We start from the raw sequence: 141,395 nt of genomic DNA on the forward strand, positions 1-141,395 counted from the left end.
TTTTTCTGTTAGTTGAGGGACGTGGTCCAGACCCTGAGCTTAGAGCTAGTGGTTCTCATGACGTGGAGCAAAAAGTCATTTTAGGTGGTCTCAGCCTCTCTTCACAGAGCAAAGGTGGAGGGCGGGCGGCTGCTTGTGACGATGAGGAGAAACTAATGATGTCGTACTTCCAATGCGCTCTCTCCTTCCTGTGGGTGAGACTTCCTCATCCTTCTGGTTTGTGCCTACATGCTCCTCCGAATTATCTGGCTGGCCACCCTCTTCCTCCTCCTCCTCCTCCTCCTCCTCCTCCTCCTCCTCCTCCTCCTCCTCCTCCTCCTCCTCCCTGTCCTCCCAGCAGCCTCTCAGGCCCCGAGCAGCTTCTTGACAAGGTAGCCTGGCATGCTGTAGAGGAAGAGGCCCAGCATGATGAGCAGCAGCAGGGCCAGCACCATCTTGATGATCAGCCACTTGTAGCGGTTGCACACCAGGTAGCGGATAGCTTTCAGTGGGCTCAGGAACCACAGGAAGGTAGTGTCCGGGCGACTAGGGTGGGGATTCCACAAAGGGGAAATTATTAGGTAAAGGGAAGCCAACCAGGTGGATGAGGGGGGGCGGGTTAATGAAGTTTGGGTGAGGGAGAGAAACAGGAGGAGACATGGGGAGAGAGAGAGAGAGAGAGAGAGAGAGAGAGAGAGAGCTGGCATTAGTGGTTAGTGAGACATGTTGCACCTATTTGGAGTTGTGCTTTGCAACAGCATGCTCACATTGAATGTGTTGATAAAATGTTATTAATAGTGCTGTCAAATGATTAAAATATTTAATCACATTTATGTCATAATTAGCAGATTTTTATCTCTTCTAAATGTCCCTTCCTTTATTTTTTTCCATAATTCTTTTCATTTTCATGCTCTTATCAACATGGGAAAGTGGATTGGCTTGCTTTATGCAAACGTTTTACTGAAAAACAACATTGCCAAACAGTGCGGTACAAAATAAAATTATAAAGTGCACATTTCAGGTAAACAAGGACTCAGCCCGTAGTGCAGTTAAACCATGGCTTAATATTTTAATTTTTTTGCTGTGAACAAAGCAGTCAGGCCTCTTATTTCAGAAACAATGAACCGTAAAAGTTGAAAAAGATAAGACTACTTCTTCTTTGCTTTCAAACAGACAAGCCTGTTGACATTTTCAGACAACAGTCATCCACCCCCCCCCAAAAATTTATGTTGTTTAAATGGGTTTGCATTAACGTTGATAATAACGCGTTTAACTGACAGCAGTAGTTATTTAGATTAACTTAAAAACAACTACTTATACCACCCATCCTGTATGATAAATGTGTGGATGTGGTGGCTGCCGTCTCTCAAATGGCAAAAAAACCACCCTGTGTGTTGCTTGGGCACAAAATAGTTGATACAATTGACAACAGCAAAGAGACTATTCTATTGCTTGGACAAGAGTAAACAAGAGAAAACAAAGAAGCTGAGATTTTGGCCGGACAGGAGAGGAGGAGCCACAAACACAGGAGGAGCAACGACAGGAACATCCAGGGTGCAAAGGAGCTAAATAGAGAAACAGAGACAGCGAGGAGGGGGCGGAGGCTACCAGCGCATCAGGCCCCCAGCATCTTCTTGACCAGATAGCCAGGGAGTGAGTAGAGGAAGATGCCCAGCATGAGCAGCAGCAGTATCAGCGCCAGGGCCTTGAGGATCTGCCAGCGGTAGTTGTGCCAGATGAAGTAACGAATGGACTTCAGGGGGCCCAGAAACCACATGAGACTGGTGTCCGGGCGACTTTCGCCGAGGGAGGTGGAGAGAGGGAGGGAAAGAAGGAAGGAAGGAAGGAAGGAAGGAAGGATGGAAGGAAGGAAGGAAGAAAGGAAGGAATGAAGATTGAGGGAAAAACAGGGAGAAATGGTAAGGAGAGAGGGGGAGTCGCACGCGGGGAAGGAGGGGAGGGACAGAGGAAGACAGTTGAAGAGATGGTTGGAGGAGAAACGAGTGTGAATGTGTAACAGTTGCCTTTTGACAGTGCAAAAAGCCCAAATCAAACTTTTGATCAAATATTAAAGTCCTGATTTGTAGTGATTTGGTGCAGTTGATTCGATACGATTTTTGCACTGTGATGATGGCTTTGTCCCGGGGGAGGAGGGGAGATTAAAGGGAGAGCACCACACAACCAACCAATTTCTACTGTTCAAAAAGGTGCGTGTGTTTCTGAGCGTAGTACATTCTCTGAATAAACGTCAATGTCTTACTTTGGTTTCTCCAGTGGATCCGGCTCATTTCGTCCAAGCCCTACAGGACTTTTCTCCGCCTCCTCTGCAGTCACCAGGTGAAGCTCAGCTTCAACCTTACCCTATAATGACAACGTGACACATGTGACCGATCGAAACGAATCAACCGGCTACGTGCCCTGAGCGTATTAGCGTAGTCATCGATGCTGTCTCTATAGATAGAGACAGATTAATAGGTCTCCTGTACTTTAAAGTTATTACTTGTAATGCTCTTTGTTGACTTACATTTCCCTTTGTACTGTTGATTTTAATTTAGATTAAAATGACCCCGACTGGAGGTAGCGTTCCAGCTGCTGTTATGAAAGGATTTATGAAGTCTATGGTTTCATGTGTGGTGCGGACGACTGACTAACCGTGAGCTCCATCTCATCGTTCTCATCGCGGGCCACAAAGGGCCACCAGCCCTTGACCCTCTTTTGTTTGAAGATGGAGATTGTGGGCAGCTCCTGCTCGTTCCGGATCATGGCGAGGGAGCACTGCTTGGCCGTCTTGGCCCCACGAGGGAACCGGTTCAGGTCCAGCTCAATCGCACCTACGAGTCAAACGCAAAATGTACTGGTGCATCTTTGGAAAACCAAACGGATGGTTCTGCGAATGTTGCCCTCAGGCCTCACCCAGGAAGTCGTCAGCGGAGAAGTGGTCGGCGTCCCAGACCTGCAGCGTGAGGCGAGGAGGGATCTTATATTCAGTCTCATCCCAGGAGAACATAGACTCCTTCTTGGAGATGACGATCTTCTCCTCAGCCATGAGATAATCGAAGGGGAAGACGAAGCGCCAGTTGAAGTTGCCCTCACCAGTGAGGGAGTGATAGTGCACATCTGTGTCCTGCCTGTCCTCCTGCTGTCCTTTTAGCCATCTGCAGGAAGTAGCATAGATCAGAGTTAGGTTGGATTATGCTTGGGATGACTGGATAGATTGTGGATGAGTGAATTGATTTAGTCAGTCATGCACTTCTAACTCATATTAGGAAGAAAATTGCATTTGTCTTTCGGGTACTGAATATTCATTTTGTTAATTTTAAACAAGAGCATAGGACAGGTTAAATGTACCAGTGTGCCAACAAGAGAGATGATGCCAATAGGTCATAATCAAGAACACATAATGTGGCTCCCCAAAAGCAAATCAGATTAATGTGTGTGTGCGACGATGCTAAAAAGTTGTTGAATGATACATGAAACCTGATTTGATGTTGGAGCTTCACACTATTATCAAAGCCATGCATACTCTAAGCATTTTATTTTAAAGAATATAACACTTTCATCTTTAGTGCCTGGGTGCAGACGGTCGGAGCTCTTTTCTTGACGCTGGAGTGAGATTGACTTCATAATGCGTTGCATTTAGGTGTCAGTTCCTGAAGCTGAGATCATTGAGATCACTTACTTGGACACTTAATGAAATAAGACATATATATATATATATATATATATATATATGTATATATGTCTTTCATTAAATTTGAGGGAGGTTCATGTGATAAATGAAGTAAGGAATTGATTTGCTATTCAAATTATTTTATGGGGTTCTCCTTAGAACAAGTAGAAATATCTACTGGAACCAGTCTGCAAAATGACAATGTTAACAAAAACTTTGGAGCTGTGTAGTACTACTACAATGCAGATTATTTACTGATATACATGCAAAAAGCTCCAAACCCCTTTCAAATTGAAATGACAAATATCTTGATAACCTGCATGTAAGGTGATTTAAATTAAAACCTACATTACAGGACCAAACCACAAACATTTAACAAACTTGCCTTTTGAAATTGGAGTTTGACAGAATACATCATGAAAATGATATTTTACAAAATAAAACATTGTAGTAGACTAACAAAACAAAATAATGGGTTGACAGAATAAATAATTTGATAAATCAATTAGTGGTAAGTAGTTAAAATGAAGTCATGATAATGTATATTTTCAAAAACCTATTTTTCTGTCAGACTTGAATTGCTTTATATATGAATTTGATTGAATTACTTTGCCATACATACAACAACAAGTTGTTTGTGTGGCCTGATCCTGGCTGAACTCGTCTTTCATTTGGCATTACTCCGAAGCGTGCTTTGTGGAGAGTTTAAAACAAGCAAGGTTACGTGCTGGATGGAGATTTAAGACAGGAAGTGACACAAGGGAAGAAAGAAATGACTGCTGGAGGGAGGGAGGTGGTCGTACGAGCCATGCTATGGAATCGTGTGTTTACCCCCTGACATAGATGTCAGACATCTTCTCTCCTGTCATGAAAGCATCGTCCTCTAGAATTACGTCATCAGTGTTCCAAATAACAACACGAAGCTCAAAGCTAGACAGCAGCAGAGCATCGACCAGAGGAGAGAGAGAGAGAGAGAGAGAGAGGACGACAGACAGACAGGAGACACACCACAAACACAAACAACACAAAAACGCACAAAAAAAAAATGGAAACAAAAACAAAGGAATAATGGTTAACTGCAAAAAAAAAGAAAACCCACACACGGCTCACACCCACGGGACGAGGCAACTGGGCGCCGCATCCCACTGTACCTACCCCCTGACAAATATGTCACTGGACTTTTCCCCAGTGAAGTAATCATCGTCCTCCAGTATTACTTCGTCTGTATTCCAAATAATCACCCTGAGCTCATATCTGGTAAGGGGGGGAGGAAGGAACACACAGTTGGACTTGTATTGGACAATAAACGGAGAGCTAACTAGTTTAACACACTCACCGTTACTTAAGCTGGGGATAAAACTATGCATTCTGTTGGAAAAACTGAACTTCAGACGCTTCACAATGCAATTAGCAAATGTCTTTCCCATCAAATCTGCGTTGGATAAACAGTTATTCACAGTGAAGTCCGTCTTATTCGCTCCGGTCTGGGCGTACCTCTTTGGTTTCCGCGGTGCCGTGTCAATCGCAGGCCCCGGAGCCGGCATGTCCATTGGAAACATATCCACCCACATCTCAATGCGGCCCTTCGAACGCACACAGAAGCAAAATGCAGTCCAGGCCCCCGACTTCAATCTGCGTGGCGGCCCGCGGAGGAGCGCGTGAGTCTCTCTCTCCCACCTGCTCGATGCCGGGTTTGTCCGGGTTCAGCAGGGGTCTGGTCTCCACGTGTTCAGGGACCAGCTTACAGCCCACCCTCGGGATCTCCTCCCAGTGGGTCAGCACCGTCAGGGCCAAATGCTCCTCCGTCTGCTTCTTCAGACCTGGGAGGACGACACAAACACAAGGGACTGCGGATCGCTTATGTCGGACAATTTGGACATTTATTTCCAAAACCAAAAGTCATAAGCTGTGTGTGCATTTGAACTCTTTCTACTCTGCTCTGATTATAGCATTGAAATCAAGAGAAATTGGTTTGATTATCTAAGAGTCATTGATTTTTTAAGCAGATATTAGCAGGGCAGATTAAAATAAGAAAAATCAAAGAAAACAATTCTTTTACAACCCCCCCCCCCCCCAAATATTACAGTAAATATTCTCCTTATTAATCAATAGATAGTGATGTCATAGTTTTAGAGAGAAACATGCAGCCATACCATTTTCATCCTCAATCTCTGTAGGTCCCTGGAATACTCGATTGGCCACTTTAATTCGGCCTCCGGGCCCGTAATGAGGTCCGTCGATCTTGCCGTCCTTGCAGAGCTTCGCCAAAATCTGACTGGGCTTCAATGGGTCACGCCAAACATTGTATCCATGGCTGACAGGGATGGATAATAAAGAAGCAATTGAACTTTACAGAAGTTATTACTATTATTTATAAAACTTTTATCTTGGGAAAGAGAACGAACACTAAATAAAGACGGGTGGGGTTGTAACTAAAACATATCAAAGATAAAAGACAAGGATGCTCACACAGAGTAGTTGGATGAAATGCCACAGGTGGCTCTGTATTTGCTGTAAAAACGATTCTCCAAGTCGATCTTTGTCTCTCCGATCAGGTCGTCAGTGCCGACCAGGTCCCAGTCGTACACGGACACCGTTAGCATGGACTCCATGGGGAACGTGGCCTCGATGTCAAACGACCTTAGCACAGACAAGTACAGGGTGAACAGATGGGAGCAGGAGATGTGCGCCGGAGCAACATGCCGCCAGCCGGCCATCAACCTACTTGCCAAACACGGGATTGAGCTGTTTGGAGATGTAGTTCTCTTTGTCCTTGACCTCCGACTTGCCCAGCTTGATGACAACGTATGGATCGGCCTTCCCGTTGATATCAGCAGGATGGAGATCTGTTGCCTGGAGGAAAACGCAAAAACGGACGGAATCCGATTGATGTTGGGGACGTTTTTCGGTTGCCGTATTGGCTCAAGTGACGTGGATGTCACTCACCCTGACCACGTAGACACGGACAAGCACGCCGATCGGATCGTTGTGGGGGATGCTCTGGAACATGCCCATATTAGGATCGAACCCTGCCTCCCTTGTGATTTCCTCGGACACAGGTAGCTTGTACATACATAGGGATCCCTGGGGCAGAATAGAAATGAACAGGGTCAAAGACGAGTGTGCCACGACATATTTTTTTTTTTTTTTTTCACACCTTGAATCTGCCAACAATGCGGTCGTCATCCAGAGCTTGTTCGTCGTCGTCCCCAGCTTTTCCTCTGTACAGGTTGAAAGTGTGAAGCCAGTCTTCAAAGTTTCCATACTCACTTTCCAGCTCCTTGTTGTACACCTGCAAAGGTAAACAAACACACACCGAGCGCCCGGTCTCTCCGGATGTCCCATAAGGTGCGTCGCTCCATTCTTTTGTCAGCGTGGGAATGACACACTCACCACCAGCTCGTCCACTTTGGCTCGGACGGGTCGCCTGTCAGAGGCGTCCGCTGCCTTCTTCCTGTCCTTGGAGCTTTTCTTCTCTCTGCTCTTTTCCTTTGCCCTGGACCCTTTGAGAAGAAGGTCGTCGTGTGTGATATCTGGTTGGAGAGGTGAAAGTGGAGGTGGGTTGGAGTCACGAGGAAGGGTTTGCACGCCCGACGTGTTTATCCGGTATAAAAGGACATGACAAACTTAACCCATTAGTAAAGGACCTCAAAACGCTGCCAGTCAGCTGCCATGTATATAAATGTATATAAGACATGTTTGTGAAAATGTTGTTTAAATTGGTGTGCATGAGCCAGCTTTCATACTGTGTACTGCATGGACGGGAGGTCATGCTGATGAAGGAAGTGGTCACGAATGCAATGATTGACGCAAGTTCAAAGCATGGATGAAGGTTGAATCCACTGCAGCAAAGAGACGAAGAGCAGGAAGCACATTATAATGATTCCGTGTGACTTAAAAACCCTGCATCATTCACCACAGCCTATACAATAATTCTGGAGGGAGTAAGGAAATCAGTATTGGTATTGGAATGGTCACAGAATTCATGCCATCTCTCCAATTTGTATGACATACAGAATATTAGCAGGATTTAAGAAGTTGGCTGAAGGTGTACTTGAAATGTTGCGTTCACAAGAAACCCGCAAAGCACACTGGTTCCATGCAGGGGTATAGAAATGTAAAATGAATTGTTGCTGGTCATATATCGTTAGTATAAAATGTTACAGTTCGTTAGTATACTGTATGGACATGAGTATTAAAAACTACTATGACACACTCACTCATTACAGTGCTGTGTAATTTACAGTAACTAGGGAGCAACTGTACTTCCTTCATCTTGAGGCTTATCAACTCAAAATGAATAAACAACTGAAAATCATTCTTCAAAAAGTCAATATTTGCGACATATCCCTTCAAAAGTAATGAAAGCCTCAGACATTTGGGCACGCGGGGAGGCAGCCAATACCTGCTGCCTCTGCTGCTATCTCCAGGTCCTCGCGCTCCTCCGCCTCTGCCTGAGCGGCGTCCTGGGCTCTGAGGGTCTGGAAGACCAGGCATAGAAACTTGTGAGGGCCGTAACAAACTGTGCGTGGACGTAAATAAAATACACGAGAATAGAGTAGACGAACCTCCTTCAGTGTCTCTATCGAAGCAAAATATTTGGACCACCAGTCAAGCATCCTCTCATCGGTCTCCTCTTCTTCCTCTACTCCTCCCTTCTTCTTTTTCTTCTTCTTCTTTTTGTCTCTGTCACTCTCCTCCTCGGTCTGTTGGAGCGGTTCACAAACATTAAGCGAAGCGGCAGCGGCTCCGCTCGAGTGCAAATGGAGGCACGCGAACGGTCACTTACCATGTCAACTTTTACAACAGCGTCAGACGTCTATGATGGGAGGCGTTACACATAAAACAACACAAGGGTTAATACACACGACGGAGGATGCAGGTAGGAACAGCACACGTACACACTAGGCAGGTAAAGAGGACTGGACACAAGCAGCGCTCTAATTGACACGTGTGCACACACAGAAACTAGAAGGTCTCTACAGCGCGCAAACTCAAAGACGTTCTTACGGCGTCCAACTTGACCACCGTGTCCATCTTTCGGACCAGATGCTCCGCGTCCATGTTGACGAGGATGTCACCTGCCGGGCGAGAGAAGGTGCGGGAGGAGAGGCTGGGTGAGGAGCGAGGCTGGGAGCCGCCATTGGTAAGGACCATGTAGCCATTCATTAGCTTAGCTGGAGCGGGGCCCGAGGGGGGACAGGAGGACAGGACGTGCGAGAGAAGGAAGGGACACGACAGGTGGAAGGGAAGGACAGGAAAGAAAAGCGGTCAGGGCAGAAAGCGAGAAGAGACATCGGCACAGTTAATAAAGAATGAACATTCATTCTTTAGTGACCGGAGAGCGGAATCAGAAATACTTCAATTGAATTCTTAAAGTTTGTTTTAACCTTCCTTGATGTAGAATATAGTGTTATCCTCTAAATCATTAAAGCTAACCCACATTCCAAAAAGGTTAATACAAACAAACAACAAATACATATTTTTTAATAGGACCACCAGATATTTTTTAAGAAACAAAGGAAACCCAGAAATGTCAAAAAAGGGAACAACATGATGCACTACTTTTCTGCTAGTTTATAATTCAAATATATAGAGATTAGAAATCAATTCACAGTTAAAAAGCTCCACACTAAAAGTGATTCAGAATATGTCAATAACAGAAACACAATGCTTCACTTGGGGGTTAACACCTGCAGTGGCCCAGTTGTTGGAGGCCTTGTCTGGGGTGGTGTAGATGAAACGTCTCAGGCTGCTCACAGCGTGGGACCCAACCAGGATATAACGGCCAAATGCCCGGCAGTCCACCACCCGGATGTTGAGAGGAGGGTGGAGGAGCTCATTCTCTGGAAGGTCCTGGGGACACAGTGAGGACGTTGCGTTGTTGAGGTTGTATTATTCCTGCAGCAGGTCACACTGTGTGTTGCAGTGAAGCCGACTGACTTACCACTTCAAACCATTTGACCAGCGTGCTGAAGTTTGGGTTTTTCTTGTAGTTCTGGATGAGGACAGACTGCACACCTCGACCTGCGCACTCTATGTCCACACGAGGGCGATCCACCTGAGCCAGGTTGATCCTCTTCAAGTCCCTTAAGCCCCAGAACAAGACCTGACAGGGAGGAGAGGAAAAAAAAAAGCATTAGACCGAAGGAGAATTCAAAAAAAGAGATCATCTGGTGGGTAAAATCTTGCCTCTATGCGGTAGCGACTCAGGATCGGTCGGATGCCCATCGGCACCGGCAGAATGGGTCCGCGCTCAGAGTCCGTCGGCCCTTCAAGTGGGGGAAGGTCGGCCCTCCCCCCTTGACCGATCTAAAGAGAGCAGACGTACAGTAAAAGGATGCAATGCTTCTGTGCTTACTGTATTGATACCCATACCAGTTTTCTTTATTACAGTCCTAACATTTGTATTCATTCTGTCTTTTCTTATTGTTTAAACTTGCAGAGGAGGCAGAGGGTAATGTCATGTTGGTAGAGATAAACGTTTTTATAGTACAAACCCCCGATGGAGTAACCAGAGTGAGAGAAAGTGGGACGAAAGGAGGGAAGAAAAGAGCACCTTTATTTGAGGAACAGCAAAGTTATGGACAGCGATCAGAGCTCGCCTAATCGCCTCGACATCGAAAGGTATCTGTAGGCGGCAGGAAGAGGAACAGGAAGGAAGAAAGAGGCAAATGGATATTTCAAAGGAGAAAAAAGGTGAAAAGTTAGTCTAAGGAGGAGGGAGGTGACATAGGCGGCAGAGGAATTTTATTTAGATGAAAATATTTAAAGGAAGAATGTGAGTCAAAATATTAAACTGTTGAACTCTAATGTCTCATTTTCATTTTCAGAGCTGAATTCATCTTTAATAGGACGGGATGGTAGGACGGTGGGTGTGTGTGGGTCCCTGTGCTGTGTGAATAGTGCAATCATGTGGATAAATATTTTTTGTCAGTGTATGTGTGCGCTTGCATGTGTGGAAGCATTCACTCGTGTGTGTGTGCGTGTGTGTGTGTATGTGTGTGTGTCGTTTCGTCACCTGCAGAAGCTCAAACGCGGCCAGCAGTTCCCCAGCAGCGTGGTTCCCTCTGTAGATCTGGTAGTACTCCAGCTGGGGCGGGAACCTCGGGGGCCCGTAGTGCTCGTCACACATCTTGATGGTGGGCTTCGCAAACGTGCGACCTATGAACTCTGCCTTGCCCTGGAGACACCATTGTGACAGCAGGGCAGCCAAGACAGTCAAGGGGGCAAGGGAAGGGATGTTAAAAAGGGTGAGGAAAGTGTAGTTTCCATGGCAGCCACTTGGGGTCAGTATTGGTCAAAGGGGTGGAGGGTTTAAAAAATGGGAAATTTGAGAGGGAAAGCTTGCGGCAAAAACTATGTCTTATATAACCCAACCAAAATCAATAACTAAATATTACAGTGTACAAAAAGAGGCGTGCTCCTTGAATAGATATCTACATCAGCATTTTCTCGTCTAGGTTTTGCGGTTGGGTGTTGTGGGGGAGGTTTCCCAGACCTCACCACCGCCACTACTGCACAAGCATTAATGCTCCTGCAGCCACTGCTGCTACAAAGTCAGAGAGGCAAAATGGAGGGGATACATGCAAGTTTGTTCCAGAGCTCATCAGCAGCTAGATGAACCTGACAGCACATGCCACAACAACAACAACAACAAGTAGCTGTTACAACATCCAATGCGACGCAGTACTACATGCTTTCACACTCTGTTTAGCGAGCGCAGCGTGAGCAAGGCCAGGGACCAGGTGAAGGACGGCGTGGATTGAAACAAAGGTGCACAGACAAGTCAGCACATGAGGGAAGCAGAAGCAGAGCACTTTAAGTCTCCTTTGCTCAAAGTGAATGCTTTTAAAGATGCTTAACAAGCATTGAGACATCTACTAATCGCTCTCCAAATGATCCATCTATTCGTTTTGGATAGAGTGAGATCCTACCACGGTGTCCTGGTCAAAGATTTCAACTACAATGATCGGAGGGTCATCTCTCAGCTCGCTGGCCTCTCCGAAGAGCTCCACATCGTCAAACACCAGCAGCTGGTCCCACGTCGGGCAAAGCGTCTCGCTCAGGATCTGCAGCACACACGTCAAGTCAAATAAGCTTTGATTGACACACGTGGACCCATCACATCACGCAGAGTGAAGCCTGCATGTAACCCATCAGCTCCTGGGAAGTTTGGGTGTCCAAGTCACTACCGCCGATGTCAACTCTGTTAACACGTAACCAATAATCAATGGTCCAGCTTGTGAGCCTACCTCGGTGACCTGGCTGTGTGTGGAGAAGAAGACTCGGGCGAAGGGATCCGACAGGCCGCTGTTGTCCGCAGCAAACAGACTGCGAGCCTGGTACATGTGTGCTCTGAGCTGAAACACCTGCTTCACTGAGGGGCGAACACCACATTTACGCATAGTCAGAAGCCTTTGAGAACATATAGACATTAGAAAAGTGAAACACAAAGTGGGGGCAAATGATGGGAGTCAAGTGTTGACTTCTGAGTGAATTTGTTTTTGTGTGTTTTGCCTCAAATATAAGTAAGTAAGTATAAATACTTCAAAAAAAATGATGGTTTCAAACGTGCTTACTGTTGTAGACAAGGCTAACGGGGGGCACGGAGTGAAGGCCGTGGCTCATTTTAGCAGATTTGATCTCTTCGAAACCATTAGGCAGACCACAGAGAAAGTCCTTCCTTTGTTTGTTGAGGCCGAGCCACAGATACAACTCCAGCTTGGACTGAACTGTCCAGCCTGCAGGACCAAACCCCTTTTTACCAGGCAGCTGTGGGCACAGAATAAATACAGGAAACTACATATCACAGTACATTGTTTCTTGTGTATCACCACATTGACTCAATCATCATCATGCAGACAATGTTGGAGAAAGATTTTACGGTGGTTGAAAGTGAGGAAAGTGTGTTTTATGGACCAACAGTGTTTGACAGAGACAGACGAGGATTGCACCTTGAGGAAGACGGCTTTGACTTTGCCGCAGTCTTTTCCCGTTTCCTCGTCCACTATGGAGTAGAGGATGTCTTTGGAAGGAACCCGGGCGTAGGCCACGCGCTTGTTGTTGCTCATCATCCAGATGAAAACATCTGGGATGCTGTGCTGAGGCTGGACCAGATCAATAAAAAGGATCGATTGACAGATGATCGAAGACTTATTCTGGATTCCCAGCGGAATTTTAGTGACTTATTATTAATAGCTCTGAGTACTCATTTATTGCTCATTCTGGGTCCGTTGAGGTGAGGTACAGTACCTCGTCTGCTAGGAAACGGAGCTTCTGCAGGAAGTTCTGCACCAGCTTCAGCTTGTCTTTGACTATGTTTTTCTTCACCTGAGTTCGGATCTGCTTGGCCTGCTGGCCCATGCTGTCCTGCGGATTACATGCACACAAAGGCACCCATCAGAGCTGGCGGTGTGTCTGTATTCAATCTAACCACGAGGGGATTCACTTTTCGAATATGGAAAATGTTGTGGTTCCAACACGCATTTCTTTTCCTTTCTTAGTATGTGTTAAGTAGACACACTACTCAGGTCAAACAATGGATCTTATTCATAAAACAACCTCTTATTCACCTCTTCAATGGATGAATTAATTACTAATATTTCTTTACAGAACCCATTGCAATTCTTTTAGATTTCCTTACAAATCAAAAGTCTACTTGCTAACAAATACAAACTTTATTCCAAATACTAAACGGTTAAACGGAGAATGCGACAGTGTTACAAATGCCTAGAAGTAGTAGTAGACAAAGTCATTATTCCAGGAAGGGACAATGCATTAGAAACATAAACTCTTTACTCATTAAGGCGCTGCGATTAGAGACTGAAAAGCAGCCAAATAGATCAATCACTTCTATCCCACACGCTGCTCCCTTCCTTCTCCAGCTGAGGAACATAAACCATACCATCTCTCTCATGCACGACTTGAGCCGCTCTCGATCCAGTTTGGTCCGGCCTGCCTGGTTCACATCCTTGTTAGCCAGAGTCACAAACCGGCTGGAAAGAACCACAAGACACAGAGGATGTACACGAAAGCAACTTGACCCTGTGCATCTCATTCCTCTGGGATTGTCACCTTCACAATCACGAAGACTTTTGGAGACGTCTCAGCCACCGTCCTCAGTTGGTTTTGGGTCATTAATGAATCTGATAATAGTTATACTAACTTACAGTTATGGGTAAGTTTGAGAAGTCTTAAGTGTCTTGCCTGCAGCCGAGACTGAGCTCTTCCAGCACACCCCGCAGTCTGCGCTCTGGAAAAGCCTTCTCCGTCTTAATGATCTCCTGCACATCATTCAAACCCTCTTCCTGTTCAGACACAAATAATTTTCGTTTTGGACATAACACGTTGTTAGGTCTAACAAGGTTTACATAGTTTCATCAAATAGTATAAATGTCTTATACATAGGATATTTTTATGCTATGAAATGTTATACAGACAATCATACATAATCTAGCACCACAATGAGGTTGACATTTTCGGTTCTAAGGGAACTATTCAAATTCTACCAGATGGATGAGATGGAAAATCATGAGCACTGCAAGATTTAGCTGGTTCCTGACTACATACCTGTAAAACTGACAGTTCTATGAGCTGCTTCAAGATGATAACACACTAAACTAAACCATTCTAAACCACACTTTGACAGCATGTTGATGTTAACATTTGCCTCATTTATTTTATTATTACTACTACAACTTGAGTAAAGCAACCATTTGCATGTTGGGAATAAAGGTTTATACTGACCAGCTTGTCAGCAATCTTGTCCATCATGTTGGAGTTGTAAAGTCGTCGTCTTTGGTCCTGCCACCAGCTTTTGATGTAGACACACGGCTTCTTTTCAAAGTAGGGAAGATGGAAATAATTCCTAAAAGTACAAAAGAATGGTTCACAGTCTAACTTCCTAACTAACTGTTAAAAACCCCAATTGCACAATAAACATCGTGAAACCTTGCCCTTGTGACACTTGACCCCTGACCTGTCCGTGATGACGGGCTTCATTGGAGGAGTGGAGGAGACAGAAACCAGGTCCACGTCCTCATCCGCTTCGTCGTCACTGGAGTTCTGCATGAGCTCGCCCTCCTCTTCATCGTTCTCACTATCTTTCTTCTTTTTCTTTCTCGATGAAGGCTTGCTTACACCGTCTATCTGGTTGCCGTAGTTACCTGTTAGCGGACAGATAAATGACGTTGTCCCGGAGTTTGCGTGGTTACATTGATTTTTCTACGTCGCATCGCTCTGATAAATTGTAAAAGTGTGCACAGTGCGTGTCAATATCAACAGAATGAAGGAAATGTTTCTTTACCTATTGTGATTTCAAAACTGATCGCTTTGTCACCAATCTTCCTATCTATCATGGTGGCCTCCAGGAAGGAACCAAAGAGGAAGAACTCATCTATTTTCCCGGTGGCGCTCTGATGGAGGAAGGAGAAGCGCAATAAAGAAATAGTAAAACATTCCTTTGAACTAAAATACTTTCATTTTATGAATTACCACATTTGCTCTTTTCTGTGATTCTCTTAACACATGAAATGCTGCTGCCTCTTCTCTAAATTAGTGTGCCACTTGATTCATTCATTACATTTGTAAATGCACTAATTCCCATCATAGGTTCTGCCCTATATTGATTTTTCCACATTCAAATGGTTATTTGGAATATTAGTTTTTCTATAGTGATTACCAAGCGTCCTCCAAATAAAGACATAACATTGACCCAATTCTTAAAACGATTCCATTTCCTCAAAATGACCCTTTTTTGCAATAACCATAAAAAGCATTAAAGCCTTAAATGGTTTAACAGGGCAAGTCCAGAAAAGATGGAGCCGATTCAAAGGGACAATCCAATAGAGATTGGTATCCCCAACAACTTAACTGAATCAGACTGCCAGAACGGCACCAGAGCCAGCTCACCATGTTCTTGACCAGATAGAGAATACTGTTTTTTTGTTACACGGTAAATACATTAGTTTATTTACAGTATTTCTTATTTCTCAGATTCAATTAGAAATCTGCGTCTAAGCTAAGTATGTGACGGCTGGCACAGACTCACACTGGCATGACTGACTGAAGCACCGCCAGCCGCCAGATAAAATAGCTGGGAAGCTCTCTTAGCGAATTGTAGTACTGAATATAGTGGTTCGGGACATGAGAGGAGGTCTTACAGCATGTTCTCCGGGATAGAATTGTGTGATTTCCTATCAAGTAAAACAAAAAAACGCCAAACCCATTGCCCGTGTCCACATTTGGGTCTCCCTACCTCGGAGATGTTAGAGACGCTCTCCACCTGCACTTCAGTGGAGCTCATGAGCTCGGGGGAAGTGGTGTCGAGGATCTCCACGGCGACGGAGAGCAGGAGACGGGCTCTGAAAGACACGCCTTCTCCGAGACCCTCGTTCAGGTCCTGGTGCTCGTCTATCAGAGTGTACTGACGGGTGGAACCGTACATGTTGGCCCAAGCGGGGCCCAAGGTGGGCAGGAACCCTGAGGATGAGATGATGTGTTTGTTTACAATCACCCGTTGAAGATTTCACAGAAGGTCTTTTAAAGTGTCTACATTCCTAGCATCAAACACCAGCTACTTCCACCGCTCCCCAAAACAGAAACAGAAGCAGAAAGAAGAAGCCAGACAGCAGTGGGGAAGTTATCAAGAGAAGAAAGTAAGAAGAAACTCGGCTAGAAACAGCACTGTATATTTAGTGTGTGGTGAATTTCTCCCAGGAATTAGCTACATTTTGTTTTGTATTTATATGTGCTGATCCATTCATTGATTGCAAGTCAATTAGAATGTGATCCCCATAAATTCACACAGTAATTTCCAAAGGGTCGGGTGAGTCATGAAGTTCGATTGACGCAGCTCAGTTAATTAACACATACCGTAAAATAAAAACCAGTTAAGACGGACTAATGAATGTTCTAATTAACACATACCGTAAAATAAAAACCAGTTAAGACGGACTAATGAATGTTCTTGACAGCTAATCAATGCTAATGAGACCAGTGAATTGACCCACCTTTATCACCATCATTTGATATTTTGCGTAGGTCAACAAAATGGGTTCCTATGGCAACATCGTTGACCTTATCCGAGTCTCGAATCTGGACCTTCATGCGTTTGCAGAGTGGAGGGAACAGCTCGGTGAAGACGACCTGCTCGTTCCAAATTGGTTCATAACTGCTCTTCTGGACTGAAGTCTTCCCCTGAGCAAAACACAAAAGGAGTGATCCTCAAATATAAAAAACAATCCCATTTGTAATGAGCATTTATGTGGCTCTCGTCCTTATGTTTTAGTAGATGATACTGTTGTTTAAATCATAAATACTTTTAAGGATCTACGCTCAGAAGAAAATGTAAATTGCATAAAAGACTGGTTTAAATCTTTAAGGTCTGACCTAAACTTGTATTAGTCCTTCAGTAACAATAGTTGTCTTTGTGTAACTTGCCATATCTCAATAACAAAACCACGTCCATTAATAAGATGCCTGAAAAGCAGCAAAATCATTATTTTAATGTGTTTAATTCAGATGACAGAAACCTCACACTAGCTTCAACCTGTACTTGAGATGTCATTTTTGCATGGAAATAGCGATTGTCCTGAAAAAATCATTTTGAAACCCCTTTGTTATGTGATCTCTCTGTAGGATTTTAAGATACATTAAATTCCTCAATTCCTTAAGATGCTTTCTCTGAATGAGCCTTCTCCTCTAACTCTTCATATGCAAAAAGGTGGAATCACCAGCTCTTAAATGCTGGCTGGAAATAAATGGTACATTACTTAAAGTCTTATTTGTCTTCCCCTTTGTAATCTGTTGATATTACAGGGTTTTTATGTATATTTTTTTGTTGTTTGAGTTCTTGTGTTAATATTTGTGTGTGTGAGATGAGAGTTGAATCGCGTACACATGCTGCTTTTCCCATAAACAATAAATAGCACTAAATGATTATAGAAAATTCCCACTACAGATGTGGGGATGCATTATCCAAACCATGAGATCATGAATAATCCCTCGGGGGAGAAATAGCCCTCCTATTAAATGGCAACAAAAAAAAAAACTAAAGAGTTACTTTCTGCCCAGCAAACTGCACTTGGACGTAGGGGTCCACCAAGTCTCGGTTCTCTCCTATGAAGGCCTTCTTCACGTTAGCCATGATGTTGGTGTTCATTTTAGGAAGTCCCTCAGCGCGGTAGATCTTCACGTAAAACCTGGCCCACTGCCTCTCTACTGGGATGCCCTCTGGAAGGAGGAGGTTCCTGGGAGCAAACAGCAGCACATTGTGGAGTTATTACCTGCGTTTGAGAAAATAAACTTCCACTGGGAAAATGGAACATTTCATTTGACCTTGGCACACTTCAAAATCCGTTTCATGAGAAACACACCGGTAACGGCACATTACCCCTCTAGTTCGTCTTCGTCGGTCTCGTTGGCCTTGTGTGGGGTCTTGATGTTGTCGCCCTTCCCCACCACGGCGATGTCACACTTCACGTATCCTTTACACCCCGCTGTGATGTCATCAGGGTCAGACAAGATGGCCCATTTGTGGTAAAACTGGTGTTCTAGGATAGATGTCGATCAATTAGTTGATCACAATGAACCCAAGAACAAATTGATTTAAATATTCAAGAAGCAGTAATGAATTCATGTCATGATCAGTTGTTATATTCATATTTTGCAGCTACAGCTCGCAATTTACCAGGCTGAGAGTAAACAGTCCCTACATCCATCTTGAAGGTTCCCACCAATGTCCCACTTCGAAGAAGATTTTTAGAATGAATGACCTACGCAGACAGAATGGAGAATAAAACATTAAAACAAAGAGCACTACGGTATTGTGCTTCTTTTTTACTGAGAAATATATTTTCATGCCGTCACACTTGTTTATACACACCAAAGGTCCGTAATATCTTCTTTGTACCATTACGTTTTAGAAATACTTCACCCCCAAAAACACAGTTTATTCATCATTTCTGCACCACAAGGCAGGACGTTGTCAAACCTGGCTTCTATTAACTTAAATTGATCCAGGTTTTTAGGTTCATCAAGGTAACACGCTGAAGCTAATTGATATACAAATGTTAATTTTCGAGTAGAGGTTTTCCTTTTATTATCTCCACCATTCAGTTTTTTGTCTCATTAAAACATTTTATGAGTTTGATGTGCTCATTTAAACCTTAGGTTTAAGCATTATAACCAATGCACCACAGCATGTACTAAAGTGGAAATGTGTATAGCACTATGGCTGTATGTGTTTCTGGGGATTGGATGACTTACTGAAAGCTTGATGATCTTATCAAACATGACGTCAGGAGGGACGTGGAAGTCAAAGACGAAATACTGCAGAGAGTAGAGAGACAAGGTTAGTCAATTAAAAACCTATATTCATTATTCTACTGGATAACAGTCTTTGTTCTAAATGTCTCTGGGATTATAAATGTGCAAAGTGGCTTTGAGGTTTAGAGGGTATCAGTGCAGAGTTCAACTAAGGAATGGAGGGAATAATCTCAACATCAAAGCTCTGGCCCCGGAAGCTTTGAGGCGCAAATCGGTAGCTTGAAAAGAAATAAGTTATTTATCAAAGACTACCTTTTCTGTAGGTGTCTTCAGATGTGATCTGTATGCAACTCTACTACAGGCAGCGTGTATGAAGGGTACCGAGACATCACAAGCACTCGGATGTGGCTCATGGGATCACTTTGAAGTTCCTCTGTGTCTGATATTTTAATCTGTTTTTAGTGTTTGTTCACCGTGGATACAAATAAACAAAACAACTGTACATCATTGACTTTGCTTCAGGCTACATCTCAACCTGAAGCTGTTATCGCTCCAAGGCGATAAAATGTGTGCTGTTAAGTCAGGATCAGATCTACTGAAGTGAAAAACCCAAGCAGAGGGACACGGAAACATGTGATGAAAATGGGGTTACATGACATCGATGAGCATGATGTGAGCCAGGAGGACCAGTCCTGGAAAGGGTGCACCAGTCTGTAACAGCACAGCCTGAAGGGTCCAGGTACGAGGAGAGGAAGCATGAGTTGTCCGTCCACAGGGGACTTTCAGACTCAAACAGTGCGGATCGATAGCAGATAAACTGTCACTTCCTGTCCCTGCAGGACACAATCCAGAGGCTGAGCTGACAACCGGGGATTGCATTCAAGTCAAATGCTACTCTAAGCATGCAAAGTGAAATGCGGTTACTCTGGTACGTCATGCACTATTCTTGTTTGATTGGCATTAGTTAATAGGCATTTCTGTCTTATTGTGTCTTTAGTTATTCTACCAAAGTAAAATAATATTTTACAGAGAAATAAAATAACCTCTCAGATATTGACATCAGATTTTCTTTAATATGGACCTATGCTGTATTTACAGTCAAATGAATTGTATATACTGTAGCAGTGGTACACCCTTCTACAGTTAAGTCACATGTAACTTTCTCTCCAAATTAAATGCGTTACTTGAATAACACATAGGTTTGGAAATTGCTGACATTGCTGACTCTCTCAAAAGGAAGCTCTCATATAGTTTATAGCTGCGTTCCCGCGGTGAGATTTTAAAGTCTCACCTCATTGTAGTACGGGCAGTTGGTGGACTCCTTCATAGACGTGTATTTTTTGTCATCTCCGATCTCCACACACACAACGGGGTCCATGTTGAGGCCTATCAGCTGTCGGGCCTCGATCACTGTAATGCTGATCTGATTGTAGACATGTAGACACAAGCACTTTAGATATGACTCTGAAAGCAAAGACAGGTCGAATTCTCCTCCAACAGTGCGGCAACCACAAGTATCTCTATCACCTCAAACCCTGCAAATACAAGGTAAACCCCCCACGATGCACAAAAATAATGATTGTTATTCCAGTCAGTGAGGGCTTTTGCTAGATTACATGTGTTTTTCCTCTCTTGGTTCAATTAATGTAGCATTGGTTGGATGAACTACATTATTTCTACATCCAAGTTATATCCCACCGGTTTAATTAGAGGGAAAACAGAAGAAAGTCTGCAGCCAATAATGATGCTGGGATTTATAAGAGGATTGAATCAATTATCCTACGGTATATATATATATATATATATATATATATATATATATATATATATATATTTACAATAAGATAATTCATCTTGTGAAATCTATGGAAAAAAGCAAAGATGTGAAAATGAAATTAAAAACTATTTTGTAAAGGGCTTCAACAGCACAATTTGAAGTAGTTTGCATAATTCACATTAACATAGACGCTGTACTTCTTCCACCCCTAAACTACCCTTACTGTAAGACACATAACTGGACACACATGTGTGTTGGCGCACAAAACCCAGAGCCACGTACACACCTGATAGTCCACTGGGCGTCCAGAGCTCGGTTCCATCTTAATATCTGGCTTTGACCTTACGAAACACAACACAATCAAGGATGACGTTCACCTTTGCTTCAACATTCAACACTAAAAGCGTGTGATTACAAACTCATTTCTAGGTTTTGAGTCAGGAATGCTCTCATTCTCACAACCTCCTTGGAGCAATAAGTTGAAAAATATATGCCATAAAAAAAGCATCACTAGACATTTCTCTACTGTGTGTGTGCCTCCATGTCTCCATGCAAAAATGCAATGAGACCTCTTATTGGAGACGTTGGTGGTGACGGCGGTAACCGAGGCCAGAGAGATGGTATCTGGGTCCACGACTCCAGCGAGACGCATCGCCTTCCGGTCCAGGTCCAGGTCCATGTCCAGGACCGCCGGCTCATCTGAATGACGATATCACAACAGAACCCACCGTGAATGTTCTGTTGGTGGCATCTACACTTTGACCTCCTTTTGCTGGATTGCAGGATAACAAAAAGTATAACAGCTTCATTTGGGGTTAAATTGATGGTTCTTTACCTCCTCTCTTGTGATCGTCCCTAGAGCTCCTGATCTTGCCGAGCTTCATGGCTGAGAACACTCCCTTCCCTGCTCTGGTGGAGGAGAAAGAGTCGGCAGAAGAGAGGAGGAGGGTCGCTGGGTTTTCATGATGTTCTCGTGAAAATCACTCCGAACCACAGGAGAAACGTGACTTAAGCAGAAAACTCTCTGGCTCGCTGCGGATTTAGCCAAAACCCAACACCAGAATTTATATCAAGGACATCTATGTAACTCTGATAGACAATTCATTTCAAAGAATTTAATCCCCCTCCTCTGCTCCACACCACAAAGCAAGAGTATCCAGTGTCTCCACATTGAAATTGTCTGGATTAAATGTCAGGGCAACGACAAAGAGCATGTGATGTCATCAGTGGGACGACAAATGAGGGGGCCTTAATAATTAAAGTGTGAGTGTGAGCGTCTAATTTGCTACGGATACGGATACATGTCAACAAATGAATGAATAGGAAGGTTTTCCGAGAGTTGAGTGTGTCCGGGTTCGAATCCCGCTTTGATCTTCCCTCGGTTAGTCTTGAGGCGACCTCCAACCTCACCCACGGAACGTGGACAATCGCATGATTTGACATCTCGTTTGATGGATGAGTTTTCATGTAAGTAAAAGCCTGCAGGCATTTGAACGGCAATACGAAGAGGGACAGAGGAATCGCTCATTGACGAAATGAGAAACACTTTTCTACTCAAATCAAATCACGAAACTCTCAGCCTGCGTCATGTCTACAGTGCGAAGAGACGTGTGTATTGTGCTTACAGCAGATGTGCTATTTAATCAGTGCATTTGTAAATGGCTTTGGATGTAACACCTGTTAATTCTACCATCAATAAATCAAAATGTATTTACCAATCCACAGAAATCCAGAGCAATGGAAAATTAGCATCTGACTCTGAGTAGAAAATGAAAACCAGTAAGTGAAAAACACTTTAGAGATAATCAAATTATAGTGAGTTGTATTCTTGGTTGATCGCATAATGCGATGGTCCATATCACCTGCTTGTCTACTTTATGATCCAGCAACAAGCCACCAAAACAAAAGACACAATGTGTGAAATAATGTGTTTCATACATACCACATGAAAGACACCGCTGATCCTACTCAACTCCACACAGAGGTCAGATCTCCATATATCCGCCAAAAAGTCTCCCCAAAGCTGCTTTCTACACTGAACTATATTTCCACAGGCTTCACCTGTTAACTGCAGATCGTCCAGACCAGCCGGGCTACAAAGGAGCTCGCCAGATCAGTGAGGGATGTGATCAGTGATGCAAGAGAGAGAGAGAGAGAGAGGGGTGGAGGGGGGGGGGGTGGCTGTACCAAAGAAGAGTTCAATGCAAACTGACTTGAACGTCATGTTCTATTAAACTGAGAAAAGAAAACAATGATTATGTTAATTTTAAAAAGTGGCTCCAGGTTTGGAAATATGCAAATTACCTTTAGATTCGATCAACTAGGGACCAAATATGCTTGAGAAACTATCATAATTGTTAATATCTTATCTTAATTATCTTAATATTCCTTTTAGGGTTACTAAACGTAACCATACAACATGCTTGAGACTAACCGAAAATGACTCACATTGCCTGTAATTACTCTTAATTGCCTGTATTTCTGGATGTGAGTGGGAATGAAGCCATTGGCTCACAACAGAAAGACTCAAAGGTACACAAATCACAGAGAAGCCTCTCTCTGCTCAGGTAGCACTTTGTCTGACCAAAGCTATTTGGCAATAGAAATAATCTCAGTTTAAAGGAAACCAATATTGTATGGAGCACTCTGTGTCAAAGTCAGTCACAAGATGATCCACGTTTCTGTCACTGTAACAATGTCCTGTTACCTCTACCTTTGCTTCTAAGAGAAATTACAAGGTCACAGTAACATGTCAGGAAAGTGTGAGCAATGATTGCTCTTTGGAAAAAGAACAGTGACTTTCAACCAAAAAGTTTTTTTGAAGTAAAAAAAACAATTGAGTCACCCGATGTTTGACTTACTTTAAACCCCTTCACTCTTTCCTTTCCCTTTCCCTGAGCCGAGCGAAGAACGAATACAAAGACAAACATCAGATGAGTTTAAAAGTAGATACCTTGGAAGCTGTTCTACTTCCTCCCTCTGCTGAGTTACTGGCGTAATAATAACTGACTGAATTCAAATGTCAAGATTTCGGTGCGAAGGCAAAGAGAGTTTGAAAAGGGGTTTTTCTAATTTGAGCAACAGAAACATGCAAATTGACGCAGTTAAGAGTCACTAACCTTAGAAATAAATTACAAAGACAAGTCAACTTGATGAGAAGCCAAAGGAAAGACTTCTTATAAAGGTTCTTCGAACCTACTGTTCTTTAATGAACAACAAATGCATCACTTACTATTATATTAACTGAAAAATTAAGCGCTACACGTCAACCAAACACACACCTAAACTGGAAGATCATTCAAACTTTGTCCTGCAGATCTTGACATAATAAGCCAGCTGTTGCATATATGAAATGAACTGTACTCAATCTGGGGGTTTGTGCAATAATTCATAACTTGCCAGAAGGGGTTAACTTCAAAGGATATTCACCTGTACCTGCATTTCCATCTCCATCACAAAACTGTGTATGAAAACTATTGTGAATTCCTGTTTAATGTGCGTGTGGAGGGCCGCGGTGCAGAGCAGATGACGGGTGTGTGAACCGCTGCTCACTCCAGACTCTTAGCTTTGAAGATTGCGATGATCTGTACTCACAGAAAGTGGTGCTTGTTCTGCAGTCATCGCTTACACATTTGGAGTGGTAAATCTATTCTATCACTATTGGATGAATATGGTAATTTGTCTGGATGGAACTGCCAGTGGTGATGGCTTCTCTCTGTAACGTCTCAGATCAGCAGAGCTCGGCCTCAGTGGGGAATTTATGTTCTTTCACTGGTGCTTCTGTGATTCTTTTAATGAGTTACAGTGCCAATGATTAGGGAATCATCTATCCAGTTGGTTTGTTTTATTTCTAAATAGGTACGTATGGTATTTATCGTCATTAAGTGTTGAAGACGTCCACCTCGCCTTCCTGTGTGTTGTCCTTTTGTGCTCGTTTTTATAAGTATGGAAGATAAAATGAAACCCGCCCGTGATCAATAATTTATTGACATGTACTGTCAGGTGCGTTCTGCTCGGGGGGCTCTGCTTAATGGGCCTTTAGTGAGATATCCTACACACTACTACAGTCCGTTACTTTCTCTCATAGCCATACATTGGATGCACATATTTGGATGCCTCCAGGAAGGAAAGATCGTTTCTACCTGATAACACATTTGAGACATGAAAACATTCACTAAACCAGACAGTCCTTTGTTGGCGGATTTATTCCTTTGCTCCCGACTTTGACAACGCCAACGGGACTACTTGAGCTATAATAGAACATCAACACTGTACATCCCTGTTATATTGGCCTCTCTTATGGAGCGCTTTGGTTTAGTTGCTTAATTTACCCACAAAAAAAGGAAACTGATACAGGAATTGACATTTCTGTGGCTAATCCTCTTAAAAAATGCACAACTGACCAAGCAAGAAAGAAGAAGAAGAAGAAAGGCAGTGGAGGAAATTGAAAAGGGAGAAAAGAGTAAAAGAATGTATTTTTGCTGACATTGCATCTGGACTGCAACTGGGATGGAAAAGGAAAACTATGAAGGCTTTCAGAAACAAAATGTGCATTTCTTCTCAAAATTCCTGATTGTGTGTAAGCGTTTCCAAAGATGTTTCCTTTTAAGTAATCTCATGAATACTATTCTCTCATGAGAAGACTCAAGACGAGATCACGCAAGCTGAGAACGACAACCGCTGCAGGCCAATCACAAGCGAGGAGCTGACGGACACAATAAAGCTACACAGCGAGAAATAAGAAAAAGACATCTGCTTAACATCAGCCTCTGCAAAAGGAAAGAAAATGACCAATACATCCTTCTGATAATTTAAAACCTAGCATGAAGGATCAATTTGGTAAAATGTGATTTATTGCCTGAGCAGAAATAGATTCTTTAAAGATTAATTTCTGATTGCAATGTGTCAGCAATGTGTCAACTCACAGATTTCTTATTTGGCATAAAGGGCGTACTGTGCTGCACATTTGAAAGCTGACAGTCATCCAAATGGTAGTAAAGACACATTAATATCATACAAGAATGGCGCTTTTCTGTATCGAACTAAACATCTGTTGTTATGAAAGTTTCCACAGAGAGTCAGTGCTACAGTGAGCCGACTCACACCTGCAATATAGCGCCGAGTGAAGATGCATCGTCAACATGTGATGCCAGAGCCGCCTCTGAAGACACAGCATGTCACGCTGATGGACAAATGAACAACACACTTTGAAAAAGAAATCATGATACCTAAATGAACAATTGTGTCGGTAAATGAATCCTTTCAACGGAAGCTGTGCCCGTGCTGAATTATCTCCTTTGAGGGCCTTTGATGTTATGCAAATCAATCATGCATATTGAAAAGGTTTGAATGAACACAATAACTGTTTACAGCAATGCTTTGCACTGCAGCAAAGCAAACACAAAAAAAAGCAAAAAGCCTGGTTTATTAGCCGGTTGTGTTAAAGTATGATCACACACTAATGTTGTTCCAAGTATTCAATGTCCACATGAGAGTTGCAGTCTCAAATCCTCTCTCTTCATTACTGGCATATGTGCTCTTCTGCATCCACTATTCAGTATCTGTTCTGCTGGCCGTAAAAACCACGGAGAAGATTATCTATTTATTAAGAATAACAGAAATCTTGCAAAGCCGACTCATTGTGGTATCGCCGATATCACAAAATACTCGTCCTGCAATGGGAAAGCTGCAGAAATGAGAGGTGGTAGCAGTGGGACAGTCCACTTTGGGTGCAATTTCACTCCATTAAGGGGAGAAGGAACCAGATATACCGTACCGAGCCACCTACACTTGCAGTCAAACACAGTTAAAATGAAATTCCCACTGAAAATGTCGAAGAGCACAAACTGATGTGAGTATCAATGACCCTCAGGCTGCAGGTGATGCAAAATAAATATACAGCAGTGGGTGGAGTTCCTTGTATCATGTAGATACAGTTGTTCTCTTTATTTATTTCTCTGCATTCATGCGTTAAAACATAACTTGTGTGGGAAAAATTCTCCACACCGCAGTTCTCTGAAGAGCTTAAGAATACATTACAAGCTGTGCTCCCTCAAAGTGCAAAGACTCAGACAGCTGATTGCAATACTTCAGTTCTATAGTTATAATGATACCTGAGAGAGACACAGATAAATTTGGCTTAAAGAATACAAATATTTCTGAGGTGAAATTGCAGAGGAGGGATGTAGGATATTTTCCATTAGGTATATATAACATTAGGCCCCGGGCGCATAGTGAAAGAACTCAGGACACAGTGGATCACTTCAGCTTGATTCTAAAAACCTCTCAAGCAGATAAAAACTGAACAGCTCGGAATTGAGGGTGTAAAGGGTTTTGGATGAGAAATGGACATGCTATTAAAACCTCTTTTTTACATGCCCTGTCTGGTCCAACACCAGTGTGAGGCATATTAGAGGTGGATTTGCTGGTCAGCTGACATAATGAATAATAAAGCAATAAGGTACAAGAGGCTGTACTTTATCGTCAGTTCAAGGGTGTAGTTAGCCGACAACCCTCGAACAGTACCATTATTGAAGATAAAGTACTGCCTCAAGTACCTCATTGCTTTTATCACACGGTTACCATAACGTGTCCCTTTGAGTGCGCAGTGATGTGGACCCCTCAGGTCAACGTGAACAGCAACTGTACATTATGGCTCAGTAATGAACCCCCCGTGACTAACTCTCAACCAATGACGCTGGATTTCATCTACCCGTGTTATAATTTGGTATAAAGTTTTAGCTTTATAAATAAAGTGACTCATTTGATGCCACTTTTGGTGATATACAGTATTTCTCCATAGCTGTACTTTTTTCCCCCTTACTCCGTTATATCACACCCCTGGGATGCTCTAAAATTTAGATTAATGAAATTGACCTCAGGCCTTTGCCTCTCAGGGTCAACAAACACAAACATGCAGCTTCACACATATATACACGTGCATTCAACATGCACTTTGATAAAGTATTTAGAGGTCTTGTTATGTTATTCTCACTGGAAATCGATTCCACCCACAAAAAACTTCATATTTCATATTCAATCCACAAATAATGTCATATTACACTCTGCAGAGACACAACAAGCAAACAGGAGAAGACAAACCAACAGTTCAGTGCTGTGGTTCGGAGGGTCACACAGTGACTTTGTGGGGTCCGGTGCGATTGTGTCATCCGAAATGACAAAGAGCCAAGAGATGCACACAACAGCCTCAGTGGTCGGTACCTGATACAACCCCACTTCAAAAGACAAGAACCCTCCTTTTGAGCACAACGACTCACACATGTTTTACTCCCTATCAGTGACAGATGTAACATCAGGTGGATGACATTTTTTAATGTGCGAACGCTGGATCCGTACGTCAACTTCAACGCAGTAAAGTTATTGTTTCCCTAGTGCATACCGAGACGGCACTGTTCCTGCTAACGAGCACTCAAAAACTGAAGTACATAATTAAAACAACATTCTTTGCTGCTGTAGCGAGGCATCAAATATTCAGAGGCAAATCATCAGCGTTTCCCAGCGTCGTGTGAGTGTGTTTGACTCACTTCCTGAAGGTCGGTATGGATCCCTGCAAGGACCGTCCAGGAGACGTCCCCGACCCGCGGCTCTGTCCCGACAACAAGCTCTCTGTTTCGAAGGCGAACATCCCGTCGCGGTCATCGGGGACGTCGAGGAACTCCCCGTCGCTCCACACTCCCGCCGAGCCGTCCATCGACTGGTATCTGATCTCTATGGTAACGCTGGTCTGAAAACAGATGAGAATGAGCAGGCTGTCAGGAGCTAATTAATAGGCCTTCACTCCCACAAAGGTCAGAGTGAACCTTAAAGCGTTTGATGTAAAGGTCGTTTTTATTAACGTATGTATAAAACAATTATGCTAATAATATATGCTAATCTATTTTGAATAGAATATGACTTGATTAACATATTTTGGAATGTTTCAATATCAGCAGACATCGTTTCTTTTATTTCTTTCCTCTTTTAACACACGCACCAAGTATCTGTATCCATGACAGCACTTCAGCGCTCAAATTCTCACATCTTGAAAAAACTCCAAATTCAGACAGACCCATATGTCTCTAGGGTTTGGTTAGCAAGAACCAAACCAAGAACCCCCCCCTTGATAATTAATTAGAGTAGAGGCAGCATTGGCTTAAAGATGGAACCAGAGTGTGGGGAGTTGACTATTTTGTCTGATATCAGGCCACGTCTTAAAAGTTTAGTCTTTCAATACAAATTCATTAAAATGTGCTTCAGAGCCTTCCACCTTGTTGTACGAGCTGTGGGAATTCAGTGCAATTCATCCAAACGTCAATGACGCTGGAGTTTGTCTTCTGGGAAGACGTGTTTGGACAAAAAGTATCCTCCTGACAATGACTGCATCTTTATTACAGAGCAGCCAATTAATTCTGTGGACAAGGACAAATGAGGGGCTCTCGCTCCCCCTCACTCTCTCTCCATGACTCTCTCTTATTTGTACATTCGCCCAAAACTATAACGAGGATAAGATTGCAACATACCCCTCGTACGAGCATATCGTCGCTATGGCAACCACACCAGGGCAGCTTTAGTTAAAAGAGTTTAGGTTGGAGTCAGTTTCTTCCTGCAGGGAGTTACTGCTGAAATGCTCTAAAGTGTGTGTGTGTGTATTTTTTTATGCTTGATTTCACGGGAAGCTACTTGCACGTATGTCAGAGTGTGTGTGTGTGTGAGAGTAAGCCCTTAAGCAATCCCATGCTGTGTGTTATCATCTCAGAAACATCACATCAGCACCTGCCAGCTCCACTAACACAATTCTGCACCCTCGGTGCTTTCAAATCTCAAATCATTTAAGCACTCATTGTCACCACTTTAGCTGTTCCAAACACAGTTTCTAATCAATAATAGAGAATATCTGGATTCATGTTAAGTGTTGTGCTGTTGGTGTTAAGAGACTTTCCATCAGATATCTGTTCATCAATGCCAGTGTTATTTAGGGTTTTGAAAGCCCTTTTAATTTTATCCTTGATGACATATATTTTAAAATAAATAAACGACATATATTTTTAATGGATCGTCCATATTTAAGTATTTTAAATGCTTTGAGTATTATTCTATACACATTTCCACAAATCTCATCCCAATATCCGAATCTAAATACCGATGGCAGCGATGAATCTATATTTGTTGATTCTTTTGACCACCAACGCAACAAGCTTTACCTTGATTGAGGTGTTGTTGTCGTCGATGAGGGTGTCCGTCAGCTCTAGGTGTCCCTCCTCGGCCACCTTCTGAAGCACCATGCAGAACGTCCCCACCAGTCTGCAGGGACCAGCAAAGTCACGCTTCATGAAAACAAATCGATTTGAGTCAAGTCACCCCTCGTGCCCGTCCGCTTCCGTATGTGGGAATCTTAAAGTCTTTTGCTCACTGTTACATTTGCTAATTTAGCAACTTATTGTTACACTAATAAATGTATTTTTTTTTTTCATTCAACAAAAGCATCTGGTCTCCACCACTTAGTGTCATAGTGTGCAGTTAAGTGTGTGGCAGTGTGTTCTCATAGGTTTAGTTACAAAACCAGCTCGGGGCAACTGATCAGAAACCTTTGACACAAAGTGGCATTTTGTGGTATTTCCTTATGATATATATACAATGAGCACTATTTTAAAACGTTGTTGCGACAATAAGCAAAATTCTTGTTGTATAAACTTATCTTGATGTGATAATACCACTCCTCTGGTGTTACATTTAAGCAAATGAAAAAACATAAACTGTATTCCAGAGGCTTCTACTTAACCACTCGGTTCTTTCAACATTTTAGAAAGCTATTTCTCCCGAGCCAATTATAATGTTTTGACGCCCCCAAGGTCAAATTAATATAAGGACTCACTTTTCATTCACCCAACATACTGAATGAAAAGGTTATCGTTTGCTTCTATGTTCTAAAGATACCATTTAATGACAAGAAGAAGATGTTTTGTCTCTGTTTTCTCTCATTTAAAAGCTGAAGGCTTTAAGATACCTTAAATTAGAAATGCGGCAAGTTTTAATTTTAACGGTTACTTGTTTTTTCTAATTGATATAAAAAGGACACCATTTTACTTAATTAGATTAGAATTTTATCAAAAAGAATCTGGCATGGTAAATTAAAAAAAATGAATCATCAATCAGCCCTTTGTTTTCTATGAGTAAAACCTCATGACTGAATTCATGGAATATTTTAATATAATAATGCCTTATCTTGGAACATCTGTAAAAAAAAAAAAAAAACATGGAGATACCGCATCACCTGAATTCGATTGAAGGCATTGAAACAAAAATCTATTAAATATAGACTTGTCATTACATGCCATTTCTAAACTTTAAATAAGCAACTCTGCAATTGGGAACACTGGATCGTTGTTATAATGGTTGGAAACATTGGAAACACGTTGGAGCATTGGATTGGTATTGTTGTAACATATAAGATTAGAGGTACAGTTCATTTCTCTGTTGTCCAAGGATCCGTCACAGAACATAACAGTGGGAAGAAACATGGTACAGTCCCTATTCAGCCCACCAATTAGAGCTGGTAAATAATTTAAACAGTTTCCCCAAAAACAGTGTGTTGTCCACATCGCAATCAGCACCAGCCGACAGCGAGCCACATGTGTTACTTCTAGTGTACTTCAATGGTCACTAGTGTAAATCCATGCCATTATGTCATGGACTGCAAATCTAGTTGTGTTTTTAATTGAATTTCATATGGCAGACTGGATAAAACATGAAAAATACTAAATAAAATTTCAAAAAGCAACAAGGCAGTCATTGGAAATAGCAGACACACGATAGAGAGCTGGAGGAGTCTTTTAAAATAGATAATATAACAAAACCAAGCCGACGGTGGTCCTCACAGCGAATGCTCTGAAATGTGTTAATTGGAAGAATTTCCCACAAAACCTTTCATGTCTGTCTCAGACGTTTGCTCCCTTTGACACAGCGGGCACTGAGCTGAAACAAGCGCCGTTAGACTGAGTCCCTGGAAAGCCACATGAGGACAGATGAGTTTCAGAAACACGTCTTTTTTTTTTTTCCTCCAGTAAATACAAAGTGTCCACAGATCTTGCCAGATGTTCGACCAATTTTCTTCGGTAGGTGCATTTTCTTGTCCTCGTCTGTACGGTCATTTCTCTGTGGTCGGTGGTGACGAATTTAATGCACAGTTGAAAGTGAGGTTAAAACGTAATCATGAGGTACATTTAGAATGCCAAAACCATGATGAAAAAAACAAAGCGTATGCATTTTGCCTTTAAGGTGTTGGCAGATGCTGTGAAGCTGCCGGCTTACCGCTGAATCCCTCCGTGCTTTTCGACTCAAGAGAGGCCGGAGGGATATTAACTTTTTCTGTGAAGAGCTGTAGACGCAACCCGCCAAACTCCTCAATCCTTCCCTCAGACAGCGAGAATCAATGGGTCCCTCATATGGTCCGTAATTTCCTTTTCGCAATTGAAGCATGTGTACGGCTGCTCAATAATTTAACCGAGACAAGCTGTGTCAGGTTCTGGTCCGCTTTTTAGCACTTCAAAAGGTGCCATTCATTATTGATCGAGGTTTTGCAAACAATTGACTTTCATCTGGTTTATAATGCAGAGCTGCCTTCCATTTCAATGGGTGTACATTTTCCTTGTGTGCCTCGAGGTTCTCCTGAGAACCGAGGCATGACAGTGAAATAAATCCATAGCTTAGGTAACTTAATTGGAGGTGAGCCCAGCTTTGGATTGTAAAATATTTGTTGTTCTCCAGGTTTCATTAATCCAATCTAAGCTGCTGGTACAGTAACTCTAATCAGATTGAAACTGAAAATGAAACAGCCGACAAAGTGTGTGTGTGTTTGGTTGAGGAGAAGCTTCTGCAAAGCTCCGCCCCCCCTGCACACACACACACACACGCACGCACACACACTCTGATGAACACATCTCTGACTCCTGTGGCTATCGCTCAATCAAAAACACGAATGTAAACAAAACCACGGAGGAACGTCGATAAGTACAAGATGCTGAAATGTTTAGTGTTTAATTCATGTCGCATTCAGAAGCTCCCATGTTCAACACTTGATTTCTGAATTATTTTATGTCGTTATAATAGCTGTGTAAATTCATCTTGTAGCTGCACACTGCGGAAATATTGAGTTTATCTCGAGGTGCGGATGCTAAAATACTCTAACTTCTGTTTCACTGGGGTTCGGTCATCTATCGCCGATGAGGGTAAAATAATGGTGATTAATTCTATGGCAATGGTTGTAGTATCACAAATTGGATTGGAAATGCTGGAAATTGGAAATGCTTCCTAAATACTATTCATGAATTAAATGAAGTTCACATACCAACAAAAAACCCTGCAGACTTCTACACTTTAATGCAATTATGCAACCTTCTCCCTTCATCGATCTCTATTTGCTGTGGTAATATGATCGCACACACTGTATGGTCGCACAGTGTGACACAGTGACCTCACAGTGTGTAAGTGCAGAGAACGATGGAGCAGATCAGTTACTCTGGTAATGATGCGGCTTATGGACATATGGAGCAGGTGTGAGAACAACGCAAGCTATGACTCATCTTGAATTATTTACCCACTTCAATGAGTGCGGGGTAGTGCGTGTGTGTGTGTGTGCTATTAGGTGGCTTTTTAATGCAACTTTACAGCACAACAACAGCAAAAAGCGTGAGCATGTTAGCATGTTTGCTTTTGCTAATTATCACTACATACGAAGGTATTTCTAGACTGATAAGAATGTCATTCATTCTGCAGGAGTTTGGTTGAAGCTCCAAGTCTTATATAAGTCTGTATACAGTACATATATAAACCAGAAACCTGAATGTTCATACACTATTTTAAGAAAGTGTAACATATTTGTTGAAATACAACGTGTACAAAGTGAAAAATAATAAAGATAAACTCTGATCATCGAGTTGGACATTTTGAACCATCCTCCACTTTCTGACTCTCTTTGAACTGTTACGCCTGTCCGGTCTCTATTTTCCTCTTTTCACACAATGGTACCAGAAAGCAATCCTGACGACAGGACAAGTAGTAGTTGCCATGACGTAGAAGTGATGAACAACATCCGTCTGCACACCAGTCACCGGGTTTTAGCTCAGAGGAAATTGTGGGACGCATTGATAAATGTGTGTCCACCTACACACATTCACACATGGCCGGCATGATAAGGTTACACAGACCAAATATAGAGGTGGTGGACACACACACACAGAGTACATATCCAAACACACAGGGACAACCGTGTTTAATGACTGTGTGGGCGACATAATGTGTCCTCAGTCTGGACACGTCAACCAGTGAGCCAGTTAGTTGGACGGAGCAGCCCTAATGATCTGAATGGATTTGTTATGGACACACGATGGGGACAGACCTCCTGGCACAACCAGTCTACGTCTTATCTGACCCGGAAGCAGCAGAAGGAAAGGCACTTCAAGGGAAAACCAACATCAAAAACTAAAGAAGATAAGGAGGAGTAATGCGAAAGTCGTTTTTATTAGGCCCTTTTAACCATAAACTCTGCACATATTGTCTGTTTTAACTATTTGGAGGGGCTTTGCAGATCCTTCAGGTTTGAGTATCATTGCATTGCTCAAGCCCCCCTTGGTTGTAGATGTAAGAACTGTAAATAACTCAAAATTGAAATACTTCCTCCTTTGCTTTGGATTTATTCTGAAAAGCCTACAAACAATGAAAGAAAAATGTGTCTGGTTGCCAAAAATAAACAAGTATTATATCACAAACACACTTTAGCATCAAACAAATTCTATGTGTGATCCAATTTACCCCGAAACGCCGAGGGTGTATTTCGGCGATTTTAAAGTGACGAATGCGCCTATTACTGAGGATCCAATGCAGTTTCATTCCCACTTGACAGGAAACTCATTCATGGCCAGCGCCGTGGCTTGCAGTCAGTTACAAACACAATCGAGTCAATTTAAAACAAGCTCTCAGGGAATACGAGCTCACGCTCCTGCATCCGACCAACATGCCCTCCTGTGTGTCGCTCTCAATAGGTCACAGGGTGTGACAGGAGGAGAGCGAGGCCACTGGGGGCCACAAACAGTTTATTCTGAAATGCTGTTTGTTCTGTTAAATGTGGTTAAAGGAGGAGCCGTGTGTAGCAGTGCAGCCTCACCTGTTGGAAAATACTTTGCTGTAATTGTACACTTGGATTTCCAGCATCTCGTTTCCATCCAGCCTGCTGGCGATGGGCCACCGAAACATCTGGGAAAGGAAAAAAAAATACAATTTGAATCTGTTAATTGTTGTTTTCAATTAAAATCCAGTTTTGTCCGACCAAAGCTGAATCATCCTAATTTACCATAAAGCACATTATATGTACCATCTGCCATTTAAAAAGTGTCCAGGTCTGCATTGCTCCCTCATGGTCTACAATGGAACCCACAAAGTCTGTAGATCATCTGACTGCTGTCTCTCTACCTTCAGTACGCTCATGCTGCTGTTTGGCATCCCTCCACCTTACCCGCCTGCACCCAAACTTCCCCCGGAATCATCGGCTTCATCAACTCTCCATCCACCGGGTTCGGACCGCGTGGGGGGGATTTATCTCTCTGCTCAATGCAGATGTCCATCGATCACATATCTCCTTGTAGGGTCTGAGCGCCAAAGACTCTTTCTTCTTCTCAACACATGTCTTTCTTCATCTGACTTGCGTCTCCAGGTTTAAATGAATGTTGTTGTTCTGTACTAGACATGATGGATTAATTTGTTTGATTCACTTTCAGTAAAATCACCTCTGAGCCTTTTTATCTGTGCTTTAATATACTGGGTAAGGCTGTACGAAGGTAGGAGGGTTGCGCAGGTGATTTAAAACTCATTAACTCCCTGCTGGTTTTGTCCTGGGATTGAGGGAAAACACCGCGGGCACCATCAGGCACGCAATCCTGCAGGATTGTCCCATTACCGAATCCCGGTGTTCCCACCTGCTACCCGCAGAACTGCCTTCAAGGATCTGTGGACCTGTGTGTTCGCATGAGTGCACCGCACTGAACCATAGCCCTGAGCTCTGCAGAGCCCGAAATGCTCTGCAATCCCTGGTCTCTCCCTTCTATCACATGAGCCAGACATGACCGGTACCGCTGCCTACTGATCAGTTGCATTTTACTGGCCACATTCGGCCTGCAAACACCGTCGGAGCGGTTGGCCCCGTTTGCTACGATTACGCACGGCCACGTGCCACATCTCAATCACAGCTAAAATCTGCTCCGATGTGTTTGAATAGCCGAGGGAGGGTGGAGCGAGAGGCCCCAGCATGGTTTCAGTGCACTAATGACAGCCCACACTGCTAACGGAGTAAACGATGCCTAATGCGCACATCCCAGAGCATTACAACACCTAGAGATACCATTGCAAACATTGATGTGTTTTCACTATGCATCACAAGTGACAACCATAATTTCCCTGGAGTAGAAAAAAGACACTCATTTTAATCCCCTTCATGGTACATTTATGTGTTGGTGGAGGCGCATGTTTACCACTTTACTATGCGCACAAACGTTAAGCTTTTCTTGTCTTCGTTCTCTGCTGTTCAAGACTACTTATCTGCTAAAAAACACACATGCAGAAATCCACAACATGAAGAAGTAAGGAGAGCTTTAAAGGCTTTGAATATATTCACAATGCAGATATAAGCAGAGCAGGGAATCCATTCAGGTGGAAAGGTTCAACAGTCTTCAGTTGTGCAGAGGTTTTTTTAACCAGTCAAATGGCATTTTGTTACAGTAATACAAAATCAAAACACAACATCCCGGCATGATTGACTGCTGCATTTTCAAAAATGACATTTTTCTCAGACTAAAGCTATTTCTGATGGTGCTATGCAACAGTAAGCTAAGACGCTCTCCAGGTAGAGGCACAAACATTTCATTCACTCGGCTCTATTTATTTATTTGACAGGGACAATAGACATGATTATGTAATCGCAGTGGTTCAGCCAAACGTCTTATTTCAGTCTGCTAAATAGACGTTGGCACACTTTTTATGAGGGAGTTACATAACCTCCGGTTGTGGAGTAGCGAATTCTTTGCAAATTTTTGGCGTCAATGTCGTTTACCATTGTCTGCATTCCCCGTTGGCCTCACCTAATTTTACCTTCCTTCGAATGATATCTGCCTTTCCCTTTCTCTCCTGCCTGGTTCCATGTACTATGCATTATTAAGCTACAGATACGGTGTATAGCTGATGAAGCATCTTATATCAGAATGGTACAAATGTAACAAAGTCAGTCGTCACTGCAGTCGAGCAATAAAGCAAAAACTGTTTAGAGACTATACTCCATTCATTGTCTTATGTAAATGAAATGTTCGTGTTTGGTCAATATTATGGATCAAAGACTAAAACCTCAGCAACTTCAGCACCTCGTACAACGGCATGGATTTATCAATGCACAGCGCTGTTACTCTACAGGTATCCTGCTCAAGTCCCCTTTGATATGTAGAGCAGGGATTAAACCACCTCGGCCTGTTTAGCATTCGATCGCTCTCCCTTCTGAGTCACAGCCGCCTTACTGTCCCCTCTGCTTTCCAGATGAACAAACTGCACCCAGCCTCAATTCAATCAGAGGTTGAATCAGCACCGAAAAAGGGAAAACAGCAGTGCGAGTGTGTTTCTTTGGGTTCTTGGTTTGTTTTGTACAGTGTGTTGCTGTGTAAGAGATCAGGCTTGAAGCTGTCAAGTGGTGTGTGTGCCTCTAACACTGGCTAATTTAAACAGCTGCAATGCGCCTACTCTCTCATTCTGTCAGACTTTATAAAAATGTATCCAACATTATGTGGATATAGAGATGTGCAATAATAATCTAAATTTAACGATAAGCTCTCCTTCCAACCTTCTGTACCGTAAGCGAGAAAAGCCTAATAGGCATTGTGAGTCCGAGCATTAAAAGTGACAAGGTATGATTTCACAAACCAGAACCCTGGAGCCCACAGTGGTCGATAAGTGGGGCGAAAACACTCAAGTGGAGATCAGCTATTACTGCTGGGATCCCACGCCGGAGCACTGGCCACGCTGTCCTCAGTTCACCCCTCTCATCATATCTCATCAGGGTTGCCATGGACACAGAGGATTGAAATACCTCCGTGCTCAATTATGAACAATGTGTTCTATTTGTCATATTCACCAACAGCCAGGGACAATATGTTTGAATAAAAACAGCATTCTTTGTGTTATTGTGTTAAGCTTAAAATGCTTCTGGTGGTCTTATATAGGGATGCAGGATAAAAGAGAAAATGGTGGACTGAAGAACGAGGCCATATAAGCTCGCCAAAGAATTACAGCTGCCTTTACCAGCATAAGAAAAAATGCTTTGCAATATTTAGTAAGGTTAGCAAAGGGTTTCTCTGAATTTGCTGAACAAGATGATAAAATAGAGAGTCCATCCCTGCCACAGTAAATTATTAAATGCTGCAGCTTCACTCGCCAACGGTAACCTTCTTCTTTATCCTGATTTTTTTAAATCACAACTTCTTTTCTTTTTTTTTAACAAACGTTGTTTCGGTTATAATTTGGTACCGAAAATATGACGAGTAATACAGAAGTCGCTGACAATAAAAGTTAGTGCTTAGCACTTAAGATCTTCCTCTAAAATCTTCCACTCAACTCAAACGGACACATTTCTTTGAAAGTTTTAGCAGTTCTATTTTTCAGACTTTTCTCTACGCTCAAGGGAATTATCCACAAGTCACTGCAATGAGATTTTAAAAACGGGATAACCAGTTAAAGCGTGCAGACGCGAAGGTAAACGAAGAGGGATGACACCTGCGTGTGCAGCTATACGTTCAGTCACAGTTCACACATTTTTATTGCTTTATTAGTTTTTTTGTCTCATTCCCCAGTCATTCTTCCTCTAGGCCAGTGGTGCTTAAAGTATTCTACGAACACCACCGGTTTATAAGATTCAGGTCTATTCCGGGGAGGGGATTTCCCATCTCTGAGTAGGGCCCACACTGAATAAATTATAGTCTGCACAGAACATTTACTTTGCAAGTTGGAGGGTGGCTAAAAGTTAGCACATTACAACCTACAGTGAACGTTGCGTATTTCTTTGTACTGTCGTATTGACAGTTTAAGTTGAGTTCCTGCGTTTGACAGTCTGGAGGAAACAGCATCTCTAACAAGACGGTTCTGCTGAGGAATTCTATCTGATCCAGTTCACTGGCTTTGTTTTATGCCCACAAACACCACCCAAACCCAGTCTCGCTTTTCTTTTTCTCCCCATCGGACTGTCCATCCGTGTCTTCATTTCCACCCGGACTCTGTTTCCCCCGATGACAGTTTAACTCAGCTACATGCAGCAATCTTTCTGAATGCATCTCAGTCTTTGTTACAGTGTGTGTCAGATGAAGTTTCACGCCTGAGAACGCGTTGGCATTAATACAGTCAGAAACTTCAATTCAACCAAAACGCTATTTATCAACACGTTAGCCTCTACAAGCCCTGTTTCTCATATTGATCCTCATTGATAACAATTAGGAAAGTAGGAAAATATCATATCAACATTTAAGTGGTTTATATTATTTATCATTATGACAGTACTGAAACACCCAGTGAAATCATTGTTATCCAACTTATCTTCTGCGTTGCTTTCAAGTAATTGCGGCCAGCAACGTATCAGAGGACTCCTGATTAGAAGTCAACCCACGTTGGTGAATAGCTGATCCATCTTAAATGAGACCAAAGGCTAAATTATCCACTAATCTTGGGGTTTAGAAGACCAGTCTCTCCCTCGCTGTCTCTCGGAAATTACATTAACATTTCTCAAGCATTTGGCCGTAGTTCATCTAAAACCTTTAACCCCTACTGACTGGGGGGGGAGGGGGGTAGGTATTGTGTTTATTCCTTAAAAAGCAAGATGATAACAGTTATTGTGAGAGCTTGGCTCCTTATCACAGCTAAACAGGGAAGTGCCCCGAGGCTTACAGCTATTTACCACGTTCTTCGCCCAGAGCACTCTGCAGTGCGTCGTTTTGTTCCTGTTTTTTTCCTGATAGACATTCTACCTGGTGAACATGTTAGAAGTGCCGAAATACAGAATACAAGATTATATTAGAGTTTAATTCTGCTGCTTAATTCCACATAATCAAAATGTAAGTTAGTAGAGTTTCTATACAGTAAGTACAGCAGCTGTAGGTTAATGTTTTGGTTTCTTCAGTATCCAGCTTCCCACAAACTCTAAAATGGCAAGTAAAATATTCTGCTGCGATCATAATTTATTCAGTGTACTCAGAGATAGAAAATCTCCCTCGAGCGGCCCTTTATTTCAAGAACTGGTGAAGTTTATGAAATGTATTTTTAGCACCAGCGATTTTCCAGCTTCTGTCTTGTCTTCACAGGCAGCTCCTACTCCTCTCCTTCTTCATTGTGGTCAAGTGGTCGTGGTATCAATAAAGTAGTAGATGAAGCTGAACTATGACCTCCAGGGTGGGTTCTCTTCTTTTATTCCCCAGTGGATCCTGTGCGGCTCGGTGTGATCCATATAGGTTTAAAAAGCTAAACCTGATGGTGGAATGTCCTCATGCAGCAAACTCGCCTTCCTTGAGCAACCTGATAAGAGGCAGTCGGGGGACGTTTAGGGGAAGTGACCTCACGTGGTCCCTTCCTGTTCTCTTTGGTCTGCTGCAGCACGCCCAGGAGTTCAGAGTCCTGAATTAACCAATGAGGCTTTCAGTGGTACTGAAAAAGCCTTTACAGTCACACTAAAGTGACAACTAAAACAGCTATATGTTCATAAAATACCACAAGAAGATCAAAAGATAAAATATGACTAAATTATGTCATGGTTGTGCACTGCACAATTGTGAGCTTGTTTTTTTCTTTTAATATTCCCTCCCCAAGATCTGTATTTCTTTGAAATAAACAACACACAAGAGTAACATGACATGGTATGTAATGTGTCAAATGTCAACCATGAACCTGTTAATTAACCACTGAGCCTCACAACAGCTGTGCTCCACATTTAAGAGAGAATCTGTGATTGTTTATAAATACACCTCACATGACAATTTAATGTACATATAATAGACAAAACACTATAAGCACGGCCTGTGTGTCACATGGGGGATTGCCGGTGCAGGCGGAAGCAGGACTCAAATGCAGGATTCCCAGACGAAGTGTGCTCTTTATTCGAAAAACAGGACAACTTGCACCGACGGAAAGTAACACGGACAATGACGCGACAAAGGACAACTGGCACACAGGGCTTAAATACACAAGGGAGGTGCAGGTGATTGGACACAGGTGGAAGCAATCAGGCAATCACAGGACAGGAAGTGAAGTTACCCAGAGACACGAGACACAAGAAAGCCACAAAATAAGACAAGCAGACCCAAACCGTGACAGAACCCCCCCCTCAAGGACCGAATTCCAGACGGTCCTAAAGGAGGGTGGAACCCAGAAAAACAGACAAGGGAGGGAGGCAACCCCGACAACCCCCGGCCGCCCAGGGGACTCCAAGGGTCGGCGGCACGGGGTCGGGTCCCTCCGGCCGGGATGACCGCCGGACCTCAGGGTCTCGGGGGGCCTGCCGGGTCGGCGGCCGGGCCTCAGGGTCTCGGGGGGCCTGCCGGGTCGGCGACCGGGCCTCAGGGTCTCGGGGGGCCTGCCGGGTCGGCGACCGGGCCTCAGGGTCTCGGGGGGCCTGCCGGGTCGGCGACCGGGCCTCAGGGTCTCGGGGGGCCTGCCGGGTCGGCGACCGGGCCTCAGGGTCTCGGGGGGGTGCCGGGCGGTGCGGCTCCGGTGTTGTCGTGGCGGGGGGCGCCGAGCTGTGCGGCTCCGGCGTCGTGGCGGGGGGCGCCGAGCTGTGCGGCTGCGGCGTCGTGGCGGGGGGCGCCGAGCAGTGCGGCTCCGGCGTCGTCGTGCCGGGGGGCGCCGAGCAGTGCGGCTCCGGCGTCGTCGTGGCGGGGGGCGCCGAGCAGTGCGGCTCCGGCGTCGTCGTGGCGGGGGGCGCCGAGCAGTGCGGCTCCGGCGTCGTCGTGGCGGGGGGCGCCGAGCAGTGCGGCTCCGGCGTCGTCGTGGTGGGGGGCGCCGAGCAGTGCGGCTGCGGCGTCGTCGTGGCGGGTGGCGCCGAGCAGTGTGGCTGCGGCGTCGTCGTGGGGCTCCGGCCCAACCCCTGACCCCACCCCCCCTTCAAGGACCGACTTCCAGGCGGTCCCCAGAGGGTGGGAGGGAGGGGTCATGGTCAGGCGCCGCGGGGCCGGGACCGGGGGCGTGGTTCTCGGGGCAGGAACGGGCGCTGACCGGGTTCTCGGGGCAGGAACGGGCGCTGACCGGGTTCTCGGGGCAGGAACGGGCGCTGACGGGCGTCTCGGCGCCGGAACGGGCGCTGACGGGCGTCTCGGCGCAGGAACGGGCGCTGACGGGCGTCTCGGCGCCGGAACGGGCGCTGACGGGCGTCTCGGCGCAGGAACGGGCGCTGACGGGCGTCTCGGTGCCGGAACGGGCGCTGACGGGCGTCTCGGCGCCGGAACGGGCGCTGACGGACGTCTCGGCGCAGGAACGGGCGCTGAAGGGCGTCGTGGACGGTGTTGCTGCCGCCGACCTTGGAGGTCCAGGACGTGGGGATCGTACCTGGCCTGGAGGAGGGCGGCCAGCTCCAGCACCTGCTTCCCGCGTTCGCTGAGGACTGGAGGCCGGGCGCTGGCCTCCCACTGAGAGTCCCAAGCGGTGTCCGGACAGCGGCGAGGGCGTCGACCGGGACGCCGCCCGGAGCCTGCTGGCGAGCCGGGGTCGGCGTTACGCCTGGCAGCCTGCTGCACGCTGCGGGGACCGCCGAGGGCCAGACGGGTTCCCAAAAACGGGTTCACAAAACTGAATCCCGCTGAGTCCTTCCATGGTCGCGTCATTCTGTCACATGGGGGATTGCCGGTGCAGGCGGAAGCAGGACTCAAATGCAGGATTCCCAGACGAAGTGTGCTCTTTATTCGAAAAACAGGACAACGTGCACCGAAGGAAAGTAACACGGACAATGACGCGACAAAGGACAACTGGCACACAGGGCTTAAATACACAAGGGAGGTGCAGGTGATTGGACACAGGTGGAAGCAATCAGGCAATCACAGGACAGGAAGTGAAGTTACCCAGAGACACGAGACACAAGAAAGCTACAAAATAAGACAAGCAGACCCAAACCGTGACACTGTGTGTGTCATTAGCCCGGCCAGAAATCACTCAACCCAAAACCTCACAGACGAAACATTTCAAAATTGTTACTCTATTTTTTTCAGGCTTTAGGATATTCTCCCAAAAGTTAACCCCCGGCACCCGGCTGTCCACCTTCTTATATGTATTACTCTTTACACATCATATTACTTGTTGCAATCCAATAAGTCAGGTGGTTAACCATATGATCGATGGTGCCGCCGTGGTGAATAGGAATTGTTGTTGTTTGGACAATGATGTGGAACTTTGTTAAATCGGTGCTTCGATCAATGCTTCCTCGTTAGAGAAAATAAATATCCGAATCCGGGCAGATTTGAATTGCAAAACCGCCCTTTGCAGTAGAGAGAGTTTAAAACATTACGTACACAATGGCCTAAAAGAATTTTGCATTGCGTAATCACGAGTTTCTCATTAAAAAGTCAGAGTGTGCACTTAGTAGACTGTGAGGAGGTAGCAGCTTGAGGCGGGGGCAGAGGGAATATTCCTGCACTCATTATGTGTGCATGCTTCCAATCTCGTGACATCCGGTATGAAAACTTATAACAACAACATTCCTGATCAAATTCTTCCTGACACCTACTGCCACACACACACACACACACGTACATTAGCTTTACTGTATCTAGAGGCGCGTAGAATAACCCTTGTGGTCTGTTCTTCGCTGCAGTTACGTCCCACCAGCGAGGGGGAAGTCCTGCTGTACTGCAGCTAAAAGCCGAGTCCCACCACGGTATAAATAATGGATACTGAATCCCCATCCAGTCTATCTGCATCCTAGTTCAAAGGCACCCAGCTAGACCACGCATGAAGCAACAAGACACACAACTTTATGCTAATGAGCCTCGACTTCGGGGGTTGGACTGAGCTTACTGAGCCGTGCCAATGTTCCAGCACTGAGGAAGAAGACGTCGGATGAGGAGGGCGTGACGAGGAATTGCCCAAGAGTGTGTGTGTGTGTGTGTGTGTTTGTGTGTGTGTGGGGGCGGGGAGTTGAGGCACGTGAATGCACCGACAGCATGTAACGTCCCTTGCATGCTCACACACACATTCACACACAGGATCTACTGGGAGCACAAGTCGTTTCATGGGAAGCCCTGGTCATTTCATTGATGCTGAGTGATGCTAACGACCTCGCCAGCACAACAGGACGCAGGCGAAAGCATCGGGTGAGGCGCTCACAAGGGATCACACTCAGTTCCATACCAGTCACTCTAGTCATGTCACAGGAACAACACAATGCACCAGTATAGATCTTCATGTAATCGTTGTCACAGACGTGTGTGTGTGTGTGTGTGTGTGTGTTTATGCAAGAAAATGTTTAGTTATTTAGTCATTTTCTTGATTAGACTGAAAACAAGCAGACAAAAGCCCTAGTTATCAGCAGAGGAAGCAGCCTTCTGCCTGTGAGCCCATCAAAGGAAAAATAACATTTCTCTGTAGAAGCAGGCAGCTCAAAGGGAAGAAAAACTCCCCCGGGGAACTACTTTAGGCGTTTGAGGCCCTGTTTCTTTTGTTTTTCTTATTTAATTCCCTGGCTTTATCCCCTGCTCCCGTTCTTTCTCTTTTGCCCCCACTCTGTAAGTGCTGGTCTCTCAGTGTAACAGGAGCCTGCAGGAATCCTATGCGGAACATTTCCCAGAATCCCACAGCAACCACTGAAGAGATGGACCGACCGGGACCCAGACGGGCTGCATTTAAATTCTTCATGTTCTGAGAGGCTGTTGCATGATTGAGTTTTTGTCCATTTAATTTATTCTGAAAAGTCAAAGCTTGGCTTCTTCAGGGACAAATGAGTTCGCTCTGCAGTCTTGAGTGTCTAGTTTAATTAAAACTGAGCAGGTATCATCGCCATGCATGGAAGGAGGCCTCTGCCTTACCTCCCAGCTCCTTACATGCCTTAATTGAACGGGAGAAGGTCATTGAAAGAGGAGGCACTTGGTACATAAGGGAATAAGTTTGACTTAGAGAAGTAACGCTGATGTGATTAGACATGGGACTTCGCTTGGTCTATAGTTCAGCACCATCCCTTCATATATATATGGAGTTCTTCTATGTATCCCTGTGTAAATGAATGCAGTGCAAGGTCGAAGTGGACGGGCGTGTCTTTAAGCTTTAGTTTCCTCCCACAGTCCATAATAGACAATAAGTTCAGCTTATCTGATAACTTTCAATTGCTCTTAGATAATATTCATCAATCCAGAATCCATCCTTTTTCTAACACAATGCATGCTGGGATAGGGTCGATCGAAAAAATTGATCGATGGGTTGAACCGATCCTCAAGAGATATTAAGAAAACGGTAAAGTGACGTCATAATTTAAATGGACCTGCAACAAAAACAGAAGCTTCTAAATAAAATCACTAAGTGAATAAAACAATAACATAATTCTCTGATCACTTCATCTGATGTTTCCTATTCTTAATGTCATGAAAAAATAAGCCATTTCCAAGTATTAAATACCAAGAACTGGAAAACTTGTAGGTGTAAATGTTCCTGACCTTATTTATGTCTCATTATTAGGTGTGAACTGCATTATACCATGAAACAGCTTACAGTTTGTTCAAATTTTTAGTTAACTGGAATAAAATAAATGCAATCAGCAAAAGTAAAAAGTTAACATCCGGTAATAGATGAACTACACCTCGGTCGCATGACATCACCACCACGAAGATTTAGATGGTGTTCATTAGTCTCGTCTTTCTCTCCACCCTTTTTAAAGAAATCTTAAAAATCGTTTTTTTTACGCTTGTGTTGATTCAATTATCTCTCCTAATTGTTGACTTACATGCTTCATTAAGAAAACTTGCAGTGACGTCAGCGTGCTGTTATCTGCAGGGGAGATTGGAAGTTTGGGGGACGGTTTCTATTAAGTTGAGAGCTAATTGTTCGTCCTTATCGAGGTGTCCAGGGAAATAAAGATACTGACCTCATTGAAGTGGGCCACGTCCTCACAGTTCTCTGCCACACGGCTGTAGAAGGACAGTCCTGAGAAATAAGAGGGAATGTAAAGTTTATAAACAGATAAATGCATGGTTTATAGCATTGCATTGATTGTCCTTTCAGTTGGAAAAAGGCAGGGGAAATGAATGCAACACAAGACTATTCATTTATTTCTGCTTGCTTAGTTTAATAAAGAAGAGAAAAGAAATTCTTCTTTACGTGGCTCTATCCTTTTTGTGCTGCGCTTCTTCTACTACACTCCATTGAAGTTTTACATGCTTCTTTCTGTGTGTATGGCAACAACGCGTCTTGTCAGGTTTCAAATAGAAACAAAATCAGGAAAATGGGAGATTTCAATTTTACTGCAGTTTGGGTACTTTTTTCTAAAGTAAAGGATCAATTTGCTGAGAGACATTTGTCAACATCACTGTCAACAATCTGTTCACATAAAAGGCAAATGAAGCGACAAATGAATGTCTTAAGTATCTGATAAACACTCAAATGAGTCGGGCTGCGTGGGGCCACAGGAGACGGAAATGAAATGGTTACATTATGACTCATTATGCGACTAAAAAAAAGCAAACAGAGAGAAGAAGAAAAAAAACAGCAGAACAGAACTAAAATAGAAGTGAGATCATTGCCACCAATCGACGACTTCCACCAGATAAAATGATCCTGAGAACAATGAGGTGTTGGTGCAGTGTGTGTTCAGGGTGATCCACGGGACACAAAGCCATTGGCTGCGCAGTGAACCGAGTCCCTCACGCGGTGCTTGGTGATGCCGCTGATGGTGCCGGACCGCTCGCACTGGGGCTTTGTCGCGCTAGTTTGCTTTGTGTGTCTGAGGCTTTGTGTTGCTGTTTGTTTGGGGGCCACGTGGACAGCTGATGTGTACAGATCACAAATTCATACATACATATCTACATGTAGGCAAACACGCTCGGAAACCTACACAGTTAATTACGTCCCGTGTTTGTTTGGCCGGAATAATCCTTTCAAATGGAAAATAAAGATTATTTATGGCCCCTCTGCGTTTTTATTTGTGTCTTTTTGCTCATTTACATATAAAACAGTCTTAAAGATTAGAGAGAAAAAAAAATACGCAAGAAAAAATCTTTTTATCAATACAGTTTGACCATTTTGACTTTCATGTATGATCACAATCCCACCACTTCTATGTGGGAGAAGGAAAAGAGACAACGTTCCTTCTAGATTATTCCAAACAGAAGCATACTTTTCATACGAGGTTTTTAATCTAACCCAGGTGTGGGTTTATGAAAAGTAGACCTTGTGAGGCTTATATAAGGTGACTTAACAACACAAATGAAGCATGCACAGAGATTTGTTTTACCTTTTCTTCAGCTTTAGCTGGATCGATAGGGTAAACAGACCAAACCACAAAAGAGACAGTTACCTCCTCCAGTGGAGGACGTAAAGTGTTTTATGGGGATAAAAGAGAAAAATGAATGATGCGTGTGGGACACAGCAGATAAAGCTTTGATTCAGCACAAACAAATATGATGAGGTTAAAAGGATGAAAAACAAAGCAAGAGAAGTGGGATAAATGAAGGAAGTTCAAGTGCAATATCGTGAGAGTGGAAATAAGACTTTAATTTTTAAGATAACCCTGATGTACAGAGTGTGTGTGTGTGTGATCCCGCGGGCTGCTGTGCGGAGGCCCAGCCAATAAGCAAGTAGAGCCGGAGTTTCCTTCTTTGATAAATCCAAGTGCTACAGATAACAGCGAGGATCCATCAAAGACTTGCTACAAAATCAATTAGGTTTTCATGCCTCCTCTTTGAAGGAGGCTTCATTGCCCGTGGTAAAAGATAATAATAAACCATTCCGAGCCTTATTGAACGGGGAACTCCACAGTCTTTTTCATTGTTTCGTTGTTTGATTACACCTTGAATGCAATTCATTTTCAGATTTACTGTTTTTAATAACTCAAAATATTACACCAGATTCTGGAGGACGAGTGTTTGGGTTTCTCTCAAACATCACATGTGGATTCAGCCTCACATTGCATCGCTCCACCAGCCTCTCAAGAGGTCAGACGTGGTTAGATGTGCTCAGGGAGGGCTGGGGAGAAGCCAGGCAGCTTCCTCTCCAGACAGGAAGTAGTTTGAGGTGAAAGCACTCAGGAAGCACTACGGTCGGGTTGCCAGCAAAAAGCACCGCAGCTCAAAGGACTGGGGACAGAAGACTGAAACGCTGCGATGCAACGTCAATAAACATCGGGATCGCCTCATAATATCAATAGCGATTATTATTATACCATTATACTATAATCTGGAAGAAGAAAGATAATAATAAAATTGATTTCACTGTGCGGCATAGTATGACAATTGCTAATGAAGACATCATCCCGCTTTAATCCTTTCACAGGAAGACACACTTTCCTAATGTGAAGCAAAATAGAGTGAGTAATTACTCAACCAGAAAATCAACCAGTATTTGTTTTAATGAAACTAATCGTATGGTGGGGATTCAGTGTAGGATGGGATCAATCGCTGCTTTCACTCGCTCATCTTTCAAAAAAGTGGTTGCAAAAGGGAAATCGGCCGTTTTGATGTGTTGTACGTGTGTTTTTAGATGAAACCTTCTTTTCACGACTAGTAGCCAAAAATCTTGCATCAATTATACCATTATACAGAACAATGGGAGTTTTGTATTAAAATCTAAGAACCGATCGGCTCCGAGCTAAAATGAGAGGGTTGTTACTTATAATAAATAAGTATACAGACCCCAAGTGAGTCACACTGCTGCTGGATTATTGTTGGATTATTATTATAAATAAAATGTTGAAATGTCATTGTTATTTGTACAACATGTTTTTTAATGCTGCTCCCAACTGACTAAAAGGAGGAGAAATCGCAAGTTCTGTGACCAATCAGATTATCTGACCCTCGTAACAATCTTATTGGTTGTATCAGTCACGCCTCCATCCTCTCTGTTTGTGTGTGCAAAATGGGCGCGGCCTTCCTCACCTGCCGCATCTCCACACCTGATGGCAATCAGCGCTGCTTAAGATTTCCTCTATTCACTCATCGCCAGATTATTTTGCCAGCTCATTGTTAGTTGAATCTCGGCCTAAAGAGACTCTTTGACTAAAGAGTAGGGTTTCTAAACAGTCTTTTTGGAGAATAAAAAATACCAACAGTACAAGGCTTCTTTACACTAAGGTTTGCACCATCACGGCTATTAAAACTATCATGTTTTGCCTGCTAACATCATTTATGTTTTTTACAAATCTTGCATGGTAACTGTTAACAAAGGGGATTACTGCTTTTTCTTTTAAAATCACAGTGTAAGCATTGCCTGAATGAAAATACTATATGACAGAAAATGGGGTACGAAGGCACACTCGTACATCGTTGCAGACTAACAATTTAGAAAACAGATGAACTGCAGCGGCTGTGCTGACAGGACACCCATGGGAGGAATAGCCAGACATCCTAATCCTTGACTTGGATGATGCAGTTCATGTAATATCAAGACCCTGGGGAATTTCCTGCAGCACAACACTGAAAGGCATCCTCTACGCAGCTCGCACACAGCCGTGCACACACACACACACACACACACACACACACGTACGCAGCAGTGGAGAGAGGAGAAAGGAGGTGGTGGTCTTGTAACAGCCTCAACGACACCGCCGCTGGCAGCGGGAGGATCAGAGATGGGATTGAACGCCGGTTAGGGGATTGGAGCGATCAATCCAAGCTGCTGAAACACACTCTCTCTTCCCAATTTGCTCGCTCTATCACAGGGCTAAAAAGAGGGTTGATGTTGAGGAATGATTCCAGTGAACGAATTCCCATCCAGTCCCACGTTGATCCCTGTCTCCTCTGAACAGATGCAGAGAAGATCAGGTGTTCACCTGCTTAGAGCCAACCGTCATCTAATCACCCGTGTTGGTTTAGTGGTAAAATGAACATGTACATTTGAGAAATAAATGTAATGGCACTATATTCCCAGGGATGTACACACCGTTACGCATTGCTTTTTCTTTTGGTGGCTATTATGAATAATTTACATTTCAATAATTGCTAAGAGAAATCCAGACCGTTGCGGTGAAAACGGGTGAGGGAACATCATTGGTTATTATTCACAGCAGTGTAACCATCCTACGTCAAATGAAGCTTGTTTCTTTAGAACTTTGAAAAATGTAAGTGTGCATGATTGGAAAAAGAGACAATGGAGAATGTCAAATGCTTAAATAACAAGCTCTGCATTATGAAATAGTAGTAGTTTATCGGACCTTACTTTTCCCCCCTTATTTTAAGGTCTGTCCTGTTTCGAAATCGGAATTTCGCACATTTCAACATGAATCAGAGCCAACGATCCAGGCGGGGATTCCCTCAACTTTTTTACGCATGCGGGACCGTGGATTGTCCTCCATCACGTTTTTTTTTTCAAACCCAGAGAAAACCCGCGGGCACAAAACGGAGGCTGCGTCCAAAGCCACGACTCGGAGAACGTTGTCCTACCTCTGAATGTAACTTTGGCCATTCTGTCCCCTTTCCCCCGCAGGTGGCCGGCTGTCTTCAGGTGAACCATTAGAGCCATCATTAGTCCCCTCGGGTCACGGGAGTATTTCTACCCCACACGGGAAGAAGAAGAAAAAAAGACAAAAACGAACTTGACCTGGTTTGGTGCAATCTGTCGATCTTTAGGTGATCCTCTCCGTGCTGCGTGGCTGCTGCGTCCGACGCGCATCTCCGGGCGCATCCACCGGCTTCACTCTGCTCTCCGTGCGGGGAGGGAGGGGAGGGGGCTGCCTCGGCTCCTCAGTGGGGGACAGGAGATGATGCTTTGATTGTGAAAGATTAGTCCAGGTCTGGGATTTGAGGGGAAATTCACAGCATCTTTTTTTTTAAGGGAGTTTTTTTCTATAATCATTACTGATAATAAAGATGTATGTTCTTTATCTTCTCCTCAGATTGCCTGGTCAGATAGAAAAGCCTCTTGGATGTATTTTTTCAAACATTTGATCTAAATCAGAAAAAGTGTAATTGGCATCTTCTTTCAGAAAATAAAATAAAAACAGAGCTGAAATAGTAATACGATCATAGTGCTTGTCATAAACAATTACTTCTTATTCAATTTTGCTATGAACACTTACAATTAAAAGTATATTGAGGTTTTTTTCAATACATTGTAGAATAAAATCTTTTTCTTTAGGACCATTGTAAATAACAGTTGCTAGGCAACTTCTGTCCCCTCTTTATATTGATGAATTAAGGTCGGGGTCACATGAGCTTGGCCAGTCGTCATGTTCTACCTGCTGGCTGTAATTTGTGTACTATTTTCAGTAGAAGACCAACGCAGAGGGAGCTGTGCACGCTGGGTCCTGAGGGTGCACACATGAGCACCGGTTTACCAGATGTTGGTACACTTTTAAAGTACCAACGCCCTCCCAGAGCACTATTGCATTGGCATTTATCATACTTAACATAATTATTTGACAACATACATAAAACCTTAAAGTAAAGTAACACTGAATTATCTACGTCATGACAGCTGGGACTTTATTTAGAAAATGGCAGGGTTGCAGCGGGATCCCCTTTAACTGAAATGTGATTTTTCACAGCAGACAAAGGGATAACGTCTTTGGTCCGGCCAAGATATGGAACTTTCTGTCAGATAGAAATCCCCCCAAAATGCATACAATGTCTCACAATGTGGTCTGTCACTTTGACACAGAGTACAGCTCAACAGCACCACAAACTACTGTACAAAATGTGTTAATCAACATAGTTTAACAGTTTCAACAAAATAACATTATTAGCATTAGCATTATTGCAGGATGGTGTTACTGGTTTGAGCAAGGTGTACTGGATAAAAAGGCCATCTGAAGAACGCCAAGGAGTGTTTTCCCCCAAAGCCCGGTATTAATGAACCTCTATTTTTAGCTGCAGCCCAAGTAGTTCATTCGATTTTATTTCCTTTCCACTCTCTGGGAAAATATACAAAACAAATGCGGAAGAGTAAAGCTGTTCCAGAGATTCATTATCTCTCTGTATGAGATACTCCAAAGGAGTAAGATAACATGAAATATATATTTTGCTGTCTCCAAGTGAGACAACTTTGCTTTCATGGGCAATTATACTGCAATTAACCTTCAATTATAATTCAATTATCCTGTAAAACTGCATGTAAACATAAAAGTGAATGGTTAGATTTACAGCCTTGCACAAAAGGCAAAAGATACCACGAGCTGATAGAACTGGAGCACAACATCATTTAACACAGCTAGACACGCAGTCAAACCCGATACAGTAAATCAGCTGAGATGGACCATTTCATCACAAGCATCATGTCAACTCACTTTGGGGAACTACGGCAGGACTTGACATAAATAATCTCTCCGACATGCATATAACAAGATTGGACACTTTGGACTTTAGGAGCCAACTGAAGCCAGATGAGCCGCCTTTACCCCTTTGTGCGTGTGTGTGTGTATGTGTGTGTATGTGTGCATGATTGTCTGTGCATTTTGCAGTGAATGATGTTGTTATTTGGGCAGAGACGACATAAAAAAACAGCAGTTACTTTATTAGCCCCCGGAGATGCAAACGGACACATGTATTGATTTTGTGGCCATTCTGGCACCTTTTCTCAGCAACAAATACAAAAGAGCTTGGGGGGATTGAGTCGTCTGCATTAGTTTTTTACAGAGCAGATCAGTGCCGGCGCTCCGCACACGCACATCACGCGCTGCGCGTAGGGCACCAAGTGCCTGGGGGGGCACCAAAAAATCTGGGACGTGAAAAATCATCACAGTAGGCTACTAGTATAAATAACAAATAAAATATGTCTAAAGCATGCTAATATGCAAAATCAATACAAAGTCAAAAAGTAATAGGCCTAGACCAAATTAGTGGAGAAAAAGGGGAACCTCCTGTGCGGCCCCCCCCCCCTCCCCCCACCTCCCAGTGGTTTGTTCCATTATGCCTCAAATCTCAAATGTGGCAGACAGCTTTGAAACGGCTTCGAAAAGGCATCAAGAGTCGGGGGCGGAAAAAAAAGACAGCCGGATGATGCTCGCGCGTCGCTCTCAGCTAAGACAATGTTTTAAATCAGGGGTCCCCAAACTTTGTCTCGTGAGGACCGTTGCTAGCGGTCAGCGGGCGGCCGGCTGCCCGCATGTACTCGCCTCATAATGTCCGCACGGACCGCCGTGGGTCGTATTCGGTACTCGTCCGCGGGCCGCCTGAAGTTTCTGTTACCGTTTCTGTTATCATTTGTTTTTCATGTTATCATTTACGTTTTTGCATAACAATCGGCTTCAAGAGGCATATCCCAATCTGTGGATTGCTCTTCCTATTGCACTGACTCTCCCTGTCACAGTTGCTGAGCGAAGCTTTTCAAAGCTCAAACTAATCAAAACGTACCTGCGCTCATCAATGGGGCAGGAACGTTTAAGTGGTCTCGCTGTCATCAGCATCAATGGGACGTGGCTCAGAAACTGTCATATGACCTGAGAGCTGATTTTGCAGCTAGGAAATGCAGGCGTGTGCCTCTGTAGGGCCTTTGACAACTGATGGTAGTGAAAATGTTTGTAATATTGTTCTATCGGATAGCAGAATGGTCTCTTTTATAGAGATGGTAAAGTAAATTCTACTGTGCAGTTTGCACTTTATTATTATTATTTGTACTTATGTATTTACTGAAGAAATGTGCACATTATTACTTACACGGTTATATACTTGAATACTTTCTGCATTTACAATGTTCAGTTCCAAATCTGTGTTTTTAGTAATTGTGGTGGTATTTGGTAATTAGAATTTATAATTTTATCTTTTATATAATTTATTTCTTTTCATGTTTGTTTATGTAAATTATTTATGTTTAGAAGTTATTTGGGGAATAAAGAGAACCTAACTAAGACCTAACTACGATTCTGAATGGTTGTTATTCCTTTGGTGGTGGTGGTGGTTGGTTGGTTCGTTGGTTGGGGGGGGGCACCACCAAGCATTTGTGCTTAGGGCACCCAAATGGCTAGCGCCGGCCCTGGAGCAGATTGTGGGTGTGGTTGAAATCTGACACTATATTTAAGCCCTGATTTCCTCTCTGTACCACTCAGATTCTGCCTTTAGAAGCAGTGAATAAGGGACCGTAGATGTCTTTCCCCAGTGTAGATGAAGACTCTAACCAACAGAGGGAGATGTTGGTTGGACAGAATAAATGAAGAGCCCATACAGACGCTACATAAGGCATATTTGTGCATTTCAATATGAATCTTTGATGAAATACCCGTTGTAAGACTCTATAAATAGAGAATGGGTTCAATAACTGCCTTTCTGTCACTTTGCTGCTGGTCGTTTGCAGTTAGAGCAAAAAGGTTTTACAGCAAAGTCCAGGGAATTAATCAGAAACATTATGAGCTCTAACATACAGGTTGTATACAATGGTTTCCAGCGAGGTGAAAAAACTCTCTGACTTTAGTGCGTTAGTGACAGTGGGAATAGTAATGTGGATAATTAGATGTATCAATGCAAAGTCCATCATTAACTTATAGAATTATACATTTGGCAGCATCACACGTCTTTAGTCAGCAGAAGCAACACGCCATGTGTATTGTGCTATGCATACATTGTTCTTAGCAATTATTCACACATTCGTTCATTTATATTTCATTTTAAAACTTCCCCTTACCTGCTGCTGGACATCACATTCTGTCCTTTACTGTCTTTAATATGTCTTGCTGCTCCATCTAGTGGTCGATTTACTCCTCTTAAATGCAATTTTGCAGACACAGATTAGTGAAGCGATGGACATGTCTGCATTGGGTCAGGTCTGCAGGAACAGGACAGGTGCAATTAGACTGCTTTGGCATTTTTAGATAGACCTTCAAAGTTGACATTGAAAAAAAAGACCAATCGCCATTCCTCAATAATAATAATAGTATGGTTTGAATTAAACAATGAAAAGTTTATGGGCGATTTAATGTTCAAAACATCAGATCTGAATTATTCTGGCCCTAATTATTGGTTGACTTCCCGCAGCCTTTTACTTCCCCTCCACCTGCTACAGCTGACGCTTTGGAAGTGATCAGTGGCATGTGGTGCATTCTTTGTGCCTTGATTCGCATGAAGATCTAAAAGCCATAAATATTGTCACCGAATGAAACATTTCATTTGCTCCAAATAAAATCCAGAGAACATGCGTCTTCATTCACGTTGGTTTTTTTTTTATCCCACAGAGCTCCCAGAGGTGCATGGGTGTGTTATACATCGTCTGATTTTGAAAGGGGGGGGGGGGGGGCGGTGTCCCAGCCCTCCGCATCCAGCTGGTGCGTCGCTGCGCAGCAGCAGCACTCCCGACATGGCTTTAGCCGCAAGCAGGACGCTCTTGGCGCTATTCGTTACGTTTTGCGCACCAGGAGGCGGCTGGGCAGGTAAAAAAAGATTGGCATACTTTGGTATAATAAAAAGTAAATGCATGTTTTGCAGTATGATCTTATTGTTGCTTTTGTGTTTTTTTTTGTGGTTGAATCCATAAGACATTAGATCGATCGCTTTTTTGCAGTTTTGGTGCATTAAAATGTAATGCAGCTGTTATTTTGAGACTAAAGAATGCGCGTGCTCATTTTTCCAAATAGTTTCAGTGTTTCCATTTTGCTATGACCAATGTAGAGTTTTTCATTTACCTTTTACAATTGCGAAAAAGTTAGTGTGACTGACAGCACTTTTTCGCTGTTGGGGGAAATATGATGTGGGCAGCTGGTCTCTTAACAGCAGTCATGGAACAAGTCCTTCATTAATTACCTCACATGGCGGGCACGTGCTGCAGGAGCTGTGATCAACAATTAGAAGATGATGATAAATATCAGACGGCCTCTTTGTGCTACAGAGGGGGGTCATGCCTGATCTGTGGTGCAAGATACATAACCTTTAAAATCCATTTTCATGGGAGAGTAGAAGTGGTTTGGTCCCGGAGTCTCCTTTCTGTCAGAGGTCATCTGTCATCAGCATTTAGAGGGGAGGGGTGGAATTGTACTTAGAAAGAATGATTGAAAGTTTTTTTTTTTTAAGATTTTGGAACCCATGTCTGCCTGTTGAAAAATCAAATGAATGTACCATTTATGACAGTCACAGACACTGTCGTTTTCAAAAGAAGACGCCTAAATCCTCCAGACAGTCAAAATATCAGAAATGCCATAAAGCCACATGGCATTTGGAGCGCAGGGCGCAAACCGCTTAGGCCAGGTTTCAGCCCGCCTTTTTTTCCCCTCCTCCTCCTCTTTCTTCAACGTACTAACATATTCTCAGGTCTCATGTCTCCTTGTTAACTGTCTGCACTCCTGCACGAGAGCATTGCTTTCTCTGAATATAGGCAGCTGCTCTTTGTTATCCTTCCCTCCCGTTTTCTTTTCCGTCTTTCAAGAAGTATTTTCAGAGCGGTCCTGCACTTTCTCTGCAACGCCCCTCTTCTCATTCGTTCACTTATTCACACCTGGGAGCCACTCAACACAAACACAGTTCCCTGCTGCAGGCTACTGAGCCGCTCTGCTGTTAAATGTCTCCCTCTCGGGTGTTTTGACAGTAGTTGTTAAGGGTGAGGTGAGTGTTCCTCATTAACTTTCCCCGCTCGCACGTCATCAGCTTGTCAGTCTAGAACACTCTACAAAAGTGGATGAAATTGGGCACCTACAGGCGGGAGCAGTGCAAATGGAGGGAACAGAACGAGACTTCATTTGGCTAATAAATAGTGTCACTTCTTCCATGCAGCCACAGTCCATCAACTCCTGAGTGCAGCGAGTCATTTGGAAAGAGTCTGAGGGGAAAAGAGGGAATCATGTCTTTGCAGGCCAGTCGCGTTGCATTTCTCTGCTCTACTTGGAATGCAAGAGCGCCCGGTGACATATCTTGGAGAAAATGTTTACCATCAGCAACTTTGTAACTTTGCATTGGGAAAATGTGACGCTGATAAGATATTCCCTCATATTTTCCACAATCCCGGGTGGGTTTGATCCCCTGAAACGGCCTGACCCCCGTACCCCCCACCCACCTGCAACTGGGCTGCCCGTCAAAACCTGCCAGCGATGGCGTGCGCTGGTGTCATGATGTCATCTCTAGTGAGGTTCCAGTTGTTTAAACAAGTACCGCCTGGGCCATGAGCGCACCTGCCACAGCACAGTAGATGTCAGCAAACCAAGTGTTTCACAGGAGGATGAAGCATAAACCAACCACAGATGTCGGTCTTCATTAGTGATGGAACATTTGAATGGTTTGAAAAGTCTTTTGGGTCAAGTCTTTGACCACCAACACTGAAATGCAAGGCATGTTAGACTTTTTATGTTGATTTTGGCTTCATCTGGTAAAAGTCACAGGTGATGTCGTCTTTGTGCACATGTAGTCCTCCCAAGGTAAACAATTGCTCACCTTAGGTTGTTGCTTCAAATGAAATATGTTCTAAGTTATATTTCCCTTATAAATTATAGCTTAACTTTCAATATATATGGTCATGGTGTCGGCTTTATGATCATATTGATTACTGGGAAGAGTTTGTTGAAGGTCGGAGGTCACATGGACGCTGACAGAGGTGCTACAAGGAATTCAACAGCTCCTGGCAATTTTTGACACTAAGCCCCCCCCCCCTTCCAGATGAAAATGATGTTCATAGAGGCAGCTGTGTAATTCTTTGTTGCACATCTGTCAGCGTCCCTCTAACCTCTGACCTCCAGTAAACCTGTCACAGTAAATAATACTAAGCCGACAGACCCGACTGTGACCACAGGCATACTAGCACATCACTCATCAGACCCTATATACCAGACACTGCCAGTCGCCAGAATAAGCTGTCAAATAGGGACTGTTTGTTGTGTTGCTACTGACGACGGCCGACAGGGAAGTAATTTAATTGTCTGGAGGGATGTTGTTGTTGGAAAAGAAACTTTGCCGTTGAGTGTTTTCAAGGCGTAAGCACAACAATAATCAATAAGTAAACAACTTATTTGGGTTAACCGGCTCTTTGAATAATGTCAAAGGTGGTTGAGGGCTTTTATTACACAGGCAGACCAATCAGAAGTGTTTTTTTCTTCCACTCATAATATAATATACGACATGCTAAATATATTATTGAAACAATATATACGATTTTGTCGATCCGTGGTTTCTTTTGGTCTTTGTTTTTCAGCCTCACCTCGACATCGGGACACTTGCTAGGGGTTCGTTAGGGATGAGCTGGGGGTCAGAGTCTAAGGTGCCGCGGGGCTGTTGTCAACATGGAGCACTGTGCAGGTGCAGGATCACAAAGTATTTTTGTGGATTCCTGTGACCTGAGGGCTTACCTTAGGGCTTACCTTCATGTGCTACGTGTACCAAACTGTTCATGCACATACACGTGCATGAGTCTATCTCACTCTCTCTTCAACACATTCTTTAATTAAAAAAATAAGAAAGCACCTCAGGCCCTGCCCTGATTCTTTACATACTTAATTCTTTCCCCTGTCTTACCTCATCACACTGTCCTTCTTTCAATGTTGTATTATTGTCGGGTTTCCCATGGCAACGCTCTGGAACCAAGTCTCCCTCCGTAAGATTATGATATTACAACAGCTCAGTTGCTTAACTGCTTCCCAATCTGTTTATTCTTCGATGGAAATCGTGCATCTGCTGTGCTTGAAGGGGTCTTGATTTAATCAGAAATATCTGGTTTGCCCTTGGAACATAAATACCAGAGAGGCCAAATCAAAGAGTGATGTCTGGACAGAGGAGCACATCCCTTCCACCGTAATACGTGTCCTTATTGGAAACAGGCTAGGAGCGATGGAAGATGGTCCAGACTTGCTTTAATGAGGAAGTGTGTTTGGTTTCGGGGAACCCTTTGAAATGCCTTAATAGAATCTGGCACAATGCAATGTAAATCTGCATCTCAGTGTCTGTTCTGACTGGAGTAAACAGAAACAGCAAACACTTAATGAAGACACAACAACAACGAGCCGCAACCATCGGACCATTGTTATGATAGTCATCATGAGTCATTATTAATCACTTAATCGCGGTAACTGTTGAGGCAGCACTTTTTGCTGCCGCGGATCTGTTGCCCAAACCGCCTCCTTGTTCTGATAATGACTTATCCAAGATCTAGGATGTTCAATAAGCAATGCTTTTGATCAGTGCTTCTAGTAGAATAATAATGCCAGCGTCTCTAATGTTGTAAACAAGCGTTGAGCCCTTTTCTCACTATGTTTCTAGAGTTATTACAAATATCCACTTACTTTTGTTGAGTCAGCTGAGGTTTCAGCATCTCAGGCACAAGGCCGTTATTTAGAAAAAAGCTATTTTCAAAATGTCAAGTGGTTGTTTTTAATTTCTCAATATGTATGCAGTCCCATCTGGGACCATTTAGCAAGATGAATTCATAAAATGATATTGTGTTAAAGTGACACTCAAAGCAAAGAGGCAGTTTCTGTCCAAAACACAGTGGTGTTCGTGTTCTCTTTTTTTTGTTTCAATTAAATCGAGCCAAGAGGGGACCTGAAGATCGCCTATTGTCCTGAGCTTTCAGCCATCCAAGAAAGTTCTCATATATTTAATTAACTGTCAAAATAGGTTTTACTTTTCACGGCTGCTTTACATATAAATTGTATTTTTAATTTGAATCAAAGTTTCTTTAGATGGAAGCTATAATCAATGCACAGGAAGTACCACTGGCACTAGAGAAGAGCTTGAACATAAAGCCACGCAGTGCTACAATGGGTCGGGCAGCAGGCCGTCACAACAAGGAATGAAGGAAATACTCATTTGTTTTTCAGCAGAGAAGTCCCTGCGGTCACAAAATGGGAAACAGACATTTGTGGATAAGGGCCCGAGGGAGAGCTGGGAGCCTTCAATTCATCTAGATGGAAGACCTGTGGATCGCTTTGTCATCAGCTCCAACAAACCCACAAGGTCTCACCGCCTCACCAAAGGAAAGGACAGTCGCTCGCACGTACTGGAGGACGTAGGTAAGGCAGAAACACAGAGAAGGTTAAAAAAGATATCGTAAGAGTAAGAAAATGACGAGAGACAAAGCTCAGACAGGGTTTAAGATGGTGTGATCAAGCGGGAGCTGATGAGTATGTTTCTAAGACAACCCAAAGAAACAAGTAATTAGGAGGGAAACAAATGCATGGAGAGCAAAGGAAAGGAAGTTTGGCTTAAACATGGTTGTAATGGGCCAAGACCAAGGAGCGCTGTGTTCAAAGCAGCCGGTAATGAGTACGCACCTGCATGCACGTACTATTGATGTTTATTGGAGGATTGCTTCATCATTGGATGTGATGTCATCCAACTTCGCCAGACGGAGAGAATGGAGCACTTGGGGTTGACGGCGATCATCCATCCGCTCTGCAGACACCAGTTATTTTAAGCTAAAGAATAGCAGGTCCTAACAGCTCCTTCATTCCTAATCCTGCATTGTAAAACATAAGTCAAGTCTCTTAATGCAGTGTTGACACACGTTAGCCTGCTTTTGTAATTATTCCCGCTTTCCTCTGTCCTTGGCATCTTAGAGACATACTTCATCAGCAGCGCAGAGCAGTCTGCAGCCAACCCGTCTTTTCCACATCCCGACCCAGCGTCTTTAACTCAATGTCCTCTGTTGTGGTGACTTGCTGTGTGTTCGACGTGTGTAGGTTTGGTGGTGATTGTGGTGGAGGATTGGGTGGATCCAAGTGTCGCCTCATGCATTGTCTCGTGTGGTGTGTCAGTGCACTCAAATAAGCCTCTAAAGACTGTGTGTGTGTGTGTGTGTGTGTGTGTGTGAGTGTGTCGCCAAGTGTGTGCTGCAGCGGCCTTGCGGTCTCTCCGTCTCCGGTGGTTTGCCATAACTCCCTTGCGACCGAGTCTCAGTGTTGCCTTTCTAGAAATTCCTTGCAGACGGAGCGCCGTTACCTCAGCGGCACGAGGGACGCACCAGTGGTCATAAGTTACACCATATCGATATCATTAATGTGACGGAGATACAACTTGCCAGGATCACATGGGGACTGATGGGGGACGACTTTTTTCGCTAAGGTGGAAAAAACGTATTAGTTGAAACAAAGAAGAACGGCATTTTAACTTTAAATTTGTATAATGCATGGTTGGCTTACCAAGTTTCTGTTGGCAACATCATTTAACATTTCATTGTTTTGTTTTTTAGACCCTGAATGGGTTAACCTGGATGGCTTTGCTGTGTTGGGCGGTGCACCTGTCAGGAACTCATCAGCAGGTAAACTTGAAGTCATCCTTAAAAACATTACATGGTAGAGGTGCATCTCAGTTAACAGACATAGCAGTAAAAATATTTGGTTAAATCAAAAGTGGTTTGCTGTAATGATCTGCTGCATCATGGATACAAGAGGAACCGCTGAATCTAATGGAATAATTATTCTCTATGAAATTTCACGGAGCTCACGTTTTGTCCTGTTGACTCCGATGTCTGTGACTCGTCCCATTTATTAAGCTTGGCCGTTTTTTTCTTGCTAGCGCGTATGTTGACATGAATTTCAATTAATGAAATGAATCTAACAATAAAAAAATCCCATCACGAAAGTTTTCAATCATGGAAATTGTTTTTACGGTTTAATTTCTTGTATATTTAATAGCTTTGCGTTTTTACCATTGGCCACTTTGGGCTCTATGAACCGATAATGGGCATTGTTTTTTTAGTTTTTTTTTAGAACTACTACTACTACTAGACTAAATGAAAAAGTAATCAATACTTGTTTGTAGCTCTATTTAAACTATTTAAGCCTTTTAGTCTCTAAGAGACTTGGCGTCATCATACTCGCTAATTATAGTTCCCTGTTTCATATACTGTATATGTAGTTAAATAAGTAGTAACGATAATATATACACATTATAATTTCTCTTTTTTGTATTTTTCTTTTTAGTATGCCGCTAAGTTTTAATTTACTTTGTTTGGGCTAGCTGCATACTGCTACTGATGTTGTTTCCTATCCAACCTGCAACAGTTTCTGGATGTGGAAACTAGCATATTATTTTCCATGAGGTCCCCTGGTGAATCAGGAGCAGTCAAGTGCACTATCCGATTAGCCACATGGAGACAGACTGATACCCAGGAGATGTGGCCTCAAGTCAAGCTCCTAACATTTGCATTTGTTATTCACTTGTAAAAGTCACTCTGGATAATGTGGCAGGAATCTTGATTATGAGCAATCATAAGCAGTTTTGTAGAAAAAAACAACCTAATTGCTATAAATACTAAACACGAGCAGCTGTTATAAAACCATTTAACTGAACCAGATACATGTAATCCAACTAAAATGCACTCTGACTTATAGGCAAATTAGTCCAGTTACCAAATCAAGTTTCTCTATAGTAGTAGTAGCCTATAGTAAAGCACACATTCTCCAGTATCTGTCTGAACACACTGAGGTGGGTGTCCACTGCAGCAGTGGGGTGTCTGTCTGTCTGGAGGCCTCACAGAACCTCTGACCATCGAGCTTCCAGGAAAAGAAGGAAAGGATTTGGCAAGTGCGAGCGTTGTTGAGTCAATGGTTTAGTGGTCTGCGGCGTCGGGGCCAAACTATGCACTGTGACAGATTTCCAGAGAAACAGAATGAGGAAGAGGAAAAGAGGGAAAGGGAGGTTTAGGTTGATTAGAACCAAATGCTTTCTTTCTTAAGTCAGATAGTAAAACGAGATTGGCCCATATTATTGTTATTCTTTATAGTGTTCCCTCACCAGCTGTCCTTGACTGATGATCAAATGAAGTTGGCCAGTTTGAATTTCCTGACTGATAATTAACAGTCCACCAATTTATTTCTAAGAGATGAGATCCATTAGATGAATAATAAACACTACAGTAAGTAGTAAGAATGCTGTATGATTTGTAGTAAATGAAATAGTGATTGTCAGTGATTGTTCGCTGTAAAAGACGAGAGGAACACGCGGAAAAGATTATCCATGTCACTTTTTACAGGTGCAGGAACATCTTGGACAGAATTGTTTTTGTTAAAGCAATAAGGTACGAGAGGCTGTACTTTATCGTCCAATAATGTAACAGTTCGAGGGTGTAGCCCTGGACGTCATAACCCTAACCCTAACAGTGTTTACATGCACGTTCGGGGACTATTTCTCCTCTAGACTGATGAATTGTGATACACGTTTGGTGGCTACAACAATTTTGTGCTAAAAGGCAGCTATTTACTTACTATTTATAATTTCACTTGTAACCATATTATAAAAGCAAAAAGGGTTGCCGGCCCTCTGCAGCGCGTCAAGCCTAACTACACCCTCGGACTGTTACATTATTGGACGATAAAGTACAGCCTCTCGTACCTTATTGCTTAAATAATGCACCTCCTGTGACTCACTCTCAACCAATCAGAACGCTGGATTTCATCTACCTGTGTTATAACAGGAAATGCAACATCAGAGAGAGATAGCTGTTGCATTAATAAACAGCCAGTTGCCCAGAACGCAAAGGGGAGGAATGCACCATGATGTGTTGTCAGGAAACTTACAGGGAAACTTACAGGGGAACTAAACGAGGCAAAGGGACGGCTTCCTGGGAGCTTTTTTAGTGTGCTGCTAGTCATGTCCTCATTGCATAGCGGTTGTGTCCCTCACTCATATCCACCTGCAATAAGACTCCCCTCTCTCTACCCTTTTAAGCCCTACAGAAACATGTTTTGGGTGTGGTTGCTTCCGTTGGCCCATCTTATTTGGTCAAATCCACTTGAGCACTAACCCAGATGTGCATGCAGCTTTCCTCACTGAAAACTGGGCAGACCTGTTTCCTCTGACAGTGATTGTGAGGAAACAGATGAATGCGAGATGGAGGGAGGAAAGCAAAAAGATATTTTGTATGTAACGCCAATGCTATCGCTCAACACTGCAGCCACATGAGGGGGATTGATTGTCTGGCTGTCTGAGTCAGTATTCAACATGGAGTCACTATTAGGCTGGAATCCAAGCAGGAGGTCTTAGAACCTGGAGCAGATGACAGACAACTTTGAACGAATATTTTGTGTGACAACCTTTCTTTATGTAAACTGACACTGTTGGCTAAAGTGATACGTAATTAAGATGTGTCTTCATTGGAGCAATTATATTGAATGATTTTTTTGTCTGTTAGTTTCAACCATGCCCTAAAGACAGATCAACCACAGAGCACAATTTATGATTGAACTAAAGGGTCCCAGAGCTAACGTGAACTCTTTTCCCTCAAATATCATCCACTCGCAGGTCAAGCCAGGTCTCGACACCCTGCTGCCAGAAATCCAGCTTTAGTACAGCGGGCCACCAGGGTGAACAGAACAGCCCAGGCTTTGGGCGTGTCTAATACCCGGACACACAGGCGCGCCCCTCAGTCCTCCTCAGGTCCCAGGCAGCCCGAGAGAGCTTTACCAGGAGCTCCCCCACTGGAGAGGAGAAGGCAACACCACACCAAGCCCCAATCTGACCAGAGAAACCGAAACACAAAGAGACTAAGTAAGGGCAAAATCAGTCAAATATGTTGCTGAAAAAGACTGAAAAGATAAAAAAATATATACTTTTTGCAGTTATTTTGATTTAATTCTGTGCAGGAATGCGCTAAATGTATCACCCTTTAGTGTGCATAGTGTAAACCCTCGCCGTGCCTGGTATCCCTTTCTATTCATAGCGTCTGAGTCCGTTCATGTGGTGTCACTGCAGGCACAGAAAGCCCTGGGCCGGAGCGCACCCGCCGACAGAGCAGCTGCAACCAAAACACTCCCATCAGGTACCTAGAGGTGCACAGAGAATCATCACATGCCTCTTCTCATGCATCTGTTGCGTTTGCATCTTTTTTGTGGGTGAGGAATCACAAGCCGCCGCATAACCAAATATGTCCATGTCCGTATGCTAGAGCCGCCCGAGTACGAGGCCCGGGACATCAGCGTGAGGGTCATGTCTCCTCAGTCAGTCCTCATCTCCTGGGTTGACCCCGCCGTTGAGATGGGAAAGGTCGGCCCGGAGGAAATCAGGTGGGAAAGGAAGTGAATTAAAAAAAAAAGAAGAGTCAGAGAGATACACTCGAACTTCCCCCCCGGAGTAAAAACATCCCCTTTTTATTTCAACCCAGATCCTACACAATCAGGTACAGGGAGAAGGGCGAGTCAGCGCGGTGGGAGTACAAAGACAGCAACCAAAGGAGGATGATGATAGACACACTGTCTGCTGACGGCATGTACGAGTTCTCTGTCAGAATCACTCAGAGAGAAAACCATGGAAAGTGGAGCGTCTCCGTCTTTCAAAGGACCCCTGAGTCAGGTATGCACACTGATAGCAAAGATTATTTTGTCAGTTTAGGAAAAGTAATGAGTTGTGAGCCAGGAGTGAAAGTTACATGGAGCTACAGACATTTCCATGGAATATAAAGGAATTCTATCCTGCGGGGAAAAACAAATCTATGTTTTTACATAACTTGTCTACTTACCAATACCAGACTTCATCGTGTTAAATGCCTATTTGATGCTTGATTCCATCTTTGGCTGCAGCTTTGTCAAGATTTCAGCTTTTAAACCGTGTCACAGCAGACCCTGCTGCGGTTCATTGGTATGGCAACGTTTACTGCCTGGCTAACAGCTTGGATATCAATCTGTAGTTCCATTCATAATTCCAAAGAAAGGTTCCTGACAACATATGGCAACTTTAATTTTCTTATTTGAAGCCTTCTGGCATGAACTTTCCTTTACATTCCTCAAGCAGCAATTTCCTCAAAGTGTTCTTTAGATTATGCTTCTGGTTTCTGTCCTTTTTTTGCTCTCACTACTGCCTTGACATTCACTTGTGTTCTTTTCCTCATTGATAGCACCATCTGGGCCACCGGAGAACTTTGAGGTGAAGCCACTAAGAGGGAAAGGAACTGCTGTCATAGCAACATGGGATCCACCTGAAGAACCCAATGGGAGGATACGAGGTCAGGACGGGAATAATAAATGAATTCATCTTTGCAAAATTAAGGGAAATTAATCATTTCCCTATGCGATTTTTCTCTTGATAGTGTGTGAAAAAACAGTATTTGTGTCATTGGTTGGCACATGGAGTAATGTGAGCTAAATAGTAAACATCTGGGTAATAAACAGAGAACTGTGGTCACTACTTGATGCATACCCATTGTTATATTGGTTTGTTGGGAAAAGGGCAACAACTTCTTCTATGCAAGTTTTCTCCTGATTGGTTCCACTACTTCTCTTCAACAACAGTTCTTTATGCTCCTGCACGCAGAGTACATCCTGTCTTATGCCCCTGCTATGAAGCCATTTGGAATGAAAAGTGTGACACACCGCGGCAGCAGCAGCACAGCCACCTTGGATGGTCTCACGCCGGGAGAACGGTACATCTTCAAGATAAGAGCCACCAACAGGAGGGGGCAGGGACCACAGAGCAAAGTCCTCAGTGTTGTCATGCCGGGATGTAAGTAGATTTTACTTTAAACAGCATGTGTCGGCACGTTGTACCTCAAAAATTTGACCGATCCTACATTCATGAAAATGTTTATCCACCTTTGCAGCCAGCAGCGCTGCCTCGACGTTCACAAAATCCAAGGACAGCCGGAGTACTGTCCACGCGCCTTCCAAACAGGATACTGACCACGATGAATCGGAGGTCCAGTCCACAAAGGGGACGGAAGAAAGAACAACCACTCAGCAGCCCCCTCGGCCACGCTCTGCGGCACCTGCCATCAGGCGCGGGCGCCCACTTTCCCAGTCGCGCTCCTACCACAACGTCTTCTCCTCAGTAAGAGGATCGGTCAGGAACGCAGTGACCAGAGGGTCGTCCAGAGGGAGAGCTCAAGGTAAAGAAGATAAGGATGAGGAAGAAAAGAACATTGTCACAACAGCATCTCCGGTTGAGGAGACGACAACCATGGAGGTTGCACGGGAGAAAAAAGAACCGGATAACAATGTTTCCCCTGAATTTGAAGATGAAGTGCCTCGGACTACTGAAACTCCCAGCCTCAAAGTTTTGACGCACTCCCCAACGATACCACATCCCAAACCTCCTCCTAGGAGACCCATTAAGATCCGGGTCCATAAAAAAACAGAATCCAAAGCTGCTTCCTCTTCTTCGTCTAAATCTTTTTCCGCCTCATCTTCTCCCACCTCCCCGGCTCCCACCTTTTCTTTTGATCCCTCCGCGTCTCCTACTCCCCCCCCACAAATCCAAGAGTCGGCCGCAACTAGAAATGATTACGTGGCTTTGTCGCATCCAGAGACTAAAGAAACGTACGATAAACACAGCACAACACAGACTAAACCCTCCTCTACACTTGTAAAAGACACCAATTCACAGCAAGCGGAGGGTACATCTGTTGGAAGAGGTTCGTTTGCCACGGATCGCACGAAGGGGACCGGCTCTAGATACGGTTACAGCCGAAAACATCCTGGAAGTGTGTTTAGAGGGAATTCAACCCGACTGCTGAACGGTTACAAACCCGCCGTAACCTCACAGTTCAATTCACCGAGCGGAACTTCAAACCGAGGATCTTCAAACCGAGGGACTTCAAACCGAGGGACTTCTTCGAACGCGCGGAGCGCCGCAACGTCGCGGTCCGCTTTACAAGACAGGACGCCGCCTGAGCGAGACACAACCCACGGGGAGGGAGGTGACGACAGCAATCACAAAGGCACAGGCGCAGAAGTAACCAAAAAGCAAGAGCCTACTTCAAGCCCCTCGCAAACCACGGAGGAGGAGAGAGGGGAGGAAGTGGCAAAGAAGGAGAGAAGTAGTGATAAACCTGTGGTCTCTCGTACAGGCATCAGCCCGTCGTTTGCTGCCAGATACCCTTGGCTGGCTCGCCGTTATCCTGGCAGGTTTGGTTCGACGAAATCTTCCGCTAAGGCCCCTGTGACCGGGACGTCGTCCTCCGCCGCGGCTGGTCGATCCGTCTTGAGGGGGACGCCTGGTGGGGCGTCAGGGGCAACAGGTGCTGCAGGAGTGTCCACCATACAGGACACTAGTGACGATCTACGAGCTCCTGACTCACTGAAGAATGGAGTGGGCGCGGCTTTAGTTAAGCCTTCTTTGACCAATAAAAATACAGCCTCTAGTGATGCTAGAAATCCTACTACCTCATCCTCTTCATCGTCTCCCTCTTCGTCAGAAACTTCTTCGACCTCTGATTCACGTCATTCCTCGGGGAGACAAACAGCCTCAAATGAGCCAGTCCCTCAAGAAACCTCTAATAGTAATAAGAATAATGATCAAAATAAGAACTACCTAGATGGGGAAAAAGGTGGCAAATATGATAAAGTTGCTTCGACGTCAGCTGACCCTAACCTACCCGTTGAGGACAATGACAGTGTGGATACAGGAGAAACCTTTTCCAGGAAAAGACCTGTATTACCATCTGGAGGCACTCACGCTAATCGCCGTCCTGGCGCGGGGGGGAACCGGCTTCCCATCAGATCAAAACCAGCACAGAACTCGAAGCTGGGCTCTTCGACGTCCGGGTCCTCCTCTTCGTCATCTGATTCCTCTTCCTCAAATTTGCCCCAAGTAGTTTTGACATCAGATCGTGACGTCAGTAGCGATACCACTGTGTCAAAGACAGGGGGATTAATTGGAGGAAACTCGCAGGCGACATCGTCATCCTCAGCATCTTCATCGTCATCTCGGGGCCAGGGAGGTCGGCCTCGCTATCCCATGGTCAGAGGGAAACCAACCAACGGAGGTCAACTCAAGCCTGCAAATGGAAACGGTAAAGTGTGGCTGCTGGTACCACAGCCTGGTTTTGCTTAAGTAATGATCCATTCGTAGATTTTAGAATGCAGTCATCAGTTCATTATTTAGCAACAATTTTTTTTCTCCTATGATCGTATAATTGTTAGGTAAAAATGGACGTCCAAACCTGACAGCCACAAGTGACAAGGATTCCTCCTCCGCTCGGGAAACCAGCAAGGCTGTCGGACAAAGATTTATCACAGGACCGGATGGAACCAAATGGGTAACTACGTTATGTTTATTAGTTCATTGATTGTAACAATATATGTAATATTGCATTGTGAAGCATATCATTCTTGAAAATTTTCTTCTATCTAATTATCGCCAAAAGATTACAGTTTGTTCTGTTTGAAGTGCTTTTCAGATTTGGCAGGAACATGTTTTTCTTAACAGATAGTAGACTTGGAGCAGGGGCTTCTGATGAACCAGGATGGTCGAGTTCTCCAGGACTCACAGGGCAGGCCCAAGAGAGTGGTGCTCGGAGCAGATGGACGCACGATTTTTGGTGATTCACTTCCGTCAAAATAGCATTGCATGACATTCAAACAAACAGTATACGGCTTGATTATATTACATTCATTTATTTTTGCTCCTCCGCTCCACCTTCCACCAGACGACATGGGCAGTCCTCTGTTGAACCAGGAAGGTATGGCTCTGTTTGGCCACGGCCGAGATAGCCGGCCGGTGGTCAATCCCAAAGACAAGGTCCTCATGTTGGGGGGGAGACCCGTGGTTGGTTTGGACCGTCCTCGCCTCAGCACCACCACCACAGCTCCCACTACCACTACCACAGCTCCCACCACCACATATGATCCCACCACCACTGGCATGGAGGAGTCTACCGCTGCCCCTCCGTTCCCAACCTGTCCACCTGGAACCTTCTCCAAAACAGATGAATATGGGTATCCACTGCTGGATACGGAAGGAATATTGGACTGTTATCCAGAAGGTGAGACTTTGAGAAAGACATAAGCAACTGGAATTCATCACAGCTCACAGCCTTTGTATAAAAGATTCATGTACAAAGAGATTTGTGCTAAAGGGATGTAACAAAATACTGCTGTGTCCCAATTGAGTAAAGTTAAGACTTTCCTCTTAACTGAAGTTAAGGGGAAAGTGAATCATTTAAGAGAATAATCACTTCACTTAAATTGCTCAGGCCAAGGCCATTAGTGTTTTCTATGTGAGTCCAATAACTTTACAACTGTGTGCTTTAACTATGCTTGCTCAGTGTGTGTGTGCGCGCGCGCGTGTGTGTGTGTGTGTGTGTGTGTGTGTGTGTGTGTGTGTGTGTGTGTGTGTGTGTGTGTGTGTGTGTGTGTGTGTGTGTAGAAACCACATGCAAGTCTCCACATCTGGTGCCTTATTGTGGTGAGAGTATTGCATGTTTAAACACAAGAAGAGCTGTCAGTTGTGCATTTCCATGTAGGTCGTTGTTCAAAGACAGTATATTAAATATATTAAAAACACATGCATGAACACACACCATGGCTATTATTAAGTATTGAAGTACACATTGTGAACAGATTTTAAATAATTGATCCAATCCAAACCAGTAGAGGATCAGAATTCTAGATTTGCAATTCACCAAAACGCAAAAATAAAACCTTGCAAGCAATAAACAGATTTCTAGTTTGTTTTCTGTTTGAGAAAGAAATAAAGTAATGGGGATTTCTGCAATTGTCATGTAAAAATATATGGAGTGAACAGAGCTGAAGTCCAAAGTAAAGAAAGCAGGTCCAGTTTTCTTAGAACCTGGTTTTACACAATTTCTCTTAATATCTCATCACACGATTAAATTCACTGAAATTTGTGTTTGAGTTCCAAAAATATCAAAGTGTGTATAATGGCTGGTGTGAAAGGTGGGGGTACATGTCAATGTGTATCCAAGCTCAGAAATATGAACATGGTCATGTGAGATTGATACTACAGCTTGTTCCACTTTTCTGACAGAGGAATCCTCAGGAATGGAGATGGACGTCATGGTTACAGGGACCTTGGTGCCTGACGCTTTAGATCTTAAGAAAGGTATTGGCTGAGTTTGGCTTTTTCTAATGGTCTTAATTACACTAAATGCTGATTGTTTGTTGACTGCACTGTTTGTTATTGATTATGTATTTGCTAGCTTATCTGGTCTCTTCCTCTTTGCCTTGTTTGTTTGTTTGGCCTGACCTCGGCCCATGGCTGAAGTTTTGGATATTTTGCCGTTTCCAAAAACGTCCCAAAAAAAGGGACCATGTGAACTGCATTACTGAGCTGAAGAGAATTTCCTCGCTTATGATTTATTGCGATGTGTTTGCTGTTCAAAACGTTCGCTTTGAAAAGTGATAGATGAACTTAAGCCTCAACTGAACGCCAGCTGGGTGGAAAACTGCAGCATTTGATTAATGGGAGCGGTTGTTGTCATTCCCCTTCGTGTGTTCGGATCTACCAAGGATTATGTCGCATTTGAGCCGCATTTGATATTTGCTTTAATTTTGGGGGTTTCGCTTGACGAATTGAGCATCACATTGTTTCCTTACTATTTCCCTGCCATGGCTCAAAGCTGGTGGCGTGCGTGTAGACCATGCTGTCACACCGAGGCCCAGTAATGCGGTGCAGGGGGAAAACACGACGATGAAAGTAGAAGGGAACTAATTGGATTCCTCACATTTGTCAGCCATGCAGACTTGTCAAATGACCGTTGTGTTCAAGGCCCCCTCGTATGGAAAATATGGGTAGCCATTTATTACATAAGAATACAGCATTTGGGAAGTGAGCTCACCATCTACCCACGATTAATGAAATCTATTTGAAACTCTCATTCCACAGATCATGGTGCCAATTGCAAAGGATTAAATGAAACACAGCAGCACGCTTTAGAATTTGGGTGTAAACACCAAACATCTATTTAAATGAAAAGCTCACTGACACGTGTGTTGTTGCTAGATGAGCTCTTGGTCCAGACCACCATGCAACCCACAACCACCACGACGGAGATCCCGACTCCGGAGCCAGACACCAGAACGTCCAACCACGGCCCGTCGTCCGAGCTTGACCTCGGCGGGAAGAAGCGATTCACAGGTACTCAAAGACTGAAACGAGTGTGTGTTATCCAACAATAGTCACAGGTAGATTTACTCTCTCTCTCTCTCTGTTTCTGTGCACACACTAAATCTTTCAGAGCCCTCAGTTTGGAGTAGAGCCCTTAACGTAAAATTTTAGATTTAACATCACATTTCTGTTTCTTTTAAAAGGAACGATAACCAGCAAAAGACACAAATTATTATTATTACACTAAATAGCATACGTCTCTTGCTAAGAAAGTCTAGGAGCACTTTGTGAGTGTGTGTGTGTGTGATGAATGTCATACGTGCTGTAAATAATGGTAGGCGGTTATGTTTTGTTTTGTTGGGTGGTAATACATTTGGACCTCTAACTTGGCTTTGTGAGCAATGCCTTAGAAATATATGACCCTCTTATACTTTAACCAAAATATTTTAAAAAATCTCAGATATAAACTATAATTTCTTTATCCACACCATAATGTAGATTATTGCAGCTACAATATATACTCTATATCCATATGCAAGAAAAAATGCAATAGTTATATTTCTAATGGTGTTCCAATTGGTTCCATCCATCTGCAATTGGATCACAAAAACACAGTTCATTGAGGGCTCAGGCTCTCCAGAAGTGATCTCAGTAAACTTTGGCCCCCTGTTCCCACTTGCTTGCTTTGGCCTCTCATGCCATATCACTTCATCTGCTTGCACAAACAGTGTGCAATATTCTCAAGACAGTTATAAATGCTGCGTCTGCTTAGCTCCAGCCTTTAAAATACGACACAAGGTCAGAGGCCGTTCAATAGCGGCGTTTTATGCCTTTTACTTTTACAGTATCTCCACTATTGTTATTTCCACAGCTGAAACAAGAATTGTGGAGACACTGTGACCACAAGCTTTTATAGTACATATACAGATAAATACCAGCAGTTAAAGTACATAGCTTTTGGAAGATTAATGGGTTAGTATTTTGGATGCAAATGAGTGCAGAGCCATTTACTAGTTTAACAAAGGGGATGAAACCCTGAGCAACGGCTTCACTATCATTTCTTGACCAATTGAATTATGGGTGTGTCTTTACCGGTGCACTGCCAGAGCTTTTAATATCATCTGCTTCAGAAGCAACAGTGGGACAATCACAAGGCTTGGAAACCATCTATCTTGGTAAACGTAAAGTTTAAGTACGTAAAGTAAAGATACAAAAGTATTGCCATTCGCTCACATAGAAAACGTACTTAAAGCAGTACAGCAGTGAAAAACTAAGCTGTCGTTGTAGGCTCAATGAGCAGCCATCCTTTTTCATATTTATTTTGATATAGTTTAAGCTCAATTCACTTACTCACTCACATGATTCTCCCGCTGGAGATAATAAAAACAGTTCCATGAATCTGTCAGTTAGATACAGTTGAGTAAATGAGGACCAGGATGTTTGGACTATTAGAATGATAACTAATGCCTGACTGGACTGATATTAGACTTGACATTATGTGAACTGTACAGATACTGTTTCCCATTGTCATTTGATCCATCTGGCTCACACAACAGTATTTGCCTGTTTTGGTTTTTTTGCATTTGGCTTTTTAACAAGCAGAAAAAGACAGACAGAAGGACAGATAAACAGAGCAAAACATCTGGATCTTCTCTTTGCATGAGCCTGCACTGATCCCGGACATGTGGATGCCATTTTGAACTGCAGCCTAACGAGCACCCTGTGCGTAGAGGGACATCGACCTGCATACCTTGACGACAGATCGTGTAATTCAGTGTACGAGAGCATAATACATAAGCCATATGATTGCATAACATACACATACGGTAGGAGCTTGTAAACGCCTGAACCCATAAAGCCTTACAGACAGCGTGTTGATGTGGAGACAAGCTACTGACATGTGTTAGACTCTTTGTATGTGCAGAGGGAAAATCATCGTGGAAGAGTAGGAACGACTCCAGTGGGTCCCTTCAAATCGCTGTCTCACTAACGAAGAGTGAGAGAGCTAAAGTATTTTCAGCTGTAGGTTCAGCCGGGCGTCCCAGAGTCCTAGAGGACAAACAAAAAGAGAAAAAAGAGGTCTACCGACGTGAGGGCAGGTACCCACTTTAAAAAAAAACACTACAAACAAACCCTCATATTAGGCTGTTTCAAAATGACTGAATGGGACTGAAAAACTAAAAATAGTACGAGCTAGAAAAGTGTCAACGTGTTGTAAACTCTGCTGCAAGTTTGTGCCCATTAAAATGAATGATTTTTTAATATTGAAAGATAAATATCATTATCAATTATCAATTGCCAACAAACTAGATTCAAACTGTCAAACTAGATTCCTTTCCATCTCACTTTTCTGGCCATCAGCTCCCTACGTGAACTACATCCAGAAGGACCCAGCGTCTCCTTGCTCCTTGACGGAGGCTCTGGAGTATCTCCAGGTCGACGTGTTGGAAAACCTGATCGAGAAGGACAGCCTGGCAGCCAATCAGAATCAGCCCCCCAAACACAAGCCTCATAACCTCACTGTGGTCGCCATGGAGGGCTGCCACTCCTTCATCATCCTGGACTGGGGTCGCCCACTGAGGGATGATATGGTGTCAGGTAGGTCATCACTTTGCCATCACTCAAAGTCCGAGTTAAGTCAAATCCAAGATCTGTTTCCAAACCGATTATTCGTGTGAGCCGTTGCAGTGGCCGGTGGGTTAATAACACATTTTTATATGGTGTGAAAACTTGGGTCAGATTAGAGAAACTCTATTTGTCTCTGTTTCATCATCTGTTGTGTTTTTGGGATATGCCTTCAACATGTTACCATCCCTCCTGAGTCAGGTCTTAGGATCTTACTCGTGTTCATTGTGAACGAATCAGGAAACGTCTCCTGTGGAGTTTATCGGGGGGAAAATCCTGATTCTATTTTTTGGTGGGTCGGCGGTTGTGGGACAGAGCACAGAAGGAAGATCACAGCATACTGTGTGAGACGTGGTGGACTATCAAAAGAAGCAGCTTGGCCAGCGAGGGAGGCACACGGTTTTCTTTGGCAGGTCATCCTGAGGGCTGGTCCTTCCACAGATGTCTAAAACAGATAGTTGGACTTTTCCATCGCTGTTGTTTTCTTCCATCGCTCTCTTTCCATCTGCCGTCCCTGGTGTTTCCTCTCTGCTTGCACACACTGTGCACAAGCATTTTGGCACTTTTCTCCCCTCATCAGAATCTTCTCCCATTTCAAAAACTTTCTCTGTCAATTAGTTGTATCTTTTTTTATGCTAGATTCACAAAAAAACTATTCCTATAAATGTTTCTCTCTGATGTCGCTCATTGGTTTTTGCTTGATAAGACAAACAAAAACTAACGATCATGTGAATTCATGTATTGTGAATTGCAAAGATTATACTCTGTAAATACAGCTGAAATGATCTGCCGGCACAAGTGGACTCAAGAGATGACGGTCATTGACACACTCTGATGCATTGAAGACCTTTTCCTCACAGGTTTTTGGGGAGGTTTTTTACTATTATTAACTATAATAAGTCTGTCCTACTTGGCTCAAAGGCCGAACTCCTTCGAAAACAACGCCGAGAAAGAGTTTACAAGCTACTCCATCAAAACCTCAGTTTGACAATGTAGAAAGAGGAAAGAAGAAAAACAAAGCAGCACGTATTTCCCTTTTATTCTGTCAGCCGCCAGCTGTGTTGGTGTGGCTCCAGTAAAAACAGACATTTAGACAGTAAAGTCAAAGCGGAGTAGTTTGTAGTTGCATGTGCGGCGGAGCTGCTCCCCATAGTTTCAAAGTGAGTGACTGAGAGCTGCGTGACTTGCGGTTGCTAAGCGGATTCTAAGGATTGGTCTAAGAAGAAGAAAGCACAGTCATTGACATCATAACATAGATGGGTATCGTTTAGTTTCACATTAAACTTCACTATGTTGTGCCCCTGCAGGATACATGGTCCACAGCGCTTCATATGACGACGTGCTCAACAACAGATGGTCCTCCAAACCCTCCAGCGGGAGCCACCTGCCTTTGGAGAATCTCAAACCAAACTCCAGGTAACAAGAACCCCACCTGGTGTGTGCTTATATCAACGTGTAGACGTGGCTAAAGCGCTCAAAGGGCAGCTGATGTTAGCACCTACACAGAACCTCTTTATTCATTCGCAGTATCATGTCCAATATCGGCGTCATAGAGAAAGTGAGTCATGTGTGTCTGTTGTATTATTCCATGTTAATGGGGGTTTCTAATTGTGATATTCAACCCAAATGACTTAGAGCAGAATGTGAGTTGGACACTGATAAATACAACAAACATTATCCAACACATTCACACGGATACAGTCACCTGGGACCGTTTTGGTTATTAGGACGTGTTTCCAAGAGACACGAGTTATGGCTTTTACCACATGGGCCGGTCAGAAGAAGGGAGATTTTTTTCAAACTCCAAACCATCTAAATTCTTGTTTTGTTTCCAGCTCTGCTTGCAACTTGATAAATGGTACGTGGGACTACAGGGACCACATAGGCACATGTCGGTTTAATTATGATTTAGTCAGTGCATGAAACACGTTATAAATTGCACGCTGTCGCATAAGAATCTGGTGAAAAAACAGTTTCAGATGAGTGAGTTCAGAGAATCAGGTATAAGGGGTACCCTCTCCCCCACTGCAGGCAAACATTTGCAGTGTTATGATAGGAGTGGGCTTTGGAAAAACAATCACTGTTTGGCTACGTGTAATGGTTAAAGTTTTCAGAGAGTCTGCAAAGAGGGATTTGCCTCCTTTGCAACCGGTTTGTGTTCATGACAGCGCGTCTCGCGTGGTTCCAGTGGGGATAGCTCGTGCGACAGTGTTGGCATTTCCTACCCTAGGGGCTCCTTCTGGATGCCAGGACTGCTGAGGTACAATAGGCCTCTACTCAGACACACGTATGTAGATCCACATTTGGACAAATTGGATCCACAAGTTTTCCTACAGATAAATTGAGTGAATTACAAATTGCTTACTATTTTGCAATAATTCCAGTTTGCATGAGTAATTTCACTCTCTTCTTTGTTGGTCAGACAAAACAAGGCATTGTACGATGATATATTTGTTGGTTACTGTTGTGGCGTGGCCATGGCGATTACTTTGAGCCATTGAGGCTGTACATGGTGAACGTTTTTTGCATGAACTTACTGCAACCTTGCAGAGTGAAAGGAAGCACACATGTGCACGATGCAGCAACAATGAACACACACTTGCAGTAACACATTAGCCAGCTACAGTGGAAAAATGAGCAAATTCTCCAAGCTGTCGCTCGTGGTGTTGTTCGTGATTTAATTATTCTCCACAACCCAGAAACTAGGTGATTGTTCAGTGAGAAATGTCTCTTTTAAGGACTCTTTCTCGCATAAAATGTATTCCTTCCAGCATACATATATATAGACATATGTATATACATTGCTTTTTTATTTTGTGTTGTCTGTTAATCTCCTCTTTTCTCCCCCCTCGGCGCCTTTCCCTCCCTCTCTCCCTTCAACGCGAGCCAAATAGTTATTTTATTGAGCCGCGCTCACTTTGGATTCAAACGAATAGAAAACAGACCACTCTTAAATCAGCCTGACTGAAGCCTGCCCAGTCATCTGCTACGGCCATTAACGTTTCACAACAACACTGGCGCCGCGGCGCTCTAACTCGAACCCTTGTGCGTTTTCATTCAGGTACTACTTCAAAGTGCAGGCCAAGAATGTGTTCGGTTTGGGACCCGTCAGCGACACGCTCACCTACGTCACCGAATCAGGTTTGTCACGTTTCAACGCCTGCAACACTTTGAGATTGTGCCTCGTTGTGGCTTCAGAGTTGAAGACAAGGTTATGGTGGAGTCCATTGTAACGCAATGCGAGATGTTCAAATATAAATCCTTCATCGCAGTGAAGGCCGACTTCAAAGGTATAATCAGCGTTCAGCATGAGGCGTATTTCATTCTGAATATCAGGAAAATGCATTAAATGTGCCTGTATGCTTTTCCTCCCTTTGGGAAATGATCACATTCATTCTTTCTTTCAGACGACCCTCTTCTCATTGAAAGACCACCTGGTGAGTGCTTTTAGGATTGAACCATTTTCACTACATAACCATTTAAGATCAATACTTTGTGTTGGCAAACATCTCTCTGAAGAAGCTCTGAGGGATGTGCTTATTGTGTCAAAAATGATTTATTAGATTACAGTGCAGAAATGGAAAAAATTCAGAAGCTGTGTCTTTTATTGGATTGGTTCAATAAAAGTGTCATTTGTAATAGGACTTGGATACTGGTGTTTGCTGCTAAATATTTTGTGAGACACAAGTATTTTTCACTTTTTTTATGTGACTTAATCCCTCAAACTGCATCCAAAACAAAAAAGACAAAAGTAAACTAACTGTATAAGCTTATAATATAATCAGCTTCTCTCGCTGATTCTGTCCCACGGGCCAAGTGCTATGAAAAGCCATTATGATATGATATGAATGGCTGTAAATAAATAAACAAGCAACCTAAAAACATCTGCATAAGATAGGGGACAAAAAGAAAATGATATTGCCAAATGAAGGAGTTGATTTTGAAGAACTGGGTGACTAGAAGAGTTTTTTACACGTGCAGCTGTGGCACGGAAACTGAACCACAACGTGACGCATCTCCTCCTCTGCTCCTCAGGGGGAGAACCAATCTGGATCCCCTTTACCTTCAAGTACAACTCGGCCCACAGCAGCTGTAAGGGCAGCCAGTACGTCAAGCGGACGTGGTACAGGAAGTTTGTGGGTGTGGTTTTGTGTAACTCTCTACGATACAAGATCTTCATGGGAGATGGTCTCAGAGGTAACGTGTAACATCGGCTGCGTTTATATTCAAACCGGTTATGGTCAGTAGGCTTCCCTGTGCAATCATAAAGAATTTTAATCATGATACCCATTTCCCCCTTCTCCTCGACAGAGCCCTTTTACAGTATAGGCGATACGTTTGGCCAGGGAGAAGACCAATGCCAGTTTGTGGACTCCTACAGGGACGGGAGGACAGGACCAGCATACCTCTCGAATAATCTGCCCTCAGCACAAGGTAAACATTTGTGGCTTTGCTACTTTTGCTCAAAGCTTTGATCAGTCCTTCTGGCTCTGTGGGTTTTTTTAGTGGATCAGATGCATATATGCAGAAATACAGATGCATCATACTATTAAATTGAGGACCGACCAGGGGCTTGTGTGTTTTAGCCCTAATGTCACATGCTTTTCATCACGCAGACCCGTCTTTCCCTGAATACCTTAACTTTTTAGATTAATGTCATAACTTCCTGGGCGTTCGTTGGTCATAAGATCCAGAAATGCTCACTCTTTTGTTTGCTGTTGGTGCATTTCTCTAAATGGCTGTAAACATGTCAAGACATGTCTTCCCTTTGCAGGGTATTTTCGGGCCTACAGACAGCAGCCAGTTTCATTTGGAGTTATTGGCCGGCGTACACCCCATCCCTTCGTGGGCTGGTATGAATGCGGGGTGCCCATCCCTGGGAAGTGGTAGACCAGGCTCTCACCATCTCTGGTGCTGCCATCAAAAACAGACTTTTTCCTCACCACTACGACTTCATAACAGCATCACACAGAGAATATACTACTTTTTAGACAACTCAATGTATATCCTTACAATGCACTTTTTAATATAAAGCAATCTGTATATGAGGGGGATAAAAGAAGCATGTGTGCTTTCGCTCATTGTAACTCTTGTCTTAAAGTGTCCATGTACTATTCCCAACTGTCCTGAGGACAGGTCCTAACCCAGTGTTATTTATCTCATCAATAGTGCACTCACACAGTCAAACCAGTGACATTGGACCAAAGCACAAGCTGCAAAGCAAACTGTAAGAATGGGCACTTAAGGTTTGTGTATAGGTCTGTTTATTTTTAATCTCCAGATATGAATTTCATTTTTTAATACCTTTTGACAGCTACTTTTGTTGATTATTTGTGTTCTTAAACCGTTATACTGTTTTGTTTTTTTTGCATCCTCTTGGAAATCATCATATTTCATTCAAAGTTACTGTGTAAGGTTTGTATGTATACAGACAAAGAATAAAAGACCAAATATTTGCTCAGGAATTGTGAGAGACTCAATAAACGGTTCTGGAAACCACAGCAATCCAAAAACACGAATAATAACGTATTCTCCTGCTGCCACATTCTTTCTGAGCAGAAGCTTCCAAAGTCGAAACAGAACGCTTTAATCAACATAATGAAAGATTTTAGTAAGCTTTAAGTCAAAAGTTGAGCATTGCCTCGCTGCTCCGTCGGCCCCTGGGCCGGGAGCCAACGCTGAGAGACGCCGACGTACTGCGGGGCCCCGCTGGAGGGAAGGGAGACCAGGGAGACCAGGGAGAACCAGGGAGACCAGGGAGAACCAGGGAGACCAGGGAGAACCAGGGAGAACCAGGGAGAACCACAGCCCGGCCCGCACGCAGCCAGCCACGGCTAAATGACTGCTTTTCATCTACAGGAACCAGCAACAAATGAACAGGAAAAAATGGATTCAGATCCTAATTAAGATAAAGAAAAACTACACTGTGGAAATACTAGATCACTGTCCTGCAGTGAGAATTAGATTTTGAAAAGCCAATGGTGAGTATTGAACTAATGATCGAACTGGTAAATGTTGCTGAACACACATAAGATCTTTCACAAGGAATGGACTTTCATTTTCATGCTGAAAGCCTATTCTGGTGCTCAGGCTTTAATGTGATGTTTGAACACGAATTATTGTCCATCTGTGTGAAATCACTTACAAAAAAAAGGAAAAGGGATGACCGTGACTGTGTCAGCACCACATTAACCAGGTGGAAAACAGATGGGGCCTTAATAAATGGCAAGATGTCTTATTTCTATGTGTTGCCAATTCATTATTACTCCCTACGATATTCACAAAATTAATTATATCTATTTTCTACCCATAATGCACAGTTCTGCCTCAGAGCCAAACCCCACAGAATGAAATCTGGTCAGAATAGCCCATATACTTTATTAACATGCTATAGTACATCTATCAGTACGACATCTAACACCACATTCATTCCGTTGGTACATAAGTCAAGAAAGTGGATCAAAATGTAACAGATTAGTGCAATGAAATAAAGTCATAAACCAAATCCTCCTTGTTGACCATGAATGAATCACTCACTGGACAAGTGAAGGTATCTCTCCAAAAAAAATACTTTAATCATATTACATTGAGCATTGAGTTGGATTACTTCCCTTATTTTAACTAAGTCCTTATCAGAGGAGCCCAGGCAGTAGTTTGTTTAAGTTGGCTCCAAAGTGGTAATGTTGGAGCGATAACAGTTCAATTTGTCAACACTTGGATGTTGGATGGTATCATATTTTAAACTAACAAACTAATTAACATGTTTCCAGTCAATGATGAACCTCTCTTTAATCCAAATATTTCCATTGGCTACAGATTAAGAATAATATAATGCCTAATTTGCTTTAGAAAACAAAATAACAAAATTAAGACTAAAAAGCACAAAAACAGCTACAAAGTGCTACAGATGTTAGAGAAAATAAAAACATACTTAAATTTGTACGTGTGCGGGTGTGTGTCCTAATATGAAATAATGACTGCCCCGAGGGGGGGGGGGGTTGGCGCATATAACCAATACAACAGGACCAAGCGGGACCACAAGCGGGAAGACAGGAGTGCAGTCTTGAGCAGACTTGCACTCTTCGCCCGTGCTTCTCCCGCCTTGCATGCTGGAGACGAGAGCTGCACAGTCCACGGACACACGGAAGGGACTGCAAACACCAACATGTCAGCTCACGCGCATGAACCTCATGTTAGGCACACACACGCCGTCTCTTCCTCATCGACTGATAAATACAAGCTTTGAATATTTTTGTTGCACTAACGCTAGAGGAAGCATGTCTTTTTAATTTGCTGGATTACCCAACAGCTGTAGAACAGCTATAATTACACCAGTCAGCAGTTTGCAACTTGCTGCAAAGATGTTACGTGACATTGTGAAAAGCCAAAATGCCGTACTGTGACACAAACAGCTTCTCACACAGACCGTTGGATAACAGCATGTAGCAGTGCTGTGTGTTGAGGTGGGGCCGCCTCGTCCGTGTCAGGTGTCGAGAGTGCAAGTTGAAGGCAGGCAGGCAGGACTCAAACGCAGGATTCAGATTTCCGGAATGTGCTATTTATTTCACCACAAAAATCAAATCAGAAGCCAAGGAACGTGCACCAACAATGACTGACATTAGACAATGACGCGACAAGGGACAACAGGCACACGGGGCTTAAATACACAAGGGAGGTGCAGGTGATTGGACACAGGTGGAAGCAATCAGGCAATCACATGACAGGACAGGAAATGAAGCTCACCCAGAGACACGAGACATAAGAAAACTACAAAATAAGACAGGAAGAGGACCCAAACCGTGACAGTCCAGTTAACTTTAGAAGGATGGGACACTTATTTCTTAGTGAACCCTAAAAGGTCTCTTTTCATCGGCATCTGTAATTGTTATATATAACATATGTATATAAATAATATATAAATTAAATCTATGGACCACTGTTTATCTCATTTGCTAAATACGTTGGTGATGAGATCGCTTTCTGACGTTACTGCTTTATTTGCTCTGTGTGTCTTTTCAGCCATTTATTTGTTCCTTCTGCTTTGATCAAGAAGCGAAAAACTTGACATCAGAAGACACGAAGATGCGATGGTTACGTTTGTTGTTGGCATCAACAACAATTGCATGTATACAAATGTCCAAAGTTGTTGGGATTTCGCTTCCCTTTCAACCCGAGCTTTAATGCTTAACGACGCGGCGCTAAAACATGGCGCGTCAGCTCTCCTCCAGGGTCGGGCAGACGCTCTGCACGGAGCAAACTGCTCTTTTTTTTTTAGAAAGGGGCAAAAGGCCACGACTGCTTGATCGAGTCCAGGCCCAGCTGAGTTTCCACACGTGGCTCTTACATTATAAATTCAGATATTTTTCAAAACCCGGCTGCTCAGATGCCAGAAACAACCGCGGTCATTATTGTGTTGATTTAGAAGCGGGCTTATTGTCATACATTTGAATACACCACACAATTGTTTATTACAAGACCATTAAAATCTTTTGTGAAAGAATGTGTGGTTGTGAAGGAATGCAGGTCTTCTAACGCTTTTCCACATGCTGCTTTTTTTTTTTTTGTTTCTGTTTGATAGAAGTGGGTCAGCACAGGCTGTTTGGAATGGAAAAAGTTAGGCTCCATTCTAGAGAGCTGAAATCATCGAGAGATGAATCAGTCGAAGGTTGAGCAGAGAAGAGCAAAAACGAGGTGAAAGGGGCTGACCGACAGACACTCAAAACCAAGAACTTTAGTTGTGTTCAGAAATTGTTAAGCAGGCAATACCTGTTTTTGATATATCCATTTCAAATATACTGAGTGGAAACTGTGAGGAATGTATTAAAAAACCTGCATTTTTTTGAATGCTTCTTTTTTCAGTAATTCTTTGTTCAAAAAGTTACATTTCTGAAGCAGGTGCTTTATTTAGTACCTGAATGTGTTACTTCCTCTTGCTGTTTCTGTTCAAGAATATACGACTCCTGGTGACCCTTAGACAAAACCCTATGGTTTCAGCTCTTTAAGATCATGTACAAAAAAGCACATGCTTTGAAAGAGGGGATATGCAGAGAATACAGGAGGATTCTGAATATCATCACCAGCTGGAATGATGGGAGAAAAAATGCCTTGTGCTTTCAAACAAACTTTTCGTTGAGTAAAAGCATTTAACATAAATCAAACATCTTGGAGAACCCAACTGGTCAGAGACATGATATTTACCAAAAACAAAGACGACATAACAAGCGAGTGACAGAGGCTCTGTTGTTGTGCTCCAGGCTCACTGCTCTTTTAATGGGGTTTGGATCAACGTTTGGCCTCCTTTTGTGTTCACTACTCTTACCTCATTGTAAAAGTCAGGTTTGAACCCAGCCTCAGCAATTGTATCACTCTATCAGTCACGTGGCTAGGTCACCCACAGACCTGAAACGCCTCGGGGGGGGCAATGGAAAGGGGATCTTATGGGGGTTTAAAGCCACCATTATCTTTTCTGGTTATTCCTTAAAATTATGTCTAATATAAACCTCATTGACACAATATGGGGACAGGGAGCTTAGAGAGTTGGAGGTTCCATTTATGAAAAAGTGGAAGTTTTTAAACTCAGCTACTTACCCAGGAAAGTAAAACCGGACTATTGTATATTTTAAAAAAAACGTTGCTTTAGGAACACACAACCTAGGGCGGTCAAATAAGGATAGCCCTCATTTTTTATGGCAACATTTCTTCCAGGTAATCAGGTCAGGCCGAGAAGGTGGCGCAGCACAGCTTTACAGCTTGACTCAATTCATGGCAGGGATGTTTAAATTCCCCCGTGGGACGGAGACAAGCTCGGAGAAACAGCCGATTTGAGACATCGTTAACTCTGGGGGGGCGGCGGGTAGGGGCGGGGGGGAGCAGAGTATTTACTTACACTAAAGCATGGACGCTGATTGCTACTGACCTTCCCCTGTGAGCGTGTGTGAGGTCCGAGGTGATGCAACATGCCCCGCGAGTCGTCATATGCAACAACAGACACCGACTGCTGATCACATGCAACTGCGCTTGTGTGTCGATGCCGATCTTTACGGCACGTGGGTTTATTCAATTTAACGAGCCAGTCCCTCATCCTTCAGCTTCTATAAATTCTCTTTAACTGAAGCATCAAAGATCGGGATTTAGATGAAGGGTAATTGTTCCCATGGATTTTGTTGGCTAAGTAAAACATTATATCATCCTACCTTGCATGAATAGATGCGATAAGTAGGCAGTCAAAGAGCTTGAGTGAGTTGTGGTGTCTTTACAGTCCTCGTTAAATTTTAAATGAAATCAATGAAAGACATTCTGATCGATTATTGAGGGTCCAAACTTTCTCCCTGCCAGGAACGAGAGCGACTTTAGATGCGCTAGTTTCTTCTCTCCTGGACTTTGAAAACCAAGTTCTGTTACATCTACAGATATAAAACAGTGTGCATTTTTTTTTGCAGGTGATGAGAGTTAAGGTTTGGTAAATGAATGATGGTTTTGAGGGGACGTATTGAGAAGCAGATTCCACTAAAAAGGGAACGTGGTTTAAATGAAAGAAGGGGAATAGAACTGAGGGTGTACTGTTTAAGTAGTAACCAATACCTAGACTTGAGGGGACATGAAGTTTAATTTATGCTTGATCGCTTGACAATGCTTGACTGCTGATGTTCGACAAAATGAAAGCCAGAAAAGCGGAAAATTTCCCTTTTCGCTTTACCAACATTATTTGGAATGTGTTAGTAATAAGTCTCACGTGGCAAGAAAAACAAGATCATAAATAAACCCCCACAAAGTTGGACGGTTTAATATAAATTCTTATCCATCCATGTGTCCAGTAAACTGTTGTAAACATTTATCAACAGTTTACAGACCCCCTGATACATCAACGCCCACCACTCATTTCTCTGTTTGAAGCACAATGAGTTTCATTCTGAGCAATAAATATAAATGACAAAACTACCTTAATAAGTCACAAAATGTCATATATTTATTAAAAATAATTAGAAAATAATTACTTTTTGAGTATTGGATGTAATTTAATATTTTTCATTCATGTAACAATCTTCTTGTTTATTAAATGCTTACATATCATTTTTCTGCTAGGCCTGATTTTAGGATTAATGAGGTGGAAAAAGATTTCTAGCTTGTTGTTTTGGCTCGATTTTAAAAGAACAATGTGACATTCGGGGGAGGCCTTTCAATGACTCCAGGAGTCAATGATGAGCTCCTCCTTTTGAATGTAACCTTTTAACAGATATATAAGAACAGTATTCATCTTTAAGAAAAGGAAATGCACATTTCAGGACACAGAAACCACATATATTTAGCATGTTGGCGTGAGTGACAGCTTGGACGACATATCCCACCTATCTGATACTAAACATTCAAATAACCTCCACTCAACTTCTTAAGTTGCTCAAATTTCCTATGACTTCATTATCATCCTCCGACTCTGCAGCAGATGCAAACACGTCATCGGAACGGTCTGTGCCAGTGGAGGCCGAGGCCCGCAGCAGAATGTATAAGCAATCAAAACACAACGTTGGCAACGGCATCAACTTTTAACAGGTTTATTGTTTTAGATGTCATTTTGCTCCACGTCCACTTTCCAACCCGGCGGCCTCCGTTGCTGAGCTCGAAGATATGATTATTTGTTTTTACAATGCTGTAGCGTGACATTAAGGAACCAAAGACACAGACATCCTGTTATGATTGTGCAGAGAGGGCACCTTATAGAAAAAGAAGCTGAATTTAATTTGTCACTTTAAATATGCAGCCTCTGTTCTTATGAGCCTCTGTCAACGTGCTTTTATGCTTAAGTTCGGTACAAATTAAATACATATTTAATTGTCTGGAAAACATATTGGTCGCCATTGGGCTGACCAATACATTTGCTTTCTTTGTTTCTCGTCAGATGGAAAAGAGACGCGACCAAGGAGCGTTCCCCTTGTCGGCTGCATTCACTGTCCAGACAAAACAAAAAATACAAAGCCCTATTCCTACCAATGAGATGATAAAATACAAACCAGATTATTGCCAGATGCCAAAACAATGCACAGACGTCAGAAGACAGAAGAAAGTTATTAAGGCAGTACTCACTTATTCCCCTCCTGGATACCGACTCCATGTTGAAGTGAATGTGGAGGGGCCCTTTATTCAGAAAATGCAGAAGTTAATGACTCGTGTCTTAGCCAAAGATTGTAATACACTCTGTCAATCTGTCCTAAAACGTCTATCACATCAGGAAAGAAGGCCTGATGTCACGTCAAATCTCGTGCACGCTGTGAACGACCTCGAGGTCAACCAAAAAAAGGTCAAATTCTAAATCCCCCAGCAAATGAAGGGATGGATCGCATAATGTAAAGCAGGCCTGTCTGAACGTGAGCGGGGGAATCGGGAGTTCGTCGCGACTCGCTCGCTCAGCTCGTTTATTGACCTGAGAGAATCTGACAGATTGACCTATTCGTCTCAGCCATGTGTGAGATAAGGGGCCGATATGTGCGTTCCTCCGTTGGAGCGCAACCCCCACATGCGGCTGGGCCATCGAATGGTGCTTCTCAGCTGCTGTGATCGCTCAAAGTCAAGTAGCCTTCGGGTCCCGACGTGGAGGACGGAAAAACATTTGTTGCAAATTATTATTAATATGCATTTAAACCTGTTAGATCACCGCAGGAGTAGACCAGGGCCGCTCGGATGGAGTCTGGTGGGTCGGCTGCCAAAAGGAATGCTCAACAGGCTTGGTCATGGTGCAATGCTTTTGACATACATGTCAAAACTCATCAAGTGCTCTGCGCAAGTAAAATATGTTTTTTTCACCACCTCTTTGCTTGGTCACCTTTAAATTTAGCTCCTTTTTTTCCTTTGAGGCCGGCCTCCATTTCCATGAGACTATTAAACTCGCTCCCACCCTGTCTGACTTTTTCGAGTTGTAAATATCCAGACCTTCTGCCAGTGGCTGAGGAGCCAGACAGTCAGCACAACAACACATAGGAACAATCGCGTTTAACTGGCGTTTAGATGCAACCAGTAGACCTTGTTACTTGTTATTTAACTGCCGTTGCAAAGCAATTCAGGGACCAGATTTATGTAAAAGTACTCATAAGCACGAACAAAAGGATCGACAGAAGGAACCGAAGTCATGCTTGATCCAAAGATTATTATTAGTTCTAACTGGGTATTGAAGACACTTTTCGCTCCGATTCCTTCTTTCTTAGTGCTTGAAAACAATATATTTTGATTGAAAAAAAAAGGGATAATCCTTTGATCTTAAAAAGCCCTGCTAAACAAAAGGGAGTTCTTCCAGGGAAAATGTAGAACACAGATCCCCGAAGCCATGGCAATATTTTACTTTACTGTAATATTAATCACTGCAGTGAATAACGTCCTTGACGGCGGAGCCAGGAGATGAGGAGATGAGGAGATGAGGAGACGAGGATGGAAAAGTCACATCCCGACAGGAGCTGCCTGGGCCAGCGGGTGGACTGAGGCCAACGAACGGAAGCTCATGAAAGGGACAAAAGGAGGCGCATGGAAGCTGAGGGTGTAACTTTACAGCGACGTGGTTTGTGTTACTGGATGTAAAAAAAAAGGCAATTGCAGTGTCCTTACTTTTTCAACTACAGCTTTCAACGTTATGTCGTACCTTTTATGGTGGTGCAGCTCCCCATCTCATCCCATGTCTCCTCCCTGGATGTCGGTAAAAGTCATTATTTCTTATTTCTTATTGTTCATGAACACACAAACGTTGCCCTGATCAATAAATGCGTCGTGTTCTTTATGCTTGAACTGATGTTGCATGCGCTGCGCTTCACTGTTGAACCCGAACACCCCGACATTTCATCCAAGATCGTCATCTACTACCTTCTGTCCAAAGAATTGCTGGCAGCTCTGGTTCATGTGTCTAACAGTCCTTACGGAGGGCCGGCCAGGGAGCAAGGCTGCCTTGTGTGTTGTGTATCCGCGATGCTGGAATCAAGCCGCTAGTTTTAGATTTAAAACTTTTGTTGTGATGTCATTGTTGTACCGTTTTGAAGGTTCATTACAGGGTCTTATGCTGCTAATTAGGCACTGAAACAAGAATCCCTTCCACAGATGTGTTTTTTTTTCTTGTCTAAGTGCTTTTAAGAAACATTTGTGGAAAATCAACTTTAAATATGAAAGAAATTGCTTCCTCGCCTGCAGACTCTGTGATACGGTGATGTGCAAATGAAAGGGTGCAGTGTTCTTGTGTTGTGGGATGGATGTTTGCTCGCGTGTTGAGGATTTACCCTGCATCGTGCTGAGGCGCCTCACGGTGCACCGGTTTGTAGAAGACTGTGGCAGATGTGTACAGATGAGATCATTCACCTGCTGCTTTAAGGATTTGGACTGATGCAGACTCACATGGACACAGAGCAGCAGAGGGAGGGAGGGAAGGGACATTGAATGAATCAGACTTGTCAGTTTAATCTCGCCAGCATTCATTTTTTTTCATCAAATTGGAGGATTTCAGCAGGCAAGAAATCTCTCTTAAATGGAGACAATAACCCGTGTGTTTGCTTTGAAATGGTTAACAGCTGAGGAGAAGACTAGTTCAGTGGAGGAAAGTGAAAAAGAGGAATTAGTGGAGCTGAAGACTGATGGTGAGAAAGTGAAAAATTATCTTCCCCAACTGGAAGAAGGCGTTGAGGCTACTGGTCTGACTGCCAGTTCTGCATCTGTTTCTGAATGCAGCTGTGACTATGGAAAAAACCCTGGCAGGGAAAATCTCCATCACACACACACACACACACACACACGCACACAACATGTGTGACTTTGGTCCATTGAAATTGATTAGAATTGAATGAAGTTGAGTATTATGTGTTCATTGGAAATTCATTTTTTGAGTTATTTTTTAAGTCTGTGAAGAGGAGGTGGAAAATCTCCCATTGTTACATTTGAAGTATACCTTCTGAACCTCAACTTCTTTTTTTTGGTGTGTGTCTTTTCATGGTCCTTTTTTTCCATTCTGGTTTCTGCTCCTAGTTTTCCATGTTGAGACGTGTTAAGACCGACAATGAAATATAACAGGCCAGAATGATGAATGGGTTCTGGTGCCAACCATCTCTCTGTCCAACATGCTTTCATTAATTATATCATATGAAGTCAGCTAAAACCTGTTTTTAGATTTAAATAGCTTCATCATTTGGCCCCACTGGTCCCCACACAAGCTGATCAATAACTGTTTACTAGGAAGACTCTCCCATGCATCGGTTACTAAACAGGCCCAAGTCCCCAAAAGTGTCACGCGTCTTTTGGCTTGAAAGCGCATGAGGTCACTAAAAGAGAATATAACTTCAGTGGTGCAAATGGAGACACTGGTAATGTTGTTTTAAGACCTTTCACTGTGTTGCAGTCACACACACAAAAAGCTTTGTGAAGCAGGAGAAGTTCGCCTCTCTTTTCTCACCATCTGTCCAATGACCGTGTGAAGAGGACGTTACTTCCAAAAGTTAAAAATAGTCTTTGTCCAGAAGCTTGAATAACGACAGTTGAGTGAAGATATTTTCACAGCAATAAAATGCATATTTGAGAAAGTGAGTTCACGACTTTTTATTGATTGAATAGTCGGCAGAATATTTCGTCACTGAAATAATGGACAGCTGCAGCACCAATATAATAACCAAACGGATGTATCATACGTAAACTTCATCACGCGGTGAAATGTCCGGGTTCCAATTGTGACACGCGCCCATTCAAAGTAAACATCCACTGCCTTTATATCTGTATTTCTCCTGCATGCACATCTGCTTCTTAAGGGGCTGCTTCCCAGCCACACAATTTGCTACGAGGAGAATCTCTCCCCCCCCCCCCCCCCCCGGAGGAAAAGTGTCTGCTGCAGAAAACACAGCCAGCTTTCCACAGCGTGTTGGTGAAGAGGGAAAACTTGCAGACACGGCACAATGTGTTGGCTCACAGAGGTCTCGGTCAACCTCATTTGCCCTCAGGGACATGAAACATTTATCAGGGAACTTTTTATGGGGTTCCATGAAATAACATTGTTTGATCTCGTCAAATACAAACTTTTTTTTCCTCGTATTTCTTTGCTGTATTGTGTTGTGCAATCATCATCGCCAGAGGATGTAAATATGTAAAGTTTCTTGAACTGGACGGGATCAAAATGGCATATTTTCAAGAAAAAATCTTTCATAATTGAAGATACATTTCACAAATGAGCTTGTTTCTAATACACTTGATGGCTTGAGACTCTGTGAAATTATAAAAACACTTACTACTGGGGGGCTTTTCCTTCAGGCACATGGTAATATATCGCAATTTAGGGAAGTTCACCCTCGGCCAATTTTGTGTCTACCGCGAAAAAGAAGGTGGAAGGGCGCTTTTAGTGAGGTTTGTTGGTCAGAGGCCACCTGGAGATACGCACGTGACCATAAGCCGATGGACTAGCGCGGTCCGCCTCCCAGACAGGAAGTCAAGTCAGCTGCACTTTTATAACGATACTCGAGTCCTTGGGTATCCTCCAGAAAGTCTTCATTTCTTTTCATTCTCTTCCACTCCGACATCCTGAGAGCGCGGCCAAAGAGGATCTGCAGAGTGCTGACTCTCAGCAGAAGGATGAGAGAAAACTTATTCACTCTTTTTGAATCAAAATCCAACAGGCTTAATTGCCAAGATGAAAAATACAAGGATGGAGATTTGGGGTATGAAAAGAGGAAAAGCACACTACAAAGGGTCTGTGTTATAAAGCAATTAACTTTTTTTTGGTTTTACAGATACGAGGCTTTAGAATTGTTTTCATGTCTCTGAAAGAAAAGTCAGTGATGCTTTTGTTAAGCTTGGACTGATCTCAATTAAACCTAAATGACCCCAAGCACGCGGTGATTTATAGCAGCCATCTGCCTGAAGCCTTTAGACTCAACAGTGCAAATGACCTAACGGGGAGGAATTAACCAGGAACAGCCACACCTCTAAAGCTAAAACAATCTTCTCTCCTCTTTACTGCAAAGGCTTTCTCAGCAGGCCTGAAACAACTCCAGAAGAAACTATTTGTTCATTTTTCAGTGGTGAAAAACCTTGAACCGCAGAATGTTGGATGAACTTAATACTGATAGATATTAGTGTTAAATGTAGAATATCTAAAAAAAAAAATTAAAAAAAAAGGAATTTTCTTTTTGTAAAGCCCTGCCGCCTCACACCCATGGAGAGGTCTGGCTGTGGCTCCGAGCGCCTGCTGGAGAAGTCCCTCTCCAAAGCGCTCAGACCCAAGCGGTTACCCCCGAATTTAGCTCCGGCGCCCATCTCTGCCAGGAACGAACCGATGGCAGGACGCTGGAAAGTTTAGACCTCCTCGATGTCGACACTTCACTTTTCTTCGTTCGGATTTCCAATCCAAAGTGGGACAATGACGGCCTGTGTAGGGCGAGCAGCTCCGGGACCTACGTGGGGGCCGCTTTGCAAGGCGCAAAAAGGTCTGGAGCCTGGAACTGTAATGACAAAGCTGCAGAGAAGAGATGTTTAAGATATTTCAAGTCATTTCAGGGTTGGAATTCTCGAGCCATAAAGATAGCTATCAAGACACCTTCAATGCAGACACCTCGTGGGACTAATCAATCATCCTCATGATCGTGTTCCAGCTAGTTGACCTCTCTGCAGGCGCAGACCTGATTTACTGCTCACACTATGTGACGGCATGTTGAGCTGTCCTCTGTTCTCCTCCAATTTGAATCAATATCCTTAAGAATTGAGTTTGTGACGTACACCCTTACAACAACATTAGGCCTTCGTGTCTGTAAGTAAACAAAACAAAATCTCAACACCAAGTGACAATTATTTTCTGATCAACGTGCGAAAAGACAAGGAACGAACATTCCTCACATGCCTGATGGAGGCTGATATTAAAATAAATTTCAGTGGGAGATGTTTAAATTTGGTAGGAAAGAGCCCTAAAAAGAGATGCTAAAGGATTTCAGTCCCAATATTTTTCTTTCCGCCCATCCAGAGGTTAAAGAAACATTTTCCTCAGTGAGTTCCACCTTTTTTACGAGTTGTAGAAGAGGGAAATTATTTGTGGCCCTCCCAAAAATGTTTTTACAAAAGCAGGTAGAAGCGGTTCACAGTTGCGTCCTTAAAGGCCTGTTCGTCAGTATTAACAATATAGTAAAGTTATGTAATCTGTAACTGGTCCATTTAAAAAGTGAAAAATCTAAACTGTTAAATGTTTATTTTTATTCATTAGTGAATTCAGTTTAAAAAAAGGGGGTCGACTTTCTTCTCACACGTTGGGTCTGGTCACCATGTGGAGGAACTCTCTGGAAATGTGCTCACCTCTCCATCATGACGCCCCTCAGGGTAAAAGGGGAGATCTGCACTGGCAAACTGGTCAGTCCTAATCACTAACAGGAAGAGCGACATCATTTGGATGAGAGAACATGAACCAGCTGGAAACTATTTGTTCAGTTTAAATCCTACATTCATTTTTTAAGAAACTTACCATTTTTTATAATGACACACAAAAATCAGTTTACTGCTAAATCTCTTTGCAGCCTACTGTAGGATGTCTGGATGAAGTTTACTTTTTGTCAAATCTAGTTGAGCCAGTAGCATAACACACGTTCATTCATCGTTTTGATGCACTCGATATTTCTTCGCAAAGAAAAACGCTTGCATACAACTCAACGAGTTCTCCAGAGCAGCTAGATTAAAACGATTGAGCAAACACCTCCCTCTTCTGGCAGCGCTGCAAGGAGGCACATCATAAACTACCAAAGAGCATCCATGCCGACTGCATCAGCAGGGGAGCGGATTCTCAGGAATTACCATCTTTTGATTGGGATGAAGCCAACTTGGTCGTGCTGGAGAAACAAGACACTGAAAAAGATTTGACAACCAAAATGCACACGATAAAAGCTTAGCATTACAGCCAGGGAGAAGTTTCCACTCTGCTGAGCGCTTCATAGCTTTTCAAAGATGGCTACTGTATCATCCATCACAGCAAGTAGAACTAGAAGAATGAAGCCACAATTACAAGTTTTATATTTTAAATAGATTTTTATTTATGATACATCTAAAGCATGGACGACAATAACATTGTCTGATTTTTAGTGTGACCAAACTCACTGAATAATGCAGTATTTGGTTGAGATTAACAAAAGGCAGCTTTGATGTCATAGGCGGCCAATTTTGTGCGTTTGAAAAGCAGCAGTAGTCGGGAGCACCTGCAAATAAGTCGCTTTAAACTCTGAGCAGGTTTCCAATTTTGCCATGAAGGCCACATTATCTGGCCCAATGTGGGAAATATTTTAAAGTTGACTTAATCAACTTTAATGTAGCCGATCATATGAAAAGTTCAAACTGTCGCAAATCTGAGTGCAAAAACCACCATCACTCATGTGCTCCATGCAACGTAAAACTGAACGTTTGCAACTACTGTTTCACCCGGGGTCAGCATGAAAGGGACTATTTGCAGATCGGGTTTTACTTCTTGGCAGACTGGAGCCGCTCGCTCACATTCTCCCAGTTGACTACATTCCAGATGGCCTTAACGTAGTCCGGCCGCACGTTTTTGTACTGAAGGTAGTAGGCGTGCTCCCACACGTCGATACCGAGGAGCGGGACGAGACCTGTGGGTCGGACACAGGGCAACGATTACTTTGAGGTGAAGAAGGGACCTCTGAAACAAAAAAAGTAAAACTGACCTGTAGTTCCATGCAGGGGATCCTGGTTAGCGCAGGCAGCGATACGAAGCCTTCCGCTCTCCTTGTCGTAGCCCAACCAGCCCCAACCAGAGCCCTGCACGGCCACGGTGGCCGCAGACATCTTCTCCTTCATCTTCTGGAAGGAGCCAAAGTCCCGCTTGATGGCCTCCAGCAGCTCCCCTGCAGAAAGTGACACAGACTGGTTCTACTTCAAGGAAATACTAGGAAGTAAGAATTCAAAAGCATTTCGCGGGACCAATTCAGAATGTCTGTTAAGTTTTTTTTTTTTTTTAAGTTGACATTCTACATCATCTGGAGAGCTGCTGTGTCAGTATAAGGTGTGTGCTGAAAGACGTCTCCACATGTAGGCAGCATCTTTGACCACCAGGAGGCAGTATGACCATAGTGTCGCACAATGAGAGTCACACAGCAGAGCACTTTAGTCAAGTTTCCACCCACTTGGTGAATACAACACAGATAATCAGTGCTACCTTTAACCCTGGTTTAGTCTGCAAAATCCTCATTAACACGTCTTGGCCACCAGCTTTACACTACTGTGTTACATCCCACCTTGGAGTGGCGGTTTATATTTTAAACTGGTGGGGGAGGAAGAACAATATGTTTGCAAGGGGTATGAAACCAAAAACAATGAGCTTAAAATTGAACAGAGTCCTCCCCTGTGCAGATGTAAGCTCAGTCGGCGGTTCACTAGGTGCAGCACTATTAGCAAGCCATTCACATTAGAGTCACATGTGCAGGGCCATATGACCAGTAAACAATGCCGTTAAGGGAAAGATTGGACAAACAGCTGTTCAGCTGTTTAGACGCCTTACCCTTTGGCTCGTCTCCACCGTTTGGGGAGAGGTTTGTCCAGAAAATGGTGTGATTGATGTGGCCTCCACCGTTGAACTTCAGAGCGGGCTGGAGGGCAATCTGAGCGGTCACATCTCCTAAAATAATGCGAGAGATATGTATTAAAGGCAAAGATTACAAAATGATGGCCTGCAATAAAGTTAAAACATCGTACCCCGATGGTCAACATTGAACTCACAACTTGATGTACTGATTAGTTAAGGAGAGTTTGTGTTGTGTACCCTTAGCGAGTGCCTCCTGATATTTCTCCTCCGTAACGTTGAGGTTGTTCACGTATGTGGCATGATGCTTGCTGTGGTGCAGCTGCATTATCTCGGCATTGACGTGGGGCTCCAGGGCGCCGTAGTCGTAGGGGAGGTCAGGCAGCGTGTGCTTCTGCTTGGAGGCAGCTACCTGGCTGATAGTTTGGCTGAGGCCCCCAGCACACCTGGAAAAAAGGAGAAGAGAACAAACTTACCAGTCGACGGCATTTAAAACAAGATTTTTTGTCAGGCTTGCAGTAGCCAGCCTATTAAAAAAAAGGGGAATTGACTGATCTCAGAGGGCAACTCTCTGAAATCCCAAAACTAGAGTGCTAAAGCTAAAAAATAAAAAAGGTGTGATGTTCTGATCGAGATTTAAACTGCTTCAATGAGTTTGGAAAGATTCGACAACACAACGGGACATTTGAGTAAATGGTACATATTTTTTCTTTTAACCTGAATAAAGTGCAAATATTAGGAAGTTAATTTTTGGAGATTCTTAATTTAAGTTGTGCTCCTTTATAGGGAGCAACGACACCAAACAAGACAACAGTGGTACCCGCATAACTAGCTTGAAGTCCCCGGATGATTAGCAGGTGTTGATTGTGGATCGAGGGAAGGTAACGTTAGGTACCTTAATTGACCTGTGAGCTGATGGTACCCGGCTCAGCTCTTTGAGAACGAGTTTACAAATATAACAGCACTCATTTTCAACCCACGACTTAACACGTGCTATGACTACGGGACTATGAAAAAGTTAAACTAAATCCCTCATTTAGTGCGCCACAAACGTGGCTGAGCTGCTAAATGGAGTTAGCACCCCGGCTAGCTAGCTGTTAGCTGCGAATAAACATCTCAAGTTCAGGAACAATCTTCCTCATCGTCCTAATTCCTTGTGCTCGTTGATTAGAAAAAAAGGCCGAGATATATAAATGTTCTGTTTTACCTGCGTACTCGGCCCACTCTGCACAGCATGTTCATAATAGCGCTCACGGGGTAGACAGGACAGAGCAGACACACCAGTAACTGCCCTTGAAAAGTGCGATTTCAACTTGACAGCAAGGCGGACCGCACCATTGTTGTGTTGTTAGGGGGGTGCAAAGGCTTGAGATGAACCTCAATTGCGAAAATTGCAGGCAAACCTCCTTTCCGATATATTGATTGTCTATATATGATACAATGTATGATAGAAATGTGGTATTTCGGAAATAATGTACATCATTAAGTACGCAGACAACTCCCCCAAACCATATGTCTAGTTACACAACTAGTCTCTTCACGTGTGTTATTTATATTTTATTCTGTTTCAGTTTCGGAACCCACAATAGGTGAATGAATTATAAACTGTAAAATCATATTTACAGCCATAATAATCTTAAAATAATTTGTACAATTTAGCACAATTATTGAAACTACCACAAAACTAACAGAATCACGTGAACGCCTCTTCTGCTACAGCGGGGGCAAAGTCAGAGGTCGTCTATTATGAGGCAGATGGATCGCTCAGAATAATTTTCACAGACATAAAGTCAGAGGTATTTACAAATAAGGTGCTAGAAGTAGACAACTTTTCGCTCAGGATCAATTCATTGATTCTTGAAATATACAGTTGGTTTTAGTTTGAAAAGCAATTGCAAAGATGAAAATGAAATGAATGAATGAAAAGCACTAAACTGTTTCGCATATATCACAATCCGAGAATTCATGACGAGGTAAAAATTAAGAGCATGAAAGAAAAAACATGTTCCAATGATTTCAATGTTTGGCTGTAATGATGATACACTTGTTGGTATTGTGGTATTGTTACATTATTGTTGGGTTGAATTTATTAATGGCCTACGATTTTTCCCCTCCCTCCTCACGTTTTAGATCCCCTAAATCGCGTCGGAGTGAGAGCTCTTTGTCTTGCCGTCTCTGGTCGTACTCTGCAGCAACGCGAGTGCAGCAGCAGCTTCGTCCACTGTTCTGCCGTCAGTGACGAAGATGATTGTGATTACGCTGAAGCGAGCCAACTACACATAAAAATTCACTGCTAGTTTTAACACAGTTGCAATTTTTTATCACTCCGCGAAGAATCCGCGAAGCCGAGAGTTTCCAGAAACGTCGAAAGAAAAACGGGCCTGGGTATGTGCTTCTGTGACCGAAGGCCCGAAATCTGCAGCTAGGAGCCCGCTAGTTTCAGGAAAAGGAGCGCAGGGGAGGGAGTCATTTCCTTCACCGCCATTTTGTGATAACAAGGAGCCGAAAAACAGTGCCAAGAATTGCATGCTGCATGCGGCTGAGCGTAAAAGAAAACACTGCCGCCTCACGTTGTGATATTACAGCGTGTATTTTTTGTATCTTTAGCTAGCGAATGCTAAATGTTATTAGCACCGGGGAGTTGTTCTGGTCATCGCCGTCGTCGCCGCGCTGCCTCACCAGCTAACGTGAAGCACGCCAGCTCCCATCGACGGGTCCGGTTAACTTTCACGTTGTCCGCGGGGTTTACTTCCATCATCGGTCGGTGGGACACCGCGTCATTCCCTGCGCGCAGTTACCGCGGACAGCGGGTCACGTTTTAGTGCGCGTGGGCAGCTGGAGATGTTACAGCACAAGAACCCCCCCCCCCCAAGCTGTGATTAATGATCGTGTGTTTAAATCTGCTCCATTCCAGAGTTCACAATGACCAACGAAGAGCCTCTACCGAAGAAGGTGATGCTTTTTCTTTCTTTTCTTTTCTACATGAACTTTGTAGTATATCCATCATGTGTCACGAGCCCCTCTGCGTGGCTGAATATGAGCTCAACGTATTCTTCATTTCACCACTTCTCGTTTTTTCTCCTCTACAGGTTCGCCTCAGTGAGTCTGACATGAAGACCCTGACTAGAGAGGAGTTGTGTACGAGGTAGATGACAGCTCTGCTTTATTATTCTTTGTGGGGGGGGGGGGGGGGATTGATCTATTTAAGTTGAGCCGTTCACGTTCACACTTGTTCTGCTCCTCTCAGGTGGAAACAGCACGAAGCCTACGTCCAGGTCCTGGAGGCTAAATATACAGAGCTGTGTTGTAAGTACTGAAGCGTCCTGCAACAATAGTGTATTCCTCCAGAGCCCGCTCACTTGATTTTCGCTGCTTGTGAAACGGACTTTTCTCCTGACGGACTTTTCCATTCTTCACGGACTCAGCCAACGACGCCACGGTGCTGAAGGAGTCCGAGGAAAAGCTCAAGCAGCAGCAGCAGCAGGAGTCTGCGCGCAGGGAGAACATCTTGGTCATGCGACTTGCCACCAAGGAGCAGGAAATGCAAGAGTGCACAGTACGTATCTACCCTTCCACCTTCTTCATGCCCAGTTATAGCCTTGAGGCCTCACATTTTCTCTCAGTTTTCCAATCGATTCATTTGCCGGCAGAGCTACAATATACACTCACCGGCCACTTTATTAGGTACCCCATGCTAGTAACGGGTTGGACCCCCTTTTGCCTTCAGAACTGCCTCAATTCTTCGTGGCATAGATTCAACAAGGTGCTGGAAGCATTCCTCAGGGAGTTTGGTCCATATTGACATGATGGCATCACACAGTTGCCGCAGATTTGTCGGCTGCACATCCATGATGCGAATCTCCCGTTCCACCACATCCCAAAGATGCTCTATTGGATTGAGATCTGGTGATTGTGGAGGCCATTTGAGTACAGCGAACTCATTGTCATGTTCAAGAAACCAGTCTGAGATGATTCCAGCTTTATGACATGGCGCTTTATCCTGCTGAAAGTAGCCATCAGAAGTTGGGTACATTGTGGTCATAAAGGGATGGACATGGTCAGCAACAATACTCAGGTAGGCTGTGGCGTTGCAACGATGCTCAATTGGTACCAAGGGGCCCAAAGAGTGCCAAGAAAATATTCCCCACACCATGACACCACCACCACCAGCCTGAACCGTTGATACAAGGCAGGATGGATCCATGCTTTCATGTTGTAGACGCCAAATTCTGACCCTACCATCCGAATGTCGCAGCAGAAATCGAGACTCATCAGACCAGGCAACGTTTTTCCAATCTTCTATTGTCCAATTTCGATGAGCTTGTGCAAATTGTAGCCTCAGTTTCCTGTTCTTAGCTGAAAGGAGTGGCACCCGGTGTGGTCTTCTGCTGCTGTAGCCCATCTGCCTCAAAGTTCGACGTACTGTGCGTTCAGAGATGCTCTTATGCCCACCTTGGTTGTAACGGGTGGTTATTTGAGTCACTGTTGCCCTTCTATCAGCTCGAACCAGTCTGGCCATTCTCCTCTGACCTCTGGCATCAACAAGGCATTTCCGCCCACAGAACTGCCGCTCACTGGATGTTTTTTCTTTTTCGGACCATTCTCTGTAAACCCTAGAGATGGTTGTGCGTGAAAATCCCAGTAGATTAGCAGTTTCTGAAATACTCAGACCAGCCCTTCTGGCACCAACAATCATGCCACGTTCAAAGTCACTCAAATCACCTTTCTTCCCCATACTGATGCTCGGTTTGAACTGCAGGAGATTGTCTTGACAATGTCTACATGCCTAAATGCACTGAGTAGCCGCCATGTGATTGGCTGCTTAGAAATTAAGTGTTAACGAGCAGTTGGACAGGTGTACCTAATAAAGTGGCCGGTGAGTGTACATCGTTCTATATCTATCACGATCGCGGCGTGCAGGTGAAAGGTAAATAGAGTTGAGGAGAGCATCTCAAGCTCCCATCAGATTGACAGCTCAGTGGCTGTAAGGAGTCACATGCCATTCTTACAGGGCAGCAGATCAGAACGCGCACTAAGAGGTTAGAAAGGTTTGTTTCCCTCCCAAACATACAGGGGGTGTGGTTAAATTCGTGGCTTTCGGGCATATTGGTAGCTCGCCTCTCGTATAGATGCATCCAATTCGTTCTTTGAAATTAAAGGTCATCGTTGCCGTGAACGCGGCAGATGAGCTGTTGTTTGGGAAAGTAAAAGGAAGTACTAACTCGACAAAAGCTGTTCCTAAAGATTTCAAGTTTCTTTAACGTAGTGTACTACTACTATACTGATGAGTAACACCTGTTTTGTCCCGCAGACCCAGATCCAGTACCTCAAGCAAGTCCAGCAGCCGAGTGCAGCCCAACTGCGGTCATCCATGGTGGACCCGGCCATCAACTTGTTTTTCCTCAAAATGAAGGCTGAACTAGAACAGACTAAAGACAAACTGGAGCAGGCCCAAAATGAACTGAGTGCCTGGAAATTTACACCTGATAGGTAAAGACAATCAAAATAACCCCACTCCCCTCCCAAAAAAAAATCAGTCAAGACTTCCTCATGCCCCCCCCCCCACCCTCACTGCAGGCATGCAGGGACTATGTTGGGGGGGGAAGACTGACAAATGCTGTACTCGCCACGAGGCTCAGACTTTACAGAAAAAGCCAGTCACTGCCAAACCAAACTGTTTTTGTACTCGTGCACTGTGCCAGCTACATATCACGTAACCTAAAAGCGAAAGGACAGTGTGGTCAGGTGACACCTGTGTTTCGGCTCTCTTCCCCCCCCCCTCGCATCCCCTCACCGTCCAAAAGGGCCCGAAGGAGTCCGGACTGTTCCCGAAGAGGTGGTCGCTCACTTCCCGTCACGGATGCGCCCTCCCCTCCCCGCCCCCATCAGCTCAAACCAGACAGTCCACATATTAAATAAGGGATGGGGGGGGGGGCGGCTATGGCCGGAGGTTGAGTCAGGCAGGGAGCATCCCGAGGCCTAAAGCAAAAGCAATCCAACATTTACAGACAATCCGTTTCCATAGAGACGTTTAACTGTGGATTACGCCACGCACGTACCCTGTAGTCAAACCTGGACAGTCTAAAGCCATTTCAGTAACACCAGGAAAGCGCCTAGGAGTAAAGTAAAGTAAAGACTGTGGGCGACGGGTTTGGGTGGGGGGGGGAGCCACTAGAAATGATGTTGAGACTGTGAGCGGAGCCAGGTCCTCGGTCCACAGAGGACGGGGGGGTCCAGACGCCTGTGTCTTTGAACATGGGCCCACCCACGGTAGAGTGTATTTACATGTTTTATTTTGTGACTTGTTTCTTTTGATTGCCATTTCATTTGATCTTTCTCTTGTTCCTCCAAAACAGCCACTTACTGCAGTGTGTGTGTGTGTGTGTGTGAACCAAGACGCATGAGTGACTTTGACTGTTTACACTTGTGTACATATTATCACTTTATGATGAATTAAGCTTTGCTTAATTTCTTTACTATTCATACCGAAACACACTGCTGTAGGTGCACTGAGTCCTGTTTTCAAGTTGTCAATACCAATGTCTTTAACAAGTCATGTTTTGAGTATATATTGTTACTGTATTGTATATTTTCTGTGATTGACCTCACTATCTTTCCCTCAGCCATCCACACATTAGCTCTTTTACCCTTTTTCATCCTCACCTGTGTGGTGCAGGTCTTTGGCCACTGAATTCAGAATGAAACACATGGAACTTGTGATGTGTTTTCCTGTCTTAAAAAAACAACAAAAAGAAAACGATTTACTCACTTAAGTGAGACGGTGAGATTTGAGCTGGCAGTGAGTGCACGACCCATGGAGAGCTCACAGCGTGTCTCCCAAGGCGCCTCGGGGAGATGAGTTGTTATGCTAATTATCAGTTGAGAAGGAATGCAGTTAACTAATTCGCCTTCAGTGCACGCTTATTGGGACAAGTACAACTAGCGAATGGTTTTGACCGGTTGTCTGCGCTGTTACCACTGTGATGACTTCTGGAGATTACGGTTGCTAAGTTACTTGCTGATGCTATTAATATTTCCCTTTGCTCTGGCCAGATGACTTCCTGCAGCATCCATAGATTAAATAGATACAGACAGTTATGGTTTTATATGACATGAATGACGTCTGCTCTCACATTTGGCTTTTTGATGAGTGCGTGTTTAAAGCAGAGCCACAAAGCCAGTTAATGTAAATCTGAAAAGGTGTGCTGACTGTTGGAGAATTACTTTACATGTGGCGAAGTTCACAAAGCAGCGACTTAAGTTAATGGATTTCACTTCTAAAATACTTGCTCCTGTTTTTTTAATTTTATTTTTTAAGTGATGATTACAACCATGCCTGGTTCTGTTATTTAAATTTGAGGGTTTCTTGTAGCGTGTCAATGTAATATTACACTGTTACATTTGTTCGTTCTGCTGTGTGTTCAAACAGTGAATTTGAGAATTGGTTGCTAAAGAATTGCCACTGTTTTTTTAAGCACTGACTTCTTTTCAATATTCAACCAGGTGAATTAAGTTACAGTTTAAGAATGGATGCGTAAGTTCCACAGAAATGATCTAGGAAGCTTGTTGGGCGTTTCAGCCACGATGAGCAACTTAAAGTTTTCATGCATTGTTATAATTTAGCCTTTAATTACGTAGGAGAGAATACGTGAGTTTTTACAGTTAAAAGACATTGTTAAATTTATTTGTACACAACGGGTTTGTCAGTCATTTTTGAACGCATTTGAATATAATATTGGTTTCCGGTTGTGAGTCATTTAGGGCTGGCCAGGTTAGTCTGCTTGCCTTCAGCCATTGGAACCCACTGATGGCGTCACTTTACCTGTTGCGTTTGTCTGCTGGTTCACTGCGTGATGTGAGACTTGTTTCCCTTACAGCCAAACAGGGAAGAAACTGATGGCCAAGTGTCGAATGCTGATTCAGGAAAACCAGGAGCTGGGGCGGCAGATGTCCCAGGGACGCATCGCCCAGCTGGAGGCGGAGTTGGCCCTGCAGAAGAAGTACAGCGAGGAGCTCAAGAGCAGCCAAGACGGTGAGAACCCGAGCGGCACGCCACGCATCCCGGCCATTTTGGCTCCAGCGACTGTTTGTCATAAGTACGTCTCAACCTTCTACCCCCCCTCCCCCCCTCCCCTCTCTCTGTACCTCCACAGAGTTGAATGACTTCATCATCCAGCTGGACGAGGAGGTGGAAGGGATGCAGAGCACCATCCTCGTCCTGCAGCAGCAGCTGAAGGACTCCCGCCAGCAGCTGTCTCAGACTCAGGGGCCGCCGAGCGGCGCGGGGCCCGGCCGGACGTCCGCCGAACCGTCCGGCCAGCCCGAGCAGGCCGGAGCCCCCGCCGCGCCGACGGGCAAAGACTACGGGAGGGTCTCCAACGGGCCGAGCAACGGCAACTCGTCCCAGCGGAGCGAGACCACCACGCCCAGCCTGTACCGCGAGGTCAGCAGCACCGAGGAAGACTTTCCCATGTCCCCAGTGGCGTCCAGCCCCGGCGAGACCAAACTGTCCAACCACTCGGAGGAGGCGTCGGGGAGCCAGGCGGCGGCCAGGAGGGTCGGAGGGCCCGTGGGTTTCGGGAGCCAGCTGAGCGCGGGGTACGAGAGCGTGGACTCTCCGACGGGCAGCGAGACGTCATTGACTCAGCACTCGAACGACACAGACTCCACCGCCGACACCCACGAGGACAAGGTGGCCCCGGTGACCAAGGGCACCAGGACTGCGGGCTCACGGCACACGCAGAACGGCCTGGACTCCGGCACGGGCGACAGTGCTGTTTTGTAATGTACTTTTGACATGTACTGTCTTTTTCTCGTTTTTTTTTTGTGTGTGTTTTTCTTTTTTATACAATATACAAACAAGGCAACAAATGCATAGTTGGTAACAGCGGTGCTGTCCGAGACGGTCCGTTTTCACCCTCCTCCCCTCGCTTATTGTGATGCCTCTGTCACATTTGTGTTGCTAAACAGGGATGTAACAGTTAGAGGGTTAATGTTAGATTTGAAGTGAGTGGATGTATGATTTAAAAACTAGTACGTTTCATTCTGCTGTTTCTTTGAGCATGTCTATGCTGTTCTCGTTTGAGCTCTTGACACTGAAATCAGGCATCTGGTGTTGTAACTCATCGTCAAATTCAGAAGGTATCACTGAATTACAGTAGCTTCGCAGTATTGAAGGTCATTTTTAGATGTTGGCCTGTATTTTTTTTTCTTTTTTTTTTAAATGCAGTTTTAATTTTTCATTGACAAAAAAATTATCTTCAAAAGACTCTGTTGAATTGTGAGTAGTTTATTTGCGATGTTCATATTATTCTGACTTCAGTCCTTTTCATGTACTGACCAAATACCAATAAAGATTTTTTAATACTACAAAGTGAAACCAATTTTTACTACTGATTTAGTATACTAATATGGAAACAAGTTATTTAAAATATTAGGTAATCCGAAGCATCATAGCAAGACTGCTACTTAAATACTTTGTTTATAAAATTACTTGGTTCTAAAAAAAAAAAAATATCAAGATAAATCAAAAGCTCTGAAGCAAAATATATTATATATATAAATAGACATTGTGATGAATTGGAGACCCTTCCCCTCCCAACCTCACAGGGGCGCTGTGGTCCTCCGGCAGTTACACTGGTACGACACCTTACTCCGTGTACACGGGACAGAACTACTGCACGCCAACCAGCACTAGTCAGCTACAGGGAGCAGAGCAGCACTTATCAGCCGTCCATCAAAATGAACCCCGAGCCTGTTGTCATCGTCTCCGCCGCACGGACACCAATAGGTGAGGTTTAACCTCCTTCAGCACCGGACGCGTTCGATTCAGACAGTTTGATTAGTTGCTACGTTGTGGTTCGTCGTCGCGACGGTTCCGTTAACTTTAACTCGCGTGGGAATTAATTCATGAAAATAGCGTTCGTGTTCATTTATTAAGACGAACACGTGAGCTGCTTTTAAGAAGATGTTTTATCCGGGGTTTTTAATTTGGCAGAGTGCACTCAATTACACACTTCGAGGCTTGCAGAGCTCTGATTGGTTCAACCATGTGTCCGGAGTGGTCCGCGGCCAGTGATTGGCTCGCTGTTCATAGAGCCAGAGAGCTGTAGCGTCCTACCATTGGTTGTGTGTGTTGCGCGTCAGAGGGAGTTGGGCGTGTTGCAGTGAGGCGATGTGAGGGTCCTCGCCTCTTTCAGAAGCAGCTTTACTAATATTATTTTGGAACATGTCACCTGTAATCACAGAATCAGCTTTATTTGCCATTTACGTAAGTGCATATCACCTGGGTTGTCTCCTCTGCTGTTTGCACAGAACGTAATGTAATTCAGAATTTGTGGTTATACAAATGCAAAATCCATGCAGAAATTAAATGTATATCACAGAAATATTAACATGTCTTCATCTTTTAGTTAGTTATTGGTGTGTGGTATGATCACTTCAGCTGCCCTGTTAGAAAGGCAAGTGCTTCGTGTAAACCACTGGGCGCTCTGATGGGAGCCGAAGAAGCGGTTCTTGACACACTTTGTCTTTAGCCTACGTGAATGGAAAGTATAGTGTATTTGCTGAAATAATGTCAGCTAATGAATCTGCCAGCTGAGAGGATATCAAGAGGATTCAATATTTGATAAATAATGGATTTCGTTTTTTGAATTAAGTGTAACGTGAGATGTTCCTCTTCTCACAGGTTCCTTGAGCGGCGCCCTGTCCACCGTGCCTCTGCCGGACCTCTGTTCAGTGGTGATCAAGGACGTTCTGAAGCGGGCTGGCGTGAAGCCCGAGGACGTCTCTGAGGTTATCCTGGGACACGTCTTAACAGCAGGTGAAAGCTCAAAGTGTGGCACACGTCCCCTGTTCTGTTTCCACCTGTAATATGTGTTGTGTTAGAGGTCGTCGGAAAGGTTGTGGCTTTTTTTTTTTTTTTGGCAATACCTCATTTTGTCTCGTTGTTCCTCGCCTGTGTATTTTGTCGCTCTTTCTGTCCCGAAGGTCACGGGCAAAACCCGGCACGTCAGGCCAGTGTCGGGGCGGGTATCCCTTACCCCGTGCCTGCTTGGAGCTGCCAGATGGTGTGCGGCTCTGGGCTGAAGGCCGTGTGTCTGGGGGCTCAGTCCATCCAGACCGGAGAGTCCTCTGTGGTGGTGGCGGGGGGCATGGAGAGTATGAGCAAGGTAGGACATTAATAGGTTGATATGTTTTTAAAAGTCAATTATAAATAAACATGTTCACTTATCATATACTATCTGACTTTATGAAAAGATAAGATTACTTATTTTCTTTACTTGCTCTTTTTGTGTTTTGTTGTTTAATATAATTTCTAATGTATTTGCAATAAAAGGATATTTCTCAAATTAAGGGACACTTCTCAGTTAAGAACCAAAATCGGTGTATTCTAAGCTCATTTTTTATCTTGCGCAACATGTTTGTGAATGAAACACAGGAACCGTATCTGGCAATCAGACAAACTGATGGCATTGACCCATCAGCACACAGGGGGAAGTCCACTGTTTATTTTTTTTTCTGGTTCCTCCTCAGGCTCCTCACACGCTGCAAATGAGGGCCGGAGTGAAGATGGGCGACGCCTCCCTGCAGGACTCCATGGTGGCTGACGGCCTGACGGACGCCTTCCATGGCTACCACATGGGCATCACAGGTGTGCATGGCTGAGAAAAAAACTGCATGTACATACCAACAAAAAAAACCCACCTGGTCCTCACATCTTAACGAGTCCTAATAAATCGTCCCTACAATCGTTTCTTCAGCTGAGAATGTGGCGAAGCAGTGGGAAGTCAGTCGGGAGGAGCAGGACCGCTTCGCCGTCCAGTCCCAGAACAAAACGGAGGCCGCACAAGAAGCGGGGCATTTCGATCAAGAGATTGTCCCGGTCGTGGTGTCATCCAGGAAAGGCAAGTGGTCAGTTTTGTCATGGAGACGTTGTCTCGTGTTGTCCTTGGCGTGCAGGTGCTTTGATAAGTGTGTCGTCTTCAGGTCCAGTAGAGGTGAAGGTGGACGAGTTTCCTCGGAAAGGCAGCAACATGGACAGCATGTCCAAGCTCAGGCCCTGCTTCGTTAAGCACAGCAGCGGCACCGTCACCGCCGGCAACTCCTCCGGTTCGACTGGTGTATTTTTTTTGTTAGGAAGATGTAGAAGCTAATCTCAACTCCACTTCTGTATCGGTTAATCGCATCTTTTTTCTTTTTTTTTTAAACGTAGGTATTAATGATGGAGCGGCAGCAACTGTCCTAATGAGCCAATCAGAGGCTGGGAGGCGTGGCCTAAAACCCATGGCTAAAATTGTGTCTTGGGCTCAGGCCGGCCTTGACCCGTCTATCATGGGAACTGGGCCAATACCAGCCATCAGGAAAGCGGTGAGAAAACAGGCAGCAAAATGTAGGAATTGAGAGAAAGAATCTTTGCAATTATTCTGTCATGGTCGTCCTCCGATAGGTTGAAAAGGCCAGCTGGCAGCTGGACCAGGTCGACTTATTCGAGATCAACGAAGCGTTTTCCGCCCAGTCTATTGTTGTGGTTAAGGAGCTCGGCCTGAATTCAGACAAGGTAACTTTTTACTTTTAAAATTGCCATCAAGAGCCGGAGATTTGTGTAAACTCACTCCAGAATCAAACTGCATCACCTGCTCTCCTCAGGTGAATGTGAGCGGGGGGGCCATCGCTCTGGGCCATCCCATCGGTATGTCCGGCTGCAGGGTGCTGGTGACCCTGCTGCACGCGCTCCAGAGGACCGGAGGCCATAAGGGAGTAGCGGCGCTCTGCATCGGAGGAGGGATGGGCATCGCCATGTGTGTGGAGAGGGTTTGAGGAACCTCGACCCAATCTTTAATTTATAAGGGATACTTAACTCATCGTTCAATGTTTACGCTGCGGGACATGATTTAAAATGGTGCACCACGGTTCTTCAATCACATGACCAACGTGATGAGTTGAACTGTTGTGAAAAGCTTACCATTCTCACTGTGAACTTCAATGAACCTTTCCTCAGGTAGTTGTGTAGCATTCTTTATGTACTAACATGTTCAAAAACGGTACTAGAATTATTTTTGCAACCAGGCCCTCTGAAATATGATTGTTCTGACCAACATTCCTCTTATGAATGAAGCAGACAGCAGCTTGGAAACGTATCAAGTGCCAAATGTTTACTTGCTAGCTTTCTCTAACCTAGTGCTTCCTACATGTCTGGCTGTCAATAAAGAATTATAAACCAGTCATGATTTTTTAAATTCCCTCATCAGCACTTGATTTGTAACTAAAGACTCATTCTGAAATCAACGGTCTACAGCGATTGAAGCTTTATTAAGTGTCCAAAAACAAAAACAAATCACTTACAGTTCCTCAGGAAGCAAGGGTGTGGGAGAACAGTAAACAAGCAAAGTGCATGGCCTACACCATGAAGAGCTCCTTATGTATATAAATACAGATGAACATATCAGGACCAATCGCAGCTTCTTAACCCTCCAGAGATCCAGACTGCATTGCTTCCTGGTAGCCGCCACCCTCCTTAGGCTCCGGGAACAGCTTGATCATGTCGTCGATACGCAGGATGGTGATGGCTGCCTCTGTGGCAAACTTGAGACTCTTTGTCTTCACCATGGTGGGCTCGTACACGCCAGCCTGGCGGTTGTCTCGAGGCTTGCCGTTGACCAGGTCCAGACCGATCCTGTAGGACGCAAACATGTCTTAAAGAATGTTCTGCACCAAGCAGCTGATTTAAGTTCAACTTGAAAAGAAAAGTACCATCTTTAATACAATCAGTCGTTTATGAAACCGTTCCAAGATCAAATACTTGTTAGTGCTTCAAACAATTACTTTGTTTGATATAATCTGTTAAAACTTGTTTTCCCAAAATTGTATTAATAAGAGGCTCCTAACAGTTGATTGGAGCAAAACTTAACAGCATCTAGATGGCCAAATATATCCCACAAAAGATGCAGTTCCATGACTGGTGCAGGAAGGACTCACCACTTGAGATTCTTGCGTTCAGGATTAACCTGAGCCTCATTGTGGAACGCCCGAAGCTTGGCCACCAGATCGGTAGAGTCCTGCGCGGCATTTACAGCCAGTGTCTTGGGGATGATGAGGAGAGACCGAGCAAACTCTGCAATAGCCAGCTGCTCCCTGGAACCCTGAGAGGAAATGTTAACAAATAAATCAGCATCAAAAAAAAAAAAAAAGGAACCCATCACCAGATTCCAACAATCGAATAAAAATGAAAAAGTTATCTATAGAATACGTCTCACCATGCTGGTAGCATAATTCTCAAGGTAGATTGACAGCGCTGCCTCCACAGCGCCACCACCTGGTACTACAGACTTGGACTCCAGAACCCTCTTGACCACACAGAGTGCATCGTGCATTGAGCGCTCCATCTCGTCACACATGAAGTCGTTGGCCCCGCGCAAAATGATGGATGCTGATGTGCGCGCTTTGGTGCTGAGCGGATCGAAAGTTGAAACAGAACCACAGTTAACATGCCTGTATGTGCAGATAAGGTACGTCTACCCTCTACATATCAGATATTTACTTAAGTTTATCACTACTGCTGCCAGAACTTAGACGAGGCACCAGTAAATGCTATTAAATATTCTCATAAAATTGTGCAGACATAAAAATATATTTGCAGTTCCTACTTCTTGACAAGAATGAGCTCGTCGTCACAGATGCGCTCTTGCACAACCTCCTCTGCCTGGCCGAGCATAGTAGCCTCAAATGTCTCCTCACCCTCCAGATTGGTCAGAGAGGGGCAGACGGTGGCTGAGAAAGAACAACACACGTTAACGTGATATTTAACCATTCAAATCCCTTGATGTGAGGGTTTGGAAAAAGACATTAAAACATGCACGCAGATTAACTGGTAAGTAACACAGAAGACAATTGGCGCAAACTTCCACCTTACCTCCTGTGGCTTTAGCAATGCGTTTTAGGTCTTTCTTGAGAACCCTTCTCACGGCCATGGCTCCTACATCCACAAAGTACTTCAGACACATGTCATCGATACCACCGGTGGTCAGGATAACAGTGGCGCCTGCTGACAAAATCTTTTGAATCCTCTCCTTGGTGATATCAGATTCCCTGGTGCGACAAAAATGCGTGTGTAAACTATTGATTGAACATCACAGAAATTTTAAATAGGATTATGTTTAATGATGCAATTGTGACAATGCAAAAAAAAGAAGTATGCACCTTTGTCTGATCTGGTCGAGCTTCTCTGGGTCGTTAATAAGGACTTGGACTCCCATCTTCATCTTAGTCTTCTGCAAGCTGAAGTCCAGGCAGGCGATCTTGGCATTGACGACCCGCTTTACCATGCCTTATGAAATAAAAAATAAAGAGCAGAAATATCCTATGAATAATTAACTCCTTAGAGCTTACTTGACAAGATCAAATATTAAAACATTTTGGGCTATTATTGAATTGTCTGGCAAGAAGTTCTGATCAGCTGCAATGCATGAGGCATCACTCAACGCTAACCCGTCGGAAACGTACTAAATTTACACAAGCTTACTAAGAATTAGCAAACATACCTTGTGATCCAACAGTGCAGTTAATTGCATAGCCGTTGACCAAGAAGCTCTCTTTCTGGCTGCGCCCATGCGCTTTCAGCACATTGACAGAGTTGATGGGATATTTTGCTACCCCCTTGCTGTCCACAAACTTCACGGCAAGTGCAGCCTCCACCACCATGTTGGCAAAGAAGTCTGAATCACTGAGGGTTTATGGGTTAAGACACATAAGGGTTTTCTTAAACTGCAGGAATTCTGAAGGGTCAAAGGACTGATTCTAACGACAATTTATAAAATGAGCAGGGGGGAAGAGAAGGATACACTCCAATGATTTTGGAGGACATGGAGGTCTTGGCTGCATTGATCAAGCACTCTTTCCCAAGATCATCTGTTCCGATAGTGAGATTCTCATTAATGTAGCGAACTGCTTCCCTGATTGAAAAAAAGGGGAATTTGCATGTCAAAACATAATGAACAAATCCATTCTGCAGCAAGCTCTATCTAAAAGAATGTCACAGTACACGTGCAAGTACAGAGGAACACTCCCTTCATATGCAACTTGAAAATGCTTTGTTAAACACAATTTAAAAAAGGGGCTAGGATTTTCATATTGTACCAACGTTTCATTAGGGGCGGCAGAAATGTGGCTGCTCAACCCCTTCAGATATCGAAGGGCAGTTTCTATTTCCTGTTAGCATAGCCAAGCATCCATGATGAAGGCAGGTGCATGGTACTATAACAGGATATCCATTGATCACCGGTGGCATTGGATCAAAAGGCTTGGAAGTTACCATGTAAAAGGGCTTTTCACTATTAAAGGGATGGCAAAATGTTAATTTTAATAATATTTCGCTTCAATTAGTTCCCTCCTCGATTTAGATAAAAATGCATAGTCTTGATATATAATGTAAGCTACATTTCCCAATATGCAATGCAGTTTTATTTGGCTCTTGCTAAGTCATGCTTGGCTGCAAGTGCAGACTGTTGACTTTAGATGCAAAATTAATGTTTCACTGTTGAACTGCGGTGACGTATTTTATATGACTAGTGTTTTTATCTGAAATACTCTGAAGAAAGTTTATTCATAAACACATTAAAGCATTATTCAGTATTGTCATTACTTGCAAGCCAGACGATATCCACTGATGACTGAAGTGGGGTGAATCCTCTGCTTCACCAGCTCATCTGCACTCTTGAGCAATTCAGCAGCAAGAATTACCTAAAAGAAAGTCACAGTAAATATTTAATAACTACAGATGGACACAGAGTTCATATTCAACTCACTTTGTTCAAACCAATAACATTTTTAAATACCAATATAAAAAACAAGTGGTTTGTTAGACCCAATAAATAAACAAAAGAAAGGTGGCAATTTCATATTGTACCATCATTTCATTAGGGGCAGCAGAAATGAGGCTGCTCAACCCCTTCAGATACTGACGGACAGTTTATCTTTCCTGTTAGCATAGCCAAGCATCCGTGATAAAAGGCAGGTGCATGGTACTATAACAGGATATCACAGTTCTTTATTTTTTTACAACAAACTGATTGCAGCATCAAGTCTGCAGCAGGAATTATATTTTTCAATTGCACTTAATGCTGCCTGGAATAGCATGAAGAATGCATTACACTATCCCATACTGGAGCAATGATGACCCTACTCACCACAGACGTGGTCCCATCTCCGACCTCCTTGTCCTGCAGGTCAGCCAGTTCACACAAGACCTTGGCGGCTGGGTGCTCCACTTCCAGTAGCTTCAGGATGGTTGCTCCATCGTTGGTAATGGTCACGTCCTGTCATGCAATGCATATGGGAGAGATGAGCAACTCAGGCCACATTATCTAGTTAAAATACAAAGGACCTTTCAGCAGTGCTATTGACACTGCGTGGTAAACACAGGTAGAATTGATCAGATTAATCCAACATGCACAATACTATGGCGGTGATTTATAATGTCATTGATTACAACTGTGTTTACCCTGCAGTGAGATGTAACAGAACTGGTTTGAAAAGTCCCTTTAAATATTGCCGTGTGTGAAACAGACCCCAATGTCGTCGACCAACATCTTGTCAAGGCCAACTGGTCCCAGGGAGCTCTTCACGATGTTGGCGATGGATGATGCGGCCATGACTGCAAAGACAGGAGCGAAGCTGCTACTAACACCTCATGACAACACAATGACCATTTATACAGAGAGCTGGTGCATCATTTAACACTTCTGACGTAATTTGTAAATACATTAATATGAATGGTATGTTTTAACGATTTGTTGAGTGGGGTTCTCAGTAAACCAGAAGCCACACCTTCAGACCATGACAGTAATTTTCTATCCCACTAGCATAGCAATCCATTCATGGCGATGCGAGGGTAAAGTTACTGAAATGGGATTGTGACTAAACTAACGTTGGTAGCTAAAGGTGCGCAATGTTTGAAAAGAACAGGCTCTGATGTAATTTGTGGAATTCCACATAAATCAGAGCATAGGCTTTAAGTTAACATAAAAGTTAGCTAACGTTAGCATTAGCCACACGTGTGGTGCACGCAGTAAAATAATTCCCTCATCTCATCGACTATTAGTGACGCACATGAAGTGCAGGTGAAACGCCAAATCAAAGGACATTATAACTCACCATTTTGAGTGCGAACAGATTCGCCAGTAGTTCTCTGGCCGAGCACATTTAAGGGACCATCTAACATCGACATCTTGGACTGAGACACAACCAAGAAGAAAGGAAGCTCCGCGGTGCACTATGGGTAAACCGGCAATAAGCAGAAGGTTCGAGAAGAAAAAGGATCAAAAGCAGCCTGGAAATCGCCATATACGGGATTTTCATTATTCAAACGATGAAGACATTGAATTTGTAATAATATTTCACTTCAACCAGTTCCATTGTCGATTTAGATGAAAACGTATTGTTACATTATATGTTGTAAACTACATTTCCCAGCATGCCTCCTATATTCTTTTGCCTCCCGCTAGTTCATGGTTAATGGCTGCAAGTGCGCCCTCTCCTGGTGATTACGGATACAAAAGTTATGTTTCACGGTGGAACTGCTGTATTAAGATGACTGGTGTTGATTTTTTGTATGAATTTATTTCTCTTACTTTCTTTGTTTAATTGGATGTAACTCCCTTGATTTAGTTTTTTTTAGTAATTTAGGAACTCATTTTGTACCACCATACAACTTTGACAAAAACTTATATTAGTTAAAATATTGTTTAATCAGGGTTTTTTCAAACTCAGATTTCAATATTTGGATTGGGCTTAAAACATGTATTATTGGTCAGTAAATACTCCTTCTCATGGAGCACATACCTAACTTTTGCTTTTTGTTGTATGGGTATATTTTATATCCATCAAAATGTAATAATCAACCTCAATGGTGTGTTATGTTATCCATGTGATCTATACAATGTAAAGTGATATCCCTGCTGTAATGATTCCAACACGCTATTAAATAAGTGAATAATTAATTATTGCACCCCTCATATTTGCCAGTACTTCTCTGGCCGAGCACATTTTTACAGTGACCTGCAACTTCCTGATGCTAAACTCAGAAAAAACGGAAGTTGTCATGATAGGCCCATAGCGCCATCGAAGTCAGCTGTCACGTGATACAGTCTCTATGGATGGAATTGCTCTGGTATCAAACAGCACCGTCAGAAATCTTAGAGTTCTCTTTGACCAGGATGTCCTTCAACTCTCATAAAGAAGACTTCAAGGACTGCCTTTTTTCATCTACGTAATATATCAAAAATCAGGAACTTCCTGTCTCAAAGTGATGCAGAAAAACTAGTTCATGCATTTGTTACTTCTAGACTGGATTACTGTAATTCTTTGTTATCAGGCTGCTCTTGTAAATCGCTTAAACCTCTCCAGCTGATTCAGAATGCTGCAGCGCGTGTATTAACAAGAACTAAGAAATGGGATCATATAACTCCTGTATTAACTTCTCTGCACTGGCTTCCTGTTAAATCAAGAATAGAATTTAAGGTACTTCTCCTCACCTACAAGGCACTTGCTTGTGAGGCACCGTCTTATCTTAAAGAGCTTGTTACACCGTATTGCCCTACAACATTTCAACTTTGTCATATTTTCAGGCTGCGTTGCTTGTCTTTGATTTCTCACCATTCTCCTTGAATTAAACAGCAATGCATGTTTCTACCTGATTAACAGAAGCTGTGAATGGATACCAACTGCTGCTCTTTACCAAATTTATCAATATCAAATGAACACCACAAGTCCAGAGATGAATTTAATCAGAATTTATTACCTGCAATGCATTGTTTTGTTGAGCGACAACAACTAGGCAGTTAAAAAAAATACAGTACTTAACTTAAACATGACACCACGATAGAGCATACCTATTGCATACAAGAATAACTTTCTAAAATGTACATCTTTACAAAGTGTTTACAAATAAAATGTAAAAAAGACAAAAGTGCAAAAAAAGACTCAATGAAGACAATCCCCACCAGTGAAACAGAGCAAAATATACAATGAAAAATAATCATACTTCATATTCCTAATTCGCTTTTGATGCATATTGCTGGGTATTAACATGATTAGGCCGTGATAAGGTCATATTCAATTTTTTACAGGTTGTGATTTGGAACTTATTGCATGTCAAGCAGTGCGCGATGAAAATATTCACAGTATTTGATTCAAATTTAGTCTGCAACCTTAAATCTGAATAAAACCATATTTTAATAAATAATTTATTTTACAACGTGTCTGTCTTGAATAGGGATGAAGGCCCAAATAACAGCGATGCATTTAAATAAATAGGACAACTTTAGTGTTTTTTAGAGTAAAGGCAGTGTGTGGTGATTTCTGGGAGAGAAAACAATTATCATTGACATTGATAACATTATTAAAGTGATTGAGATCACTGTGACTTTCTTTCTGTGACTGAGGATGCAACATCAGTAGTGTGACAGCTGGAAGTGTCCCAACGTAAACCAAGTAAAGACAATGCATGTGAGAAAAACCCATATAATACATAAAATACAGTACTGTAATGTTTTAACTAACCGTGTTCTCCTTCCTGGTCCCTCGAAAAAACAAAACGTTAAAACATGTGTGATTTGAAAAAAAATTCACTTGTTGAAATGCACATGATGAACGCCTCCAGACCGCGACACGTGAAAACATCTCTGACGTACTGACAGATTCAAAATAGATTTGAAGTCCTATGGTTTATTATAGATTATCTAAACTATAGACTTCTCTTGATTTTAAAGCATGATAACCTATTGATGAGAAAGATGGCAGGTGGAGGGAAAGCCCAAAACCTGAACAGGTCTTATGCCTACGGGTCAAAGTGAAGTTATACTTATCCTGCTGGATATCAACCAACATGTTTTCTTTACAGTTGCATTGTTTCTGTAACAATTATTGCTTAAAAAGCTGTTAAAAGTGACACAAACCCGAGTAGCGAATTTCAAATACAACTTTGTAAAGCTGCTTGTTCAGAGCAATTTGATCACGTAAGCACAATTAAAAACACGAGCCACCACTGCGGCTCACGCCTCCTAAACAGGTTAAGACCAATTAGTGCTGAGAAAGCAGTTAAAATAACCTTAATAGCAAATTAAGAGAAAGAAGTACTTCCGACGTTGTGAGTCAAGATCTGCCAAAGGTCCTCAGATTGTTAAAGCTTCTACTTCGGTTTGTGACGATGGGCACAGGCAAGATTTTATTCCTTACAATTGGTAACAGATATCCTGAACTACTGTTACTGTACAACAGTTTATTGACACAAGCAGAACCAATCAATATGACTCCAATGGCCTCTACAAGAGTTTGAATTCCTTTGACTACTGGAACCCACTCAGTCACGATGAAGCAAATGACTGAGAACATGTTGAGGTGCTGAGGCAACTCACCTGCAGGCTTTTGACTATTGACAGGAACCTATTCACAAACACGGCTGCAATCAAAAGAGCTACGCTGCTGAGGGACGTGATACGTCTGTGGATGGATGCCCCTCAAGGCAAAGCGGCTGTGTCCGTTTTGTTGCTAGATGCTGTGCGTTTATTTGGCTTTTGGTTTGTCACAAAAGACTCAGGCAAAGCTACTGGAGCTCAGACACTGGAACTTCTCCCTCAAAGACTGGACGATTTTGGGTTGGCTCTGCTGCGGCTCGCTCCACAGGTACTTCTCCAGCTGCTCGCGGTCCAGAGACCTCAGCGGGTCGCAGGAGCGCGCCGGCGTGCACGGGAGACTCCGGGAGTGGACGAGACCCCGGTTGGGATCGGAAAGGGCCGCCGACCCGTCCTGCTCGCGCTCGCCTTCGTCCTCGGAGCGGATCTCCACGTAGTCGTCGTCGTCTTCGCCGTCGTCCTTGAAATTGGCCAGGTAGTTCTGGGTGGCGCCGAGTACGCTCAGTGCGGAAGCCCGGTTCAGGACCACCACCTGTTGACCGTCACGCAAGGTGAGCTCGGACTGTCCTTGGGTCGGGCGCTCTGGGAGGCTGCTCTGGCGACCCGCGAGGCCCAGACTGGGGCCCCGAAGTCTGTCCGTGGGCGCGTTGCATCCGGGTCCCGACTGCCTGCCGTCCTGCCGCTTGCTGCCCAGAGAGCCGAGTGACTGCCAGTGACTGGACGGGGAGGACTTTAAGGAGGGGGAGGACGGAGCGTTGAAGGAAGGGCGTCTCTTGATGGAGCTGTACACGTGCTCCTCCTCCTCCTCCTCCTGCTGCTGCTGCTCGCTGGGCGCCGACACGCACGAGCTCCACCTGTGGGCCGGCGGGTTGGTCGGGGACGGCGGCGAGGTCTTGAAGGACGGGATGGAGCAGGCGGAGGCGAGGCGGCGCTGCGGCGTGGAAGACGCTCGGGCGTCCTCCAACTCGCTGGACGAGGACATGAAGCTGACCAGCTCTCCGTTGCTGTAGGTGGAGTGGAGCCACTCCTCCTCCAGGGACGTCTCGGGCATGGACGGAGAAGACAGCAGCCCCGGGTGGGCGTGATGTGGCCCGGTCGGGCCGGGAGGATCCTTGAACGTTACCTGGTCGTAGAGATGCGAGTACTCTGCTATCCTTGCACCTGGGAACACAAAAGGCGTGAGTTTGGATTTTTCTAATATGAATGTAAAAAATAGCACGAGCCTAAAAAGGAAAGAAGGTGTATCATCGGCGTTCAGACACGGAACTAGAATGTTACTAAATGTCATGGCAATAATGCATCTCCAAGCTGTAGGTATTACGCCTCATACGATACCAGACCCAAGCATCACAACTATCCCTTTAGGGTGTCAAGCTTTATATCAAGCTTATCCAATATGTCTTTAGATTTTAAAATGTGCGTAAAACGGGAGCACAGTTCACATTATTACTCTGTTCTGGCAGATGCCTGTGCTCTTTGGTTTTGGGAGGAAGGGTCAGGTTTTTTTCTTAGTCATAACTACCATTCATTCTAGAGCCAAATCATTTGTGTTACCTATGGCAGTGCCCCCTTGTTTCTTTTCTTCCAAGATGGCTGCCAGGTCTTTCTGCTTCTTCTCAGTTCTCGTCCGACCACATGCGTCTCCAGGGTCCATGCTCCTCATGCGCAGCAGCTGGTTGGCTTTCTTGATCTTCTGGCTGTACTGCCGGGCCATCAGGAACACCCGGTTCTTGGATTTTTCAATCAGATCCAAGTCCACGGACTCCCCCAACAGCAGAGAGGAGGAGGCCAGTGGTGATTCCAGACCTGCCAGCTCCCCCGGGAACAACCTGTGAAGGTCCTTGAGGGGAAGGTCCTTTTGAGGGACGTTCCGTGGAGGAAGCTCCACCAGGTCGTCGTCCTCCAGTCGGAAGCTGCCGCTGCTGAGGCGTGCCAGTCTGTTGCGGATGCTCTTCACCGTGCCAGCGGGGGGGTCTGGGGTGACAGGAAGTGGGTGTGTCGTAGGAGCAGGGCTGTGGATTTCTTCTACAGTGGGGCCTTCACTCAAAGGTTCCTGGAGGTTGATGACTGGGATGGTGAATGACGGCATGGAGGTGACAGGTGGGGGTTTAGGCTGATGTGTTGGGGGGCTTTTGGTTTGCGGTCTGGCCGCTTGAGGACTAACTACAGGGGGGCTCTTTGGATGGCGGTCTTTGGCTTTGGCTGTTTTCGCCCTCTTAGGCGACTCGCCGGCACTGACGGGGAAGGCCGCGGGGTGTTTGTCGGCCTTCTTCTCATTGACCTTGATGTAGTTCTCCAGGTCGTTCCAGATCTCGTCGACGTGATCCGACATCTTGTCCCCTTTCTGTGAGCGCCGAGAGAACGTTTCGGAGGCCGACGAGGAGGAATAATCCGGCTCAGAGGGACACGGGACACGATGGAACGGGTCTGGTCCTTCGTCCTCCCCGAAGTGGAGGCTCTCCTCGGAGACAAACGCCGCAATGCTTCCAGTGAGGTCTTGTTCAGAGGCCAGCAGACTGTCTCGTTTCAGGTTATCACATTCATGCATTTCTTTCAACACTGTTGATGGGGGCTCCCTGAAACAGACGGTGTCGTAGATATTCTCCTCTACTATCTGGAGCTCCAACGTCCCAACCGGCCTCCCCTCGTGTGTGACGGACTGACTGCTCACTGAGGAAATGTCTGGTTCGATCGAAGGCTCCGAGACCACAGGAGCCTCTGGAGCAGTTACGGCCCTTGACGTCTGGCCCTGGAGACCCTGTGCATCTGCAGCAGCGTCTTTCTGTGGCAGGCTTTCCTCAGGGTCTCTTCTGACAAGGCCCATGTTCTTAAGGTCCTCATAGCTGATGTTGTCGTACACATTCTCAATATCGTCTATCGTCAGCTGCTCCGCTGAGGATGATCCGGATATGTCATTGCTGGACGACTCGGTGTGAATCACTTCCAAATTGCCGATACCAGCCTGATCGTCGTCAGGACTCTGTCGAGCCTCCGTCGCCTTCTCCCCTGCGCTGCTGGCCCTCCGCAGGACTTGGCCCCCATCGGCCGGAGGGTCAATCTGCACAGTGGGGAGCTGTTCGACGTGCCAGCTGCAGGGCCGAGCCGCCGCGGGCGACGCGGCGGCCCCCGACCTCTCCGAGGGCACCTCTGGTTCTGGTCCGCTCTGCTCCGTTGGGACAAACATCTGATAGATGTCCTCGTCCTCATCCTCCGGCTGCATGGTTCTCTGGCGGGTGGGGAACATGGCTCTGCGAGCGCGATGGTCGGCCCAGATGTTCCTCACGGAGTGGTCGCTCTCTGTGACTACTACGGAGGGAGTGGTGGTGTCTGGAGGCTCCTCCGTTACGCGACGTGTCCTGAGGAGCGGCGGGTGGTGACTTCCTTCCCTCACCAGGGATTCTCTGGCTTTCTGTGGTGAAACGTAAAGGAAGAGGTTGTTGAGGCTGTTTAGAAACATCAAGATAGCCATAGATTAAATTGCCATAGTGTAGTTAATTATACCTGTAAGTCTGAAGTGCTCATATTAAATGATTTCCACTGTTCTATACTGTCAACGGATGCCTGAGGGTTCAGCCGCTTCCTACTGCTTTTGCCGGGGACTCGCAGCCGTTTTCCACCTCCCTGAATAAAGAGTTTCCAGCATTAACATTGTGTCCGAAGGCTAGACAGAAGAGAGGGATCTTGCAGGTGTATGTGTGAAGAACGTCAGTCGTCGGGTGGCTTTAAACTCACCAGGCCGCTGTCATCTTCATCGTCAGCATCTTGCTGATGTGGCTCCTCTTCTCTGTCACTGTGGTCATTGTGATCTCCGGGGTCCAGGGACTCCTGAGATTGGTTGATGAGGCTGCGGCTGCGACCGATGGTGCCCAAAGCCAGCTGGGACATTGGCGAGAGCAGGGTGGCACCCAGACTTGTTCGCTGGAGAGGAAACGATTTTTTCAGCATTTTGGTCGAACAACTTTTGCGTGAATGTGAGTGAGTGAACTCATGCTTCTTTAATCACTAACCTTTTCGCCTTCGGTGTTGGCAGCATTCTGCTTTGCATGCTTCAATAACTTGGATAGAGGCTCTAGAGGGTCAAACAGAATATTGATTCATTTTGCGAGTTAAACCTTGTTTAATATTTTGAAATATCTTTCACATCTTACCTTTCCTGCGTCCTCTACGAGGGGTTGGACCATCCTTGGATTGATGGGAATCTTTCTTGTCTCCATCAGGGTTATAATGAAACCCAGGATGATCTGGATAAATTATATAATTATTGAAACACATTTTAATATGTTTAAATGTGGCAAAAGCAAACTAGAATTAGAAGTATAACATAAACTGTGTGTTACTTACGCATTGCATCCATCTCCAAAATTGCTTGCTTTGCCTATAAAGAAAGTCATAAAATAAGAGGTCAACAGGTAAGATTATGAATGAACAAAGATATTGACACTAGATGGCGCCACATTACAATCCCTTCTCAACATGTAGGCGGAAGTTTGCCACTTAGAGGAAAAATGAGGAGAAAAACTGGTCTGGAATTAAATATGGAGATGAGGAGCAAGAATGTGGGAGTGACTTTTCCAAAACAAAGTGTGTGTTCACGCCTTTGGCGAAAAGAGAGGGAGCCGTCACCAGACGAGCCGCTCTTACCTTGGCTGGGATCTTGGCCGGATGGTTTTCAAGTATGAGCCTCTTGAGGTGCAAGATCCACATGCGCTTGTCTGGTTGGGACTTGGCCTGAGGGCAGAGCGCAAAACATCAGAGAGAACATAATATCAGACGCACAGTTTAAAAAGGGCAGCTGCGGGGTGGGGATAAACCCTTTACCATTTGAAACACGGCTTTCTTACGTCATGCAGATTATCTTGTATTTTTCCGTGCTAACACAGTGGTTAGGTAACAACAATGGCCGCCCTTAGCGCCCTAAACACTCAACATGTCCGTGCAACTCGTTGAGGTGAGCCTGGACAGCTGCAAATAATCTTTCCTGCTCAATGTTGCTCGCGGCTTCACGGTTCAAATGAAACGTTCACATGAATTCACATTTTGAATTTTGTGATGATGTTGTTATACCTGGACCGTGTGCTGGAGCTTGGGATTCTTGTAGTGAAACACACTGAAACTCAGTGGTTCTTTTGGAATAACTTCCACAAGCATCAGGTTACAGCACTGCAGAAAAAGAGGCAGGAAGAAGTCGGGTTAAAAAAACGTTAAGGGCAGTACATTTTGGGACGCGTGTCGTGCTTCGAGCATGACTGACCAGTATGTGAGCCTTGTACGTGTAGGTTTCTTCTCTTTTCTTGGTGATGAGCAGAAGCTTGTCGAACAGAAAGAGAGTTCTCTCGTTTTTGGCTCGCTGCAGACGAAATGTTCCTTCCAGAACCAGCTCTCCGTAGCCGATGAGATCAGGGCCCTTCCAGTTGGTCAGCAAGCTCTGGATTTCCTGCAGATGTGTACATTTTAACACAATTACAAGGCGTGAAACAACATGAGGAATTAAAACAACCTATCAACATTAACAAATAAAAGTAAAAAACATTAAAACTGTTAAATGATTACTGAAGTTTTGGGGGGAGGAGGGGGGGATTCTTAAGAAAAAGCGAGGATGAGGAGAGAGGACGTCTGTTGTGCTACTGAAATGCACCGTATAAATAAATAATAATGAAGAGGCTTAAACCACAACAATGGAATTTCTATCCAGCCAATCCTCTTCTTCTGTGGAGTAAACGCTTCCACACACATTCCTGTACTCATCCTACCCTTCTGGCTCCCAGCTGATGAAAGAGACAAGCTTCCCTTTTATGTGCCCTCCTTACGCAAGGCCATCATTAGCAACGAGTGGAAAACACAGTGACTTGCTTATAAGACGTGGAGAGGATCAGAGCCTATTCGAAGCTAGAATTCACGTGGCTGCTCTGCACAACAGCAAAATAGATTTGGCTCCTCAAAGAGGTTCTAAAGTGTCTCGTCTGTTCTGGCTATCTGAATAATGAGTGAGGAGACCACACACACACAAAACTACTTAGTGGATACACAAGGGGTATCGGGCAAGCGGGACAACACCCGTTTGTAAACAAATGCCAAATAGGCACCGTTCTTGTATTGTGCTCATCGTACCTGCAACCTAACGGCGTGCTCGTGCTTCCTCTTCATGTCGTTGATGTGCCAGGCCACTCTCTGCATGGTGTCTATGGCTTCCTGCACAACCTCGTAGGTCTCTGTGTCCTTCTCCATGCGGTTGGCTATCTCCTGCATGGACAACACACACAAACACACACACAATGCTGGGATTCAGTACACTGATACAGCAAACCGCGCGCGCGCGTGTGTGTGTGTGCGTGTGTTTTGCTGTACACACAAACACACACACACACATGTATGCATTCACTGTACTGTAATGCAATGAACATACACCAAAACATACACACCGTGCACCATATGTCTAAACATTTGGCTTCTCCCATGGAGATTTTCATCGGGCCCCCCCCCTGAAAATACTGATTCTACTATGCACATGCATTTGATTTTGGTATGACAAAAAAAGTGTATAGTGTATGCAAAACTGACAAGTGTGTGCCTGTGCCTGCATATCTGTGGGTGAAGAGTAATTGTTTGCGCGTAAGTGTTTTTTGCAGAGCGAGGGACGGCAGACACACGCACGTGCAGCAGTAGGTGGTACTTGAGGATCCTCTGCACCGGCTTGAGCAGGTAAGAGCCCAAGGGCAGGGAGTGCTTCAGAGATTCCTGGCGCTCGCGAAGAAACTTGGCCAACGCCTTGTTCCTCATGCACTCCGTTAGCACAGCCACCGACCTGTGGAGGCAGAGTAACGTCAGGGATGATGATAAAGTTATACCAGGTGAGACACGGTGTGCGGTGATTTAAAATGATCCAATCCATTGGTCTCCTGCTGAAATGTGTATAACAATATACATTTGAGTGCTTTTGTGACATCTAAATGAGTGCTATATATCTCTTGCACAATGCTTGCTGATACAGTCTGTATTTTAAAATGTAAAAAATCACAAGGAATTTAGATATGCATAAAACAATACTCATACTACTAATACATTGAAAACATTTCTTTGACCATATGGTATAAAGATAGGCATGAAAAAGGATGAACCTCTGAATGAAATGTTCAATTCAAAGTCAAAGCTGTATTTCATCAGATAAAACTCCTTAAACATGTGAGAGAAATTAAGATATTATCCATTTTAAATGCCACATTTTAGCCTCAGATCTCAATCGCCACATTACATAATTTGCTAAAACAACAGCCTTATAAAACATACTGGTTCCTGGAGAAAGAAAGCCTTTTTTCACAAAAAATGGAGGCTTTGTGTGAGCGTGTGTGCGTGTGCATACATATGCACATTGGAAAAAGTGAATGTCAGTTGGGATTTACCCAAAACTTTCTTTCTGTGTCTCTTGCATGTGTGTGTGCGCATGCACGTGCATGCCTGAATTCCAGTGAAGCCCCACACAGGCCTCACATTGTTCTGGCGGAAACCCGACCTTAGTCCGTGATACATCTGTAGGCCTCTGCATGTGTGTGGGGGGGTGAGTGAGTGAGTGTGTGTGTGCGCGTGAGTGTCTCCCTGCGTGAGTGTGACTGTCGTGTGTGACCTTGGTGAGGGTCACCAGCTGTGGTGTGGATGTGGGAGATGGTCTATCTCGAACAGCTGACAGTAACCCCTTCAAACACACACACAATCAGCCCCCAATTAGTCCTCGTTAGCTTATTGAATAGTTTCTTCGCCCTCGTGCCTTTCTGATTAAACACTGGGAGAGAAACAGGTAGCCAGTGGATGGCGCAGTTTATCTTGGCAGGAAGTGGCCTCACTTTTCACACATGTGCACAGCCACACACTGACACAAAAAACCTCCACGTTATTCCTCCCAAAGGGCAAAACTTGCACACACAAAAACATTAACAGACATTGAATATGATAAGGTGACAAGAACAATACCCCGTCAGTCAGTCTGAACTGTGAGCGAAAGAAATGATGCAGGAAATGGGCTTGTGGGATGGAGGGAGTGAGACCCTGAGGCTCAACTGCAAGAAGACACTTTGTCTCCTGCTGAACTGATTTCTATGGAGTGTGTCAGTTTATCGGGGAAGGGAGGAGTGGGGGGGTGTTTAGGCATTGATCGAGGAACACAAAGGAGCCACGTGAGACCCTGGGAAGGTGAGATCAAGATGACGGGATGACGGCGTGACATGAGCACACACTTACCGCGGGTAGTTGGTGCAGTACTGGGTGTAAATGTGGAACTCTTCACTCTGCAAAACACAACACAGCGTTTAGGTAACAGGAAGAGTTTGAGTTTTTCTTCTTGTACAAATGTAGATGTCTTGTTATCCTCAGGATCACACAAACATTTGATCAGTTACTAATATAAAGTGTATGTTAAGTGTAATATAATATAAAGTGTATGTGCCCTGTAATAGTAGTAATTGAGGCAGTGGTCCGGTGCAGATTTGATGACTGGCCCAGTTATTTCATGTTTACGGCCCGACACACTCCGAGCCCCTCAGACAAGGCATCGCCTCTGCTCCATTCACTGCCTCCAATTCAAAGTCAAGCCTTTGGTTTAGGGTTAGCGTGCGTCCTGGCCTTTAAGTCTCTGTTGATCCCGACGGCACGCAGCGCTCAGATTATATATCCCATCACACTTCATCGCCGCCCCTTTAATTGAGACTTTCCCATCCTGCGCGCCTCATCGGAGACACCAGAGACAACTTGACTGATCAAAGTTCGAAGCTTTTTCACACTGCTCTTGAAAACTCAACATGTACGTCTCCATATCCACTCTTTCATCTCTTTTAGGGATCTTTTGAGGTAATTTTTAGAACCTTTCGGGAACCCCTTTTGATGCCATAACAAAAGACGCAATTGAACTATTTGTGTCCATGAACAATTAGCAGTCGCAGGATGCGGGTGCTTCTCAGGAAGCCACATCACAAACACACAGATGACGGTCCTGTCCTGGTTCCACACACACGCAACATTTCCCCACATGCAATTCATAGTAAAGCTGCACTTTGCATATAGTGTGTGTGCTCATATTTCTTGCTGTAGGTAAGGTTCAAACAGGGGCCTCCCACCAAACTCTACCGAATGCACACAGACAGACTGTCATAATCTGTCCGCCCGAGGTGCTCCGTGGGAACCGTCCTTAATTGAAGAGCAGAGCTCTCCTCCTCGTCTCCAGCAGTCTGCCGCCACAGACCAGGGCTAAACACAGCCAGATGGGCCACCGTCGATTTCCTACGGTACCCATCCAAACACACTCCTAATACACACTCTTAATATCCCTCTGGACCATGGACACAAGACCACAAGATACATAAATGCTTCTTCGGAGTACACATTTCTGCCAAGCATGCACTTCTGCACACACTGACTTGTCATTAAGGCGCACACTCTTTGAACCCAACCAGGAAACCAGCAGTCCCTGAAATAGCTCAGATCTATGATATACATCCCTTTTGGAAATATATACACGCTCAGCTAAATCCTATAATCATCAAATCCAAATGCCGCAAGTGAGAGTTTTGGCTCCAATACATGATGCAAAAATATCTCTTTCCAAAGGAACAAGACACAACTTATATAGAGAGATTTGTATTTTTTTTGGAGCAGTGGCTACTACTGAAAGAAGAAAGGGTGAGTGGTATCAGCACCCACTGATCATTTTTAATGAGTAAATCATACAGCAGTAATTCTTGAGCTGTCAAGACTGGACCGGTCACACTGAGTCATCCGCTAAGCAATGAACACAACAGAATCTCCTTGGGTGAAGAAAAAAAAAAAGTAAAGCCTCTTGTCCTCTCTGTGCTTCAGTCAGCATGTAGCAACCCATAAAACACGTTAAAGGCTTACTCATCACATAGCGCAGATAAGACTTAGTGGAACGGAGAGGAACATGAGGATAGATAGCCAATTATCAGAGAGAGAGGTGGAGATTTACAACTAAGATGGGTCTCTTCTTCAAACAAGGAGCTAAGTTGTGATTCTTGGCTGCTCAGACTGCACAAGTATTAACTCCAAATGTGTGTGTGTGTGTGTGTGTGTGTGTAGTAGGAGAGGTTTTGTGTTTCTGGGTATTAGCAGCCATGACTAACCGTCAGAAAGACAAAAGAACTATGGTTACAACCCCGTCACCAGAAGTCAGTGTGTGAAAAGGGGAGGTCCCCCAATCTCACACTCCTGACGGGAACGTCTTACATTTAGATATTCAATTGCACAGTCTCCAGAGCGAGATTACTTTTATGTGCACCTATTTTCAGGGTCAAGAATGAGCATTCAAACTTCAATTTGTCAAGAGGAGAACCACAACAGAGGCAGGTGTCAATGAGAGATAGTTCTAATGGTTTTAATGGACAGCCTCTTGAGAGGAAAGTAATCAGAGTCCGGAGACTCCAGGCAGGATGTGATTTGACCTCATTTTTATCTGGCTTTGTCCCAATGTAACCCCTGGCTATGAGGAAGCTAAACTCTACTGGCTAAAAGTCCATTAATAAGATCGTCCTTTTTCCAAGTTAGTGGAAGCCCTGAGACCGCTCCATCATGCAGGTACATTAATCAGTCACTGACGAGTCTTTGTCGTGCCGGTTTGTTCGATCTCGGCTAATTATTCAGAGAGGTGCCGTGGGCTGCTATGAAACAACTCCGTCTAAACAACAGCTGCTGTATTTAGGGAGTCAGTGATGCTGACTCGGCTTGATTTATTCATACACGGTCGGGCAGTTGCTCTGTGGTATCGGGTGTAATTGCAGTCGGGGTAGAGAGGCAATGTCAAATGCCAAAGAGGAAGTCCTGGAACGCAGCACATAGTCATGGGAGTTAATCAGGCAATCATTTCTTTTTTAAGGGCATGGGGGCGGGGGCTTGGCGAGTTGAAGAAAAGCTGTAACACCCAGACCAACAGTGGCTGAGTCCACTTTTTCTTGATGAAGCACGGCTATTATCCCCCTCTAGTAAAAAAATTTGATTACATATTTGGACTGCCCTTAAAATTCCTCTCGAGTTTTCCTTCCTCCCAGCTTACCTGCTGCACTAAAACTCAAAGCTACTAGCATCAATAAACGTTATGCGTCGTGCCGCATCCGCTCCTGATTTTTGTCCACTTATCGCTTACAGCAGTGCAAGGCCCATTTCTCATTTTCTGTCCTCTTTATGTCTGCGTGTCCAGCTGTCTGGCCGACCAGCAGAGGAGAAGTTTAGACAGTTCAACAGACAGTAGAAGAAATTCTCTGAAATACATCAATGAAGAAAGACTCCATTGCAAGTAAAACACACATTCGTAAAAACGTAAAAGTAAAAGCACCAACAAAAGAAATGGAAAACATCAGCAGGGAGGCAACCGTCGTTACCTTGGATACGAAGCAGTCTGCGATAGCGACGGGGTCAGCGTTGCACTTCTCAAGATCATGAAGAAGATTCCTGAAACAAACAAAGAGCTCAAATAAATACGTAATTGATGGGAAAAATCTGCACACACAACGTCCGGCGTCGTAACACATAAGAAAATAAACTTCTCATAATGAGAAACTGACATCATTTTACACAGGCAGCTCCTGCGTGTGTGTGGTTGTGTACGTGTGTGTCTTTGCCCACTGTAAAAGAAAAAAGCTCCACTGCTGGAGTTATTGTCTCATGGCTGACGCATGAGGTCATCGCAAACGCCTAAAACTGCTTTCACGTTTCCTTTTACTGGCAAGTTTGTCTGTGCATGACAGCTGACAAATGGATTGGAGCAGAGAAAGAGTGCGTGTGTTTGCGTCTCCAGACCACCGCGGGTGGTGAGTGACACACCCTGATGCTCTACTAGGTACCTCGGCTCAGGCCGGTGCCAGTGGGGACAAATATGCAGACGGTGTCTCACACACACACACACACACACACACACACACACACACACACACACACACACACACACACACACACACACACACACACACACACACACACACACACACACACACACACACACACACACACACACACACACACTAACAATGCTCTTACAGAAACTAACAGGTGGTCCCCACCAGTTTCTCCACTCAAAATATCAGTGAAAAGTCTGAGGTTTAAAGGTAACCAAGCCCAGTTTAAATGTAATATAAACAGTGTTTTATAAGCAGAGTATTTAAGCGCTAACTCGACCAGCACTACAACAGGTCGCACGCATAGGAGGCCTCTCCCATTCAACCCGATTCGATCCGTTACAATGTAAACGCAGCGTTAAGTCTCAGGTCCCGTGAGTAGGTTGTACCTGTTAAAGTGGTAGATGTCCTGGATGTTGCCAAAAAGGGAGCCTTTATCCTCAGAGCTCAAGGCCAGCCGAGACTGATTACTGATACACTCCAAGTAGTCCTGCGGGGGAGAGAAGGGATGAACATGACAGACCAGTAGCCAGCGGCCGAGGCGCAGATTCTTTCCTGTGTGCATGGGACAGCATCCCCATTTTGCAAGACTCGTAATAACCCGTGCGGGCTGGAAGTCATTGGCTTGTTGCACTTCACTCCTTCCCGCGGCAATTCATTTGCCGTTATTGTTTCGCATATAATGTTTGCACTCAATAACGTCGGCGTCATCGCGTTCTTGAGTCAATAAATCCAAAAAAACAGTTACACAGGAAGAACACTTGAAACAGCAGAGCATGCACGTCCACCGAAATAAAGTCACGGTAGGCTGTATTTCCATTTTAAATTGGGAGCAGGTGCGGGTCGAGGTTGAGCGAGGGAGGAAGCATCCAGCGAAGAAAAGGATTTCGAAACAGACCACAGTCTGCAACTGGGCAGGACAGACATTACAACACTTGAGAAAAGTACCGGCCTGCTCCGAACGCCCACCCACGCCGCTCATTTACACACACACACACACACGCACAGCACTTGTGTGCCTGTAAGGGACGTACGAGGATAGAGAGAGAAACTTTTTCTGCTCGCTCCCGGGTCCCGTTGTCTGATTTCCGGTCGGCTTTAGGGATTTATGCTCCTGGGCGTCTTTTATACATTTATCCATCATTCCCAGTATAACAACAGCAGCTGATCCGGAGTCCATTACATTAGTTTGGTTGGAAAACTAGCAAGATGTAAAAAAAAATAAGAGAGTCAAAATAACCTCAGCTAAACACAAAGCCTGTAAACTGACAGACGTGGAGATTTCAGGGTTAAAAGGTGAAACGGGAGCTTTAGGCCAAGATTTGGGTTTTAAGAATCGGAGTAACAGAGTAAGACTAACGGCCGTGTTGGTGGAGATGTTTGGGGGTCAAGTCAAAAGGGTCATGTTAAGAATTTGTCTTCTGCTGGAGATCGTGTGTAATGTGATGCTTTATTAGCCGCAGGGTCACACACCTGACTTCGCCCCGACCCGTTCAATCATCACGTTCAGCCAAAGCCTGACTCAGCTCAACAATGCTCAGCAGTCAGATCCACACACGTACACACACACAAACACGCACACAACACACACTAACCTACCAACCTGTGCACTCCCTGTCAAGCATCAGACATAACATGTAAAAACCTGAGGTTTTGTCGCGTTAAGCATTAACCTCACTAGTACACACTATAACTCAACACCAAAAAAAGATCCTCTTATTTGGCACCAAGGTAGGAAGTTATTCCTCCATACAATGTCTCTGCCAGTCCAGATATGTTCCCTTGAACTTGTATTTCCAAATTCCTGGCCAGTTTCAAATGGCCTGGTGATGCGTTAAAGGAAAAAGACATGGGGAGGAGTAGGGACAGAGGGATCAGAGCTTTGTCTCTGAGGTTGTTTGTGGGTGACAGTCTGGCCTCATTACACACACTGATAGGGCCGAGGAGGGACGGGGGCCACAGAAGTGGGCAGCGGCCGTGAGGGTTCAGCACACCGCAACTTAAGGAAAGACGGGCAAGTGGAAAAGCAGGAGGGGGAGATTTTTGCCTTTGTTGTCACATTTGCATGTGTTTGCTTGAGTTGCAGTGTGCTGAGCCTTCATGGCCACCCTGGAAACATCCGCCAAACCGCATGATACTTGCATGTACTGTGATTCATGGATACAGTTTGCACATGATCATGCGTGTGTGTGTGTGTGTGTGTGTGTGTGTGTGTGTGTGCCTGGACCACAACGCTGCCGGTGACAGACAAAGCACAGGTGAGCCCTTGGGAGTCCGGGTAAATATTTGTGTTAAAGCCGTCACACCCTCTTCTACTGCAGGAAGCAGCATGGGCAAAGGGTTGCAGCACCAGCTCGTGTGGGGCTGATAATAGATGGGAAAATGTTGGCCTGTTTTTTTTTCCACACTATGTGTAAAAACTGTCATGTTAAAAGCTCCAGTCGCACAGATACACTCTTTGCATTCATCCATCCGTCCCCTCTGTGCACTCATTGGAACGGTCATTAAAAGGAGTGAAGAGAGGCTAAAAGCACATGTCTTTCTCTAAAGTAATAGTGAAGAATTAGCTATCTTGCCATGTAAGTGGGGTCTTGCAGAGCTGGGTGGTCTGCTTCTATAATGGCAATAGGTGGTCCGCAGGGCAGAGAGTTATTAAGAACAGCTCCTAAGCCCTGTTCAGTGTTTTCCTAACCTACTTTAGACATTGTTATCTCAGAGCTAAATCCCTTCACATACCTTCCTCTATCTCAACCCATTTCCCCTCACCTTCCAGTCCTGAAGAGGGGAGGAAAGGAGGAGCGGGAGAGGTTGGGACATTGCAGGGGTGACAAAGACCATACCTCGCTCCAGCTATTCTGCCTGTCTCTTGGGAATAAGAGTTTCCTGGTCTCTTTTGACAACAGACCTTTTTAACCCCAAATAACAAACACATGCAGGCTTAAACACAAATGCAAAATAGCAAAAAAAAGCAATTTCCATGCAAACATATTGCCATTTTACACCACGATCAATCCAAATTAAGCTGCAGGCCAAACCCACATCACAATTTTTCTGCGCGCAATATGAATCTATGAAGTTTTACAGAGAACCCAAAAGAGCTCAACACAGAAAAAAGAGAAAGGAGATCAACTTTTGATGCTAACCACCAAACCCAAATCTTAACAAAGCCGCTAATGCACTGACTAGAGACCATATGTTCCCTTGCAGTTCAAAGACGACCTCACAAAAAGGGGGTATTTATATGAGTGTGTGCATACAGTAATGTTTGTGTTTAACGTTGACGTTTTGAATGGGTGCCTGTGCACGCAGGACAAAGGCACCGGGGTCGTGTAACTTGGCCACACCCCTCATGCAAGCGCGTGTGACCTCATTGTGTCAGCGGTTTCCCAGCAGGCAGCGAGTTGTTTATGCTTTCATTTCCTTAATAATAAGTTTTATCAAGCTTGTAATGATCTAAATTGTGAAACAAAAAACGAAGTTGTTCAAGCCCTCGGTTGACATTTGATGTCATGCCAATAAACCGTTGACCTCGTGGTAGTTCTTCTGCGTCCAATTCCTTCATAAACATGTTATTGAGGCTTCCTCACCTCCACAATGCTGCGCAGGTCCTGGACGTAGGTTCTCTCCGTGTCCAGGATCTCCTGCACCACCCGGTCCACATACGTCCTGGGTGCCTGCACCTGACCCGTTTGCCCTCCTGGTCCATCTGGACCCACCTCGGGCTCCGAATGTTCCGTCAGTGTCTGTCCACCGCTCGGTCTCCCTCGTCCCGCCCCCGTTTCCACCCGCGCCTCATTTCTGGCGTCTTCCTCCCGGCACCCCAGCTGCCGGGCGGGGACCAGTTCCAGCCGAATGGCCCCCGAGTCCCGGTCCGGTTGCACCGCGTTGCAGTGCGGGGCGGGGGCCAGGGCGGAGCGGCTCCCCAGCGAGCAGCGACTGTCGCGGGAAGACGCTGAGGAAGAGGTAGAGCTGTAGCTGATGGGCCTTTCGGCGCTGTCGGGGCAGGAGTCCATGCTGAGGGCGGAGCAGTAGCGCGAGGAGGTGTGGCGGAAGGCCGGGTTGCGGAGGCAGCGCGCCGGAATGTCAACGGAGCTCAGGACCGAGCCGGGGTCCGGGACTTCAGGGAGAGGAGGCAACACATCAGGCAGGTAGTTGTAATCGTCTGGAGATGAAAATATTGTGGTTAGTGAAACATATGACTAATATATCTAAATAGCTCATGCAAAAAATATTTGTGGCTCAAGCTGTGCTGCGGTGGAAATACCTTGCAAACTTTTAGTGCCATAACATCCTTTCAAACTGCCTCAGCTCATTGTTGCATTACGGTCTGTATTTTGTTTGGGATTTAGCTGCACACTAGACTTCCTGGGTTGCATTATGTAGAACTGTCTGTTCTATTCCAACACGCCACCACACCAAAGCAGCCCCTTGAGATGTTGGGCTATTGTTAGTCTGAATACCCTCCTAAACAATGACACTGCCTACTGCATTTGGTAATTTATGGTTGTCATATTCATCATATTGACTGCGTATAATTACTCAAAAACAACAAATACCGTGGTCTAGACAAAAGTATTGCTGTCTTAGTGGCTCCAAGGCATACAGGATAGATATGGTTGCCATCTGCTACAATGATGTTGGGCCATTGCAAGAAACTGGCAAAGATTTACACTTGTTAAGACCAGAAGAACAGCAACAACAACCCTGTCCCATTTCTTTTTTATATTGTGCCCTTAGACAGTGCTCGATATCGAACATAAATATTTAAATAACATGCGTTAAATTAGGTATTTCAGATAAAGTATAAGATGCATTAGTTGATCGTAGCTGTAACTATATACCGTTAAAATTTAAATCAGATTCAGTTATTTTTATTATTAATTTTTCCCAAACTTGGCGCTAAAAGAGACTCACTGTACGTAGCTCCTAACAGTTACACCAATTACATATTCCTACAGTGTTATTCTGTTTAGCATCCCAATTCCTGTCATTCTCGCTGACCACGGATTGCCTGACCACCCTCCATACAAGGACCACTGGCCCTCCCAGATTTTCCTGAATTCTACTCAAAGAAACCTTTGATTTCTAATATATTCATGCAAACAGCAAAGGTGTGTGTATGTGTTTGTGTGTGTGTGTGTGAGAGAGAGAGCCCTTTTGCAGCAGGACAGAAAAAAATATTGAGTTTAATGACGGGATTAGAAGCGTAATGCTGAGAACACTCCACTCTGAGGCAATGAATGAGAACCTTATAAGGATGGAGGAGAGACAAGTGTGTGTGTGTGTGTGTGTGTGTGTGTGTGTGTGTGTGTGTGTGTATATGTGTGTGTGTGTGTGTGTACAGGGGTCTATTTCGCGTCTGGCCAAGGCCGGTGCTCAAACCTTTGCGTCTGCAAAGACATGCGTCCAGATCTCATTACCGGCTCCCAAAAGCCCCACCGCCAGGCCGGCTGAAGTGAAACCACACATGCAGCACATCACACAGCCCTCCGGGTTTCGCCTCCATGTTTTCCAAGGTCCAGCTTAACAGAAATGCCAGCTTTGATGGGAAGAACCGGGAGCGAATCAACAGAGCGGAGAAGCAAGGGAAGGACGGCACGGGATGGGGGGGGGTCATTATCATCAAAGCTCGATACGCCGGTGACCCGGCAGCAATGCTGTTGTGGCAACATTTGGATCCAATGCCTCATAGGACAGCGTCGCTCTCGCGCTGCCAGCAACGCCGGCTGAGGCCGACCCCGACTCCGTCTCACTTCAAAGCACCAAAGATCACAGGCCAAAAACATGAAACGTGAAACTGAGAACAAGCGCAGAGAATCCCGCTCGCTCACCTTTCAAATAGGGAGCGTGGAGCTCTTTTTGTGACACGGTACTTGAGCAGCAGGCTTGACTGTCTGAAGGGTCTGTGATGGAGAGATCACTGGGTTTGATAGTGGCAACTGTGATGATGTGGTAAAAGAAGATGTTCTGGACTCCATTCCCGGGGATTCAAAAGGCAGGTTATTGGTATCCCTCTACTTTCAATCTCTATGCCTTTCTAAGCAAATCAGCCGGCTGCCGACATGATCGCAGAAAATAATGATGTACTGTGCCGGTTTGGAGTAAAATATTCACTCTCCTTTTACCTTTTTTTTTTTTTTAGCAACTGAAGACTCCACTTTCTACAGTAACGGCTGCACTGATTCTCGGTCCACCGCTGTGCAGCAAAACGAAGGAAGGAATTAGAGCATCCAAAAACTGAAGTGGCACGATACGGTTTCCCCAGACATGTTTGGAACAGATTCGCCAAGCATGCGTGTCCATCCATCACGGCGCTCCTAATCCTGACCCACTTACTTTTAACAATTACAGATCAGAGAGGAGAAGGAATCCGGTGAGTGAAAACAACACACTCAGACAAACCAACAGCCTTGGGTTTTTGGATGAGCGATATGCTGCTTACACAATAAACAAAGGCTTTTATGAAATCACACACCATAACATTAATGGGTAACTTGACATTTTCTTTGCTCTTTGACAAATCTATAGAATATCCATCCTTATCACAGTAAGTGATATACGCACATCTATTCTGTGTGTGTGTGTGTGCGAATTTCACACAAAACGCATTCAGTTTATCACTCCAAAGATAACGCTAACTGAGCTAATAACTTAATGGTCCAACACCATCAATTTCAGCTAGATATGAGACGGCAGAGTGTGTACAAATGAAACTTGCATGCACACGCACACACACACACACACACAGAGAAACTGTGTTTCCGTTTGCCATGAAACCCGAACACAACAAAGGGAGATTGCTCCATCGTGTGTTTACCTAGCCCCTCCCTCCCTACCTTCCAGCTTCATGTTTGGGGCACACCCCAGCCGTTTCCTGGGTTAACTAACTCACACGCGCACGCACACGCACACGCACACACACACAAACACACACACACACACACACACACACACACAGCAAAGATGTCCAAGCTTCAGTTACCTGCTGTCCAGATTATGCTCAACCTGATCCTCGTAAATGATCTCTAATTATGCTCCTTAGCATGCAGGTTGGGACCGATTCTCCTCTGTGTGAGTGCACCAAGGATTACGATACTGTGAGAGACTAAAGAGAGAGAGAAAGTGCCTGAACAACTTGGCTTTAATCTCCGCCTGTCATTTAACATGGCAAAACATGGCAAAACAGTTGAATAGTCAAATACTTTTACGTGGTCGGATACACTTTCGGATTGAAAGATACAGATTCTTAATCTTAAAATTAGTATTTGACCCCAAAAAATCTGAACAATAGGTCCATTTAATAGCTGTCCTGGAGCTTCTGGTCATATCAAACCACCGTATTTTCAGAGAGAAAAGTTCCCAAGTTGTCGTGGGAACATAAATGTTTAAATGTAAATGTTTGACTTTGTGGTGAAATCTTGAGGCACTTACTCCTTTAATAATAAAAGGAAAAGGAACTGCAACATTACAGCTGAGAATGAATCAACAGCCATCCAGCTAGAGCCAATGATCATGGTCCCTCAAACATGTGCGCGTATGTGATCTACAAGGCTGCAGTCAATCCGACACGCAAGCCTCGCCGCTAGTCCGGCCATGTTTAATGACTCGAGCTACACTTAGAGCGTGCACTTCAGTCGAGCTCTTTACGGTCACCTGAAGGGCTCTTTATGCTGGAGTGGCCAGCAAACAGCTGTCAGCACCGTGGCCTCTTTACGGCCCTGATGCTCATCACTGGTACCTCAAACGGCACAAACGGCCCTCAGAGTGTTTTGTAATGGCCATGTGAACGCCCTATGTAGACATCGGAACCACTAACAGCAAGTTTAAATATTTGAAGATGAGATGGGGACGAGTACCAAGCAGTCCGAAAGAAAGTAATCTCTGTGTTCATCTTAGTTTTTTTAAACCATTGGGTCTAAAACATGTGTAATAAGCTGTGAAACCAGCAGCAAAGCCCACATGCAACATCCAGGGAGTCCACTGCAGCAATACAAAAAAATCCTAAAAAAAAATCAAAGAGGATTTCATACGGAAAGGAATGCAACTTTGGAAAATACCCCCCTGGTTTGGCTCACTCTAAAGGCTCACATTAGATTCAGCTGGACTTTGAAAGGCAGTGTTGCAGGGAGGACATTCGCGGAAGAGCGGGTGCAGTTCAGGGTCAGTTTGGAGAGAAGGAATGATTCTAGTGTGCGGTGGTACGGTTTGAATTACACTACATTGACCTACATTGATTTGCTTGCAGTTCTACTTGTGCTACATTTTAGATGTCTTACACAATACGAGTTCGATATCGCTCTAATCTGGCAAATGGGAAGCGACGCTACGAGAGCTTTCCTCTAAGAACCCGTTTTGCATCCCACAAGCAACAGCAGCCAAAGCACAATCCACAAGTAGTCACTACACCACCGAGCCGTAAAACCACTCATTCTGGGCACTGAATAAATTCACTATGACCCTTCAGATGACCACGAAAAAGAGCGAGATCAGTGAGGAGAGGTAACGTCGGTCAGTGAAGCTTTCTTCTTGCCATCTCTTCTCCTTCTGTTCATATCTCATTCTCTCTTGCCTCCATATGCTCACTCAGGCCTTTTTCATTAATAACAGTTGCTTCCGGCCTCTGCTTTGATTCTCGCCATCTTCTTTTTCCATAGGCCATTCCTTTCTTCCTTTTTCCTATTTTTTCTATCTCAGCTTATGTCATGAATATATATTGGCAGTTACTCAATGTTTTCCGTGTCGTATGAGCTCCACTAAACTATACCACGCATGTATTTAATATGAACACATTGACCTCGTCATGTCTCTTATTTGAAATTTGAACACATGTGCTTTTGACACTCATGCACATATCTGTGAGCATTCAAAAAAACTTGTCTATTTTTACCTGAATGCAAAATTATGTAGATACATATTTTAATTCAATTCTACAACTTTGTTTGTCTGTGTGTGTTCCTGTTTATGCTATAAAGGCCTACCAGATGGCAACTGAGTTCAATGTAATGGGATGGATTGTTTTTGTGGAAGGTTGGAAGCAAAGGCATCTCGGCAAGTTATACTCGATTGTTTTTTGTCTTCATTTCGACAGCATCTTGGGAGCGCTGCAATTTAGAAAGACAACGTCATGGTGGAACTTGGTGGGAGGAGGACATGTGCGACTGGGAGAGAGTGAGAAATGAGGAGGGGAGGACCTGAAGGAATGAAAGTAGGAAGAAGAGATGAGAAGAAAGTTCAAAAAGGTCAAACACCCACTCCCTTGCTTATTTTCTTTTCCATTTCCCACTTGCTCCGTCTCATTTTGAACCCAGTCTTTTGTTGTACATCAACCCTGAAAAGAATTCTCCTGAATTCTCTCGTCATCTTTAAGAAGTATTTAAAAAACCTGCTTCTGAAGGTATTTGTTTCCTGCAAAACGAACAAAGCACATTAGTCCCTTTAGGGCAAGGCCTCACATCGTCCGCTGCGTCCACTTAGAGGTCAGTCCCCGTTCCTGATAGAGACGCCGTCCTGATCTCAACTGACGCTAAGGACCTTAAAGTGTCACTCAGAATTTCACAGCGCAGCCAAACGACTGCCGAGGAGCCGGGAGGAGGAGGAGGAGGAGGAGGAGGAGAGCGGCCGGAGGTTAGGGTGAGAAGGAGAGACGAGGAGGATTGCATCGGAGACGGGAGGCGTTTTCCACGGAGCAATTTATCACTGGACCAACAAAGACCCAGCGCTGGCTCCGTTGTGCATTATAATGCAGATGTAGAGGGGAAAAGAGATCCATTTCTTAACTTCTCTGCAAAACAAGCTGCACAAGCGATCTCAAGACTGTATTTGAACCGCTTCAACGCACGCTGCGACTGGGTGAGACAGAGGTTTAAAGGGTGACTTAAGAGACTCCTGTGGTTTTCATTGCCTCACAAAACATAGTCAAAGTAAACACACACACACACACACAGCCGGGAGGCTAATTACCAACAAATGGCTTTTTCTCACAATAAACTAAAACCATTGAAACATCTGCCGGGGGGGGGGGGGGGGGGGGGCGGTGGCATTCACACATTTGATGTACAGAGATCATCTCCTCATGTTCAGGTTGTGTTTCGGAGACGCCAGTTAAATCCTCTGTTTGTTGTTGGACATCAGCGAGGAATGTGCTGCATAGTTTTGGCTGACAGCACTGGGGTTTAGCCTGTGTGTGTGTGTGTGTGGAGGAGGGGGGGGGGGGGATATAATGTCCACCTGCAAACTTATACACCCCATATATATATTTTCGGGCACACACCCTCACTGATCTCGCCCGGCCTCAGCCCGTGACACACTAGCCTCGTTATTTGACCCGATTGGACTGCGGCCCGGAGCTCGCAGCTGGACTCGGCGCCCGCTTCAGTCGCTCACCGTTCAGTGCTGCGAGATTAAAGAACTATTAATTAGTTTTCTATATTAGGCAGATTACTCCAACGGGGACCTGCCCCCGTCATTCTGCACTCGTGCGGCTTTGTGCAAGTGTGTGTGTGTGTGTGTGTGGGGGGGGGGGGGGGGGGGGGGGGGGGGGCGATGTCCCAGAGGACTGGGCTAGCAGGGTGGGAGGAGAGGGACGGAGGGGTCCATTGTCTCCGGCACCTCTAAACCAAAGACTTTGCTCTAAACAGTCATTATTCTCCCCCCACCCTCCCCTGTCCCCCAGCCCCTCGTCTCTGTTGGGCTCCCCTCTATCCCCATTTGTAGCCACCCCCAACTGCTGCCCTCAAGGCTCTAATTTGGGTCACAGGCTGCAGAATGGCATCTCAACACTCGGTCAAACCTACACCCGGGCAAAAGGAAACAGACACATGTGCAGGCCCGTAGAGACAGAAAGATCTGTGGGCTTTTATCACATTCTTTTAGCAAATATTTAGAAACCCATACATTTTCCGCACAGCCTGCATTATAATGACGACGGCGAAAATGAAAAAAGTATTATTAATAACCACATAACGGTCGCGAAAGCTGCTCAGAATCATTGGGAATTTAGGTGCGAGAAAGCAAACGCCCTCCTTTTTGTCCCCGGGGGGCCCGAGGAGACGCTCTTCATACAGCTGTACCGCAGAGAGACGCACGCTGCAAAGGCTTCACGCAGCGCTGTCAGCCCAGGAAAAGACACCACACACACACCGCCCAGAAGGGCCACCGCCGGCTTGTAAGCGGACCTTTGGTTTATAAGTTGCTGTCTGAAGTTTGACCAGATGCCACTTGAAAAGGACTACTTAAAAACTTATTGTGACCATTGGTAGCTTGTGAATTAACTGAAGAGGCGTGCAAAGCCAGCATATTATTCTACGGCGCTTGTAGACAAGCAGTACTTTTGACATAAAAATCTAAATCCACCACATCACAGAATCACTGTGGGAAAAAAAATGGTGTGTGTCCATGCTGGGAAACATCATTGAACATCTTTGAAGGAGTAGAAGAAAAGTTGCTTCTTACCGGTAGGCATGGTGGTTTCTGGCTCCAATTTACCAGAGACGAGACTGAATTAGTCTTTTAGACTCAGATTTCAAAAGGTAAACAGGATTTCTTGAGCATGTCACATATTCCAAACACTGTTTCCCAGCAAAAGCCTGGAGAGATTTCCTTAGGTTTCCTAAATCATTGCGAGTCCTTTTCTTCTGGGAGCAAACGTGCAGTCAGCTCCACCAAAATACACACTGGAGCAAACACTCTCCGGTTTTCTCCTGGACACACACACAGACACACACACACACACACACACACACATACAAACACACTCCCCTGGCTGATGTCTTTTCTTTCTCTCACTTCAGTTTGCTAAGGATCTCCTCTGTCTGAATGCCTCTCTTTCTCACTCCCTCTCTCCTTCGGCCACACATCCACCGCATGCATGTGTGTGTGTGTGTGTGTGTGTGTGTGTGTGTGTGTGTGTGTGTGTGTGTGTGTGTGTGTGTGTGTGTGTGTGTGTGTGTGTGTGTGTGTGTGTGTGTATACGTGTCTGAAAGTGTTCATGTGTGTGTTTGCATGCGAGTGTGTGTGTGTGTGTGTCAGAGTGAATGGCCTCTGCTCGCTACTGCTCCCTCCCTGCTGGGTATTCCCCTCCCCTTGACTCCTCCTCCCTCTCTCCCGCAGCAAATTACAAGGAGCTGGGAGTTCCTCCTCTCTTTTTTTTCCATCTTCTTTTATCTTCCCCCTCTCCCGTTCCATTACTGCCTCTTCTTCGCCCCTACCAAAATCAAACTTTTTGAGCTGGGTTTGTAACGCTTGCGGGGTGCAGGCTCAGCGGGCAGCTGAACGGCTGCTCCAGAGATCACACACGTATACGCACTTTACAAGAAGGTGGTGGGGGGTGGGAGGGGGGTTACGGCTGATCAATAGAGCAAAATCAAACAAAAGCTCCTCATCCACTGCACAGCTCATTGTGTCCCACATCAGAGAGACGCTGGACTCTTACTCTCTGTGAAATAAACATATTTTATACAATAGTATTTAGCAGAACAGTGCATCTGTGTTTTAGGGCCCACTCTGCCTTATTATACAGATTAAGTTCATGTTACTCTTCACAGTCATCATCATCGCTGTTATTGTGTCATGGGCTTGAGACTAAAAGATGCTCCAACCAGCATCACCACAGCATGGGTAGCGCATGCAAATGTGTAATATTACACTTCCATCCACGTTTGCAGCACCCGAAGGCCTCCGCTCATTTGCTCTGTGGTTATTGTTCAAACTACAGATTGTACTCTGAATGAAATTCTAAATTCAAATGCTGGAAGCGAACAATTGGGAGTGGAGAAATGACGGCGTACAGAGGAGGAAGACAGTTGTGGCTGGGCTACAAGGGAGGGTTTAATTACAGATAATACAGAGTGTCATTATGGTATTTGTTTTGGCACTTGAATCATTCAAGGGAGTTTCAAGTCAGAACATCTCGGCCCTTGTGAAAATGTCCTCAATCTCAGAGTCTCTCTTGCAAGTGCTCACACTTAAATCCCTACGGAAACCCTTAAATATTGTGTTAACACAAGTTTAGATTTACCACAAGAAATAATAAGTATCAAATGCCAACTTTTGATACTTGATTTTCCAAAGCAACATTCTACAGAGAAAAGCTTGCTGGTATGAAAATCAAATAATTTGTAAGTAAAAAAAAAACAGAAAAAAAGAATTAGTTGGTAAACAAATGCTTACAGAAATATCTTTGTTGGAAACCTGTTCTCTAAACGCGTTTCATTTCAGAAATCACTTCCGGATCGGCTGAACGTCCCTAAAAGAAGACACACGTGAGACAATGGGCCCTTAGTCTCACGCACTAAAGCAAATGTGTCGACTATTTGTCGTCCCTCGTTAAAGACAGGGACTGGTCCCGGCAGCATGGGGTCCTGCTTACAACACCCCCCTTCTCCTCACAATAAAATAAGAGAGACCCACTGGAC

General features: G+C 44.2%; 7 protein-coding genes across 11 annotated transcripts in view; 3 read left to right on the forward strand and 4 right to left on the reverse strand.

The window, feature by feature from the left end:
* Window positions 1–302: 302 nt before the first annotated feature.
* Window positions 303–50,580, reverse strand: otofa (otoferlin a). The gene is made up of 46 exons (XM_062559526.1): window positions 50,327–50,580; window positions 45,820–45,878; window positions 34,855–34,943; window positions 29,897–29,996; window positions 28,241–28,440; window positions 21,532–21,605; window positions 21,266–21,395; window positions 20,983–21,037; window positions 20,211–20,342; window positions 18,920–18,982; window positions 18,342–18,426; window positions 18,045–18,204; window positions 17,715–17,901; window positions 16,663–16,849; window positions 15,909–16,132; window positions 14,958–15,066; window positions 14,631–14,817; window positions 14,399–14,519; window positions 13,859–13,959; window positions 13,557–13,647; window positions 12,905–13,021; window positions 12,607–12,759; window positions 12,232–12,424; window positions 11,905–12,029; window positions 11,587–11,721; window positions 10,671–10,832; window positions 9,842–9,961; window positions 9,597–9,758; window positions 9,343–9,505; window positions 8,660–8,826; window positions 8,439–8,468; window positions 8,218–8,355; window positions 8,055–8,130; window positions 7,043–7,182; window positions 6,807–6,941; window positions 6,596–6,733; window positions 6,375–6,502; window positions 6,119–6,289; window positions 5,803–5,963; window positions 5,327–5,469; window positions 5,144–5,232; window positions 4,805–4,903; window positions 2,893–3,134; window positions 2,632–2,810; window positions 2,240–2,340; window positions 303–525 (listed from the first exon to the last, which is right to left on the reverse strand). The coding sequence occupies exons 1-46, from the start codon at window positions 50,406–50,408 to the stop codon at window positions 345–347; spliced, it is 6,084 nt and encodes a 2,027-aa protein (XP_062415510.1). The 5' UTR covers window positions 50,409–50,580; the 3' UTR covers window positions 303–344.
* A 4,569-nt stretch (window positions 50,581–55,149) lies between these two features.
* Window positions 55,150–80,537, forward strand: fndc1 (fibronectin type III domain containing 1). 2 transcript variants are annotated; one of them, XM_037450282.2, is made up of 22 exons: window positions 55,150–55,239; window positions 59,602–59,793; window positions 60,972–61,040; window positions 64,025–64,270; window positions 64,443–64,541; window positions 64,668–64,785; window positions 64,884–65,071; window positions 65,613–65,720; window positions 66,029–66,217; window positions 66,315–68,504; window positions 68,635–68,750; window positions 68,921–69,032; window positions 69,141–69,476; window positions 70,481–70,555; window positions 71,456–71,590; window positions 73,922–74,158; window positions 75,493–75,601; window positions 77,247–77,326; window positions 77,593–77,622; window positions 78,221–78,382; window positions 78,497–78,619; window positions 78,960–80,537. In XM_037450282.2, the coding sequence occupies exons 1-22, from the start codon at window positions 55,167–55,169 to the stop codon at window positions 79,073–79,075; spliced, it is 5,103 nt and encodes a 1,700-aa protein (XP_037306179.2). In that variant the 5' UTR covers window positions 55,150–55,166; the 3' UTR covers window positions 79,076–80,537. The 2 variants fall into 2 exon arrangements, with proteins under 2 accessions (XP_037306179.2, XP_062415728.1); XM_062559744.1 differs by lacking the exons at window positions 55,150–55,239; window positions 59,602–59,793; window positions 60,972–61,040 and having other exon boundaries at window positions 64,181–64,270; window positions 64,475–64,541.
* Window positions 80,538–93,170: 12,633 nt separating this feature from the next.
* Window positions 93,171–97,510, reverse strand: sod2 (superoxide dismutase 2, mitochondrial). Of its 2 annotated transcripts, none has more exons than XM_037448985.2 (5): window positions 97,371–97,510; window positions 94,932–95,137; window positions 94,671–94,787; window positions 93,838–94,017; window positions 93,171–93,762 (listed from the first exon to the last, which is right to left on the reverse strand). In XM_037448985.2, the coding sequence occupies exons 1-5, from the start codon at window positions 97,397–97,399 to the stop codon at window positions 93,617–93,619; spliced, it is 678 nt and encodes a 225-aa protein (XP_037304882.1). In that variant the 5' UTR covers window positions 97,400–97,510; the 3' UTR covers window positions 93,171–93,616. The 2 variants fall into 2 exon arrangements, with proteins under 2 accessions (XP_037304882.1, XP_037304881.1); XM_037448984.2 differs by lacking the exon at window positions 97,371–97,510 and adding an exon at window positions 95,899–96,046.
* On the forward strand, window positions 97,014–104,069 carry wtap (WT1 associated protein). Its single transcript, XM_037448982.2, has 8 exons — window positions 97,014–97,076; window positions 97,606–97,643; window positions 97,781–97,836; window positions 97,939–97,997; window positions 98,117–98,247; window positions 100,003–100,181; window positions 102,569–102,723; window positions 102,845–104,069. Exons 2-8 carry the CDS (start codon window positions 97,614–97,616, stop codon window positions 103,474–103,476), a joined length of 1,242 nt encoding a protein of 413 aa, XP_037304879.1. The 5' UTR covers window positions 97,014–97,076; window positions 97,606–97,613; the 3' UTR covers window positions 103,477–104,069.
* Window positions 104,070–104,339: 270 nt separating this feature from the next.
* acat2 (acetyl-CoA acetyltransferase 2) lies at window positions 104,340–107,913 on the forward strand. The gene is made up of 9 exons (XM_037449514.2): window positions 104,340–104,481; window positions 105,379–105,513; window positions 105,681–105,862; window positions 106,227–106,344; window positions 106,454–106,597; window positions 106,680–106,802; window positions 106,906–107,060; window positions 107,140–107,250; window positions 107,340–107,913. The coding sequence occupies exons 1-9, from the start codon at window positions 104,433–104,435 to the stop codon at window positions 107,508–107,510; spliced, it is 1,188 nt and encodes a 395-aa protein (XP_037305411.2). The 5' UTR covers window positions 104,340–104,432; the 3' UTR covers window positions 107,511–107,913.
* Window positions 107,914–107,983: 70 nt separating this feature from the next.
* tcp1 (t-complex 1) lies at window positions 107,984–112,982 on the reverse strand. The gene is made up of 12 exons (XM_037449513.2): window positions 112,842–112,982; window positions 112,256–112,341; window positions 111,875–112,003; window positions 111,331–111,428; window positions 110,531–110,641; window positions 110,231–110,412; window positions 109,890–110,016; window positions 109,603–109,778; window positions 109,337–109,460; window positions 108,947–109,139; window positions 108,669–108,832; window positions 107,984–108,366 (listed from the first exon to the last, which is right to left on the reverse strand). Exons 1-12 carry the CDS (start codon window positions 112,912–112,914, stop codon window positions 108,156–108,158), a joined length of 1,674 nt encoding a protein of 557 aa, XP_037305410.1. The 5' UTR covers window positions 112,915–112,982; the 3' UTR covers window positions 107,984–108,155.
* A 1,481-nt stretch (window positions 112,983–114,463) lies between these two features.
* LOC119194910 (pleckstrin homology domain-containing family G member 1) overlaps window positions 114,464–141,395 on the reverse strand; it is a 46,509-nt gene continuing 19,577 nt past the window's right edge. For 2 of the 3 annotated variants that reach the window (XM_062559531.1, XM_037449393.2), the window contains exons 2-17: window positions 131,571–132,145; window positions 128,373–128,473; window positions 127,471–127,540; window positions 124,328–124,374; window positions 122,750–122,900; window positions 122,207–122,338; window positions 121,350–121,532; window positions 121,163–121,258; window positions 120,740–120,826; window positions 120,440–120,473; window positions 120,247–120,339; window positions 120,106–120,167; window positions 119,831–120,016; window positions 119,600–119,719; window positions 117,653–119,507; window positions 114,464–117,259 (exon numbers count right to left, since the gene is read on the reverse strand). In XM_062559531.1, coding sequence (XP_062415515.1) covers window positions 116,280–117,259; window positions 117,653–119,507; window positions 119,600–119,719; window positions 119,831–120,016; window positions 120,106–120,167; window positions 120,247–120,339; window positions 120,440–120,473; window positions 120,740–120,826; window positions 121,163–121,258; window positions 121,350–121,532; window positions 122,207–122,338; window positions 122,750–122,900; window positions 124,328–124,374; window positions 127,471–127,540; window positions 128,373–128,473; window positions 131,571–131,996 — 4,623 coding nt within the window. In that variant the 5' untranslated portion in view covers window positions 131,997–132,145 and the 3' untranslated portion in view covers window positions 114,464–116,279. Of the gene's footprint in view, window positions 117,260–117,652; window positions 119,508–119,599; window positions 119,720–119,830; window positions 120,017–120,105; window positions 120,168–120,246; window positions 120,340–120,439; window positions 120,474–120,739; window positions 120,827–121,162; window positions 121,259–121,349; window positions 121,533–122,206; window positions 122,339–122,749; window positions 122,901–124,327; window positions 124,375–127,470; window positions 127,541–128,372; window positions 128,474–131,570; window positions 132,146–139,434; window positions 140,147–141,395 lie in introns of those variants that run through there. The other variant, XM_037449392.2, reaches the window with a different exon arrangement.

Source organism: Pungitius pungitius, chromosome 20 (genome assembly GCF_949316345.1).
Source record: "Pungitius pungitius chromosome 20, fPunPun2.1, whole genome shotgun sequence".
NCBI classification, from domain to species: domain Eukaryota; kingdom Metazoa; phylum Chordata; class Actinopteri; order Perciformes; family Gasterosteidae; genus Pungitius; species Pungitius pungitius.

What these genes read in the sequence shown, in the direction of transcription:
- tcp1 (XM_037449513.2), bottom strand. Translation starts at nt 112,914, where the DNA reads ATGTCGATGTTAGATGGTCCCTTAAATGTGCTCGGCCAGAGAACTACT. An exon ending in CATTGCTAAAGCCACAGGAG is followed by an intron (nt 109,461 to 109,602) that starts GTAAGGTGGAAG and finishes GTTCTTTCTCAG; the next exon opens with CCACCGTCTGCCCCTCTCTG. An exon ending in GAACGCAAGAATCTCAAGTG is followed by an intron (nt 108,367 to 108,668) that starts GTGAGTCCTTCC and finishes TGCGTCCTACAG; the next exon opens with GATCGGTCTGGACCTGGTCA.
- fndc1 (XM_037450282.2), top strand. Translation starts at nt 55,167, where the DNA reads ATGGCTTTAGCCGCAAGCAGGACGCTCTTGGCGCTATTCGTTACGTTT. An exon ending in TGTCAGGAACTCATCAGCAG is followed by an intron (nt 61,041 to 64,024) that starts GTAAACTTGAAG and finishes ATCCACTCGCAG; the next exon opens with GTCAAGCCAGGTCTCGACAC. An exon ending in CCGAAACACAAAGAGACTAA is followed by an intron (nt 64,271 to 64,442) that starts GTAAGGGCAAAA and finishes TTCTATTCATAG; the next exon opens with CGTCTGAGTCCGTTCATGTG.
- acat2 (XM_037449514.2), top strand. Translation starts at nt 104,433, where the DNA reads ATGAACCCCGAGCCTGTTGTCATCGTCTCCGCCGCACGGACACCAATA. An exon ending in GCATGGAGAGTATGAGCAAG is followed by an intron (nt 105,863 to 106,226) that starts GTAGGACATTAA and finishes GTTCCTCCTCAG; the next exon opens with GCTCCTCACACGCTGCAAAT. An exon ending in TACCAGCCATCAGGAAAGCG is followed by an intron (nt 107,061 to 107,139) that starts GTGAGAAAACAG and finishes GTCCTCCGATAG; the next exon opens with GTTGAAAAGGCCAGCTGGCA.
- wtap (XM_037448982.2), top strand. Translation starts at nt 97,614, where the DNA reads ATGACCAACGAAGAGCCTCTACCGAAGAAG. An exon ending in AAGAGCCTCTACCGAAGAAG is followed by an intron (nt 97,644 to 97,780) that starts GTGATGCTTTTT and finishes TCTCCTCTACAG; the next exon opens with GTTCGCCTCAGTGAGTCTGA. An exon ending in TAAATATACAGAGCTGTGTT is followed by an intron (nt 97,998 to 98,116) that starts GTAAGTACTGAA and finishes TCACGGACTCAG; the next exon opens with CCAACGACGCCACGGTGCTG.
- sod2 (XM_037448984.2), bottom strand. Translation starts at nt 95,933, where the DNA reads ATGAACATGCTGTGCAGAGTGGGCCGAGTACGCAG. An exon ending in AGAGTGGGCCGAGTACGCAG is followed by an intron (nt 95,138 to 95,898) that starts GTAAAACAGAAC and finishes CCTTTTTTCCAG; the next exon opens with GTGTGCTGGGGGCCTCAGCC. An exon ending in CGGTGGAGACGAGCCAAAGG is followed by an intron (nt 94,018 to 94,670) that starts GTAAGGCGTCTA and finishes CACTTTCTGCAG; the next exon opens with GGGAGCTGCTGGAGGCCATC.
- otofa (XM_062559526.1), bottom strand. Translation starts at nt 50,408, where the DNA reads ATGATGGCTCTAATGGTTCACCTGAAGACAGCCGGCCACCTGCGGGGG. An exon ending in AGTCGTGCATGAGAGAGATG is followed by an intron (nt 13,022 to 13,556) that starts GTATGGTTTATG and finishes TGTAATCCGCAG; the next exon opens with GACAGCATGGGCCAGCAGGC. An exon ending in CTGTTGTAAAAGTTGACATG is followed by an intron (nt 8,356 to 8,438) that starts GTAAGTGACCGT and finishes CCGCTCCAACAG; the next exon opens with ACCGAGGAGGAGAGTGACAG.